Here is a 144,179-nt window from a genome sequence, read left to right as displayed (position 1 = left end):
TTAGCTTATATTCATGTTGTCTAACTCTAATTCCTCTATCTCCTTTACTTCTCGTATTTTATCCAATAATGGTTCTAGAGTTAAAATAAACAATAATGGTGATAAAGGACATCCCTGTCTTGTTCCTTTCGCAATCTTAAAAGGTTCTGTTAAGCTACCATTGATTATAATCTGTGCTGTTTGCTCTCCATAAATTGCCCTAATTATTCTTAAAAAACCATCTCCAAATTGCATCTTTTCTATTAATTTAAATAAAAAATCCCAATGCAATCGATCAAAAGCTTTCTCTGCATCGAGAAAATAAATGCTGCTGGAATAAAATTTTTCTTTTCTAAGTACTCCAGTAAATTAACAATCTGCCTAACATTATTCCTCATCTGTCTCCCTTTTATAAATCCAGATTGATCATTATGAATTCTTCGCTGCAGAATCAACATTAATCTATTAGCTATTATTTTAACAAAAATCTTATAATCATTATTTAAAAGTGAAATTGGTCTATAATTCCCAGGTTTAGAACAATCCTGTTCCTCTTTTGGTATCAATGAAATAAAAGAGGTTCTCCATGAGGGGGGAATTCCCCCTCCTAGTTGTATCTGATTAAATAATTCCTTAAGTGGACCTAACATCTCATCCTGTAAATTCCTATAATAACTAACTGTGAGCCCATCCGTACCAGGAGTTTTCCGCATTTTAATTGTTTAATTACCAAAATAATTTCTTCCGAGGTTATAGGCCGATTCAGTTCATCCGTTTGTTCTAAAGTTAAATTTTTAACCTTATATTCCTTCAAATAATTATCAATATCCCTATTCAATATATTATCTTTAAGATATAAATTTGTATAATATTCTAAAAAAGCTTTTTTAATTTTATCCTGTTGATATCTCTTTACCTTTATATTCTATTTTTCTATAGTACGTTGTTTTGTCTTTTCCTTAAGGTATATGCTAACCATCTACCAGGTCTATTTGCATTACAAAAGTATTATGTTTGGCATATTGTATATTTGTTGCCACCTGATCAGCCATTATCATATTAAATTGATTCTGTAGTAACTTTATTGCATCTTTAAGTTTTTGATCATGTGGTTATGTATTAATAATTGTTGTTTCTTATAAATTTCCTCTTCTAAATACCTCGCTGTCTTTGTTGCTTATTTCTCTGTCTATTATTAAGATATATTAATACACCTCTCATAAAAGCTTTACTGCGTCCCAAACCATTTCTATCGATGTTTCATTATTCAAATTATAATCAAAAATTCTTTCATCTGCTTTTTACATTGATTTACATTATCCTGATATCTAAACAAATTTTCATTTAATCTCCAAGTTCTTCTACCTTCTTTTCCATATTGCAATTCCATCCAAACAGGACTATGATCAGACAAACATCTTGGAAATATCTTGTTTTCTTCACCCTAAAAAGCAAATCATTAGAAATTAAAATAAAATCAATACGTGAGAAGGATTGATGCCTATCAGAGAAAAAGTATAGTCTCTTTCCTCCAAATTCCAATCTCCATACATCTCTCAACTCAAAATCTTCTATCATATCAAAAAGGATTTAGGCAGCTTTGCATGTGCAGGTATCTTCTTGGAAGAAATTCTCTTGTCCTTTCGTGTATCTATTACTCCATTCCAATCTCCCAATATAATGCACGATTTATAATCCCATAGAATCAACTTATCATCTAACATTCTATAAAATTTTTCTTGTTGCTGATTGGGTGCATATATACCAAGCAAGAGAGTCCTTTTGTTTCTATTGTAAGTTCAATAGCAATATATCTTCCGTGAATATCTGCCTCTATTAACTTGGCTGGTATATCTTTTCTCAAATAAACCACTATGCCATGTTTTTCTCCAAAGCTGAAGCAACAAAATGTTTACCTAACTTTGAGTTTATTAGGTACTTTTGATCTGATAATTTAATATGCTTTCTTGTAAGCAAATCACATCATTTTTAAATTGTTTCAAATAATGAAATATTTTTCTTCTCTTCTGAGCTGAATTCAAACCATTGACATTCCAAGTCAAGATTTTATTTGCCATTAGTGGCCTGCTGAAGCTTTTGAGCGATCAGCTGAAGATCGTCCTCCCGTATCTTCGGCCGTGCTCCTCCCACCGCTTCTGTAGCAGAATCCTGAACTTTACTTTGAGTTTGTTGCTCCTTTTCTTTACGCTTAAGGGCTCCCCTCGTCAGTCTTTGTTCTTGTGGTTGTTCCTCTGATGGTAACATCACTGGAATCACCTCAGCTTCCACACCCATTTGAGTCTCTTGAATTCTTTTTTCTATTATTTCTATTTCAAATTTCAGCACTGTAGAAAGAAAATCTTTGGCCTTAAGCACTGTGTCAATACGATATCTTCTTCCTTGATAATACACTGTCAAACCAACTGGAACCTCCCATCTAAATTGAATCTGGTATTTCTTAAGTTCTTGTGTAAAAAATGTAAAGTCCTTTCTATCCCTTAACATCTTGGGAGGAATCTCTTTCAAGACCTTCAGCTCCTGTTCTCCTATTTTCAAGTTTTTCTGAAAAGCAACTTGCAAAATTTGATTCCTCACTGTTCTTTTCAAAAAATAAACCACAATGTCTCTAGGAAGTTTCTTTTGCCTAGCAATCCAGGAATTAACTCTATAAATTTTGTCAATTTGATAAGCAACCTTTTGTGGATCAAGTTCAATAAGTTCAGCCAGACCTTCTGATAAATTTTTTTTAAATCTTCCCCTTTCTCCTCATTCAAGCCCCTAATTCTCAGAGCTCCTTCCATCATTCTATACTGCATCACCACCACTTGATCTTCATTTTTGTCCAATTTGATTTGCATTCTCCCATTCTATTTTCTATTTGTTGATTTGACTGAACAATTTCTTGCACCTCCTCCTCCACCACCTCCAGTCTTTTGCCAAACCTTGAAAAGCCATCAAGATATCTTCTCTCATTTTTATTATTCTCTTTATTTCTTCTCTTATTTTCTCATTATTATCCATAATCTCCTTAAACCTTTCTTCAGACACTTTCCTTGCTCTTTAATCAGATCTTCTAAAGCTGGTTCAGAACCCTTCTACCCCAGTCTTAGGTGGTTTAGTAGCCATTTCAGTTTTTAAGATTCACAAAATATAAGTCTAAAAGCTTCTCTTTTCCCCTTTAAGTATAGGAAAGCTCACTTCACTTCATTAGAATCCACACATAACATTTCTTATCTTCTTAGTTACACAGGCTGTTTAGAATTCCATTCGTCACTTTCACTCCCTTTCAGGCGCCATCTTAAAGAGTCAGTTGAAACAAAGAAAAAAAAAGTTTCTCTTTTTAAAAGGGAGAAGTCAGGAGATCAAAAATACTTGCAATCCAGTAATTGTTCGCTCGCACTCATTCCGTCTGCTTAAAGAGATCCATAAAGATAAGACAAATAGCAGAGATGGACACTTTCTTCTTTTCCTGCTTTTGCAGGTGCGCACTGAAGTCGGAGCTTATGGCAGGAATATTTATGGGACCGTCGACCCTCAGGGCTCTGCTTAATTAAAAATAAAGCCCCTGGGGAGGTCTACCACTACACCCCCGCAGCTCTTATCTTTTTCCTTTCATCCAGGGAAAAAGATTAAAGCCGGCTTTTCCTGGCTTTTACGATGTTCAGTGCGGAGCCCCTTTAATTAGGAGCTCAGCGAAGAGGTGGCGCCACCGGAAGCTTCCGCTAGACCAATTCTTGAATACAGCTTGCCTATCTGGAACCCATACCTCATTTCGGACATTAATATAATTGAACGTGTCCAGAAATATTTTACAAGAAGGGTTCTCCACTCCTCTGAATACAACAAAATACCTTATGCCACCAGACTTGAAATCTTGGGTTTAGAAAATTTAGAACTCCGCCGCCTTCAACAGGACCTGTGTTTAACTCATAGAATCATCTATTGCAATGTCCTTCCTGTTGAAGACTACTTCAGCTTCAATCACAACAATACAAGAGCAAACAATAGATTTAAACTTAATATTAACCGCTTCAGTCTTGATTGCAGAAAATATGACTTCTGAAACAGAGTTATTATTGGAACATACTACGTGACTCTGTGGTCTCTTCTCAAAATCCCCAAAGCTTTAACCAAAAACTGTCTACTATTGACCTCACCCCATTCCTAAGAGGTCTGAAAGGGGCGTGCATAAGAGCACAAATGTGCCTACCGTTGCTGTCCTATTGTTTCCTTTCATTATATCCAATTAATATAGTTATGCTTATATATATATATGCTTATATATTATATAGTTAGTTTCATGCTTATCCTTATATATACTGTTGTGACAAAATAAATAAATAAATAAATAAAATAAAATAAATAAATAAAAAATAAAGGTTGGAAACCCCTGCTTTAGCTTCATCTATTGCTGTGACTGAGATCCCACCAGTTCCTGCTTGGAGGCAAATAGTATTTCTCGCAATCTTCCAGTGAAACATTATTGCTACTTTGTCATGCTGTTGCTTGTAATCAGTCTGTATTATCTTCTTGCAGCTGCTAACTAGATGATCCACTCTTTCTTCAGACTGTTTGCTGAGGCAGCATTTGCTATCTGCAGCTGTCTTCCCAATTCTGGATTTATATGTGTTTGTTTTTAAGGCAAGCTCTTATAGAGCCAGAATGAGTTATTCTGTTTTTTTTTCAGCTTTCCTGCTCTTAGTCATTGCCAGGTCTTCTACTTTGCCTGCTACCTTTTTTATGTACTGTTCATGTAATGCTTTGCCTTGCCATGTCTCTTTTCTATTCTTCATTTAGTCTTTCTTGTAGGCCAGTACTCATTAAGCCTCAGGGTATAATAGCTTCAGTGCATCTTCTTCACTATTCTTCAGATATTCTTCCAATGGCCTTTCTTCTTCAACTGTCTACTATGCTCACAACATTCCATGCCCATTTATGCTCCTTGGTAAGTAGAGTTTGTCAACACTGCTTCATAGATGAAGGCATGATTCATTGTCATTATTTTTCTGATCTTCCTACCCAGGATTGTAGTTGTACTTGAGTACAGTCCACTATTACAGCTCTGTATCTAATGACTGGATATGACCAAGTGTTAATTTGGGTATTCCCTCCACTGAGTTTGGACTTAGATCTTTACTCTCATTATGTATTCAGTTCCAATCTTTCTCTTGACTTCAGTGTGTTTGATGTTGTCAGCTTGATGGGTGCCAAGATATTTATAGTGATTATCTTCATTTAGATTCTTGATGTTGTTTTCATAGGTCATCTTGATTGCTTTGGCATTCACTATTTTTTCCCTTGTGATTGCAAGGGTGGTACATTTGTTAAGTTGAAACTCTATTGCAATAGTTTGGATATATATATATGGACTGTCCTAAGCAGCAATTATATTTCAGATGGTGTTTTCCCATAGAACTTTGGATAAGTTACATGCCATGTAAAAGAAGTGGTATAGCCTGGCATATGTTTTTAATGGTTGATAGCTATTGCCTGACTTCTTCAGTATTGTTGTCAAAGAAATAAGTGCAATGACAAACAGTAGGGTGTTAGTGAAATCCTTGAAAGATTCCTCTCTTGATATTAACCTCTACCAATCTATGAGCAGCAACTGAGTTTTCCATTGTTCTTCACACCAAGCTTCTGATGTTTCCATTGATTACTGTTACTTTTAGGTACTTAATTATCCAAACATGTGGTAGGAAATTAAATACCTTCTTGTAATCAATCCAATCTAATTCAAGGTCTTCCTTCTCTTGCAATTTTCCAAAATCATTTTGTCAATTACAGTTGATCTCTACTGTTTGGGTACTTTCTTATTATCTGATGTAACAAGTCAGAAAATATTAAATGGGATTTATACTGAGAATATTATTCGTGTTCATTTTTTTAAGATTTCCTTCCTTCCTTCATTTACTTTGTTGGAATTATTCCACGTCCTATCTCACCCAAAAATACATTTTAAAAATGGGAGTAGTTTTACAACCACTAGTATTTTTGCCAAAATATCAAAGGGGGTAATTGGAATAAGAGAAGTTCCAAAAAAGTAAAATTATATAGGTCACATATCACAATTTGTTTAATCATGGTATTAATTACATATCAACTATAGCTTAAAGCTGTAGTAGCTTGATTTACACAATACACTAAGTCACACTAAGTTATACTAGAGCAGAAGATTGACAAGATACACTAAGCCAAATATAAAATACACTAATCACATGCAAACTAGGTCATCACTAGGTCAGCGTGCACAGGGGGGGCGGGGTGCATGGGGGGACATTGCATTTTGGGTGTGGGAACACATGCGCGTGCTGTTACGGGTGCACGCACGCTTTCAGCACCCGAGGAAAAAAGAGTTACCCATCATGGCTATATGGTTACAACCTAGAGCAGTGATGACAAACCTTTTAGACACCAAGTGCCCAAACTGCGTAAGTGCGCATGCCCAAACTGAATGGCGTACGTATGTGCCCAAACATGCACACGTGCCGACATGCACAAATGTGCTGACATGCCTGCATGCACGAACATGCGCACATGCGCAGCAGAGACCCAAAGACCAGCTGGCCAGTTGGAAGTGGGGCATCCCAACACTGGCAGCACGGCAAGAGGTAAGATCTTTTTCTTTCATGAGCTTCTGTTTCATTGTTTGCAGGGAAACAAAAGTTGACAAAAGAAATGCCACAGAGATCTAAGCTGGGTCAATGGTGCACATGCCAGCATAGAAGGCTCTGCATGGCACCTCTGTAAAGTCCTTGGGGATACGATAAAGTCCTCGGAGTTACAACGCGTCTCTAGCCTTAACAACAGCCAGTCGTGTTCTGATTGGATAAGACGCGCCACAAGAAAAAGCGGGAGTTTGGAGTCCTGTCATTGGTGCAGCTCTTTCTGGCAGCCAATATATAAGAGCTGTCAAAGGTTTCTGGTTGTTCTGAGTTCTCTCATGTTAGCTACGTTGGCTCCAATAAAGTTGTGCAACAACTTCTGTCTGGACTTTTTCTGTTCACAACTGACACAGATCTAATACTGGTGATGAGGTCAAGTGGGACCTATGGCACAAGGTGTCTCTCGAGTACACCGATCACCTGCGATTTTGAATTTTGGCGTTCTCCTGATGGCTAATCAGCTGTTCTTTGCCCCATTTGAGCCCAACGCTGAGACTTGGGAAGCGTTCCTTGGCAGGTTCGAGTGCTTCCTGCAGGCTAATGACTACATGGATCTGTCTGCCTCGAGGAAACGCGGCTATTTCCTCAGCCTCTGTGGCCGTGACATGTTTGGAATGGCCAGAGCATTGGCCGCTCCCCTTCCTGTGTTCAAGGTGCCTTGGGATGCTCTGCTGAGTAAGCTGCAGAGCCACTACTCCCCCACACCCTCACGTATTGCCTGGCAGCATGCGTTCCAGCGGAGGATCCAGCTTCCTGGTGAATCGGTGAATGTGTATATGGCTTCTTTGCGGATGGCTGCATTAGATTGTGAGTTCCACGATCTGGATGAGGTCCTTTTGGACCATCTTCTGAACGGCGTCATCAACCCATGGCTGCAGCGGCGACTGCTGGCACGCACGGATTTGACTTTGGCCGTGGCTCGAGTGGCAGAGATGGCTGAGAAGTCCGCAGCAGAGATACACAACTTTCAACCACCCCCCTCTCCTGCCGAAAAAGGCCTCGCCGTCCACCATACCAATGTGGAGCTGTCTGACTCCTCTGACGAGGACGACGGTGTACGCCGTCTTAAGGCCACTTCAAAGAAAGGGTGGCCTTTAGCCAGGTCGTCCCCTGCTTGTTGTTTAGGGTGTGGGGGAAGTCATAGCAGGTCCGACTGCCAGTTCAAAACCGCTATCTGCCGCCGATGTGGAAAAAAGGGCCACCTCGCCCGGGTCTGCCATGCCACGTTGCTGGTCTCTGAACTCCCAGTGGAACCAGCTAGCCAAAAGAAGCCAAGTTGGAAACCTGCCTGTTGCCGTGACAATTGTTTTGCCATTGGGCATGCCTCGGCGGCCCCCCAGGGTAATAAGATTTACCTCACAGTGAATCTGGAAGGCTCTCCCTGCAAGATGGAGGTGGACACAGGTCCCTCCAAATCATTAATTTCCTGGTTCACAGACAAACGACTTTTGCCAAGATTCTCAAAGATTCGCCTGCGGCAGTGCCCCATCCTCAAGGACTACCAAGGGCGGGCAATTCCTGTCTTGGGCTGCAGCGAGTTTTATATTCGGCATGGGGGTTCTGTGGGTATCTGCCTCTTATTGTAGTGAGAGGGAGCTTGCCCACTCTCCTGGGGTTGGATTGGTTTGATGCTCTCAGCCTAAACATCCTAGGGGTCCACTCCACTGTTCCTAGCAATTATGACGGCATCACCCATGAATTTGCAGATGTTTTCAGCAGCCAGCAGGGTAGATATATGGATATCCTGGTATCCTTCAATTTGGACCCCCAAGTCATGCCGATCCGTTTGAAATCTAGAAGGGTGCCCCTCGCATTGAGGCAAAAAGTTGACAAGGAGTTGGATAGGCTCATCTCCCAGGGGGTCCTTGAGCTGGTGGACCATGCCCCTTGGGAGACACCTATTGTCATATCCCTTAAGCAGGACAGCTCGATTAGGATTTGTGCCGATTATAAGGGTACAATAAATAAGGCTCTGCAGGCAAACCCATACCCTGTCCCGGTTGTGCAGCATCTGCTCCACTCCCTGGGACAGGGCTCTATCTTTGCGAAGCTTGACTTAGCGCAAGTCTACCAGCAGTAGACGACGCCACGGCGATGGCTCAGACCATCGTAATGCACTGGGGGGTGTTTAAGTGTAGCTGCCTCCAGTTCGGGGTCAGTGTTGCCCCTGGGTTGTTTCAGTGTTGATGGAGCGTTTGGTTGGAGGGTGTCGTCCCTTATTTTGACGACGTCCTCATTTCTGCTGCCAGTCAAGAGGACCTGGCCATGAAATTAAGGGCCGTTTTGTCCTGGTTTCGAAGTGTTGGGCTGAGGCTTAAGAGGCAGAAGTGTCAGATTGGGGTTCCGCAGGTGGAGTTCCTTGGATTCCTTTTAGACTCTCAGGGAATCCACCCTACCCCATTCAAGGTGGAGGCTATCCTTAGAGCTCCTGTCCCCAGGAATAAAACGGAGCTTTAGGCTTTTTTGGGGCTCCTAAATTTCTACACGTTTTTTTGCCGCATAAGGCTTCCCTTGTGGAGCCCCTGCACAGGCTACTGTCGGCTGATTCGCCTTGGCATTGGGGGAAGGAAGCGGCTGCTTCCTTCAAGGCCGTCAAGAGCCTCTTCACTTCCCAGGCAGTCCTCGTCCAGTACGATCTGCATCTTCTGGTTACCCTGACCTGTGATGCCTCCCCTTTTGGCATTGGCGTGGTCCTGAGCCATGTTCTGCCTGGCGGAGCTGAAGCGCCAATTGCCTATTATTCCAGGATGCTCTCGGCGCCCGAGCGGAATTATAGTCAATTGGACAAAGAGGCTCTCACGGCAGTGGCGGGAATCAAGAGATTCCACCACTATATTTATGGCCATTTTTTCTCTTTGATTATGGACCATAAACCACTCCTTGGCCTGTTGGCAGCGGACAGGCAGTCCCCCCAAATTTTATCCCCCAGAATGTCACGCTGGATTGAGTTTCTGGCCACCTATAACTATAAACTGATCAACCAGGCAAGGCGATCGGGCATGCTGATGCCCTGAGTCGTTGCCCTCTACCTACCCCTGCAGTTGACCCTGCTCCTGCGGCATCAGTCCTTCTAATCGAAGAGTGGCCATCTCCAATATCCACTTCAGATATTGCTCGCCATTCTGCCTCGGACTGGACCCTGTCCTGGGTTCTGGACTGGATGCGCAGGGGCTGGCCAAAGGGCCCCGTGCCAGAAGAATTCCTCCCTTTCCTACGCAGACAGCATGAGCTGTCAGCACTAAAAGGCTGTCTCCTGTGGGAAAATTGGGTAGTGGTCCCGCAAGATCTAAGGGGTGGCGTTCTAAATACTCTCCACGAGGCCCACCCAGGCATTGTCAGGATGAAGACTATGGCCCATAGTTATGTGTGGTGGCCGAAACTGGACTGGGACATCAAAATATGTGTCTCCGGGTGTCAGCACTGCCAGCAATCACGGCCAGCGCCCCCAGCTGTGCCTGTCAGAGACTGGGAGGCCTCCCGTTCACCCTGGTCTCAAATCCATTTGGATTATGAGGGACCGTTTTTGGGGCAGTCATTCTTGGTGGTAGTTGACGCCTACTCCAAGTGGGTGGAGTTGGCACACATGTTGTCTACCACCGCGGAGGCGACCATTAGGGTGCTTGAACATTTGTTTGTGACCCACGGGTTGCCGGACCTGGTGGTAACTGATAACGGGCCTCAATTTTTATCAGCACCCTTCCAGATGTTCTTGGCAAAGCATGGCATTCGCCATGCACTGACGGCGCCATTCTACCCGGTGGCGAATGGCCGGGCTGAACGAGCTGTTAGATTGGCCAAGGAAACGTTGGGCCATATGGGGCCCATGAATTGGCATAAACGCATCTGCCAGTATCTACTGGCACAACACTCAACCCCCTGCCCAGTCACCAATCTCAGCCCGACTGAACTATTGATGGGCAGGCAGCTGCAGACAACTCTGGACAGGCTACACCTTCAATATGAAACGGAACGGGCCCCAGACATCTCAATTACCACCAGAGTCTTCAAAAGCAGGGACACTGTCTTTTCCCGGAATTTTGGGTCAGCCCCTAAATGGGTGCCGGGCAGCATTATACAAATAACCGGGCCCTATTCCTACAGGGTCCGGCTGGCAGATGGGCGAGAGTGGCGCTGCCATATAAATCAGCTCAGACGGCGGATACCAAACACAGAGGACCTGCAAAATGCACAGGACTACCTGGGAACTGCAGAGCAAGCTGCTCCAGTTCCACCTGCCAGGCCACCGGTCCTGGAAAAAAATCTTCGATCATGCCGGTCCGCCTCTGTGACCCGGCCTTCCAGACCTACAGGCCAGGGAGGGACTCCAACCCTCAAAACGTGGATCGATCTCGCCGGCAGATGTACCTGGGGTCTCTGAAGTTCCTGTGTTGGCCAGGCCTTCCCTGGGGGTGGAGTTGCCGTTTCCTAAAAGTCCGCCAGCAGCCTCGGCCACTCCTCCTCCTGCGTCGGCCACCCCTGAACTGAGAAGATCTGGGCGGAGCTGACGTCGGCCTGTGTATTTGGCCGATTTCGCATGCGCAGTCCAGGAGGGGAAGGGTGTAAAGTCCTTGGGGATATGATAAAGTCCTCAGAGTTACAACGCAACTCTAGCCTTAACAACAGCCAGGCGTGTTCTGACTGGATAAGATGCGCCACAAGAAAAAGCGGGAGTTTGGAGTCCTGTCATTGGTGCAACTCTCTCTGGCAGCCGATATATAAGAGCTGTCAAAGGTTTCTGGTTGTTCTGAGTTCTCTCACGTTAGCCACGTTGGCTCCAATAAAGTTGTGCAGCAACTTCTGTCTGGACTTTTTCTGTTCACAACTGACACAGATCTAATAACCTCTGGCATGTATGACATAGTTTCACCATCACGAACCTAGGGCTTTGCTCATAAGTATTCACATCTCCCCAGGTGAAAAAAAAAAGACAGGAGTAAACTGGGATATAAAAGAACATCATGTGAAGCAGTGGTGGGTTTCAAAATTTTTTACTACTGGTTCTGTGGGTGTGGCTTGGTGGGTGCGGCATGGTTTGGTGGTCGTGGCTTGGTGGGCCTGGCAGGGGAAGGATACTGTAAAATCTCCATTCCCACCCCACTCCAGGGGAAGGTTACTGCAAAATCTCCATTTCCTCCCGATCAGGTGGGACTTGGGAAGCAGAGAATAGATGGGGGCGGGGCCAGTAGAATTTTTACTACCGGTTCTCCAAACTACTCAAAATTTCTGCTACCGGTTCTCCAGAACTAGTCAGAACCTGCTGAAACCCACTTCTGTCCTGGAGTGAGCGGTGAATTAGCTTGCAGTACTGCATTCTATCCAATGTGCCACCACAGCTCTTCTACTAAATGGGTGTTTTGTAACTGGCTCTGTCTATGCCTATGTAGCAACCTTTTGGAAACAAGGAAACCCTCTAGTTTTCAAAATTCAAATATGGTCACATTTAACAAACCTCTGTTATAGAACAGAACAGAATTCTTTATTGGCCAAGTGTGATTGGACACACAAGGAATTTGTCTCCAGTGCATAAGCTCTCAGTATACATAAAACAAATGATATATCATGATTATAATTAGAATAGAATAGAACAGATTTTTTTTTATTGGCCAAATGTGATTGGACACACAAGGAATTTGTCTTGGTGTATACGGTATGAGTGTACATAAAAGAAAAGATACCTTCATCAAGGTACAACACTGAACAACACTTAATGATAGTCATAGGCTACAAATAAGCAATCAGGAAACAATCAGTATCAGTATAAATCATAAGGATACAAGCAACAAAGTTACAGTCATAAGTGGAAGGAGATGGGTGATGGGAACAATGAGAAGATTAATAGCGCAGATTTAGTAATAGTCTGACAGTATTGAGGGAATTATTTGTTTAGCAGAGTGATGGCATTCGGGAAAAACTTGGAACTCCGTCGCCTTCGACAAGACCTAAGTTTAACTCATAGAATCATCTATTGTAATGTCCTTCCTGTCAAAGACTACTTCAGCTTTAATCGTAATAATACAAGAGCAGCCAATAGATTTAAACTTAATGTCAACTGCTTTAATCTAGATTGCAGAAAATATGACTTCTGTAACAGAATCATCAGTGCTTGGAATACTTTACCTGACTCTGTGGTCTCTTCTCATAATCCTAAAAGCTTTAACCAAAACCTTTCTACTATTGACCTCACCCCATTCCTAAGACGACCATAAGGGGCGTGCATAAGCGCAGAAACGTGCCTACCGTTCCTGTCCTATTGTTTTTCTTTTTCTTCTTCCTATATATATATATAGATGCTTATACCTTTATATACTATATAACCTTTCTGTATGATACTTACATATAATGTTGTGACAAAATAAATAAATAATAAATAAATAAAAAACTGTTCTTGTGTCTAGTTGTTCTGGTATGCAGTGCTCTATAGCATCGTTTTGAGGGTAGGAGTTGAAATAGTTTATGTCCAGGATGTGAGGGATCTGTAATTATTTTCACAGCCCTCTTTTTGATTCACGCAGTATACAGGTCCTCAATGGAAGGCAGGTTGGTAGTAATTTTTTTTTCTGCAGTTCTAATTATCTTCTGAAGTCTGTGTCTGTCTTGTTGGGTTGCAGAACCAAATTAGACAGTTATAGAATTATAGATGACAGACTCAATAATTCCTCTGTAGAACTGGCTCAGTAGCTCCTTGGGCAGTTTGAGCTTTCTGAGTTGGCGCAGAAAGAACATTCTTTGTTGTCCTTTTTTGATGATGTTTTTGATGTTAGCTGTCCATTTTAGATCTTGTGATATGGTAGAACCTAGAAATTTGAAGGTTTTTACTGTTGATACCGTGTTGTCTAGTATTGTGAGAGGTGGAAGTATGGAAGGGTTTCTCCTAAAGTCTACAACCATTTCTACAGTTTTGAGTGTGTTTAGTTATAAAATACATTCATAAATAAGATACAACACTCAGTGATAGTCATAGGATACTAAATAAGCAATCAACATAAATCATATTAGGATACTAAATAAAACAATATAAATTGTAAGATACATGCAACAAAGTTATAATAAGAAGGTAAGGAATATGTAATAGAAAAGTTGTTTTGGTGTGCAACTAGACACAAGGACAGTTTTTCGCCCCATGCCATCATTCTGCTAAACAATTAATTACCACAACATTGTATTGTACACTGTAGACACAACAACTATACATGGGTTAATTCCTTTTTCAATCAGCACACAACACATATACATGTGATCAAGCTATCAGTAGGTTAACCAAAGACTATCTACTATTGACCTCACCCCATTCCTAAGAGGTCTGTAAGGGGTGTGCATGAGAGTACCAACGTGCCTACCATTCCTGTCCTAATGTTCCCTTTGATTGTAGAAATAGAAATAGAAATAGAATTTTTATTGGCCAAGTGTGATTGGACACATTTCATATGGTTATTTCATGCTTATACTTATATATACTGTTGTGTTTGACAAATAAATAAATAAAAAGTAACTAAATAAAGATTCTAAAACCACGGAAAATATTCTCCTCCTCCCTTTCTTTGCTTCAGCTGAAGCAAAAGAAGAGGTAGAAAAATATCTGCAAAAAAGAGAGCAAGACGGATAAACTTCAAGTCCCAAACAACCATATCTCTCCTAGATGTGACTATGCAGCTCAGATAACACAAATATTAGGTGTTGTCAGAAATTGATTCCCCCACCCCCTAAGTATAGAGAGAAATAGATTTAGGCAGTGACAGGCCTCTGTCTCCTCAGGGGAGACATGAGAAGGTCTTTGTTTAATGTTCTGTTAAAAATGTATGGCTTTCTCATATCCCAAGTACAATGTATCAAATCAACTATATTTCAATCTTGTATTTAACAACAGCATCTCCATCTTATTAGAACTGATGTTATTAAATATAGCTTTAATAACTTTAAAAGTAGTGTAAAATCAAAATATATCAAAAGGATAAATGCAACTGTATTGTTCTCAGAGATATGAGACATGCATTTTTGAATCTCTGAAGTTATTATGGAGACTAAATAAAATTATATAATACATTATAAAGTGGTAAAATATCCAATATTAATTTATATGAAAAATAACAGACTCAATTGAAAATTAATTAATATAGCTAGGTAGATAATATAGTATAAATTCTATAATTTCTGTAAAAAATGTAAATTTGATCTGGAACTGAATTTGAATTTTTTTTTTGTTTACATTTATATCCCGCCCTTCTCTGAAGACTCAGCGGCTTACAGTGTATAAGGCAATAGTCTCATTCTATTTGTATATTTTTTACAAAGTCAACTTATTGCCCCCCCCAACAATCTGGGTCCTCATTTTACCTACCTTATAAAGGATGGAAGGCTGTCAACCTTGGGCCAGGCTTGAACCTGCAGTAATTGCAGCTACTGTGTTCTAATAACAGGCTTCTTAACAGCCTGAGCTATCCCGGCCCCTTTTTAGAATTTTATTTGCTATCATATAGTATGAGATGGGGCTTCATTTGTAACTAAGATAAGAATAGAATAGAATAGAATTTTATTGGCCAAGTGTGATTGGACACACAAGGAATTTGTCTTGGTGCATATGCTCTCAGTGTACATAAAAGAAAAGATACGTTCATCAAGGTACAACATTTACAACACAATTGATGATCAATATATCAATATAAATCATAAGAATAAGAATGCAAGAGAAATCATTTAATTTGCATTTTGCTATGAATTTCTGTACTTCACATTGCTTGGATTTATTCCTAAATCAGAATATATGTATGTGCCAAATGTGAAGTTTTCTTAATTTGTCATGCTTGCAGGTCAAGCAAAGAATCAACACTTCCCAGGGGGACATATCAGCTATATAAACAGTCAACAAATATTCATTTTCAAGTTGATGATATCACAACCAAAACTCTATTTAAACAGCAGAAAGATGCAATGAGTTTGAATTGCCTGGAATGTAAGAGAAACTTTGTATTTTCATACTCATGGAGGGCATTGCTTAGATAATTCTAGTTTGCAGTAAAGATTACTTATCCCTGCATGATATATATTTATGAATGTACATATTTTTTATCTCATTGCAATTAAAAGAACTTCAAGTCCACCCAAGCCAACCTGAAGCCTAAGGGAAATTCAACCATGCCAGGTCGAGTATTAGTTGAGTATTGAGTATATATAGAGAGTATATATATTGAGTACGATGACTTAACACATATAGATTTCACAGAAGATAATGTTGGAAAAGCTTTTCATAACTTGAAACCATCGCTATCTATTGGACCTGATGGACTATATGCATACTTCTTAAAAAAACTTTCCACTAATATAGCAGAACCCCTAAGCATAATCTTTGATAAAGCTTTCACTACCAGTTCCCTTCCTAAACTTTGGTCATTAGCCACAGTCATCCCAATCTTCAAAAAAGGAGACCCCAGCTTAGTCGAAAATTACAGACCAATCTCTGTGCTGCGTCACCTGCAAAGTCATGGAATCAATCATCAACCAATCCATCACCTCACACTTAGAAACAAACAACCTACTCTCTAATAAACATTTTGGTTTCAGGAAAAAATTATCATGTAACTTACAACTTTTCTATTGTAAAAACATATGGACTACAAATCTTGATCAAGGCAAAACAATAGATGCAATCTACATAGACTTCTGCAAAGCTTTTGACTCAGTAGTACATGATAAACTTCTCCTAAAACTAAAATCCTATGGCATTTCAGGACCCCTTCACAAATGGATATCTGCTTTTTTGTCTAACAGACAACAAGTGGTCAAAATTGGCAATGCTCTATCAAATCCTGTTCCTGTCAAGAGTGCCGTTCCTCAAGGCAGCGTTCTTGGACAAACACTCTTCATACTATACATAAATGATCTTTGTGACCATATCTCAAGTAATTGTATTCTCTTTGCTGACGATGTCAAACTATTTAACACCACAGACAATACATCTACCATTCAAAAAGACCTTGATCATCTAACCGCTTGGTCCAAAACTTGGCAACTCCAAATCTCATCCAGCAAATGTTCAGTCTTACATATTGGAAAAAAGAACCCAAACACTAAGTACATACTTGATGGACATTACCTTGCAGATGACCACCACCCTGTTAAAGACCTTGGAGTTTTCATATCAAATGATCTAAGTGCCAAAGCCCACTGTAACTACATAACAAAAAAGGCTCTAAGAGTTGTAAACCTAATCTTGCGTAGCTTCTTTTCCAAAAACACTACACTACTAACCAGAGCATATAAAACATTTGCTAGACCAATTCTAGAATACAGCTCGCCTGTCTGGAACCCTCACCACATTTCTGACATCAATACAATTGAGCGTGTCCAGAAATATTTTACAAGAAGAGTTCTTCATTCCTCTGAAAACAATAAAATACCTTATCCCACCACACTTGAAATCCTAGGCTTAGAAAACTTGGAACTCCGTCACCTTCGACAAGACCTAAACACTCATAGAATCATCTATTGTAATGTCCTTCCTGTCAAAGACTACTTCAGCTTTAATTGCAATAATACAAGAGCAACCAATATATTTAAACTTAATGTTAACCGCTTTAATCTAGATTGCAGAAAATATGACTTCTGTAACAGAATCATCAGTGCTTGGAATACTTTACCTGACTCTGTGGTTTCTTCCCATAATCCCAAAAGCTTTAATCAAAAACTTTCTACTATTGACCTCACCCCATTCCTAAGAGGACCATAAGGGGCGTGCATAAGAGCACAAACCGTTTGTGCCTACCGTTCCTGTCCTATTGTTTTTCTTTTTCTCCTTCTTATATATATATATTTATTTATTTATTTATTTATTTGATTTTTATACCGCCCTTCTCCCGAAGGACTCAGGGCGGTGTACAGGCAAGATAAAACAATACAATATACAGATTAAAATACCATTTTAAAAACTTATTTAAATTAGCCTAAAATTAAAAATTTCCATACTAAAAACCCCGTTTAAAAATTGATAAAATTTCACATTAAATCTAATTTAAGCCAGCCCCACACGGATAAAGAGATGTGTCTTCAGTTCGCGACGGAATGTCCGAAGGTCAGGTATTTGACGTAAACCCGGGGGAAGCTCGTTCCAGAGTGTGGGCGCCCCCACAGAGAAGGCCCTTCCCCTGGGGGCCGCCAGCCGGCATTGTTTGGTGGACGGCACTCTGAGAAGTCCCTCTCTATGGGAGCGTACGGGTCGGTGGGAGGCATGTGGTAGCAGCAGGCGGTCCCGTAAGTACCCAGGTCCTAAGCCATGGAGCGCTTTAAAGGTCATAACCAACACCTTAAAGTGCACTTGGAAGGCCACAGGCAGCCAGTGCAGCCTGCGCAGGATCGGTGTTACATGGGAGCTACATGTAGCTCCCTCTATCACCCGCGCAGCTGCATTCTGGACTAACTGAAGCCTCCGAGTGCGCTTCAAGGGGAGCCCCATGTAGAGAGCATTACAGTAATCCAAGCGAGAGGTAATGAGCACATGAGTGACTGTGCATAAGGCATCCCGATCAAGGAAGGGGCGCAACTGCCGAACCAGGCGAACCTGGTGGAAGGCCCTCCTGGAGACTGCCGTCAAATGATCTTCAAATGACAGCCGATCATCCAGGAGGACACCTAAGTTGCGCACCCTATCCTTTGGGGCCAATAACTCGCCTCCAACAGCCAGCCGCGGCTGCAGCTGACTGAATCGGGGTGCCGGCATCCACAGCCACTCCGTCTTGGAGGGATTAAGCTTGAGCCTGTTTCTCCCCATCCAGACCCGTACGGCTTCCAAACACCGGGACAGCACTTCAACAACTTCATTGGGGTGGTCCGGGGTGGAAAAGTACAGCTGGGTGTCATCAGCGTACTGCTGGTATCTCACCCCGAAACCACTGATGATCTCACCCAGCGGCTTCATGTAGATGTTGAACAGCAGGGGCAAGAGAATCGACCCCTGAGGGACCCCACAAGTGAGGCCCCTCGCGGTCGACCTCTGCCCCCCTGTCAACACCGTTTGCGACCGGTCGGAGAGATAGGAGGAGAACCACCGATACACGGTGCCTCCCACTCCCACTCCCCCCAACCGGCACAGCAAGATACCATGGTCGATGGTATCGAACGCCGCTGAGAGGTCTAATAGGACCAGGGCAGAGGAATAACCCCTGTCCCTAGCCCTCCAGAGATCATCCACCAATGCGACCAAAGCTATCTCCGTGCTGTATCCGGGTCGGAAGCCGGACTGGAACGGGTCTAGATAGACGTCTTCATCCAGGTATTGGGGTAGCTGTCGCGCCACGGCACTCTCTACAACCTTCGCAACAAAGCAAAGGTTGGAGACTGGACGATAATTACCCAAAATAGCTGGGTCCAGCTGTATATATATGCTTATTCCTCCTAATATTTACTCTTTATACACCATAGAATCTTTTCTCTATGATACTTATATATATTGTTGTGACAAAATAAAAATAAATAAATAAATAAATAAATAAATAAATAAATAAATAAATAAATAAATAAATAAATAAATAAATAAATAAATAAAATAGATTTCTGTGTATATATTAGATTTCTGCTAAGGTTTGCCATGGAGCCTGAAACCTGGTTCCAATCTGTTGCTCATATTTGAGAACAATAACAACCAATCTCATGAAATTCTTCTGACTTTTTTTTTTATAGATTTTTTTAAAAAAAATTTCAAACAAACACAGACAAACAGACAAACAAACAATGCATTTTCTCTGAACAGTTATAGACCGAGTCAAAAAACTTGTACAGTTTATACCATCCCCAAACACAATTTATATATTTCGATTTCTGCCGCAGCTGTTTCTTCCTTTTAACTGCTAGTGGGGGTTTGAACTGATTGGGTGGGAGTTTGGCTGTGCTCTGATTGGCTGGGGGTTTTTTTGTGCTCTGATTGGCTGGGGGTGTGTCCTGTTTGGGTGGGGGCTTGGTTGTGCTCAGTTTAGTCTGTGTTGCAGAGGGACTTGAGCTGGTGAGCTGCATAGCTGTTGTTTGGCTTTGTGGTCGTGCTACATCTTCATAGTGGGTGTCAGTCTGCTGCATGTATGGATTGGAGGGGTTTGAAATGGCTAATGTTGCAGCTGCGGTCTGGCTTCTGGTCCTTGGTCGTGCTTCATGATCAGTGTGGGTTTGGGTCTGCTTTCTGGGTGGATGTGCAGTGGTGACATCCTGTGTGGACCTCGTGAGTGTGGGTCTGGTGTCATTCCACGTGTTAGGGACTCGTTTGTCAATAAGGGCAGGTTTCCAAATGGCTGGTAGGCGGGAGGTATCATCTCGTTTGTTCATGCTGTGTGGGCGTTTTTCTATCTCAATGACTTCTCTGATTATTCTGTTGTTAAAATGTTCAGTTTTGGCAATAGTTCTGGTCTTTTTAAAGTCAATATCATGTCCTGTGACTTTAAAGTGTTGGACCAGGGAAGAAGTTGGTTCCTCTTTTTTGACTGAGTTCTTGTGTTCTTCAATGCGTGCACTTATTCTTCTGTTGGTTTGTCCAATGTATGTGGAGGAGCAGGTGATGCATGGGATTTCATATACTCCTTGATTTTCTAACTCAATTTTGTCTTTGGGGTTTCTTAGGATGGTGGATATTTTTTGGTTTGTGCAGAATGCTGTCTTGATGTTGTGTTTGTGGAGGATCTTGCTGATTCTGTCTGTGGTGCCTTTTATATATGGGAGGAGGGCTGTGCCGTTTTCTTGTTCTCTGTCTTGGATTTTAGTGGGGGGTTCTTTTTGGATTAGCTTGGTAACCTTATTTCTTTGGAATCCATTGGATGTTAGTACATTAGTGAGAGTGTCTAGTTCGGTTTTTAGGTGTTGTTCGTCAGCTAAGCATTTTGTTCTGGAGATGAGTGTCTTGGCTACGGAGTTGATCTGTGCTGGGTGGTGGTGTGAGAGTGCGTGCAGATAGCGGTTTGTGTGTGTTTTCTTCTGGTAGATGGTGTGTCCTAGGGAGCCATTGGGTTTCCTGTAGACTAAGACATCCAGGAAGGGAAGTTGGTTGTTAACTTCTGTTTCCATGGTGAACTGTATTTTGGGGTGTAGGCTATTGAGGTGTGTGAGGAAGTTGTCAAGTTTTTCTTTCCCGTGTGGCCAGATTATGAAGGTGTCGTCTACGTATCTGAGCCAGAGTTTGTGATCAGATTTTTCTAGAGCTTGGGTTTCAAAGTGTTCCATGTAGAGATTGGCAATGACAGGTGAGAGGGGTGATCCCATGGGTGCTCCTTCTACTTGTTTGTATTTTTGTCCATTATAGATGAAGTATGTGTTGGATAGGCTGTGGTTGGTCAGATCTAGGATGTGCTTGGGGGGGTTATATTTGTTTTGGATAGCTGTCAAGGCTTCTTTGATTGGCACTTGGGTGAAGAGGGATATAACATCAAAGCTCACGAGTAGGTCGCTGGGCTGTAAGTTTTGTTTCTTTATGATCTCTATGAACTGGAATGAGTTTTTTACATGTGAGGTGATGGATTCTGCATAGGGCTGTAGTTGTTTGGCGAGAAATTTGGCTAGGTTTTGTAGAGGTGAGCCTATGGAGCTGACTATGGGTCTAAGTGGGGTTCCTTCTTTGTGTATCTTCAGGAGACCATAGAGCTTAGGGCATCTGGATGATTTCTCTCTGGGAATGATTCTTTGTTGGATTTCTTTGCTGATGGGGGAGGCTTTTATTTTGGATCTAGTGGTTTTTTCTAGGTAGGTGGTGGGGTCTGTGTTTAGGGGCTTGTATGCAGGGTCTTGGAGTAGGTTGGTTAATTTGGTTTGGTAGTCAGATGTGTTCATAACCACCGTGGCGTTGCCCTTGTCTGCTGGTAGGATTATTATGCTGGTGTCTTTTTTCAGGTTAAGTAGTGCTGTCTGTTCCTCTTTGGGTAAGTTGCTTTTGGGTGGCTTGCTGGTGCAGAGGATGTTGGAGATCTTGAGTCTGATTTTGTTAGCGTCATCGGGGTTGATTTTGGTCAGGCTGGTTTCAACTCCGCATATAATGGTTTCGGTGGGGATGTATTTGGGAGTGATTGCAAAGTTGAATCCTTTGGAAAGGACATCGGTTTCAGTTTTAGTGAGGATCCTACCTGAGATTTTATGCACTGTTTGTTTCATGTGTGGCTGTGAAGGGGGAGGGGTTTGTTTCTGGCATTCTTGTAGTCTTCGGAGTTTGTTGGTGTGCGTGTCTGTCTTGAGGGTGGTCTGTGTTTAGGCTCTCCAGACGGCAAGTTGTTTGGATTTGTCCCAAAGTGCAGGGTGCATCTTGTTGCTGAGTTTGAGGTGAAGTGTGAGGAGATCTTTGTTGATTTGATCTAGGAGGAATCTTTTTGTGTGAAGTTCATTGCTGATTAAGGCCAATTCTGTTCTTTTTAGGAGGCGTTTGGTGGCTGCAGAGTTGGAGTGGAATTTCAATTGGAAGCATTTGGGGATTAAATTTTGATCTCGGCAGTTTCGTAGGAATGCAAGGTCACATAAAATGGAAGCTCTTTGGACTTCTAGTTTTTCATAGGTCCTGGTCAGATTTCCTCCCCGTAGAGGGGCAATATTTTTTTTCTGAGGTTTTCACGGGTGTTTGTATGTAGGTCTTTGGTTGTTCGGGTTTTCTCCCGCGTAAAATTGGAAGTGTCTTGGCGACGTTTCGACGAAGTCTCATTCGTCATCTTCAGGCTTCAGCTTCTTGCTTCTGGGAGCAGTGTGTGATTGCAGCTGTTTCTTCCTTTTTAACTGCTAGTGGGGGTTTGAACTGATTGGGTGGGAGCTTGGCTGTGATCTGATTGGATGGGGTTTTTTTGTGCTCTGATTGGCTGGGGTGAGTCCTGTTTGGGTGGGGGCTTGGTTGTGCTCAGATTAGTCTGAGTTGCAGGGGGATTTGAGATGGTGAGCTGCACTGCTGCTGTTTGGCTTCGTGTTCGTGGTCGTGCTACATCTTCATAGTGGGTGTCAGTCTGCTGCACGTATGGATTGGAGGGGTTTGAAATGGCTAATGTTTCAGCTGCAGTCTGGCTTCTGGTCTTTGGTCGTGCTTCCTGATCAGTATGGGTTTGGGTCTGCTTTCTGGGTGGATGTGTGGTGGTGACATCCTGTGTGGACCTCGTGAGTGTGGGTCTGGTGTCATTCCTCGTGTTAAGGACTCGTTTGTCAATAAGGGCGGGTTTCCAAATGGCTGGTAGGCGGGAGGTATCATCTCGTTTGTTCATACTGTTTGGGCATTTTTCTATCTCGATGGCTTCTCTGATTATTCTGTTGTTAAAGTGTTCAGTTTTGGCGATAGTTCTGGTCTTTTTAAAGTCAATATCGTGTCCTGTGGCTTTAAGGTGTTGTACCAGGGAAGAAGTTGGTTCCTCTTTTTTGACTGAGTTCTTGTGTTCTTCAATGCCTGCACTTATTCTTCTGTTGGTTTGTCCGATGTATGTGGTGGGGCAGGCGGTGCATGGGATTTCATATACTCCTTGATTTTCTAACTCAATTCTCTTATCTTGTCTATCAATACAGTTATAGATTCTAATGGGTCTTCAATAATAAAAACCAGGTCATCCACAAATGCTTGTAATTTATATTCTTGCTTTTGAATTTTCATACCTTTTATTTCTTCTTCTTCTCTAATATTTCTATTTAAAACTGCCAATGGTGATAGAAACAATAGAGGTGACAGCAGGCAACTTTGTCTTGTTCCTTTTTTTATTTGGATTGATTCTGTCAATTCTCCATTTATCATTACTTTGGCTGTTTGTTCATGGTATATGGCTTCTATAGCCTTAATAAACTTTCTACCAGTTGTAATAGCATAAAACGCCAATTCACGTTATCAAAAGCTTTCTGTGCATCAAGAAAAATCAAAGCCATCTGTTTTTCAGGATGGGCCTCATAATATTCCAGGGTATTCAGAACTATTCTCATATTATCTTTAATATGTCTTTTAGGCAGAAATTCATTTTGATCAGAATGTATAAAATTGTTTAGATATCTTTTAAGTCTTTCTGCCAATATTAAAGCAAAAATTTTATAATCTGAGTTTAACAAAGATATGGGTCTTTAATTCTTAATTTGATGCAGATCAGTATCCTCTTTTGGGATAAGTGTGATATAGGCCTCTGTCCATGTCTCAGGTAGTTTCTTCTTTAACATCACTTCATTCTGACTTCCAGTAGTGGGAGACCCAGCGACTCCTGAAATGTTTTATAATATTCTGCTGGCAACCCATCTGGGCCCTAAGCCTTCACATTTTTTTGTTTTTTAAGTGCTTCTATTAATTTCATCATTGTTATGTTTCCAACATCATTTCAGTATCTTTAAAAATCTGGGGTAGATTTGCTTTCTGTAAGTACTGCTTGATATTTTCCTCCTCTGTACTCTCTTGCTCATATAATTTCCTATAGTAATCTTGTATAATTTTTTTCTTCTCTTCATTCCCATATCTGGCCTGGCCTTGATTGTCCATTAGCTGTGTTATTTTCTGGGTTTCTTTCTCTTTTTTCCATTTATATGCTAACCATCCACCTGGTTTAATGGCGTTTTCAAAATAGTTCTGTTTTGCACCTCTAATTTTTTGTGCTAATTCTTCTTTTTTGATTAAACCCATTTGGTGTTTAATTAATTCCATTTTCATCTTAATATCTTTTTTATTTAGAGATTTCTGTAAATCTTCCTCAAGTTTCTTGTGGCTAATTTCTAGCATTTTGTAGGCTTGCCTTTATTTTGCATTTCTTTTCCTTATGTAGTCTATCATCAGGCCTCTTGCATAGGCCTTCATTGTATCCCAACGGTTTTGTATTGATGTATCTTCTTTTTTATATTCCTTAAAGAAAAAAGCCAATTCCTTCTCCATTTTCTGTACAAATTCCTTATCTTTTAATACTGTAGTGTTTAAAGTCCATCTAGTTCTTCTCCTTTGTCCTTTCCATTTCGTTGTCATAGGGTTATGATCCGCCCAGGTATTGGTTTCTATGTCACTTTCTTCTATATTAAGAGTCAATTCCATTGTCATCCATATCATATCTATTCTAGACCATGATCAGTGTCTATTTGAGTAAAAAGTGTATTGTCTATTTTCTGGGTTTCTTTCTCTCCATGCATCTTTTAAGTTTATTTCCTCTACCATAAGGATCTCGGAAGGGTCTTTCTACTTTGTTTCGTTTTGTGTTCCGTAGTCCTTTTATGTTCTATAGTCTACTTTCTCATCGACTATGCCATTAAAGTCTCCCATCATACAAATATTTTCATAGTCCAACTCAGTAATTTTCATATGTAGTTTTCTTTGGAAGTCTTTTTGGTTATCATTTGGAGCATATACTGCTATTATAAGTATTTTCATATTGTTATCTATTATTTACACCATCAAAATTCTACCATTTTCATCTGTATATATTAACTTTGCCTCAATTATATCTCTTATGTATAAAAATATTCCTCTTTTCTTGCATTGTGGCAATGAAGTAAATATTTCCCCCAATTTTGATTGTATCAATAATTGTTCATATTGCTTTTTAATATGTACTTCTTGTAAACAAATTATATCTAATTTTAATTTCTCTAATTTGTGAAACATATTTTCTTCTTTTGATAGCTGAGTTGAGTCCATTTATGTTTATCGTTATCCATTTCCTCTCTTCCATATTCATACTTTATAGTTAGGGTTTATGGCTCTAGTTGATCTTGGTTCACGTTGTGGTTTAACTTCTACCTTGCCACCCACAGCGCCTTGTTCTTTTTCAATCATCGCTAACAATTCTGTCTCCTATAGTTCAACCAGTGTAACTTCTCCACTAGTGTCCATTTCTTTCTGTTTAAGATATTCTGCATAGAATTCTGTAACTTTATCTATTGTGTTTATTCTGTATTTTTGTTGTTGTCATGTAAACACCAGGACTTCTGGTGTCAGCCAACTGTAATTCACACCTTTCTGCAATAGAATTTTGGTCAAAAAATGATATTCTCTTCTCATCTCTCTCACTCTTCTTGGAACTTGCTTCAACACCACAATTTCCTTGTCTTTATATTTCAAAATGTTTTGTCTCTTGCAACCTGCAGTATTTGCGCTTTAATCGACTTTTTGGTAAATCTTATATGAATTTCCCTTGGGAGGTTATTCCTTGTTGTGTATCTTGTATGTACTCTAAAAATTTCGTCATCTTTTCTTTGCTAATTTCTAAGGCTTTAGCCAAAATTCCTACCATTTTTCTCTGCCAAGTTTTCTCCTTTCTCCTCTTCTATCCTAGACCACGATTGATGTGGACTAGACCTTTTCCTCTTTTTAATTTCCCAACTGTTAATCCCAGTGTAATCATTTGATTCTCTTGTGCTTAAATTCTTCCCCTTTTCTTTTCTTCCTTGTTTCTTTTTAATCTCTCTATTTTTACCACTGTTAATCTCAGTGTAATCATTAAAGTGCAATTTTTTTCCTATCCTTTTCCCTTTCCCTTTTCTTCCCTTTGTTTGCTTCCTTTTTCTAGTTAATTTTCTCTTAACCCTTCTCATTTTTAGTTTTTTACTCCCAATGTCATCATTTAATTTTTCATAGTCAGTGTTTTTATCTTCAGTGCTAAGTTTTTGCTTCTCTTTCATGATTTCTTTATCCATTTGAGTATGTTGTAACCCAGTTTCTAGTTCATCAAGTTTGGATGGTCCATGCATCATTTTAATCTTATCTTTCAGTTCAAATTTGAATGATGCATGAATCATTTTGATCATTTCAATTATCTCCTGGGACATTTTGTTGTTTCCACAGTCTTTTAACTTCAATTTAGAGTTCTGTTATAATCCACCTTCTTTAGTTGTCAAGCTCAAACAGTTTAAAAGAAAACAAGTCTTCCTTAAAACTTCCCACGGCTTTTTGTAAATCAAGGTTGCTTTAAAAAAAAGAATTTTTTCCGGTTTACCAATTAATTGTTGTAATTCTTCTTTTCCACCAGTAGATGTCTCTCTCCACAATTTATTTTATTTATTTATTTTATTAGATTTATAAACCGCCCTTCTCCCAAAGGACTCAGGGCGGTGTACAGCCAAAGTAAAAAAGAAACAATATACAGTTAAAAATAAATTAAAAAACTTATTATACAGTGTGGCCGAAATTAAAATAGTTAAAAATCTAAAAGACCCCAGTTAAAACTAAAAAGAAATTTAAAATTTAAAACTAGACAATTTAAGAAAGCCCCGCACGAACAAACAGATATGTTTTCAGTTCGCGGCGAAAAGTCCGAAGGTCAGGTATTTGACGTAAACCAGGGGGAAGTTCATTCCAAAGAGTAGGGGCCCCCACAGAGAAGGATCTTCCCCTGGGGGCCGCCAGCCGACATTGTCTGGCGGACGGCACCCTGAAAAGGCCCTCTCTGTGTGAGCGTACGGGTTGGTGGGAGGCATGAGGTAACAGCAGGCGGTCCCGTAAGTACCCAGGTCCCAAGCCATGGAGCGCTTTAAAGGTGGTAACCAAAACCTTGAAATGCACCTGAAAGGCAACAGGAAGCCAGTGCAGTCTGCGCAGGAGAGGTGTCACATGGGAGCTACGTGAGATTCCCTCTATCACCCGCGCAGCTGCATTCTGGACCAACTGAAGCCTCCGAGTGCATCTCAAGGGGAGCCCCATGTAGAGAGCATTGCAATAATCCAGGCGGGAGGTAACAAGAGCATGAGTGACTGTGCATAGGGTATCCCGATCAAGGAAGGGGTGCAACTGGTGAACCAGGCAGACCTGGTGAAAGGCTCTCCTGGAGACGGCCGCCAAATGATCTTCAAACGACAGGAGAACACCCAAGTTGCGCACTCCTTCCTTTGGGGCCAATAACTCGCCCCCAACAGTCAGCTGCGGCTGCAGCTGACTGTATCGGGGTGCCGGCATCCACAGCCACTCCGTCTTGGAGGAATTGAGCTTAAGCCTGTTCCTCCCCATCCAAACCCGTACGGCTTCCAAACACCGGGACAGCACTTCGACAGCTTCGTTGGGGTGGCCCGGGGTGGAAAAGTACAGCTGAGTATCATCAGCGTACAGCTGATATCTCACCCTGAAGCCACTGATGATCTCGCCCAGTGGCTTCATATAGATGTTGAACAGGAGGGGCGAGAGAATCGACCCCTGTGGCACCCCACAGGTGAAGTGTCTCGCGGTCGACCTCTGCCCCCTGTCAACACCGTCTGCGACCGGTCGGAGAGATAGGAGGAGAACCACCGATAAACGGTGCCTCCCACTCCCAACCCCCCCAACCGGTGCAGCAGGATACCATGGTCGATGGTATCGAAAGCCGCTGAGAGATTTAATAGGACCAGGGCAGAGGAATGATCCCTGTCTCTGGCCCTCCAGAGATCATCCACCAACGCGACCAAAGCTATCTCCGTGCTGTATCTGGGTCGGAAGCCGGACTGGAACGGGTCTAGATAGACAGCTTCATCCAGGTACTGGGGTAGCTGCCGTGCCACAGCAATAAAGCGAAGGTTGGAGACCGGACGGTAGTTACCTAAAATAGCTGGGTCCAGGGAAGGCTTCTTGAGGAGAGGTCTCACCACTGCCTCCTTCAAGGCGGCAGGGAAAACTCCCTCCAACAAAGAAGCGTTGGTAATCCCCTGGAGCCAGCCTCGTGTCACTTCCCGGGAGGCCAGCACCAACCAGGAAGGGCACGGGTCCAGTAAACATGTCGTAGTGTGCAGCCTCCCCAGCAACCTGTCCACGTCCTCGAGAGTCACAGGATCAAATTCATCCCAAACAACATCCACAAGACGCGACTCCGCCCTCCCACCTGGATCATCCCAATTTCGGTCCAAGCCGTCCCGGAGCTGAACGATTTTGTTATATAGATAACCACTAAACTCCTCGGCACGACCCTGCAGCGGGTCATCCCGCACTTCCTGATACCAATTGGTACCTCACAATACCAATACCAATTGGTATCAGGTACAGTACCAATTGGTACCTCACAATACCAATCAACCCAATCCACCATACCAATCAGCGAAATAACAAAGTAACCAATTACTTGGTTAAATCCACATTACAAATCTTCCTCAATTTCCTTCTTCTTCTTAATATTATATTTCCCAAATTCACGTTTAAAATCCAGTTCCAAGTCCAATTGTAAATCTTCCTTTTCAGGGCTTTTTTTTTTTGTAAACAAAAAGTTTAACTAACTGGCTGTTTTATTAAATCAGGAAATATTAGATTATAGAAACCATGCCAATATGCATCTGTTTTGTCTGTACCAAGTAATTCCCTAGGGAGAAGTTGATATTCATCTCAGTGCCACTGAAAAGCTACCGAATGGTAGTCTTATGTACTCTTGTGTTTGATAATATGGACAATCATTTCAAATTTTGTTCATCTTCATTTCTACATTTGCTAATTAGTGAAAGCCACCGTGTGTCTGGCCACCTGTCAGCAACTCTTTGAGTCAGCTTCTTTGATAATCTGGAAGGAAGGAAAAGAACCAAAGTGTATGATAACAAAAAAGGATCTAGGGCAATCTATTTCAGTGCTGAAAAATAACTGCTTACAATAAAACTTCTGAATTTATATATATTGTATATGTGTGTGTATAATGTATATATATTGACAGCATATATACATATGTTGTTAAACCCAAACACTCTATCATCACTCTCTCTCTCTCTTTTTCTCTCTCTCTCCCTCCCTCCCTCTCTTTGTCTCTCTCACTCTCTCTAATTTACATGGATTCCCATCTCACTGAACGTGATTGTGGGATGCAATACATTTAATAAGAAGCAAGAATCTCTCTAAATAAACTAACATATTGAAAATGAAATATTATATTAACCAATATTTAATTTAGCGCAACTTACTCTGAAAGGTTAATTCTTATTTTCCTACAATTTTGTTTGTGACCTTTAAATATCTCTAATTTAGCAAAACAATTCACAAATTGTAGCAATATTTTCGTTCTTTTATAAAGAACAGAAAAATCCATGGGAGAAGATGAATGGACTGGAACACTTCATTAAAATAAAGTGATTAGAAACATTAAAAGTGTACATATTTATTTTCCTGGAATTTGTTGTTTTTCAGTCATCTTTCAAGCTTTTTGTTTAGTTTGAACATGAAGGTTCTAGCAATAAATTTATCTGAAGATTATTTGAAGAAGTATCGAACTGAAACATAAAGTTTTGTAAACGTATTTTATTTGATTTCAGAAAAATCATTTTCTCAAGGAGAGGTTTCACATTTGAAGATTAAAAGAAACAGGAATTTTCCAACTGCTGAATTTTTATATTTAGTCTTGTGATTTAATCAGTGATCAATAATAGAAGTTTTGTAATTGCATCTGAAACTACCTAGTACCTAAAATTTAAAGTTTACATTTTCTATTTTACAAAGTTACCCATAAATCTATATTAGTTAGCACTTTTCTCCCTTTTCCTTCACCCACCACCATCGCTACCGGATCTGGAGATCCAGTATGAACCAGGAGCATTTCACTCCTGTCTCAAACTCTTATAAACAGAAGAACACTGACACTTGGATCCCCTAAACTATGCTGAAGGTGTTACCTAGCTTGGTAATTAAACATTCAGAAACCAACCCACAAGCTCAGAGAACGAATCCTCACCCTCATCTTACAGCCAAGCTACAGATATTCAGCGCTATTGCAAATATAGAATAATCCTCTTTGATACGTAGGCAAGTTACTTTTTTAGTGAATGATTAATTATATTCAACCTTTACATCCAACCCTAATTTTTCAAGGGATATAATTGGATGCAAATTGGCCAGTGTTAATTATTAGATATCACTAATTAAAAATAGAAGCATAAGTAATGGTATGATTATTAGAAGGAATAAATGAAGCAAATCTGGTAATGCTTTTCTTTAGGGACCTGTGACTTATACTCGAGCCTCATTAAATTTTAACATGTGAAGGTGCCCTGCTTATAATGCAGGCTACAGGAGAGGTGCATTTGAAGTAACTAAAAGATAATCCATGAGCTCAGGTTCTGAGAAAAGGTGAGGAAAGCCCTATGGCTCAAGGATTTTGCAATTTAATAAATTAGGAACTTTTAAAAAAGAAAAATGTAATTGATCAGAAACTTGTACTGATAATGAAATAAAAGTCAAGAAACCATTTCTCTTTTACATGTTTTTGAACACAAATACAATCTTTTAACATTTAATAGGGTTTTTTAAAGAAAGGGTTTTATGGGATAAAAAAAAATATGTCTATGGTCAGATAATCACATTATAGTCAGATAATCTAACCCCTTCTTCAGGCATTATTTCCATTATATGACAAAAGAGAAAATAGTAAAATATTCAAGATGGGCCTTAACTGTTATATCACTCAGTGTCCATTGCATCATTCTGACAATCAATAATGGCTTTCAACTGTCATAGGAAAAATGTCTACAACTGTGAGACTGCTACACACACCAGAAACTTACATGTTCATATTTTACACTATGTTGCAATCCTACATAATTAGAATAGAATAGAATAGAATAGAATTTTATTGGCCAAGTGTGATTGGACACACAAGGAATTTGTCTTGGTGCATATGCTCTCAGTGTACATAAAAGAAAAGATACGTTCATCAAGGTACAACATTTACAACACAACTGATGATCAATATATCAATATAAATCATAAGGATTGCCAGCAACAAGTTATAGTCATACAGTCATAAGTGGAAAGAGATTGGTGATGGGAACTATGAAACGATTAATAGTAGTGCAGATTCAGTAAATAGTCTGACAGTGTTGAGGGAATTATTTGTTTAGCAGAGTGATGGCCTTCGGGAAAAAACTGTTCTTGTGTCTAGTTGTTCTGGTGTGCAGTGCTCTATAGCGTCGTTTGAGGGTAGGAGTTGAAACAGTTTATGTCCAGGATGCAAGGATCTGCAAATATTTTCACGGCCCTCTTCTTGATTCGTGCAGTATACAGGTCCTCAATGGAAGGCAAGTTGGTAGCAATTATTTTTCTGCAGTTCTAATTATCCTCTGAAGTCTGTGTTTTCTTGTTGGGTTGCAGAACCGAACCAGACAGTTATAGAGGTGCAAATGACAGACTCAATAATTCCTCTGTAGAATTGGATCAGCAGCTCCTTGGGCAGTTTGAGCTTACTGAGTTGGCGCAGAAAGAACATTCTTTGTTGTCCTTTTTAATGATGTTTTGATGTTAGCTGTCCATTTGAGATCTTGCGATATGATAGAACCCAGAAATTTGAAGGTTTCTACTGTTGATACTGTGTTGTCAAGTATTGTGAGAGGTGGAAGTATGGAAGGGTTTTTCCTAAAGTCTACCACCATTTCTACGGTTTTGAGTGTGTTCAGTTCCAGATTGTTTTGGTTGCACCACAAGGCTAGTCGTTCGACCTCTCGTCTATATGCGGATTCGTCATTGTCTCGAATGAGACCAATCACTGTTGTGTCATCTGCGAACTTCAGTAGCTTAACAAATGGATCATTGGAGATGCAGTCATTGGTATACAGAGAGAAGAGAAGTGGGGAGAGCACACAGCCTTGGGGGGCCCCTGTGCTAATTGTACAGGTATTTGATGTGATCTTGCTTAGCTTCACCTGCTGCTTCCTGTTTGTTAGGAAGCTTGTGATCCACTTACAAGTCTGTTCCGGTACCTGTAGCTGGTTTAGCTTAGTTAGGAGAATGTCTGGAATGATGGTATTGAATGCTGAACTAAAGTCTACAAAAAGGACCCTTGCATAGGTCTTTGGAGACTCAAGATGTTGTAGGATGTAGTGCAGAGCCATATTAACAGCATCATCTGTTGATCTATTTGCTCGGTATGCAAATTGCAAGGGGTCTAAGAGCGGATTCGTGATGGTTTTCAGGTAGGAAAGCACTAGCCTTTCAAAGGTTTTCATGACTACAGATGTTAGAGCAACTGGTCTGCAGTTCCTTGATGGTGGGCTTCTTCGGCACTGGGATGATGGTAGAGCGTTTGAAGCAAGAAGGAACATAGCACATCTCTAGTGATTTATTGAAAATATGGGTGAAGATGGGGGCCAATTGGTCAGCACAGACTTTTAAGCAAGAAGGAGTTATCTTGTCTGTGCCTGGAGCTTTTCCTGGCTTTTGTCTATGAAATAGGTCCTGCACTTCATTTTCTGTGATCACTAGGGGTTGTGAATCCAATGAAATGGGGTCAGTTGTAGGAGGCTTGGCTGTTGTTGGTGTGTCTGAGATGGGGGTTGTGGAGATAGGTGGCTGTAGTTTCCTTTCAAACCTGCAGTAAAACTCATTCAGGTCATCTGCCAGTTGTTGATTACCTTCAGCCTGGGAAGGAGGTTTGCCATAGCCGGTGATATTTTTAAGAGTTTTCCACATGTTTGCTGGTTCATTTGCTGAAAATTGATTCTTTAGCTTTTCAGAGTAGCTTCTTTTTGCTGCTCTTATCTCCCTTGTTAGTGCATTTCTGGCCTGATTGTACAGCATTTTATCACCTTTTCTGTAGGCTTCCTCTTTGGAATGTCGTAGCTGCTTAAGTTTAGGTGTAAACCAAGGTTTGTTATTACTGTGTATTCGCAAGTTCCTTGTAGGTACACATAGGTCTTCACAGAAGTTGACATATGATGTTACAGTATCTGTGAGTTCATCCAGGTCTGCAGAGGTATCTTTAAAAATATTCCAATCAGTGCAGTCAAAACATGCCTGTAGCTTTAATTCAGATTCCTCCGTCCAGGTTTTCACTGATTTAATTATTGGTTTTATGGCTTTAAGTCTTTGCCTGTAAGCAGGTACAAGGTGAATCATGCAATGATCAGAGTGTCCTACAGCTGCACGTGGTAAAGACCGATAGGCATCTTTTAGTGTTGTGTAGCAGTGGTCTAGAGTATTCTTGCCTCTGGTGGGACAATTGACATGCTGAAAGGTTTCCTGTTGTAATATATGTATTCCAATACAGGAGGTGCACTTTACAGCAGGAAATTTGGCTAAACTTAGATTGGTAATGTAGGATTGTCTTTGAGAGTCTGTTAGAAGAGGGCTGTGAAAATATTTGCAGATCCCTCGCATCCTGGACATAAACTGTTTCAACTCCTACCCTCAAAACGACGCTATAGAGCACTGCACACCAGAACAACTAGACACAAGAACAGTTTTTTCCCGAAGGCCATCACTCTGCTAAACAAATAATTCCCTCAACACTGTCAGACTATTTACTGAATCTGCACTACTATTAATCGTTTAATAGTTCCCATCACCAATCTCTTTCCACTTATGACTGTATGACTATAACTTGTTGCTGGCAATCCTTATGATTTATATTGATATATTGACCATCAATTGTGTTGTAAATGTTGTACCTTGATGAACGTATCTTTTCTTTTATGTACACTGAGAGCATATGCACCAAGACAAATTCCTTGTGTGTCCAATCACACTTGGCCAAAAAAAAAAAATTCTATTCTATTCTATTAATAGTAAATAGATCTAGTAGTTGAATAGTTGAGAAACTATCTGACAAACAAACTAAGGACAGTATGGTTGAGGGGGACAGTAGTTTTCAAACTCACTGTGGAACCTGTTAGTAAATAATAATAATAATAATGAAGTATACCCTGAAACCTCTGGAACACAATGTAGGATCAAAGGAAAATTAAAGTTAATTAACAGGAACAATAGAAACGCAACACAGATATCAGGACCAATTTTGTATTTCAGAATGAAAAATGCAAAAATATAGTTTTAGTAATGGGAAAGCAGGTTTTGGTTAAATAGTTAATAGGAGAAAATGGTTACATGTAGGAAAAGCTTCCTAGCAGTATGAGCAGTTCAACAAAGGAATCAATCAAGGAAAATGTTCACTTCATGTGTTAAGACAAATCAGCTATTTATTGGTGATAATTTAATTTATATTAATGGATAGAGGAGGGGATTGGACTTGGTGAACTAAATATCCCCTTAATGTCTATAATTTTATGAATCATTGTGCTTTTACTCTTACCATTTCTTAAAAATATTAAATTATAGTTGAAGTTCTTGGGAATATATGTATATATGGAAAAGTGTTTGAAACCGCTAGTGTTTCTTCTTAATGAATAAATATTTTTGTATAATTTGCTTCACTTGCTGATTAATCTGAAAAAAAAAGTCATATTTTAGTCATGCCGGTTCATACAAGAGGTTCAGCAAAATTCAGTGATCTGGCTTATTTCTTCTAAATCAAACTAAACTATTTTTGATCCTATAAATGCTTGTAGCTTTTAACTTTTTTTGTGTATCTACCAGAGCTTCCCATGACTAGATATTTATTTAACTTTATAGTTTAGACCCATAAGATCCACAAAAATACCCCCTCCCCAATATGAGGTCCATGAAATTTCTATTACTGCCCTATATGTTGTAGTCTCACCATCCAAATAATAAAGTATGGCCTAGAGTAGGGAAATCAAACTTGTGGCTCGCGGCTCGGATGCATCACGCTCTGGCCATGTCCACACCTGGTTTGGACAAAAAGTGGAAAAGTGGGAAAAAAGTCACAATATATCACGTGACATTGCCGTAGATGCGAGTTTGATATCCCTGGCCTAGAGTATCAATGGTATCATACTGACAAAGGTGTGGAGGACCTTTGAACTTGAAGCTGACTTAATCGCATTGTAAAAGGTAAAGGTAAAAATTCCCCTCGCACATATGTGCTAGTTGTTCCCGAGTCTAGGGGGTGGTGCTCATCTCCGTTTCAAAGCCGAAGAGCCAGCACAGTCCAAAGACATCTCTGTAGTCATGTGGCCAGCATGACTCAATGCAAAAGGCACAGGGAACGCTGTTACCTTCTCACCAAAGGTAGTCCCTATTTTTCTACCTGCATTATGTGCTTTCGAACTGTTAGGTTGGCAGAAGCTGGCACAAGTAACGAGCTCACCCCGTTATGAGGCACTAGGGATTTGAACCGCTGAACTGCCGACAAGCTCAGCATCTTACTCACTAACCCACCGCATCTCTATAATCACATTGTAATACATTCTAAATATAAAAAGTTTCAAGGATAATATAGACCTATATAAATTGGAACGATGGTATTGATTTGCCATTTTGAAAGTGATTTTACTTTGCCTTCTTTTGACTGGTGAAGCATTTAGGTAGGTAAACTCTTTGAAAAGTTGAACAGGGTTGAGTTTCAGCAAAATATAGGAGGAACATATTCATGAGTTCATTTGGCACTTATTCATGGCTTGTGTTTCAATTTTTTTTCTTTTTTTTCTTTGAATTTATATCCCGCCCTTCTCTGAAGACTCAGGGCGGCTTATACTGTGTTAAGCAATAGTCTTCATCCAATTGTATATTATATTCAAAGTCAACTTTTTATTACCCCCAACAATCTGGGTCCTCATTTTACCTGCCTTATAAAGGATGGAAGGCTGAGTCAACCTTGGGCCTGGTGGGACTTGAACTTGCAGTAATTGCAAGCAGCTGTGTTAATAACAGACAGACTTAGTCTGCTGAGCCACCAGAGGCCCTTATTCAGCTTATCATTTGTTCTTTGCAAATTAATCAGTTACTTGCTGAGTGGACTCCCTCTGATATGGGCTTAACGGGGGAGTTGCGCGCCAAATAGCAACAATTCCTGATTGCCAAGTTCAACAGGGGATGGCCATGAACCACCCTAACTTTTAAACAGGGAAACAAAGTATGCAGAGCAGTTAAAATTTGTGTTTTACATTTTCTTTCATCCAGCAAAGTCGTTATGTTCTGATTAGCATCTCTGCTGCTTACCTGATAATTTTTTCCTCTCATATATTCTCTTCTTCATGCTGTTTGATAGTTTTTTTCTCTATCGATTCAGATGTTTTCAATTCCATCCATCCTAAATGAAATATGCTAAAAAGCTTTAAGATCTTGCGTAACACCCCGCCCTCTCTCTCTCACACACACACACAGCAGACCCACACAGGTAACATAGCAAAGCTATGTATAGTGCATAGGAATCGGGAGTGTGTGATTTCAGATAAATATCTGTGATATATGAAGAATTCAGATAAAACATGTTTGCCCAGCTGACTGTGTTATTTGTGCATTTGTATTCATGATATTTGTGCATATATGTTCATGACATCTTCAAGCATATAATTAATCTACTTGAGAATAATAGTAGAATGGCTCAGTATCGTTTTTACAACCTAGAGCCTATATATTGTGTGCTGACATCTGAAGAGAAACTTATATATACAGCATTATTTGATTGTAGATTTTCATGGTTATAAGTTGCATAACATAGTGACTGGCTTCATACTTTGTACTGAATATGACTTTTAATCAAAAGGTTGATGAGTATACTAACAACTTGTGTAGTTCATACAACATACTGAGCTAAAAGCCATGTTTTATAAGCAAGAAAGTTACGCATATTATTATTTATTTATTATTTATTATATTTGTATACCGCCCATCTCCCGAAGGACTCACAGCCAATAAAACAACAGAAAACATATAATACATATAAAACAGCAAAAAGAATAGACAATTAAATTCAGTTGATGCCTTAAAACTTTTAAATACAAATTTAAAACCCCATTTAAACCCCTGATTTAAAAACCCCAATATCATGGATTGAACCAATCTGCTTAGCTCATAGTCACTCCGGCTCGTCATCGACAGCAGCTCGGGAGTTCACGGCTTCCATGACGGCCTTGGACCTGACTCAAGTAGTTGATGGCCCTACCCACGTTGGGAGTGGTACACTCGATTTGATTTTTGTCTCTGGTCAGTGGTTGAGAGATCTGGACTTAAAGGAAATAGTCATTGAACCTTTGTCATGGTCAGATCACTCTCTCCTTCGCCTGGACTTTCTGACCGCCATCCAACACCGCAGGGAGACGGAGCCGATGCGTTGGTTCCGTCCCAGGCGCCTGATGGACCCGGAGAGGTTCCAGACGGAGCTTGGGCCATTTCCTGAGGGTCTGGCTCACGGCACGTCTGAGGAACTTGTTGCGGCCTGGGAACGGGCCGCGGCGGGGGCCTTAGATCGTGTCGTGCCTCTGCGGCCTCTGACCCAGCGCAGGTCCCAACCCGGTTCCTTGGTTCTCCGAGGAGCTGAGGGGGATGAAGTGCCGGAGAAGACGCCTAGAGAGCTCCTGGAGGTCTAGCCGTTCAGAGGCTGATCGGACACTAGTGAAGTCCTATACTAGGACTTACCTAGTGGCATTGAGGAAGCGAGGCGTTGCTACGCCTCCCTCATTGCGCCGGCAGATAACCGCCCAGCCACCCTGTTTCAGGTGACCTGCCCTCCTTCACCAGGGGAGCGGATGACCCGCTGCAGGGACGTGCTGAGGAGTTTAACGGTTATCTATACGATAAAATCGTTCAGCTTCGGGACGGGTTGGACCAAAATTGCGGTGACTCAGGTGAGACGCCCGAGGGTGGTCTTGGTGACATTGTTTGGGATGAGTTTGACCCTGTGGCTCCCGAGGACATGGACAGGTTGTTGGGTAGGTTGAATGCCACCACGTGTTTACTGGACCCGTGCCTCCTGGCTGGTGCTGGCCACCAGGAGGTGACACGAGGCTGGCTCCAGGCGATTACGACCGCTTCTTTGGTGGAGGGTGTCTTTCCGGCCGCCTTGAAAGAGGCGGTGGTGAGGCCCTTCTTAAGAAGCCTTCCTGACCCGCTGTTTTAGGTAATTATCGTCCGGTCTCCAACCTTGCTTGGCGAAGGTTGTAGAGAGTATGGTGGCATTTCAGTTTCCTTACACCTGGATGAAACTGTCTATCTAGACCTGCTCCAGTCCGGTTTCCGCCCGGTTACAGCACGGAGACGGCTTTGGTCGCTGGTGGATGATCTCTGAGGGCCAGGGATAGGGGTTGTTCCTCTGCCCTGGTCCTATTAGACCTCTCAGCGGCTTTCGATACCATCGACCATGGTATCCTGCTGCGCGGTTGGAGGATTGGGAGGGAGGCACCGCATCGGTGGTTCTCCTCCTATCTCTCCGACCGGTCGCAGTCGGTGTTGACAGGGGGGCAGAGGTCGGCCCCGAGGCGCCTCACTTGTGGGGTGCCGCAGGGGTCGATCCTCTCGCCCCTTCTGTTTAACATCTACATGAAGCCGCTGGGTGAGATCATCAGTGGTTTCGGTGTGAGGTACCAGCTGTATGCGGATGACACCCAGCTGTACTTTTCCACACTGGACCACCCCAACGAAGCTATCGAAGTGTCTGGAGGCCGTACGGGTCTGGATGGGGAGAAACAGGCTCAAGCTCAATCCCTCCAAGACAGAGTGGCTGTGGATGCCGGCATCCCGGTACAGTCAGCTAAATCCGCGGCTGACCATCGGTGGCGAGTCATTGGCCCCGATGGAGAGGGTGCGCAACTTAGGCGTCCTCCTGGATGAACGGCTGTCTCTAGAAGATCATTTGACGGCCGTCTCCAGGAGAGCGTTCTACCAGGTTCGCCTGGTGCGCCAGTTGCGCCCCTTTCTGGACCGGGATGCCCTATGCACGGTCACTCACGCACTCGTGATGTCTCACCTGGATTACTGCAATGCTCTCTACATGGGGCTCCCCTTGAAGGGCATCCGGAGGCTACAGTTAGTCCAGAATGCGGCTGCGCGGGTGATAGATGGAGCCCCTCGTGGCTCCCGCATAACACCCATCCTGCGCAGACTGCACTGGCTACCTGTGGCCTTCCGGGTGCGCTTCAAGGTTTTGGTGACCACCTTTAAAGCGCTCCATGGCATAGGGCCAGGTTATTTACGGGACCGCCTACTGCTACCGAATACCTCTCACCGACCCGTGTGCTCTCATAGAGAAGGACTCCTCAGGGTGCCGTCAGTGAGGCAATGTCGTCTGGCGACGCCCAGGGGAAGGGCCTTCTCTGTGGGGGCTCCCACCCTCTGGAACGAACTACCTCCCGGACTTCGTCAGCTTCCGGACCTTCGGACCTTCCGCCGCGAGCTTAAAACATACTTATTTAATTGCGCAGGACTGAGTTAGATTTTAAATTTATGGGTTTTAAATTGGGTTTTATTCCTATATTTTTAATTACTGGGCTTTTAGAATAAGTTTTTAAATTGTTTTTATATTGTATTTATGTGTTTTTTAAGTGCCTGTAAACCGCCCTGAGTCCTTCGGGAGATAGGGCGGTATATAAATATGATCAAATAAATAAATAAATAAATAAATAAATAAATAAATAAATAAATGAGATCATTTTCTGATAATGAATAAACAGCTTTCTCAAAAATTAGGGTTTTATTTTATTCATAGAGTTTAGCAAACATGATGCACTGAGTTTGAATTTTTAATATTAATTTGGTTAGACCATAATTGGCAGCAGTAGAAACCTACTGATCAAATGGTATATTTTAACAGCGATACCACAAACAGAAGATATTGAAGAACTGTTAAGCAATTATGGTTCAGCTTACTTTTTTGTAATATTACTTTTTATTCAACAGTTTAAGGAGAAAGAAAATGAAACTAAATTCACTTAAACTTAGTTCTGGGTAAATGCACTTTGGGTCTAATAATATCTAAATTAACAAAATTACAAGAAAATATAACTGATGATTAGTCTAAAATTAGTTTATATTCGGATATTTTAATATAGCTTCTCATAGATGTAATATCCATATTATACACTTGGTAGATCTTTCTTAATTTATGAAAAGTGCAGGGTTTTGAAATGCAAATGTTGGTGAACAGCTTTTTCTATTTGCAATAATTAAAAATAGTTTCCCAACTCTTCATGTATAATCTCATTTTTATTATTCAGCAAATCTAGTAAATTGCAATCAATTTTTTAACTGAGTATATGGCTTTATCTGCTATTAACTGTCTTTTCTTTGAAGATCTGAACTACATGAAATAAAAAGCTATAGCATATACTGATGGATGCCATGGTACATTAAGGAACTCACTTTTTAAGGCATTTCAAGATAAGTGATTTGTAAAATAACAAAGACCATTGTTAGACATTTTTATTGATCCAAAGAAAAGGCTATTTTATATTCTGATACTAATCAACTCTTACAGTCTGAATGCATAAAAAGCTCATAAGCAATATTACATGTAGCAAAATTTCATATCCTTTCTGTTTCCTGTTCTTTCAAGCATCAAACAAATTAAGTTAGTGCTTCAATATCTAATTCTAAATATAATCTGATCTAGCAAATTTTATATATAAAGTCAGAGGCAGAGTTTTTCAGTATGAATGAAATGCTTACTGAATAGGAAAAATATTTGAAGTAGTTAATTGAGGAAGTATAATTAAATTCAAAGGTTTAATTATAAATTAATACAGACCGCTTCTACTACTTCTATTCTTGCATACATATTGATTTTATTTCATTACAAATTGAGGTTAAAAAATTATATGGATATTATTTTTTAAAATATTGTGTTATTGTATATTTGATGCTACAAAATTTGGCATGAAAATGCACTGTCTACTAGGCTCAGGTTCAGAAAACAACTGGAAGTAAGTTGTTTCCTTCTTTTTTATCAAAGGTATATCAACAAAGGAAAAGTATAACTATTGGTAAATCCACATAGAATTTAAGATCATCATCAATTATTACATCTTATTTAGACAGTAAGAGACCATGACAATAAGAGAAATTCATCAGTAAATAACCTGGGTTTGCCCCAAGTTGTACATATTACAGGTTTCTATGCAAGCAATTTTCACTTTATTTATTCATTTCCCAGATTTATTATTTTTATAAATAACTGAAGCTGGTGAACATATACAACACACCAACCTCCTCCTAGTTTCCCCACAACAACAGTCCTGTGAGGTGAGTTGGGGAGAGAGAGAGAGAGAGAGAGAGAGAGAGAGAGAGAGAGAGGGAGAGGGAGAGGGAGAGAGGGAGAGAGAAGACAGAGAGGAGAGAGAGGGAGAGAGAAGAGAGGGAGAGAGAGGGATATATATATATATATATATGTGTGTGTGTGTGTGTGTGTGTGTGTGTGTGTGTGTGTTTTCTGAGGTTTTCGCGGGTGTTTGTATGTAGGTCTTTGGTTATTCGGGTCTTCTCCCGCGTAAAATTGGAAGTGTCTTGGCGACGTTTCGACGAAGTCTCATTCGTCATCTTCAGGCTTCAGCTTCGTGCTTCTGGGAGCAATGTGTGATTGCAGCTGTTTCTTCCTTTTTAACTGCTAGAGGGGGTTTGAACTGATTGGGTGGAAGCTTGGCTGTGCTCTGATTGGATGGGTTTTTTTTGTGCTCTGATTGGCTCTGTCCTGTTTGGGTGGGGGCTTGGTTGTGCTCAGATTAGTCTGAGTTGCAGGGGGATTTGAGCTGGTGAGCTGCATTGCTGTTGTTTGGCTTCGTGTTCGTGGTCGTGCTACATCTTCATAGTGGGTGTCAGTCTGCTGCATGTATGGATTGGAGGGGTTTGAAATGGCTAATGTTGCAGCTGTGGTCTGGCTTCTGGTCCTTGGTCATGCTTCCTGATCAGTGTGGGTTTGGGTCTGCTTTCTGGGTGGATGTGTGGTGGTGACATCCTGTGTGGACCTCGTGAGTGTGTGTCTGGTGTCATTCCTCATGTTAGGGACTCGTTTGTCAATAAGGGCAATAATAATATGGGAGGAGGGCTGTGCCGTTTTCTTGTTCTCTGTCTTGGATTTTAGTGGGGGGTTCTTTTTGGATTAGTTTGGTAATCTTATTTCTCTGGAATCCATTGGATGTTAGTACGTTAGTGAGAGTATGTAGTTCGGTTTTTAGGTGTTCGTCAGCTAAGCGTTTTGTTCTGGAGATGAGTGTCTTGGCTACGGAGTTGATCTGTGAGAGTGCGTGCACATAGCAGTTTGTGTGTGTTTTCTTCTGGTAGATGGTGTGTCCTAGGGAGCCATTGGGTTTCCTGTAGACTAAGACATCCAGGAAGGGAAGTTGGTTGTTAACTTCTGTTTCCAAGGTGAAATGTATTTTGGGGTGTAGGCTATTGAGGTGTGTGAGGAAGTTGTCCAGTTTTTCTTTCCCGTGTGGCCAGATTACGAAGGTGTCGTCTACGTACCTGAGCCAGAGTTTGGGTTTGTGATCAGATTTTTCTAGAGCTTGGGTTTCAAAGTGTTCCATGTAGAGGTTGGCAATGACAGGTGAGAGGGGTGATCCCATGGGTGCTCCTTCTATTTGTTTGTATTTTTGTCCGTTATAGATGAAGTATGTGTTGGATAGGCAGTGGTTGGTCAGATCTAGGATGTGCTTGGAGGGGGGGTTATATTTGTTTTGGATAGCTGTCAAGGCTTCTTTGATTGGCACTTGGGTGAAGAGGGATATGACATCAAAGCTCACGAGTAGGTCGCTGGGCTGTAAGTTTTGTTTCTTTATGATCTCTATGAACTGGAATGAGTTTTTGGATTCTGCATAGGGCTGTAGTTGTTTGGCGAGAAATTTGGCTAGGTTTTGTAGAGGTGAGCCTATGGAGCTGACTATGGGTCTGAGTGGGGTTCCTTCTTTGTGTATCTTGGGGAGGCCATAGAGCTTAGGGCATCTGGATGATTTCTCTGTGGGAATGATTCTTTGTTGGATTTCTTCGCTGATGGGGGAGGCTTTTATATTGGATCTAGTGGTTTTTTTCTAGGTAGGTGGTGGGGTCTGTTTTTAGGGGCTTGTATGCAGGGTCTTGGAGTAAGTTGGTTAATTTGGTTTGGTAGTCAGATGTGTTCATAACCACCGTGGCGTTGCCCTTGTCTGCTGATAGGATTATTATGCTGGTGTCTTTTTTCAGGTTAAGTAGTGCTGTCTGTTCCTCTTTGAGTAAGTTGCTTTTGGGTGGCTTGCTGCTGCAGAGGATGTTGGTGATTTCGAGTCTGATTTTGTTAGCGTCATCGGGGTTGATTTTGGTCAGGCTGGCTTCAACTCCGCATATAATGGTTTCAGTGGGGATGTATTTGGGAGTGACTGCAAAGTTGAATCCTTTGGAAAGGACATCGGTTTCAGCTTTGGTGAGGATCCTATCTGAGATGTTATGCACTGTTTGTTTCATGTGGGCTGTGAGGGGGGAGGGGTTTGTTTCTGGCGTTCTTGTAGTCTTCGGAGTTTGTTGGTGTGTGTGTCTGTCTTGAGGGTGGTCTGTGTTTCGGCTCTCCAGACGGCGAGTTGTTTGGATTTGTCCCAAAGTGCAGCGTGGATCTTGTTGCTGAGTTTGAGGTGAAGTGTGAGGAGATCTTTGTTGATTTGATCTAGGAGGAATCTTTTTGTGTGAAGTTCATTTCTGATTAGGGCCAATTTTGTTCTTTTTAGGATGCGTTTGGCGGCTGCAGAGTTGGAGTAGAATTTCAATTGGAAGCATGTGGGGATTAAATTTTGATCTCGGCAGTTTCGTAGGAATGCAAGGTCACATAAAATGGAAGCTCTTTGGACTCCTAGTTTTTCATAGGTCCTGGTCAGATGGTGGATTTCCTCCCCGTAGAGGTGCAATATTTGTTTTCTGAGGTTTTCGCAGGTGTTTGTATGTAGGTCTTTGGTTATTCGGGGTTCTTTTTGGATTAGTTTGGTAATCTTATTTCTCTGGAATGCATTCCAGAGAATCCACCCAGAACGCAGACCCAAACCCAGGTTCAAACTCCCTCTAGCAGTTAAAAAGGAAGAAACAGCTGCAATCACACATTGCTCCCAGAAGCACGAAGCTGAAGCCTACGGGGAGGAAATCCACCATCTGACCAGGACCTATGAAAAATTATTTGTGTGCCACATAAGCTGAGGATAAACATGGCTTAGTTGGATGAGTAGTTCTAAGTTGCTTCTCTCCTTGATTAGTTTCATCCATTGCTTCTTGTCTTACCCTTAGGTGCGTTGGAGAATAGCTTGACTCCTTTCCATTTATGACTGTATGACTATAACTTGTTGCTGGCAATCCTTATGATTTATATTGATATATTGACCATCAATTGTGTTGTAAATGTTGTACCTTGATGAACGTATCTTTTCTTTTATGTACACTGAGAGCATATGCACCAAGACAAATTCCTTGTGTGTCCAATCACACTTGGCCAATAAAAATTCTATTCTATTCTTCTTTGTGGCAACCCCTGAGATATTGGAACACTTCTATCATGTCTCCCCTAGTTCTTCTTTTCATTAAACTAGACATACCCAGTTCCTGCAACCGTTCTTCATATGTTTTAGCCTCCAGTCCCCTAATCACCTTTGTTGCTCTTCTCTGCACTTTTTCTAGAGTCTTAACATCTTTTTTATATTATGGAGACCAAAACTGAATGCAGTATTCTAAGTTTGGCCTTACCAAGGCATTATAAAGTAGTATTACATTTTGAAAGAGGCAAAGCAGTTCAGTCTTGACAGGTTAGTTTCCAACCATTGCTTCTTTTCATGCCTTTGGTGCTTTGGAAAATAGTTTTGACCCCCTCAACTACTGGAACAGTGCTATCATGTTTCCCCTAGTCATTCTTTTCATTAGACTTTCATTAATCATGCCCAATTTATGTAACCATTCTTCATGTATTTTAGCCTCAAACTCCTTAATCATTTCCTTAATCAGGAACCTGTTCTCTGCACTCTATCCAGTTAATAGATAACTATTTGACAGGTAGTCTTGCTGACTATCAAATAGATAATGTCAATTGTCCAACTAGTGAACCCAAACCAAGGAAACGCTTGGGAGATTTGAATTCCCAAAAGTAAAATTTTATTGGATACACCTTATTGGTACCGAAGAAACAAAACCGCCACATTGCTGGGATCACCTTGTATTACAAATGGTTCCTCTAGGTTTGGGTGTTTAAAGGTTGGCTCAACTGCAAAAAGCCATTTGAGCTTTTCAAAAGCCATTGGCATTCTATAATCCAATTGAGCAGCTGGCTTGGTTTGGGTTTCACCTCCCCTCCACCCATTTTTAATAGTTCAGTGATAGGCAGGGCTATCTGTGTGAATGAAGGGATGAATTGGTGGTAAAAGTTGGGGAAGCTCAAGAAATTCTGCAGCTGCTTTCTGGTCTGAAGGGCTTTCCACTCTAGAATGGCCTTCACCTTTCTGGGGTCCATCTCCACCCCCTCACTGGACACGTGGTATGCCAAGTATTATAAACTGGTTTTGTGGAAGTCACACTTGGATAGTTTAGCATAGAGTTTAGCTTTCAATAGTTTTCCTAGCACTTCCCGCACTAACTTCACATAGTATTCCATTGTCTCAGAATAAATGAGTATTGGACAGATACACCAAGATCCCCTTCTACAGATGCTCATGTAGTACTTCATTGATTAAACACCATGGGTACTCCCTGCAGCCCAAAAGGCATCACCTGGAAGAGTGATGGCGTCACCCAAAGAAACAATTGAAAGCAATTTTCTACTCATCACCCTCTTTTATTCTCACTCGGTGATATGCTTCTCTCAGGTTCATCTTGGTGAACCCCCTTCCCTTTGCTAAGTATCCCAGCATGTCCTTCATAAGGGGGAGGGGATAAATGTTTTCCACATAGACAGTATTGATTCCCAAAAATCCATGCATAATCTCAAAGACCCATCTTGCTTTGCTTTGAAGAGTATCAGAGCTGCCATTCTAGATTTTGCTGTTGAATGAAACCTCTAGTTAGGTTTTTATTCATGAAGTTTCTGAGCTCCTCCATCTCTCTTGGGGTCATTGAGTATATCTTTGATTTGGGCAATTTGGTCCCTGGCAGTATTTCAATGGCAGTCAGTAGGGTGATGGGGAGGGAGTACGTCTGATTCTCACTTGCTGAATGCTTCAGATAGGTCCTGGCTCTATCTTTCCCCTTCCCACCAACGGTGTTTTGCTACCTTTGCATGTTGCTCCTATGCATTGCAATTTGCCTGCTCTACTCCCCCAGCACCAATTGTTGTCCATCCAGTCAACAGATGGATTCCACTGGATTCCACTTCTTCAGCCACTCCAACCCCAATATCATAGTTTCTGCCATTTTGGGGGATTTTGGGGCCATTATGAACCAGATAGTTTCCTTATGGCTCCCTGTTTCCAGGCTGTGGGGCTGGGCAATTGGCTGCTTGATGACCTTCTTTCCCACAATGGAAAAAGGCTCCTGGAATGTGCCACGAGTTATCCTTTGCCATGGTCAGAGTGACTGTTGGTCCCTCATGTGTTGGCAGGCATCTCTCTTGGCCTTGTCAGTGGTGACCCTCATGTGCCATGTGCTGTTGGTACTCTAGCAGGTCTAGCTCCATTGTGATTGCCAGCTGGTACCATGCCCCTAGATCACCTGGAATCCCTCGGGGCAGGCAGTTTTGATACAGCTCTTTGTTTAGTCCATCTCTGAAGCGGTAAACCAGCAATCATTCCAGCCATCCTCTCAGCTTCCCAGTTATGCGGTGGAACTTCTGAATGTATTCAGTTATTGGCCTACTCCTCTGTCTTATGGTGCAGATGCAGGATTTTGTTTGGTGAGCTCGTGCGGGGTCACTGAATCTGGCTTGAAGCTCCTCCAGGAAGGCATCCACATTCCTCAGCTCCAGTGCTCTTTCATTGTGGATGTACATCTGCCACTTTGTCTTGTAGATTCAAAGTGATGGCATTCACACAGTCCACTTCACCTGGGTACATTGCCCCATATTGCCTCAAATAGTTCCACACCTGGAGCGAGATCGGAAGCCTTGCGGTGATACTGGTTGGGAAATAGCGAAGCTCTGATGAGCTTTGTGAAAACCCAACCAGACAAACTGCTGTCGGGGGGGAGTGTCTTTGGACCGGAACCATCTTGGAGGGATGGGCGAGAAAGAGAGGTGCCTCAGAAGACCAAGAGGAATAGGCAAGTTCCTCGATAGGTTGGATGCAGCTCTTTGACCGGGTAGCAGGGGCAGCGGCCATTGAAACAGCCACTACAAGCTGGGGCAACCGGGCTAAGATTTGACCAGGAGCGATGATTGAATGGAGTATTGTTACCAGGTGAGTGATTGGCCAACTCACAGGTAAGAAGGAAACATTTTTAAATCTTGAAAGAAGTCCCAACTCGAAATTAGCAGCTAATTGGCACGCAGGAATTCAAAGTGAAGGAAAACAAAAAATAAAGAGGAACTTCAAGATTAAAGCCCTAAAAGGAAAACTTTCCATCTGGATTAAAAATTGGACTTGGAAGAAACTAAAAATAATAAAAGAAAAAGAAAACTGAGGAAAAGCATTCTTTAACAACAAAAGGACTTAATTGAAGAAGAGGAAGTAATTATCTTTATGGATTAATAATTGACATTTTGTTGCTGGGGGATTTGGGAATTGGAGAGAGACATCTGCTAGTTTCCACTCCAGAAAGCATTGCATTACTCAGACCACCATGGGAAACTACTGGAGGAGTATTTGTTTAAACAGCTGGAGCATGATTTAAAAAAGGAGTGGAAATAATAAATATTCAAACTGGAACGGTTTAAATGAACATTTGAATTGGACATTATTTGGAAATAAAGAAAAAAGAGACATGAACTTGAATTTGAATTATACATAAGCTAAAATAATAAATTCAAAAATCCTTTCTCTTTAAATTGATAACATGGAGAGTTGGGAGCATGAGTATGAGGAACTAAGGGAGATGTTTCAAAAAGTGGGTTCAAAAATCGGGGTTGTCTGGACACCGTAGTGAAAAATATTAAATTGAAAATGAATACAGCAATAGAGAAGAGAGAAGAAGGACTAGAGAGATGGAAGAAAGGGAGAAGGAGAGAGAGAAAGAGAAGAAAGGGAAGAGGGGAGGAAGAAAGGGAGGGGAAATAAGAGCAGGAGAGAAGGTTAGATAGGGAGGAAGAAAGGAGGAGGGAAGAAAGGAAGGGGAAGTAGAGAATGGAAGAAAGTAGGGAGGATAACAACAACAACAACAACAACAACAACAATACAGAGTTGGAAGGGACCTTGGAGGCCTTCTAATCCAACCCCCTGCCCAGGCAGGAAACCCTATACCATCTCAGACAGATGGTTATTCAACATTTTCTTAAAAATTTCTAGTGTTGGAGCATTTACAACTTTTGCAGGCAAGTTGTTCCACTTACTAATTGTTCTAACTGTCAGGAAATTTCTCCTTAGTTCTAAGTTGCTTCTTTCCTTGATTATTTTCCACCCATTGCTTCTTGTTCTACCCTCAGGTGCTTTGGAGAACAGCCCGACTCCCTCTTCTTTGTGGCAACCCCTGAGATATTGGAACTGCTATCATATCTCCCCTAGTCCTTCTTTTCATTAAACTAGGCATACCGAGTTCTTGCAACCCTTCTTCATATGTTTTAGCCTCCAGTCCCCTAATCATCTTTGTTGCTCTTCTCTGCATTCTTTCTAGAGTGCAGAGAACATCTTTTTTACATTGTGGCGACCAAAACTGAATGCAATATTCCAAGTGTGGCTTTACCAAGGCATTATAAAGTGGTATTAACACTTCACATGATCTTGATTCTATCCCTCTGTTTATGCAGCCCAGAACTGTGTTGGCTTTTTTAGCAGCTGCTGCACACTGCTGGCTCATATCTAAATGGTTGTCCACTAGGACTCCAAGATCCCTCTCACAGGGATCTCACAGGTACTATTATTGAGCAAGGTACCACATATATGGTACCTGTGCATTTTGTTTTTTGTTTTTTGCCTAAATGTACCTTACTTATATATTATACTTACTTATATATTATAGAACCTTACTTTTATATATTATAAAAGAAGGGAGGGAGAGGAAAGAGAAAGAGAAGAAAAATTGCTGTAAAAAAAAAATGAAATGGAGGAAAGGCAACCCCAAACATGTTTGAACATATCAGGATAAAAACAGAATTATCTAAAAAATAATAAAAGAGAATATATATCAGTAAAAATGGAGAAATTAGAACCCGAGGGTGCAAGAAGATGTGGTTTATACAAACAAGCATAGAAATATTAAGATATGATTAAAAATATGGATAAAGGACATTTTGACAGAAATTGTAACTAAGTAAAATGTATATGATAAGTTGTATAAGATATGATATGGCCAATGCTCTGTTCATAAAATATGTGGGTGTGTCTGCGAAGAACAAAATCAATAAAAATTGATCCCCCCAAAAGTAGTTCCACACCTGATTCAGAAAATAAGCTATTTTCTCCAGCCACCCGCCAAACATGGCTTTCAGAGGCAGGGGCTCTTGGTCATCTCGAACAAGAAAAACGTAGCCCGGTGGCAGCCCCACCATTTGTGGGACTGCTTGAGCTTGGGATCCTGCTACTGCAGAGTTCCCCTGGGGCTTGCCCTGTATCTGCAGGAGGGATGGCAACTCCCCCTGGAGTAATTCCCCCTGGGCCACAGTCTGCAACCCTCTGGGCCCTCCATTTATTCCCTTGAGTCACAGTAACTCTGGGTGGGACCAAGCGGATTCTGGCTGCCTTCTTTACTCCACTCGGCCACCCTGTCTTCAGGTCAAGACAAATGTATATGGCCATGACTCCTTCTTCATGCCCCGGCAGCTGCTCTGTCCTCTCTGCTCTCACCTTGGATTGGGTCATCACCATTTGCACCCTGGGGGTCCACTTGTGCAACTGCTGGTGCCTCTCAAGGAGGGAACTATCCAGGCTTTGCTGCAGCATCAGCTTTTTGGCCCATTCCAGACATTGTTATGTTACAGCTCTCTTGGAGGCATCCGAGTAGGCTGCGTTGAGTTAAAAGGAGCTGATTTAGTGTCAACTAACTGACTAGTGAACCCAAAACAAGGAAACACTCTTGGGAGATTTGAATTCCCAAAAATAAAACTTTATTGGATATTGATATTGGTACTGAAGAAACAAAACCAGCTCTTTCCTGTGCTAGTGCTTGCCTAGTTAAATAATAGCTTCCTCTTCTCTCCACCCCTGGGTGATCACATTGTCTAGTTATGAGATGTTCTTTTGTTATGGGAACAGTCCATTTGTTTCTCAAGCATCTGCACTGGTGGCCTTGATGGCTTCAATGCTCTCTTGATCTCCGTGTACATTCTCAGCATTCCATTTCCCCCTTCTATCCTTCCAATTCATTAGCAAGTTGAACAGCATTAGGGTTTGAAAGAAGCAACGCGATTTAGTTTTGACAGATTAGTTGCCTACAGTAAAAAAAAAATTGGTAACTTTGAATGTTTTATGAAGAAAATCTTTAACCATTTTTGTTTTCTGTGTTTGCTTGAAAGCTACACTAGTGCTGTGTCCCACTGTTAGTAACTTCATCTTGTACTGCACAGCTGGATACATCTTGAAAGTCCTATGCAAGTTAAGGGAATGTTAAATATTTCAAAGTTTTACCGTCACTCTTTTATTTGAATTTATTTTAACTAGAGAAGAAAAAAGATTTATGAACTCATCCTTCCTTTTGCACAGGGTCAGTTGCTATTCTGATTATTTTTTGCCTATGCTCCAAAGTGGAAAAAAACAAGCTGTAATTGCTTTCTGTCCCTCCATCATGTTTCTCCTTCAGCTCCATGACATGACAGCTGCTCCTAAAAGTGGAGCACCAGCAGTTTCTTTCAATTTTTCCTTTTTGTATCAAGGGCTGTCCCTATTTGACTTTTTGCACTGCTGGGTGCTGTCACTCACTGAAATCAAAACTTGACATGTCATTCTTTCCAAGGAGAAATACTGCGTTTTCTCTCTTTAAAGTAGCTGCTAGGCTACCTTCAAAAGCATTACTGCATATCTTTACTTCTTTCTGATATTGTACCATGTTCTTGGCATATCAAAATGCTATATTACTTCAACTTCAGCATGAATGTGATAGCATATTGAAATACTTGGTTGTCTGTTCCTTAAATAAGAAATAATACTGGAGTATAGGGTCTTTTAAAAAGGAAATGAAAGGGATATTTTTAGGGAAAAGCAAATACGAAATAATTTTGATAATGTAACAATGCAAAGATATTAAATGTCCTTCCCACACAAAATTATTAGTATCGCATCCTGTTACACTGCATAAGTGGGGAAAAAAACAAGAATCAAATCTGACTTGTTATAAGGAGAGCTTGTAGATTAATATCAATTAATTGATGAATATCTCTAATGGCCTTTTAGTTAAGGTAATAAACCATTGGCATATGCAACATACTAAATTTATATTCAAGTGAAGACACGTGGCGATGTCATGCTTTAAACTTATTTTTATGTGCTTGCATTACAGCATGTACCCAGACTGTGAGTGATAGTATTTGCAGCATATCATCATTCATTAAATGTCCTCCCCAGACACCTGTGCAATAAACATATTTATCAGAAACTATATCCTTGAAGGCAGTAAGGCTTCTACTTTCAGTAATGGCCAAGTGAAGCCTACAGGGAGAGCAAACAATAAATTTGATCAAGACATTTCCTCTTACTCAACTTTAAGTATTGTATGGGTTAGCAAAGATTTATTAAGTAGAAAATACGTCTATATTGGAGAAGGTACATAATAAAATGGGTTAGTGTTTTGTTTTGTTTATGAGAAAGAGGATTTAATTTAAAAAAAAAACAATTTATCTTAAGAAAATGATTTAATAAAAGGGTGGGATGATTTAAAAAAAAGGAAAGTAAAAAAGGAACCAATGCTATCTCTGTCCATGATCATAACCAAATGCTAACTGAAAAAAGATGATTCATTTTATTTATGGTAATATATAGCTATTCACTGAACATGGGTTATTAGAGATGAGGAAATAGTTGTCAGAAACAGAAAGATCCTGGGAGAGACTTTTTCAAGGCTCCTGAACAATATCCCATCCTGAGCAAGGCATTGGTCATCTTGATCCGTCACTGTTCTCAGAAAAGTGAATCCCCATCCACTTCATTGGAGTCCTCATGCCAGGAGGAGTTCAAGATAATATGGCAAGCCATTGGCCATTAACCCAATCATGACTACAGACTCTGTCCAAGAAGAATCATTATTTGGTGAATCTGAGTGACTTTATCAGCAAAGTGCCACATTAAATAGTCATTGCAGCTGGAGGAAGATATACATGTTATCGTAAAAGATATACATGTTAAGAGAATTGATTATTCTAAACTGGGCTCTAAAGAGGGTATCCAGATGACAATTCACTGACACAATAAGACTAGAGAAATAATAATGCCTCCCTCCCTTATTAAAGTGGTATGGGTTCAAACATGAGTTTGTTCCAGTCCAAACATCTTGTCAGATATCAAGAATAATTTAAAATAAGGTAATGGGGAGAGGCCACAGAGAAACAATCATATTTCGCCGTGAGCTAAAAACATATTTATTCAAGCTGGACTGGCATAATGGTTTTTTAATATTTTAATTGGGTTTTATTGTAGTGGGGTTTTAAATTTTTTAAAATTTAAAATTTAAATTTTTAAACATTGGCCTTTTTGTAATATGTTTTATTTTAAATTTTGATTTTAATTGTATATATATTGTGTTTTATTTAGGCTGTACACCGCCCTGAGTCCTTCGGGAGAAGGGCGGTATAAAAATTTGATAAATAATAATAATAAAAAATAATAAATAATATCAAGTGCCCAAGTCTTCTTTGTTGCCCATGGACTATTAAGAAAATCCAGAAGTGTCCACCAGAATCCATCTAGGTCAGGGATGTCAAACTCATGTCATCCTGGCAGCATCACATGACCTATCAGGAATTTTTCCCCTTCACTAAACCGGGTGTGGCGTGGCCAGCATGTGACGCATAAGGCCCATGGGCTGAGAATTTGACAGCCCTGATCTAGGTGTATAAGATTTGGTTATGTCATCCTGACTGCATTATTTGCCCTACGGATACTTTTGGAAATAGGAAGTGAGCTGTTCAGATTACAAACTAGTGGCTACAAGGGGTAAACACAGCAACAAAATCCCAACATGTAGAGAATGGCACCGTACATGTGTTGGTCTGTGATTACTTGAACAAGCCCATGTAGACTACAAACAACAAACAACTACAAACTACAAACCCAGTTTAGTAATAATAACAACATTTTTTAAAAAATAGTCTTTATTCAACCTTTTTTATTTTTAAAAACACATTTCCATTTTTACCTTTCAATTATTGGTATCAATTCAAATTTCATAATTCCAATTTCTGGCCTATTATTTTATACATTATGTACACCTTTAAATACATAATATCTTTCACTATATTCTACATTTGTTCCTCTTTAACATTAATTTAGTTATATATATACATATAAACCTCAGAAAACATACAATGTACGTCTTTGGTTATTCGGGTTTTCTCCTGCGTAAAATTGGAAGTGTCTTGGCGACGTTTTGACAAAGTCTCATTCGTCATTTTCAGGCTGGTGTTTACAGCTTCGTGCTCCTAGACACTTCCAATTTTACGTGGGAGAAAACCTGAATGACCAAAGACCTACATATATATATATTCCCAGAGAGAAATCATCCAGATGCCCTAAGCTCTATGGCCTCCCCAAGATACACAAAGAAGGAACCCCACTCAGACCCATAGTCAGCTCCATAGGCTCACCTCTACAAAACCTAGCCAAATTTCTCGCCAAACAACTACAGCCCTATGCAGAATCCATCACCTCACACGTAAAAAACTCATTCCAGTTCATAGAGATCATAAAGAAACAAAACTTACAGCCCAGCGACCTACTCGTGAGCTTTGATGTCATATCCCTCTTCACCCAAGTGCCAATCAAAGAAGCCTTGACAGCTATCCAAAACAAATATAACCCCCCCAAGCACATCCTAGATCTGACCAATCACTGCCTATCCAACACATACTTCATCTATAATGGACAAAAATACAAACAAGTAGAAGGAGCACCCATGGGATCACCCCTCTCACCTGTCATTGCCAATCTCTACATGGAACACTTTGAAACCCAAGCTCTAGAAAATCTGATCACAAACCCAAACTCTGGCTCAGATATGTAGACGACACCTTCATAATCTGGCCACACGGGAAAGAAAAACTTGACAACTTCCTCACACACCTCAATAGCCTACACCCCAAAATACAGTTCACCATGTCTTGGCGACGTTTTGACAAAGTCTCATTCGTCATCTTCAGGCTTCAGCCGTGCTTCTGGGAGCAATGTGTGATCGCAGCTGTTTCTTCCTTTTAACTGCTAGTGGGGTTTGAACTGATTGGGTGGGAGCTTGGCTGTGCTCTGATTGGATGGGGTTTTTCTGTGCTCTGATTGGCTGGGGTGTGTCCTGTGTTGGTGGGGGCTTGGTTGTGCTCAGTCTAGTCTGTGCTGCAGGGGATTTGAGCTGGTGAGCTGCATAGCTGTTGTTTGGCTTTGTGGTCGTGCTACATCTTCATAGTGGGTGTCAGTCTGCTGCATGAATGGATTGGAGGGTTTGAAATGGCTAATGTTGCAGCTGCGGTCTGGCTTGTGGTCCTTGGTCGTGCTTCATGATCAGTGTGGGTTTGGGTCTGCTTTCTGGGTGGATGTGCGGTGGTGACATCCTGTGTGGACCTTGTGAGTGTGGGTCTGGTGTCATTCCTCGTGTTAGGGACTCGTTTGTCAATAAGGGCGGTTTCCAAATGGCTGGTAGGCGGAGGTGTCATCTCGTTTGTTCATGCTGTGTGGGCGTTTATCTCAATGGCTTCTCTGATTATTCTGTTGTTAAAGTGTTCAGTTTTGGCGATAGTTCTGGTCTTTTAAAGTCAATATCATGTCCTGTGACTTTAAAGTGTTGGACCAGGGAAGAAGTTGGTTCCTCTTTTGAATGAGTTCTTGTGTTCTTCAATGCGCACTTATTCTTCTGTTGGTTTGTCCAATGTATGTGGTGGGGCAGGCGGTGCATGGGATTTCATATACTCCTTGATTTTCTAACTCAATTTTGTCTTTGGGGTTTCTTAGGATGGTGGATATTTTTCTGTTTGTGCAGAATGCTGTCTTGATGTTGTGTTTGTGGAGGATCTTGCTGGTTCTGTCTGTGGTGCCTTTTATATATGGGAGGAGGGCTGTGCCGCTTTTCTTGTTCTCTGTCTTGGATTTTAGTGGGGGTTCTTTTGGATTAGCTTGGTAATCTTATTTGTTTGGAATCCATTGGATGTTAGTACGTTAGTGAGAGTGTCTAGTTCGGTTTTAGGTGTTGTTCATCAGCTAAGCATTTTGTTCTGGAGATGAGTGTCTTGGCTACGGAGTTGATCTGTGCTGGGTGGTGGTGTGAGAGTGCGTGCAGATAGCGGTTTGTGTGTGTTTTCTTCTGGTAGATGGTGTGTCCTAGGGAGCCATTGGGTTTTCTGTAGACTAAGACATCCAGGAAGGGAAGTTGGTTATTAACTTCTGTTTCCATGGTGAACTGTATTTTGGGGTGTAGGCTATTGAGGTGTGTGAGGAAGTTGTCAAGTTTTTCTTTCCCGTGTGGCCAGATTATGAAGGTGTCGCCTACATATCTGAGCCAGAGTTTGGGTTTGTGATCAGATTTTTCTAGAGCTTGGGTTTCAAAGTGTTCCATGTAGAGATTGGCAATGACAGGTGAGAGGGGTGATCCCATGGGTGCTCCTTCTACTTGTTTGTATTTTTGTCCATTATAGATGAAGTATGTGTTGGATAGGCAGTGGTTGGTCAGATCTAGGATGTGCTTGGGGGGGTTATATTTGTTTTGGATAGCTGTCAAGGCTTCTTTGATTGGCACTTGGGTGAAGAGGTATATGAAATCAAAGCTCACGAGTAGGTCGCTGGGCTGTAAGTTTTGTTTCTTTATGATCTCTATGAACTGGAATGAGTTTTTTACGTGTGAGGTGATGGATTCTGCATAGGGCTGTAGTTGTTTGGCGAGAAATTTGGCTAGGTTTTGTAGAGGTGAGCCTATGGAGCTGACTATGGGTCTGAGTGGGGTTCCTTCTTTGTGTATCTTGGGGAGGCCATAGAGCTTAGGGCATCTGGATGATTTCTCTCTGGGAATGATTCTTTGTTGGATTTCTTCGCTGATGGGGGAGGCTTTTATTTTGGATCTAGTGGTTTTTTCTAGGTAGGTGGTGGGGTCTGTGTTTAGGGGCTTGTATGCAGGGTCTTGGAGTAGGTTGGTTAATTTGGTTTGGTAGTCAGATGTGTTCATAACCACCTTGTCTGCTGGTAGGATTATTATGCTGGTATCTTTTTTCAGGTTAAGTAGTGCTGTCTGTTCCTCTTTGGGTAAGTTGCTTTTGGGTGGCTTGCTGGTGCAGAGGATGTTGGAGATCTCGAGTCTGATTTTGTTAGCGTCATCGGGGTTGATTTTGGTCAGGCTGGTTTCAACTCCGCATATAATGGTTCCGGTGGGGATGTTTTTGGGAGTGACTGCAAAGTTGAATCCTTTGGAAAGGACATCGGTTTCAGCTTTGGTGAGGATCCTATCTGAGTTGTTATGCACTGTTTGTTTCATGTGTTGCTGTGAGGGTGGAGGGGTTTGTTTCTGGCGTTCTTGTAGACTTCGGAGTTTGTTGGTGTGCGTGTCTGTCTTGAGGGTGGTCTGTGTTTGGGTAAGAAATCCAACAAAGAATCATTCCCAGAGAGAAATCATCCAGATGCCCTAAGCTCTATGGCCTCCCCAAGATACACAAAGAAGGAACCCCACTCAGACCCATAGTCAGCTCCATAGGCTCACCTCTACAAAACCTAGCCAAATTTCTCGCCAAACAACTACAGCCCTATGCAGAATCCATCACCTCACACGTAAAAAACTCATTCCAGTTCATAGAGATCATAAAGAAACAAAACTTACAGCCCAGCGACCTACTCGTGAGCTTTGATGTCATATCCCTCTTCACCCAAGTGCCAATCAAAGAAGCCTTGACAGCTATCCAAAACAAATATAACCCCCCCAAGCACATCCTAGATCTGACCAATCACTGCCTATCCAACACATACTTCATCTATAATGGACAAAATACAAACAAGTAGAAGGAGCACCCATGGGATCACCCTCTCACCTGTCATTGCCAATCTCTACATGGAACACTTTGAAACCCAAGCTCTAGAAAATCTGATCACAACCCAAACTCTGGCTCAGATATGTAGACGACACCTTCATAATCTGGCCACACGGGAAAGAAAACTTGACAACTTCCTCACACACCTCAATAGCCTACACCCCAAAATACAGTTCACCATGGAAACAGAAGTTAATAACCAACTTCCTTCCTGGATGTCTTAGTCTACAGAAACCCAATGGCTCCCTAGGACACACCATCTACCAGAAGAAAACACACACAAACCGCTATCTGCACGCACTCTCACACCACCACCCAGCACAGATCAACTCAGAGCCAAGACACTCATCTCCAGAACAAAATGCTTAGCTGATGAACAACACCTAAAACCCGAACTAGACACTCTCACTAACGTACTAACATCCAATGGATTCCAAAACAAATAAGATTACCAAGCTAATCCAAAAGAACCCCCACTAAAATCCAAGACAGAGAACAAGAAAACGGCACAGCCCTCCTCCCATATATAAAAGGCACCACAGACAGAATCAGCAAGATCCTCCACAAACACAACATCAAGACAGCATTCTGCACAAACAGAAAATATCCACCATCCTAAGAAACCCCAAAGACAAAATTGAGTTAGAAAATCAAGGAGTATATGAAATCCCATGCACCGCCTGCCCCACCACATACATTGGACAAACCAACAGAAGAATAAGTGCACGATTGAAGAACACAAGAACTCATTCAAAAAGAGGAACTAACTTCTTCCCTGGTCCAACACTTTAAAGTCACAGGACATGATATTGACTTTAAAAGACCAGAACTATCGCCAAAACTGAACACTTTAACAACAGAATAATCAGAGAAGCCATTGAGATAGAAAACGCCCACACAGCATGAACAAACGAGATGACACCTCCCGCCTACCAGCCATTTGGAAACCCGCCTTATTGACAAACGAGTCCCTAACACGAGGAATGACACCAGACCCACACTCACAAGGTCCACACAGGATGTCACCACCGCACATCCACCCAGAAAGCAGACCCAAACCCACACTGATCATGAAGCACGACCAAGGACCAGAAGCCAGACCGCAGCTGCAACATTAGCCATTTCAAACCCTCCAATCCATTCATGCAGCAGACTGACACCCACTATGAAGATGTAGCACGACCACAAAGCCAAACAACAGCTATGCAGCTCACCAGCTCAAATCCCCTGCAGCACAGACTAGACTGAGCACAACCAAGCCCCCACCAACACAGGACACACCCCATCCAATCAGAGCACAGAAAAACCCCCATCCAATCAGAGCACAGCCAAGCTCCCACCCAATCAGTTCAAACCCCCACTAGCAGTTAAAAGGAAGAAACAGCTGCGATCACACACTGCTCCCAGAAGCACGAAGCTGAAGCCTGAAGATGACGAATGAGACTTTGTCGAAATGTCGCCAAGACACTTCCAATTTTACACGGGAGAAAACCCGAACAACCAAAGACCTACATACAAACACCCGTGAAAACCTCAGAAAACATATATATATATATATATATATATGTTTTCTGAGGTTTTCGTGGGTGTTTGTATGTAGATCTTTGGTTATTTGGGTTTTCTCCCGCGTAAAATTGGAAGTGTCTTGGTGATGTTTCGACGAAGTCTCATTCGTCATCTTCAGGCTTCAGCTTAATCAATCCACAAAAAACCCCATCCAATCAGAGCACAGCCAAGCTCCCACCCAATCAGTTCAAACCCCACTAGCAGTTAAAAGGAAGAAACAGCTGCGATCACACATTGCTCCCAGAAGCACGAAGCTGAAGCCTGAAGATGACGAATGAGACTTCGTTGAACGTTGCCAAGACACTTCCAATTTTACACGGAGAAAACCGAACAACCAAAGACCTACATATATATGTACATACAAACACCGTGAAAACCTCAGAAAACAAATATATATGTATATATATATGTTTTCTGAGGTTTTCGCGTGTTTGTATGAAGGTCTTTGGTTATTCGGTCTTCCCGTAAAATTGGAAGTGTCTTGGCAACGCTTCAACGAAGTCTCATTCGTCATCTTCAGGCTTCAGCTCGTCTGGGAGCAATGTGATTGCAGCTGTTTCTTCCTTTTAACTGCTAGTGACCAGAAGCCAGACCGCAGCTGCAACATTAGCCATTTCAAACCCTCCAATCCATTCATGCAGCAGACTGACACCCACTATGAAGATGTAGCACGACCACAAAGCCAAACAACAGCTATGCAGCTCACCAGCTCAAATCCCCTGCAGCACAGACTAGACTGAGCACAACCAAGCCCCCACCAACACAGGACACACCCCAGCCAATCAGAGCACAGAAAACCCCATCCAATCAGAGCACAGCCAAGCTCCCACCCAATCAGTTCAAACCCCACTAGCAGTTAAAAGGAAGAAACAGCTGCGATCACACATTGCTCCCAGAAGCACGAAGTTGAAGCCTGAAGATGACGAATGAGACTTGCCGAACGTCGCCAAGACACTTCCAATTTTACGGGAGAAAACCGAACAACCAAAGACCTATATACAAACACGTGAAAACCTCAGAAAACATATATATATATATATGTTTTCTGAGGTTTTCGCGTGTTTGTATGAAGGTCTTTGGTTATTCGGGTTTTCTCCCGTAAAATTGGAAGTGTCTTGGCAACGCTTCAACGAAGTCTCATTCGTCATCTTCAGGCTTCAGCTGTAACCAATCCACAAAAAACCCCATCCAATCAGAGCACAGCCAAGCTCCCACCCAATCAGTTCAAACCCCCACTAGCAGTTAAAAAGGAAGAAACAGCTGCAATCACACATTGCTCCCAGAAGCACGAAGCTGAAGCCTGAAGATGACGAATGAGACTTCGTTGAAACGTTGCCAAGACACTTCCAATTTTACGCGAGAGAAAACCCGAATAACCAAAGACCTACATATATATATGTACATACAAACACCCGCGAAAACCTCAGAAAACAAATATATATGTATATATATATATGTTTTCTGAGGTTTTCGCGGGTGTTTGTATGAAGGTCTTTGGTTATTCGGGTCTTCTCCCGTGTAAAATTGGAAGTGTCTTGGCGACGTTTCGACGAAGTCTCATTCGTCATCTTCAGGCTTCAGCTTCGTGCTTCTGGGAGCAATGTGTGATTGCAGCTGTTTCTTCCTTTTTAACTGCTAGTGACCAGAAGCCAGACCGCAGCTGCAACATTAGCCATTTCAAACCCCTCCAATCCATACATGCAGCAGACTGACACCCACTACGAAGATGTAGCACGACCACGAACACGAAGCCAAACAGCAGCAGTGCAGCTCACCAGCTCAAATCCCCCTGCAACTCAGACTAATCTGAGCACAACCAAGCCCCCACCCAAACAGGACACACCCCCATCCAATCAGAGCACAAAAAAACCCCCATCCAATCAGAGCACAGCCAAGCTCCCACCCAATCAGTTCAAACCCCCACTAGCAGTTAAAAAGGAAGAAACAGCTGCAATCACACATTGCTCCCAGAAGCACGAAGCTGAAGCCTGAAGATGACGAATGAGACTTTGTCGAAACGTCGCCAAGATACTTCCAATTTTACGCGGGAGAAGACCCGAATAACCAAAGACACACACACACACACACACACACACACATATATATATATATTTGCATATTCCTTTTACCCTTTAAATGTTTTATCATATTCATAAATATATACAATTTTCAATTTAACATTCTATATAGTCTTTATGCATTAATTTTACATCTAGTTTCTAGCCAGTGATGATAATAATAATCTTGTGGGACTTTTGAATACACTCAGATCGTCATTTGGAATCCAACACGCCAGATATCATGGTTGGCAAGGGTCAAAGCATACAGTTTATTGATATCGCTGTACCAGGAGATGCCAGAGTCGAAGAAAAAGAACTGGAAAAAAAAATCACAAAATATCGCGACCTGGCCATCGAAACTACATGGCTATAGATAAAACATTTAACAGTGATCCCCATTGTCATCAGGGCACTTGGTACCATGTCCAAGAATTTTACAAAACACATCAAGAACTCCAAAAGAACTGCAAAAAACTGCGCTACTCAGAATATCATATATTTTAAGAGGATACTTGGTTGATACCTAGGATTCTGGCAGCATCCCGTATCAACCATTAGCACCAGCCAGTGGTATTTGTGACACATTTTTTAATTATCAGTTGACTGAGTTTCATGTTTAATGAATAAAAGAGGTGATGATGATAATAACAACAACAACTACCTTGGGTACAATCCAGTGGTGAAATGCAAAATTTGTTACTACTGGTTTTGTAGGCGAGGCTTGGTGAGGTGGCAGTAATGTGACTGGGTGGGCATGGCCAACTTTTTTTTTTTACTTTTAAAAGCATTTTTTCTACAACCTCTTCAACTGAAGAAGTTGTGAAAAATGCTTTTAAAAGGTTCTGATGATTCCAACTTTATTGGAAGCAGCTTATATCCTGCAATAATACCTGTAACCATCAAATATATAAATCTGCCTATCCCAGATGCTTGGAAAGGACTTGCTAGGTAGACAAAAATGCCAAATCTAGTCTGAACATCTGGCTGACTGTGCAGTGAACCAGTAATAATAATAATAAACATTGCTCAAACTGGCAATTGAAGTTATTTAGGGAATTAAATTCCAACCTCAAGACTAGATTAAGCAACTTGGGGAAAAGAATCTGACAAATAGCAGAATTTCCAGTTAGTCCCCATGGCACAATTTAATAAATAGGCTGTCACACACCTCTGTCTTTGAGGTAGAGTTCCTAGACTGAAAAAGACATTGGATAACTTCGAAGACCTACATCCTTCCTCCTCCAAAGCTATCAAGGCTGTTGGAGATGCTGAAATCCTCATCTTGTTTACACAGAACTTTACATGCCAATTATAGTTGTGGCTTAAGTGCTTTGTAAAGTTATAAATAATTTTCTTACTCAGATCCCTCTTATGACTTTACATTACATAAATTAATATTCTCTAGGCTTGTACTGTCAGTCTTCTAGGCTTATATTTGAGCATTTTTCTCCTTACGACAGTGGTCCCCAACCCTTCTGGCTTGGCAGACTGATGGGGGGAAAGAGAGAGGGGATGGTTCCAGGTGTGTAGCAGGAATGTGCATGCACGCGCATGTGAGTGCTAAGCACTCGGTAAGTGGAATTGTACATGAGTGGGAGAGAGTACCTGCCGCTTGTGTGGCCCTGTTCTGAACAGGAGCGGCCCAGTTGAGGTCCCCTGCCTTAAGGTGGGGGGGGGGGGAATCACAGAATTCACATCTTGTCTGAACTCAATTTCAGAATTATTAGTTGACTCTGATGGCAGATATTAGGATACTTCTTCTGCAGGAGTTGTTTTAATAACTGTGAAGTGAGAAATTATTTTAGATCAGTTTTCCTTACTTGAAGCAATTTTCACAACTATTGTACAACTGAAATTAAGTTTAATTTACTTCATCTTCTTTCTTTTTATTCAACTAAAGCATTTGCCATTTGAATGTTTGTGCATGATTCTAATGAATCAATCTGTTTTGCCCACAAACTGTGTGTGTGAGAGAAAGTTAAGGATTGACATAAATTCTTTATATGAATTTTAAATTAATGAAGCTGAAATGTTCTAATTTTACAAAAATAATGGCATGTTGTTTTATCAAATCAAAATGTATAAAACGTTTTGAACACCTGAGAGGATCTTCATTATAGTTGGTTATGGTTAGTTTGTTACTTAAATTTCATAACAAGAATTGAAACATTAACTCATACAGTATGGTTTGTGCATGTCCTATTATTGCTGTATATGGTGAGACATGACAGAATTGTCATCATTATTAATGCTGTCAAAAACATATATGTTTTTATTTGGCAACATTCCCAATATTTTCAATTTATCAGAGCAAGTATTTTGCAAAAAGAGTCTGTCTTGCAGACTTTACTGGTGAAAGGAAAGTCTACAAGAAAGTGGGAAATGCATCCTTAAAAACAATGAGGGGGGTGCCTTAGCGATGTTCCTTTGCCAAAAAAATCTTCTCTTAACCGCCTGTAAAGATTGGGGCCTTTTTACTCCATCCTAGGCTCAGGGGATGCTCTGGCCGCAGGTTGCTGTTGGCCTTACCTTCATGGGCAGCCACAGTGAGCAGAGCGGTGTGAGCCCCAAGGGCTGGAAGGTAGTGAGGGAGACCCACTCTGGGCCTGCTATACTTGGCTGAAGGGCGCAGGCTGCCTCAAGAGGGATGGAAGTCAAAATGGATTTCTGCCAAAAAGACTGATTAAAGATAACATGAGGATAATTCTGGATACTTTGGAATATTACGAGGCACATCCTGAAAAGCAAATAGCTTTGATATTTTTAGATGCACAGAAAGCCTTTGATAATGTGAATTGGCGATTTACGCTACTACAGCTGGAACAGATGGGCTTTGGTAGAAAGTTTATTCAAGCCATAGAAGCTATATACCATAAACAAACAGCAAAAGTAATGATAAATGGAGAATTGACAGTCTACTGAAATAAAAAAAGGAACAAGACAAGGTTGTCCACTGTCACCCCTGTTGTTTGTGTTAACATTAGAAGTGTTATATAGAAATATTAGAGAAGAAAAAGATATTAAAGGCATGAAAATTCAAAAGGAAGAATACAAATTGCAAGCATTCACTGATGACCTGGTTTTTATCCTTGAAGATCCACTAGAATCAATAACTAAACTGATAGACAAGATAGGAGAATATGGAAAAGTAGCAGGTTTGAAAATAAATAAAGACAAAATGAAGATTTTGACAAAAAAAATGTTAATAAAACAAAAAGAAGAACTGGCGGAACTACCAAAGATGCAGGTCACAAATAAGGTTAAGTATTTGGGAATATATTTGACAGCAAGATGTAGTACACTCAAAGAGAATAACTACAGTAAACTCAAACAACAGATAGTGGAAGATTTGGCAAAGTGGGAGAATTTACAACTATCACTGATAGGGAGAATATCAACGATTAAGATGAATATATTGCCTAGAATGTTATAATTGTTCCAGACAATTCCAATTAGGTTGGGGAAAGAATATTTTGAAGAATTGAATAAAATAGTGCTGAAATATATTTGGCAGGGCAAAAAAGCGAGGATAAAACTAAAACTGTTGCAAGATGCTAGAATATGAGGAAGTTTTGGATTGCTTAATTGGGATTATATTATCAAGCAACAAATTTGATGTGGATCAAGGAATGGATAATGTTAAGAAATACTAAAATAGTGACTTTAGAACAGTGGTTCTCAACCTTTATAGTGCTGCGACCCCTTTAATACAATTCCCCACGATGTGGTGACCCCAACCGATCTCAGCGTGCCCCAGCAGCCGCAGAAGGGGAAAAAAGGGGCAAACTGTTTTTTTGAATTTATCGCGCTTGAAGCCATATTGGCTAGCGATTTGAACTGCTTGCAATTGAGGACAGAGGCATTAAAGCTCCCTATTAAGTTTATCACGCCTGAAGCCAGATTAGGCTACGATTGGGAGTGATTGCAGCTGGCTTGAGAGGGAGACATCAGAGCAAAGATTTCTCTCTTTTTTAATTCATCACACCTGAAGCCGAATTCGGCTAGCGATTTGAAGAGCCTGCAGCTGGCTTGTGGAGTCAACCATTGGAGCGCGATTCTTCGACTCGCAAGTATATTTCCCATATTTCCGATGGTCTTAGACGACCCCTGGCAAATCGTCATTCGACCCCCAATGGGGTTGCGACCCACGGGTTGAGAACCGCTGCTTTAGAAGGACATTATTTGTTGTTTGGATGGCATGCCTTCTTATGGTATAAGGAAGCAAAAACACGGGGGAACTTTAGAAGACATTTTATACGAGAAGCCTTGTTATTAAACTGGGAGAAAATCAAGAGATAATGCTATTTAAAAATTCCAGTCTGGTTATCAACTATTGAAGCATTCTCATATTCAATAACATTTAGAAAGGAACAAATTGTTAGATATAGTAAACTATTGAATGAAAAGGGTGAACTTAGATCAATGCAAGAATTAGAAGTACAAGGTATAAAGATGAATTGGTTTTCTTACTTGCAAATACCTTCTAGATATGATAAAGATTTTAAGACAGAAGGTTTGTATAATAATCTGACTAATTTAGGCAAAATTTTAACAGGTACTGATGAAAACGTAATTAAAAAATTGTATGGATATTATTAGAGGTTAAATTGGAAGAAGAACAAGTTAAAGAAACAATGATTGCTTGGGGGAAAATTTTGGATATGGAATTGACTTAGAGAAATGGCAAAAACTGTGGTTGCAAAACTATAAAATGACAACGGCATATAAAGAGAACTTGTATAAGATGTTTTACAGGTGGCATCTACCCCCGACGAGAATAGCCAGAATTTTCAAGAATAAATCCGAAAAATGTTGGAAATGTCATCAGATACTGGGCTCATATTACCATATGTGGTGGACGTGCGTAGAAGCACTAAAATCCACATGTGGTTGGAAAAAATAATTAAAAAATAATAAAAACCAGAGGTTTTTTAAATGGGTATTATTCCTGAAACTTGTAATAGAGAATTGAGATATTTGATTGTAAATGTAGTAACTGTGGCTAGAATTGTGTTAATCTATTCATATTTTTTTAAATGTTTTATGTGGTTTCTTTGTAATTTGACAAGGTGCCATATTTAATTAAAAGTTTCAGAGATCTATACTATAAAGCAACAGAATTTGATTTATTGGAAGAAGCATAAATTTATTCCTGGATTGCTGACCTAGTTATATCTTGCTGTTGGGCTGAGAGTATAAAGGCTGGATTTGATAAATGGGAAGATAACATGGATGATAATATAATTCTATTCCAGGCATATCATTTCAATATGTCTAAGTGGTTGTAATTACTGATTTTCCAAAGTTTTATTATAACATGAATATTTTATGGCAAAAGACAATTATGATATTTTGCAAATATAAAGGATCATAACATTGATTTATTAATCCATTGAAAAAAATGGTCAATATGATTGACCATTAGTACAAACAATAAAATAGGTAAAATTTCCAAAACTTACAGATCTAGAGAACTAAATATGCCTTTATTTGATTTTTAATTGCATAAAGCACTATTACGGTATTTTACAAGTCATTGGGTTTGTATTAGAATAGAATAGAATAGAATAGAATAGAATAGAATAGAATAGAATAGAATAGAATAGAATTTATTGTCCAAGTGTGATTGGGCACACAAGGAATTTGTTTTGGTGCATATGCTCTCAGTGTACATAAAAGAAAAAAAATACCTTCATCAAGGTACAACATTTACAACACAAATAATGGTCATAGGGTACAATTTAACCCTTAATGATAGCAACAAAAAGTTACAGTCATACAGTCATAAGTGGAAAGAGATTGGTGATGGAAATGATGAGGATTAATAGTAGTGTAGATTTAGTAAATAGTTTGACAGTGTTGAGGGAATTATTTGTTTAGCAGAGTGATGGCCTTCAGGAAAAAACTGTTCTTATGTCTAGTTGTTCTGGTGTGCAGTGCTCTATAGCGTCGTTTATGTCCAGGATGTGCGGAACCTGTAAATATTTTAATATTTAAATATTAATATTAAACTTTTCTGAATTTAGATAGGCTTTTAAAACAACCATTTAAATGAATAATGAATGCATGATGATATCTTGTATAAAATGATGATAATTGATGGAAATGTGGTCATAACTTGCAGAAGGTTTCACCTTATAATGCAATGTTGTGGCAATTTGAAAATGATTTAGTGATACAATTAATAGCCTAGTCAATCACATCTAAGAGATAAACATGACTAAGCTTAAGTAGTGTTACTAACGGGTAAATGCAGTGAATATATTGAATATATTATTTGGCTATTTGATTGACAACAAATGTGAATAATAAATGTGTAAATAAACAAATAAATAAATGTGAAATTTACACTTCTGATTTTGAATGGCAAGTTGTATTCAAAAATGAAAATATGAAAATATGTATTTCTAGGCAGTTTAGATTTAATAATATGTGAAAAGGTTGAGAAAGTTTTATATTAATACTTTATTGATTTTTCTTATGTTTTAGTTATAATAACAACTGTGTTTTTATTGCACAATATTGCAGAATTATTTTTCTTCCTGTTATAAAGTGTTTATCTAAAAAAAATTAAGAGTTACCATAATACTGCTGCATTAGTTATCTTCCAAGATGAACATAATTAATAATGTAGAGGGCAACTTGTTTCCATTGTTTTCCAGAAAACAAAGTGTGTAGTTCCATATATATTAGCCTATGAACTTATGAACAGGAGAACTCTTTATAACAGTTAACGGGGTACAATAACCATAGCTTTAGATGGAAATATTAATGTCTATAATGTCTTATCCTTTTTTTACTTTTAAATTGAATTTGTATTGTGAGAATAAAAAAATATAGCCTATTGATCTATTAGATTCAATACATCCTATGGATGATAGCAGGCCCAGAAGAAAGAGATATGAACCAAAGTTTTCAGCTAGGATGGTTTCAAAATGTACCAGAACTGTTTGTAATCCTGCTGAGCTGTTGCTCAGTATGCACTTGTATTGATACATTTAAAACAGGAAGAATGAAACTGTTGGAAATGAGGAACTGAAAATAGGTGTTTATGGAAAGTGACAGTGAAGTTGTGAAGCGTCTATGTGGTTAGAAAAAGAGTATAAAAGATAGGGTTAGAGATCAGCTCGGAGCCCTTTGATTTATAGCAATCCTTGTAGGACTTGCTGTATATCATTGGACCCCATTGTAATGGCTTGATTATACAAGTGTATTACTGCTATTATATCTTTTATATCTATTCATGTCTTATGTTCCAAATTATTAGAAGCAATAAATCTCTGATCTTAAGGTAAGAATTATTGCCTGTGTTTTTGTCTTTGTTTCCTATTGGAATTTTCTTATGACAGTATTGAGTTGATGTCACAGAGAAAGAACTGTTTTCTGGAGCAGCACATATTCACTTCACACCTTGAAAAGCTGCGATTATGTGAATGTTTTGTCATGACAATCGTTTTTGAATTAAAAAAATCTATTTTTGTTTTTTGGGAGGAGAATTATTACAACAGGTATAGAAAAATATGCATCAAGTTGTAAGACTATATTTACCCTCTGTAGTCTGAGAATAAAATCTAATGTAACTTCTCTAGCAGTAAGTCCCATTGAGCTCTGCAAGAAGGTAAATATAGTACTGCACTGTAATTTTATTATGACTTATGGGAATTAAATTAAAAGTAAAGATAACTGTGCTGTGACGTTAAAAATATAAACAGTTTCACAATGCAAGTATGCATATAACTATAATAGATAGGCAGTGATTATGATGTATCCTCTAAGAAGCGGAAAAGTTAATATGCAGGGAATGCTTTACTATTTCAACTTACAATATTTTATGTATTTACTAAAGAGTGAGGATGCACTCTTATTTGACTTTTCTGAAAACATGTTTCACTAACCTCAATGCAAATTATTTCAAGGTACATATATTGTTACATGGTAATTTTATTAGCTTTATGGGGATTATTTAAGAGTACATATAGCTATAAAATAAAAATGTAAAGGTATAGGCAGTGCTTATGCTGTATCTACTAAGTCCAATTGTCTTTTAAAAAGCACCTTTAAGACAATCATGACCAGGATAACTGAGAATCTCCATAGTCATACTTACAGCATAAGGTCTGTAGTGGATGGGTAATCCTCAGTCACTCCAGATGTGATACAGATAGGCAAGGTAGACAGGATTTCCCACACTCAACCCAGGCAGCCAATATAGAAAGCTATCGGAAAGAAAATATTCTTGCTTATCAAGGAAAACCTCCCGGAAAACATTTTATTTTTATTTATTTATTTATTTTTGTCACAACATCATACAAAAAGATTATATAGTATATACACATATAAACATATATAGGAAGAAGAAAAGAAAAACAATAGGACAGGAACGGTATGCACGTTTGTGCGCTTATGCACGCCCCTTATGGTCCTCTTAGAAATGGGGTGAGGTCAATAGTAGAAAGTTTTTGGTTAAAGCTATTAGGATTATGGGAAGAGACCACAGAGTCAGGTAAAGTATTCCAAGCACTGATGATTCTGTTGCAGAAGTCATATTTTCTGCAATCTAGATTAAAGCGGTTTACATTAAGTTTAAATCTATTGGTTGCCCTTGTATTATTGCAATTAAAGCTGAAGTAGTCTTTGACAGGAAGGACATTACAATAGATGATTCTGTGAGTTAAACTTAGGTCTTGTCGAAGGCGACGGAGTTCCAAGTTTTCTAAGCCTAGGATTTCAAGTCTGGTGGGATAAGGTATTTTGTTGTTTTCAGAGGAATGGAGAACTCTTCTTGTAAAATATTTCTGGACACGTTCAATTGTATTGATGTCAGAGATGTGGTGAGGGTTCCAAACAGGTGAGCTGTATTCTAGAATTGGTCTAGCAAATGTTTTATATGCTCTGGTTAGTAGTGTGGTGTTTTGGAAAAGAAGCTACATAAAATTAGGTTTACAACTCTTAGAGCTTTTTTTGCTATGTAGTTGCAGTGGGCTTTGGCACTTAGATCATTTGACATGAAAACTCCAAGGTCTTTAACGGGATGGGGGTCGTCTGTAAGGTAATGTTCATCTAGTATGTACTTAGTTTTAGAGTTCTTTTTTCCTATATGTAAGACTGAGCATTTGCTGGTTGAAATTTGGAGCTGCCAATTTTTAGACCAAGCGGTTAGATGGTCAAGGTCGTTTTGAATGATAGAAGTGTTGTCTGTGGTGTTAAATAGTTTGACATCGTCAGCAAAGAGAACACAATTACTTGAGATATGGTCACAAAGATCATTAATGTATAGAATAAAGAGTGTTGGTCCAAGGACGCTGCCTTGAGGAACGCCACTCTTGACAGGAACAGGATTTGATAAAGCATTGCCAATTTTGACCACGTTGTCTGTTAGACAGAAAAGCAGATATCCATTTGTGGAGGGGTCCTGAGATGCCATAGGATGTTAGTTTAAGGAGAAGTTTATCGTGTACTACTGAGTCAAAAGCTTTGCAGAAGTCTATGTAGATTGCATCTATTGGTTTGCCTTGATCTAGATTTGAAGTCCATATGTTTTTACATGGACCCTTGAGAACATGGACCCTTGAGAAATTTTCTATAGACCTCCCCTATCTTTTAGCTATTTATTTATTTTATTTTATTAAATTTTTATACCGCCCTTCTCCCGAAGGACTCAGGGCGGTGTACAGCCAAAATAAAATACAGAATATATACAATTAAAAAGAATTTAAAATAAAACTATTACTAAACGGCTGATAATTAAAAAAGATTTAAAAATTTAAAATATTAATAAAACCCCAATTTAAAATCAACTATTTATGCCAGTCCTGCTTGAATAAATAAATATGTTTTTAGCTCACGACGAAAGGTCCGAAGATCAGGCACTTGACGTAGGCCAGGGGGGAGTTCATTCCAGAGCGTCGATGCTCCCACAGAGAAGGCCCTACTCCTGGGGGCCGCCAGCCGACATTGTTTGGTGGACGGCACTCTGAGAAGGCCCTCCTGTGAGAGCGTACGGGTCGGTGGGAGGCATAAGGTAACAGCAGGCGGTCTCGTAAGTACCGGGTCCTAAGCCATCAAACGATCAAAAGTTGAGTCACTTTAGAAAAGTGTTCCCAGAGCTTCACACTTTCTCTTTTAAAAAGCCTTATTTTGAGATGTGAGAATGAACTTTGGTAAATGTAATTGGAAGAAAGATTGGGAGAAATTAGAGAAAAATGGCTGTGAGGTGGACATAATAGAAGAATTGAAAAAAGCCACATGGTGAATAAGTCTATGTAGGAAACGGAAAGGGAATGTTAAAAAGATAAGATGGCAGGATTGTTATCTCTCCATTGACCTGGCTGAGACATAGTAAAGAACAAATTGAGTTTCTTTGGCAGTGGAGCTGAGTAGGGGAATAAAAAATCAGGCCCTTCCCGAGGAAATCAATAAAGAAAGGCAAAGAAGACAAGAGACACTAAAATTACAAGGATATATGACAAAAAGAGCTACTTTTTTTGGTGAGTAAAAGTGAAGGATGCTTTGTGAGATTGAGACTTAAAATATGCCAGGAAAATGAACAAGTTTCTATGCTCCTAAGGTTCAACTGAAACTTGGACATTTGCAAGAACCAAGGCTTATCCAGGTAATTACTGAATAAGAAAGAACACAATAAGAAAGATAAGTAAGTTAGAATGTGCCATGAGAATTTTACCCTTTATTTTGAAAGACTTGATCTGGTTTATTGCCATTTATAACTTCATTATTTTTGGTAATCCTTTGGTAAAGGATTTTCTGTAGTTTATTTTCTTGTGTAAGGCACAATAAATTAAATGTATTTTTTATTCCAAACTTTGGACCCCAGATTCTAACCACTGTGGACCCACTTAGTCTTTCCATAATATTTTGGGAATTGACTGCTGTTTATAATTTTATCAATACTTATTTCAACCTCTTGCAAATGCTAGAGGCATTAACTACCTAAATTTTGAAACAAGTTTTCCCCTTTTCCTATATTTTATAACACTGTTTTTTAAATTGTACTTATTGTTTTTTATTTGCAACTTCTGGAAAAAAGGATTAGGGGCCATTTTTCTCAGGACCCACATCTCAAGCTTTCAGGATGAAATGCTGACAATACTTTCCTTTTTTCATTGTTATCATTATTTTTACCATCATGATTAATATTACGTTGAAGTGTTTAGGGCTTGAGTTTCCCATGAGTCTCAAAAGTCAATGTTAGTAGAAAGGATGCAAAGGCAAAGAGGATTTCTGAGAGAGAAGAATAAGATGGAAAGCCTTTCCCCGCCTTCCCTCTATTATTTTCTGTGATGGTTAGATTGATGGTTGGCCCAATGATATTAAAAGTAAAACTTTATATGCAATGAAGGATCTGAATTATTCCAGTCATGGAAAGTTATTAAATTTAGCATCATTAAGATTGATTTGATTAAAATTTGGTGGAAGAAATGAATCTAATAGTGTATATTCTATAGCAGGGGTGTCAAACTAGTGGTGTCACATGACATATCATGACTTTTTCCCCCTTTGTTAAACCGGGCATGGGTGTGGCCAGCATGTGATGCATCTGGCCTGAGGGCTGTGAGTTTGACAGCCATGTTCTCTAGCATTGGATCCATACAAAGAAAGGCTTTCTTTCACATATCAGATAGCTGAGCTTCAAGCAACAGATGGAATTTTTTTTAAAATGCCTTTTTAAGCAGGCAGATTCATAGCAAGAAAACAAGTCACCCAGATATTCAGACTCTAAACCAGGGGTGTCTAACCTTGGCAACTTTAAAGCCTGTGGACTTCAATAATGCTGACTAGGGAATTCTGGGAGTTGAAGTCTACAGGTCTTAATGTTGCCAAGGTTGGACACTCCTGCTCTAAACCATTTATCATCTCACAAATTATGTGTTTACAGAATCACTTTTATTAAAGCCTTAAGGAATTCAACAAGATTATCAAACTACATAAAGTAAGTGAAAGCAGGAAGCAGGAAAGCTTAGCATTCATTTTAGAATATTTTTTATTTATTTATTTATTTATTTATTTTTATTTATTTATTTTGTCACACAGTATATATAAGCATAAGCATGAAATTACTATACAATATATAAGCATATATATGACTATGAGTATATAATAACTATATTAATTGGATATAACGAAAGGAAACAATAGGACAGGAACAATAGATTTAAGCTTAATGTTAACCGCTCCAATCTTGATTGCAGAAAATATGACTTCAGTAACAGAGTTGTTAATACTTGGAATAAATTACCTGACTCTGTGGTCTCTTCCCAAAATCTCCAAAGCTTCAACCAAAAACTGTCTACTATTGACCTCACCCCATTTCTAAGAGGTCTGTAAGGGACATGCATAAGAGCACAAGCGTGCCTACCGTTCCTGTCCTATTGTTTCCTTTCGTTATATCCAATTAATATAGTTATTACATACTCATGCTTATATATATGCTTATATATTGTATAGTAATTTCATGCTTATGCTTATATATACTGTGTGACAAAATAAATAAATAAATAAATAAATAAATAAATAAATAAATAAATAAATAAATAAATAAATAAATAAATAAATAAATAAATATAGCTTTGCCGGCAACAACTAGCAGGAGAAGAGTACTAGGCGTGAAATGACTGCTTTTGCTGTTTCCTCAGTACTTCAAAAATAATTGTCGCTGCTCAAAACTTGACAAGATAAAATCAATATTTTGCCATGTAAATGTTAAGGTAGATAATTGTCTGCCAGCAATGATTTTTTTAATACTTTAAAAATTCTAGCTGCATGGATGGACAAAATCTATAAATGGACTTATTTAAAACAGATACAGGTTGGCCTTTTTAGTGATGGCAAAATTCTGTCGTGTATAGCTCTTTAGTATTGTTTAGCTTCATAGTCCTTGCTGAGCCTTACTATATCTCTTACGACTGTAAATAAAGAGGGAGCCTTGAACTTAGGGTGTTTTGTCCTATTTTATAACTTTGATTTGTTTATCCATTTCCTTTTATTGTGAAATGTCTCATTCAATAGTGAATTCCTGATTCAGTGCTGATTGTATTACAACTGGTCTTGACTTTATGGTTGAGAGAAAAATAGATTCTAATCAACAAGCAAATATCTTTTAGCTAGGGGAAGGATTTTTTTCTTTTTAATTCTTCTCTTTTTAGACTTTGAGAAATTGTCTAAATGTCATTTGCAGTATAAAAGTTCAGTTGTAATTTGGTTCAGAAAACAGCATAATTAACAGATTTTTGGATGGAAAATGTTCCACCTTGGAAGAACGTCCTGTGAAGTTTTCAGCCCTGATTGCTATATGTGTGATTAATGTTTTTATATAATATGATTTTTTTTCTAATTAAGATAAGCTTTACCTGGCAATAATACAGGGGAAAAAGATACTATAAAAGAGTCAATGAATTGTTTTGAACAAACTCATAAACAAAAATTTGGGGGACTAAAAACCTGAAACCATTTTTTCCCTACAAAATTAAAAATGCCTCAGGAAGCAAAGAGATGTTTTTTTAGTAGACATAAAACGTGAGAAGCTGATATGGAAAATCAATAATAGCTAAATTCAAAGAAAGCTGCTTTGGAGGGAAATAGTAATAGTTGAAGAAAAGTCCAGCAATTAATTGAGAATCTGCTTTGGGAAACATTTGAGAAGAAACCCAAAGGTAAGAAACAATATAATACATAACATTTGAGAAGCCAGTGGGGAGCAATGTAGCTTACTTAAAGGCAAATCTCACCCAGTGCCCTGAGTCAGATCCTAAGGAATTCCACAAAGAAATCTCTGTCATTAAAAAGAGGAGTCAGTCATTCAGTCTCTGTAAATAAATCACACTACTCGGATCCTATTTTTTCTTTGTCAGTGTGAATGACTGGGGAACAGAAAAGATTAAGTTAATAATTTATCTTGAAAGAAAATTGTTTGTTAAATTATACAGAAACTTATGAGGAATTTGGTCTATGGTTTAAATCAGGGGTGTCAAACTCACGTCATCACGGTGTTGTCACGTGACGTATCACAACTTTTTTCCTTTCGCTATAAACCAGGTGTGGCAGTGGCCAGCATGTGATGCATCCGGCCCATGGGCTGTGAGTTTGACATTCCTGCTTTAAATAGTGGTGTATCCATTTAGAGCCAAACCAAGAAACTATATATAAACCCACAGACAATATATTCTACTCTTAGACACTGGTTGTTTATTGGTGACTTAAGAGAGTGAAAGGATTGATTTCTGTGACTTGTAGATTGGATTTTATTAAAAAAGATATGTGGTCACTACATTCCAGCAGTAGCCAATAGCAAGAAAATAAGAATACAGAATCGTATCAGCTACTTTGAGGGGCAGACTGGAGATATTTAGTAGTTATGGTTAGCATACTACATTTCCTCAGTGGAGCATAAGATAATGTGAAAAAAATTCCTTTGATTTTCACAAGATTGTTTTAAAAGAGAATGATTGATCCAAACTCATTTAATATCCCTGTTTTCTCTATTTTTGTACAGTAATATCATTAAAAGCTATAGTTGCAAAATACAATACAAACTAAAAAATAAAAAAAGAAAAAGAAAAAAGAAAATCAGGTTCAAAAAAGAAAAAAGAAAAAAAGAAAAAAATAAGATAGGAAAGAAAAGAAATATAAAAGAAGTTATTTCTTCCTTCATTATGACAAGTATAAACCATTTTAATAACCTGTCACCTTTACAACAAAAAAATTACCTTTAAAACAAACAATAACTTCTCATAAAGGTAAAGGTTTCCCCTGTTTGACTTTAGGGGTGATGCTCATCTCTGTTTCTTAGCTGAGGGAGCCAGAGTTTTCTGCAGACATTTCTGTGGTCATGTGACCAGCATGACTATACAATGAGGTACATGGAATGCTGCTACCTTCCCAGTAAAGGGTACATATTTGTGTATTTGCATTTGCAGGCTTTCAAACTTCTTGGTTGGCAGGAACTGGAGCAAGTAACTGGAGCTCACCCCATCATGCAGTGTTGGGGTCTTGAACTCAGGCTGTCAGTTTTCCAGCTGACAAGTTCAGTGTCTTTAACCATTGAGCCATCGGGTCCCCCACTTCTCATATTCCATCTCTTATCTATACTTTATAGATAAACAAATACTTTAAAACCACATAATTTCTGTCTTGATCTGCAAAAGTTCATTAAGGATTACCAGAAATAATATATCTATTTTAGCATATTAATCAAATGAATCAACTTGATGTTCTTTCCTTTTCCTTTTAATTATCTTGATTTTTAGTCCCTTCAAATAATGTCCTAGAACTTGAATCATTATTTTTTTTTGGTCCTTCTGACAAAATTCTTCAAAACTTTAACAAGTTCCCTGTAGTATCCAACCCTCAAAGTTTCATATCAATTTTTTGTAGAGAATTCAAAACAAAAACATTTTGCCATGGGAGGAATTTTTATAATTAATTCCAAAATCTTGTTTCAAACTTATCTTAATTCTTAGTCTGTTTGTCACTTTCTACGATCAAAATTTTAATAAACTTTTTGTTGTTTATTAAAAAAAATTAAGTCCTTAAATTTGTAGTTGAAACTACTTTGGTAAGGATTGAAGGAAATTCTTCCAGTGTTTTCAGACTTGTTGATCTAAAGGTTCCTGACAGCTAAAAAGCAGTTAACAAGCAATTTGTAAAAGATTAGACAAGAATGCATGTGAATCAGGGGTTCTTTTAAAGGTACAATTTGAGCAAGATGCTATTCCTTCATCTCCCATAGCTCTAAATTAAGTAGAGATGTACTGCAGTCTCTTTGCAAAGAACAACTGTATAGATCATTTGTGTTCTTAAATCTAGGGTGGAATTACAAAGAGTCGGTTTATTTGTCTTCATTCCACTGTGGTCATCATCAGCTTTGCTTTTCACAGTAGCACATTAGCTAGTTATTTTTTCCCCAGAAGTCCAATAGCCCTATTTTCTCAGAATGATTAAATCAGTAAGCCATTAACCAAGACTAATACATTAGTGGTATTTGGTCAACATATAACTGCATTATTTAGAAATCTACCCAGAGCATATTTCTTATGTTCTTATTCAGTCTGAATTTACATTAAAAGTTTACTTTACATGGATTTTGTGAAATTTTCATAAATGAAATTGCTTATTTGGTTATTGGTTATTTGGTTACTTAGGTAGTTATGAATTCCCTGTCTTCCACTGTATGATCTACAGTGATCTGCAAAGTAAATGGAGCCACAATAAACTAAGTTCAAAAGCCAAGAGAAAGTTGAAATAAGTTTTCAAGCAACTTAAATAAAATAAATAAATAAATGAGAAACAAAGGTCAGTTTTGCAGGCAAGCAAATTTTTTAAAAATTCCAACACATATTTAAGTACATTATTTATTATTTATCATACTGTATATCTACCCCTCAATGAAAGTGACTCTGGGCAATGTACAGCACTTAATTTAAAAAATATATTAAAACAGTCAGAATTTAAAAATAATTATAAGAAAAGGAGAGAATGATATTAAACACTATATGGCAGCCTTTATAAATTCTCCCTGGTCCTCTTGGACCTCCAGGCCTGATAACAAAGTCAAATCTTGAGAATTTGCGGAATGATTGCACAAAGAACTTCTGATAAACTGAAAGACAAAAAAGATAAGTATAAATATGTAAAGAGGGACCCATAACTAAGGGAGAATAGCAGAATATAGCCCTAATATGCAAAGATAAAATCAGGAAGGGTAAGGTTCAGAATAAAGTAAGACTTCAAGAAATGTCAATCATCATCATCATCCCCCCAAGGGGTACCACCTTGATGTGGTGGGGGGCTTAACTGCTCCAGAGAAGCTTAGAGCTGTGCTGGCTGTAGTGCAAATTACCAGCAGGTTCAACCATGCCAGAGAAGTCTAGGCCGAAGAGCAGAACTGAGTATACCCAACAACTCATGTAATGAATCATGGTGAAACACAACCAAATGAAGCCTATACAGGCTCGGTCATCGCCCGGGTTAACAAGGACTGTGTTGGATGTTGGGGAACCTGGACCATTGACAAGTGGGCTACAGGCCACGGGTCCCATAGCTGAGCAACCAGGCCATGGGCCTGCAGAGATACTGGAAGCTGAACAACCTCAGAAGTGGCAGAAATATACTATGTCAGAGAACCACAATGTAATGAAATGCTACTACAAAGCAGAACCAGAAAAATGAGACTACCAAAAAAGGATGTACGAATTATGGAAACAAGAATACCCAGACTCAAGGATAACTGAATTACAATTAGCTGATCAGCGACGATTCATCACTTGGAATAAAGTGCCCAGTGAAGTCGAACTTGAAGAAATACGGAAAAATTGTGAAACGGGAACACAGATTACTGAACAGCAGACTGCTGAAGCGGCAACAGAAATGCTCCAATAACACCTGGAGCAACTGAACAGCCTGAATTCAAAGAAAATGCAGATATTTTGCAAGAACAGGATCAGCAAGGGCTTGAAGTCATCATTGAAACACCAGGAGTACTCAGTGCCAGGCAGCAAGAACTGAAAGTTAAAATCTTGGCACATGCTGCAACAAACACAGAAAGAAGAAGGCTCCCAACATTGAAGAGTGTGCCTAGAAAATATTTGGTGCCATTGGTGATAGATGCAAACTATGCACTTGCAGCAGTACAAATAACATCAACTGAACAAACAAATCAGCTTGCCTACTGTACAGCAGTTATAGTAACAGAAGAACTGGGGATTTGACAGTCACAGCCCCCTAGAAAATCAACTGGAAAACTGCACTGGAAAACCAGGTTGGAGTTGAAAATCAAGAGCCTGTGAGCAGATGCAAGCAATTTGAAGAATTGGCAGGAGAAAAAGCTGAAGAACAGCAAGATCAAGAAACATCTGATAAAAAAATATGGGCTCAGCATAAGAAAAGTTGACGAAGCATTGGAAATTGTGAACAGCAGATAATGGCAACAGCAAGAAAAAATGAAAGATACGAAGCCAGAATTATCCAGTACAAACAAAGTCAATTGTTCCAATCAGATCAAAGTTGGTTCTATCAGAGTTTGAATCAGACGGGTAATACGAAAATTGAAAAAACGGCAACTACTCAGTTTTGGAAAGATCTATGGGAGACTGAGAAAGGTTATAACAAAAACGCCAGGTGGATCAGAGATTTTGAGATGAAATTATCCAAAAACAAAATGCACCAACTGAAAATAATTACTGAAATGATAAGCAACAGAGTGAAGAAAGTCAAGAACTGGACATCACCTAGCAATGATAAACTGCATGGCTTTTGGCTCAAATACCTTACCAGACTGCACGGAAGAATGGCCGAACAATTCAATGAGATGCTGCAGACAGGAAACATCAGTGAATGGTTAACATTTGGGAAAACTTACCTGATATAGAAGGATCCAGAAAAAGGGGCAACACCTACAAATTACAGGCCAATAACATGTCTGCCAACCATGCTCAAGCTGCTGACCGGCATCATAGCTGATAGGATCCAGGACTATCTAGAAGCAAATAACATCTTGCCAGTAGAGCAGAAAGGAAACAAATGAGGAAGCAGAGGAACAAAAGATCAGCTCCTGATTGACAAAATGATTCTAGAGAACTGCAAAAGCCAAAAAACAAATCTGCATACAACTTGGATTGACTACAAGAAAGCCTTTGATTCACTACCGCACAGCTGGATCCTCAAATACCTGGATGCCATCAGAATATGCAAGTGCATTGGTATTCTCATTGCAAATGCGATGAAGCACTGGAAAACGGAACTGTTTATTGGAAGTGAAAGCTACGAACTGGTCAACATCAAAAGAGGGATTTTCCAGGGTGATTCTTTGTCACCTCTGCTGTTCACCATCGCTATGATCCCCCTGTCAACAATTTTACAGAAAACTAACCTGGGGTATCAAACTGCTAAAAATTCATAGAAAATCTCTCATTTGCTGTACATCAGTGCTTCTCAAATAGTGGGGCGGGGGCCCCCCAGGGGGGGTGCGAGGCTCCGTAAAGGGGCGCACGTTTGACCTCAGCAAACACTGTCATAACAAGCTAAGCCCCGTGTTTACAGTCATGCGGGGGGGCGCAGAAAATGTTTTCTTCTTCCTAGGGGGCATGACAGAAAATAATTGAGAAGCACTGCTATACATGGATGACCTGAAGCTATACAGAAAATCAGAAATTGAAATCCAGTCACTGACCAATACAGTTCGAATTTTCAGCATTGACATCAGCATGGAGTTCAGCCTGGACAAATGCGCCACAATGGCACTGAAGAAAGGGAAGATCGTAGAAAGTGATGGAATTGAAATGCCCAATGGACAAACCATCAAGTGCCACCAACCCGAAGCCTATAAATACCTGGGCATACTGCAGCAGGACAACATCAAGCATGGGCAAGTGAAAAATGTGGTCAGCAAAGAATACATACAAAGGGTCAGGAAACTTCTAAAAAGCAAACTGAATGGCGGTAATATCATCAAGGCTATAAATAGCTGGGCCATACCCATCATCAGATATACTGCTGGGATTGTAAACTGGACACAGGCAGAGCTGGACAGCCTGGATAGAAAAGCAACAAAACTGATGACCATACTCTATGCGCTACACCCACATAGTGACATCAACAGGCTATATTTGCCCAGAAAATTAAATGGCAGAGGACTTTTGCAAGTGATGCAGACAGTTGAAGAAGAGAAACATGCTCTGGCAGATTCCTCTAACAGAGGGACGCTGTTAAACCAGCTTTGATGGAGGTCAACAAGAGGAAGCTGCTAAAAATACAGCAAACCAAGTATCAATATAGGAAAACAGCGATGCAAACTCGAGTTGACAGCTGGTGCAACAAAGCACTGCATAGACAGTTCCTTGAAAAGATCCAAGGAAAAGTAGATAAGGAAAAGACCTGGTTATGGCTGACCAATGGAACACTGAAGAAAGAAACAGAGGGCCTGATTCTTGCAGCCCAAGAACAAGCCACCAGAATGAATGTAATCAAAGCCAGAATAGAAAAATCTGCTGATGACCCCAAATGCAGACTCTGCAAAGAAGCGATGAAACCATTGATCACATATTGAGCTGCTGCAAGACAATAGCTCAGACTGACTACAAGCAACGTCACAATACAGTTGCTTAGATGGTCCACTGGAACTTGTGTCACAACTACCATCTGCCTGTGGCAAAGAACTGGTGGGATCATAAGCCTGAAAAAGTGATTGAAAATGAGCATGCAAAACTACTGTGGGATTTCTGAATAAAACTGATAAAGTTTTGGAACACAATACCCCAGATATCACGATTGTGGAAAAGAAAAAAGTGTGTATAGTCGACATTGCTATACCTGGTGACAGCCGAATCAATGAGAAACAACTTGAAAAAGTCACCAGATATCAAGATTTTAGAATCGAATTGCAGAGACCCTGGCATAAACCAGTGCAGGTGGTTCCAATGGTACTCGGCACACTGGGAGCTATGCCTAAAGACCTAGGCAAGCACTTAAAAATGATTGGCTCTGACAAGATCACCATTGGTCAACTGCAGAAGGCCACCTTACTGGGATCTGTTTGTATAATTCGCTGATGCATCACACAGTCCTAAACGCTTGGGAAGTGTTCGACTAGTGAGCTGTGATATTAAATCCAGCATAGTTATCTTGTTTGCTGTGTATACTGTCATTTTGTGTAAACAATAACAATAACAATAACAATAACAATAACAATAACAATAACAATAATAATAATAATAATAATAATAATAATATTTCAACATGTAAAAAATAGAAAAATTCAAAGAAGCAATCTGTCTACTAATGGGAAAAAATGCTAACAAGCTGATAAGCAGCAGGGAGAAAGCAGAGCTGCTTAATTTTTTTTTTTTTTTTGCATCTGTCTTCACACAAAAAGAAAAAAAACAGCCCAACTAATCAAAAACAGAACTGTAAAAGACAGACTAGGAATTCGAATTAAAATAGGCAGGAAAATGGTATAACACCTGTCCACTCTAGAAGAGTTCAAATCACCAGGACCTGATGGATTACATCCCAGAGTTCTGAAGGATCTGGCAGACATGACCTCAGGACCACTGAACCATATCTTCCAAAGATCCTGGTGCACCTGGGACCTACCAGAAGACTGGAAAAAAGCTCATGTGGTTCCCATCTTCAAAAAAGGGAAAAAACCAGATCCAGGAAACTACAGACCTATCAGCCTGACATCAATACCTTTGAAAATCGTAGAAAAGATAATCAAGAAACAGATATGTGAGCACCTAGAAGCAAGCAAAGTTATAACCAGAAATCAACACAAATTTGTCAAAAACAGATCATGCCAAACCAATCTTACTTCATTCTTTGACAAAGTGACTAAATTAGTGGACCAGTGAAATGCTGTGGACGTAGTATACTTGTATTGCAATAAAGCATTTGAAAAAGTAGACCACAACCTATTTCTTGGTAAGCTAAAAGAATGTGGGACAGACAGCATCACCACCAGATGAATTCGTAACTGGCTGCCAATCTACACTCAATGTATATTCCTAAATGGAACTGCTTCCACATGGAGGGAAGTAAGCAGGAATAAGCAGAATCCCAAGGTTCTGTTTTAAGCCCAGTATTCTTCAATATCTTCATAAATGATTTATTATTTATTTATTTATTTATTTATTTGATTCTTATACCGCCCTTCTCCCGAAGGACTCAGGGTTTACAGCCAACATAAGAATAATTTAATAAATTTGCGACAACACCAAGCTGGTAGTAATAGCCAACACTCTAGAAAATAAGGAACTTGACAGACTTGAACACTGGACCCAATACTACAAAATGAAATTCAGTGTTGAGAAAAGTAAATTTAGGCAAGAAAAACCAATTGAACAGGTACAGATTAGGTGAAACTTGGTCAATAGCAATAAGAGGGGAAAAGATCTTGAAGTCCTAGTAGATAATCACTTAAATATGAGCAAGCAATGTATGGCAGCTGCCAAAAAAGCTAATGCAATCCTAGGCTGCATTAAAAGAGGGATAGACTCAAGATCACATGAAGTATTAGTATTGCTTTATAAGGCCTTGTTAAGACCATACTTGGAAAACTGCATCCAGTTTTGGTCACCACAATATAAGAAGATGTTGAGACTCTGGAAAAAGTTTAGAGAAGAAGACTAGGTGGCTGGAAGCTACAAATATAATAATCAAAGTCCATGCTTAGTCATCCTGTAGTAGACTGAAATCAGTGGGGCTTGATCTAAGCAGTATTTACTTCTGTGAGTAAATAGCATTATATGGACAATAAAGTGTATCTCTAATATACATTATTAATCTATTGTCACTGTCATCTGGGTTTTGGAGCAATAAGTAAACTTAGACTTTTGAGAGCATGTTGGAGACAATTGTAATATGGTTGTCATAGAAGGCATGGTAAATTGTCAAGCTGCATCTTGGAATCCTAGTGGACAATCACTTAAATATCATCCAGCAGCCATCAAAAAAGCCAATGCAACAGAGGTGGGTTTCAGCAGGTTTGACCAGTTCTGGGGAACCGGTAGTGGAAATTTTGAGTAGTTCAGAGAACTGGTAAATACCACCTCTGACTGGCCCTGCCCCCATCTATTCTCTGTCTCCCAAGTCCCAGCTGATTGGGATGAAATGGGAATTTTGCAGTAACCTTCTCCTGGAGTGGGGAGGGAATGGAGATTTTACAGTATCCTTCCCCTGCCACGCCCAGCAAGCCATGCTCAGCAAGCCATGCCATGCCACACCCACCAAGCCACACCCACAGAACCGGTAGTAAAAATGTTTGAAACCCACCACTGCAATGCAATCCTAGGCTGCTTTAACAGATAGAGAGAATCAAGATCACGTGAAGTGTTAATACCACTCTATAATGCCTTGATAAGACCACACTTGGAATACTGCATCCAGTTTTGGTCACTACAATATAGAAAGGATATTGAGACTCAGAAAAGAGCAACGAAGATGGTTAGGAGCTGGAAGCTAAAACCAGTGAAGAACGATTTCAGGAATTGAGTATGTGTAGTCCAGTGAAAAGAAGGATTCGGGGCAACATGATAGCAATGCTCCAATATTTGAGGGTTGCCACAGAGAAGAGGGAGTGAACCTATTTTCCAAAGCACTCAAGTAATGTGGCCTTGTGGCATAAAGGGCTTTTCAGCTCAAAACCATCACCTAACATCATTACAAATATTTAATAACTTCTTGAAATGTTTCATAAATTTTGTTTTAAAAGTGACATGAAATCATTTATTTTAAGAGTGGCATCTACAAGTGAAAACTCAGTTTAAGCATCTGTTATGCTACAGATTTCCCCCCTTTTAAATTCTAAGTATTCATCATATCTATGCCATAAATTTATAGAATCACACCTCTGGTAGTGCTGTTATCTGTATTTATTGGAACAATGCTAAAATTACAGCAATAATGCTATATGCTATTATTTCATATTATCCCTGAGAAAGCATTCACCGCATGCTCAGTGGTAGGTTGTGAATTGTTTGAGCAAGTCTTATTGCTGGCACAGCATAAATTTTTATGAGATAAGAGAAAGAAATAGAGTTGGGTGTCTTTAATGCAAGAATAGAAAGAACAATACCTGGAGAATAACAATACTTGCCCGTATGGAAGTGGTGAATGAGATAATAGAGGTGATAGAGTAATAGACTTTGCTCAAGGAAAAGGAACTTTATATCATGAACTCATTATACAAGAAAAAAAGCTAGCAAAAAATGTACAAGGAAGAGTCCATCTGGGTAGACAAGCGAAATTGCTTACGTCATCTCAAGTGACAAAACCATATCCTGCAATTGTACTGTCATCAATCGTTTTAATGTTGGAAGTGACCATAGAATTGTAGGAACTAAAATAAAGATAGACTGAAAGAATGTTTGAAAATGATAAAGACATCATGAAAGACAAAAATAAAGAGTGACAAACTGTTAGAGGAGAACAGCAATTTTGAGATTAATCTGTTAAATTGTTTTGCTCTATTGCAAGATTTAGAAGAGGTGAACATTATGGACCAATGAACAAATGAACAAAGAATGTAATGATGAAACAGTTAAAGCAAACCTCTTTAACATATTATTTGGCTAAGTCTTTGTTAACAGTGATGGCTCATATCCGACATTCCCCAATTGTAGCAACAATGAGTACAACGACTTAACACATATAGACTTCACAGAAGATAATGTTGAAAAAGCTCTTCACAAACTGAAACCATCTTTATCTATTGGACCTGATCGACTATGTGCATACTTCTTAAAAAACTTTCCACTAATTTAGCAGAACCCCTAAGTATAATCTTTGATAAAGCTTTCACGACTAGTTCCCTTCCCAATATTTGGTCACTAGGCACAGTCATTCCAATCTTCAAAAAAGGAGACCCCAGCTTAGTTGAAAATTACAGACCAATCTCTCTATGCTGCATCGCCTGCAAAGTAATGGAATCTATCATCAATCAATCCATTACCTTCCACTTAGAAATACACAACCTACTCTCTAATAAACAATTTGGTTTCAGAAAAAAATTATCATGCAACTTACAACTTCTCCACTGTAAAAACATATGGACTACAAATTTTGATCTAGGCAAAACAATTGATGCAATCTACATAGACTTCTGCAAAGCTTTTGACTCAGTAGTACATGATAAACTTCTCCTAAAACTAAAATCCTACAGCATTTCAGGACCCCTTCACAATTAAATATCTGCTTTTCTGTCTAACAGACAACAAGTGGTTAAAATTGGCAATGGTCTATCAAATCCTGTTCCTGTCAAGAGTGGCGTTCCTCAAGGTAGCGTTCTTGGACCAACACTCTTCATACTATACATTAATGATCTTTGTGACCATATCTCAAGTAACTGTTCTCTTTGCTGATGATGTCAAACTGTTTAACACCACCGACAATACATCTACCATTCAAAAAGACCTTGTTCATCTAACCGCTTGGTCTAAAACTTGGCAACTCCAAATCTCAACCAGCAAATGCTCAGTCTTACATATTGGAAAAAGGATCCAGACACTAAGTACATGCTTGATGGACATTACCTTACAGATGACCCCCACCCTGTCAAAGACCTTGGAGTTTTCATATCTAATGATCTAAGTGCCAAAACCCACTGCAACTACATAGCAAAAAAGGCTCTAAGAGTTGTTAACCTAATCTTATGTAGCTTCTTTTCCAAAAACACCACACTACTGACCAGAGCATATAAAACATTTGCTAGGCCAATTCTTGATTACAGCTCGCCTGTCTGGAACCCATACCACATTTCTGACATCAACACAATTGAACATGTCCAGAAATACTTTACAAGAAGAGTTCTCCGCTCCTCTGAAAACAACAAAATACCTTATCCCACCAGACTTGAAATCCTGGGCTTAGAAAATTTAGAACTACGCTGCCTTCGAAATGATCTGAGTTTAACTCATAAAATCATCTATTGCAATGTCCTTCCTGTCAAAGACTACTTCAGCTTCAATTGCAACAATACACGAGCACACAATAGATTTAAGCTTAATGTTAACCGCTCCAATCTTGATTGCAGAAAATATGACTTCAGTAACAGAGTTGTTAAAACTTGGAATAAATTACACGACTCTGTGGTCTCTTCCCAAAATCTCCAAAGCTTCAACCAAAAACTGTTTACTATTGACCTCACCCCATTCCTAAGAGGACTATAAGGGGTGTGCATAAGAGCACAAAAGTGCCTACCGTTCCTGTCCTATTGTTATATATCATTATATCAAATTAATATAGTTATTACATACTTTTGCTCATATATATGCTTATATGATATGTAGTTATTTTATGTTGATGCTTATGTATATTGTTGTGACAAAATAAAAAAAAATCCTTGAATCTAGTACATCGATAGCACCGCCAGAAAAACACTTGGTACAGTCAAAAATCTCTGATGAAACTATTGATTTAATGAAAAAACAACAGACAATGCAGAATAACGGAAGTTTCACTAATAAATTGAAGTACATTGAACTTTGCAAGACCATAAGAAAACATATCAAGGAAGAAGCATGCCAGTTTAATGTGAAGCCTGTGAAAAAGGCAATTGAAGAAAACAAATAAAGCAAAATGCACATTTATAAATACAAGAAAGAAGGTTTTTGCATTAAAACTTGAAGAAAGTTCTGGTGTAGAACAAGACAAGAAATGTTAGAAATAATTGGAAAATTCTATTCAGAGCTATACGAAGATCAAGATCACTCAAAAGTAATAATGCTCACAAAAGAGGAAATGCCAGATATCCTAGTGGAGGAAGTATCAAATACCATAAAATCAATGAAAAATGGCAAAGCTTCAGTAAATGACTGGATTATGGTTGAAATGCTGAAGCTGGTGGTCACAGTTTACACAAGATACTAGCAAAACTATACTCTAAAAGGAAAAGTACCTGATGCTTGGAAAAATGCTGAAGTGGGAGCTGGGTGGGGGTGGGTAGACGGGATGGTTTCATGCAAATGGTAGGTGCAGATGCGGGCACAGGCACAGCTCCATTTGTGCGAGCGGCATGTCTGGTTCTGAATGAGCTGCAGCCCATTAGTGCACCATGGCCTGGGGGTTGGGGACCACTGCTTTACAGCCCTTTCTAAGTGGTTTACAGAGTCAGCATATTGTACCAACAATCTGAGTCCTCATTTTACTAACCTTGGAATGATGGAAGGCTAATTCAACCTTGATCCCTGTTAGGATCGAAATCCAGGCTGTGAACAGGGAATTATTTGATTAGCAGAGTGATGGCCTTTGGGGGAAAAACCGTTCTTGTGTCTAGTTGTTCTGTTGTGCAGTGCTCTATAGCGTCGTTTTGAGGGTAGGAGTTGAAACAGTTTATGTCCTGGATGTGAGGGATCTATAAATATTTTCACGGCCCTCTTCTTGATTCGTGCAGTATACAGGTCCTCAATGGAAGGCAGGTTGGTAGCAATTCTTTTTTCTGCAGTTCTAATTATCCTCTGAAGTCTGTGTTTTTCTTGTTGGGTTGCAGAACCGAACCAGACAGTTATAGAGGTGCAAATGACAGACTCAATAATTCCTCTGTAGAATTGGATCAGCAGCTCCTTGGGCAGTTTGAGCTTACTGAGTTGGCGCAGAAAGAACATTCTTTGTTGTCCTTTTTTAATGATGTTTTTGATGTTAGCTGTCCATTTTAGATCTTGCGATATGATAGAACCTAGAAATTTGAAGGTTTCTACTGTTGATACTGTGTTGTCAAATATTGTGAGAGGTGGAAGTATGGAAGGGTTTCTCCTAAAGTCTACCACCATTTCTACGGTTTTGAGTGTGTTCAGTTCCAGATTGTTTTGGCTGCACCACAAGGCTAGTCGTTCGATCTCTCGTCTATATGCGGATTCGTCATTGTCTCGAATGAGACCAATCACTGTTGTGTCATCTGCGAACTTCAGTAGCTTAACAGATGGATCATTGGAGATCCAGTCATTGGTATACAGAGAGAAGAGAAGTGGGGAGAGCACACAGCCTTGGGGGGCCCCTGTGCTAATTGTACAGGTATTTGATGTGATCTTGCTTAGCTTCACCTGCTGCTTCCTGTTTGTTAGGAAGCTTGTGATCCACTTACAAGTCTGTTCCGGTACCTGTAGCTGGTTTAGCTTAGTTAGAAGAATGTCTGGAATGATGGTATTGAATGCTGAACTAAAGTCTACAAAAAGGACCCTTGCATAGGTCTTTGGAGACTCAAGATGTTGTAGGATGTAGTGCAGAGCCATATTAACAGCATCATCTGTTGATCTATTTGCTCGGTATGCAAATTGCAAGGGTTCTAACAGTGGATCCGTGATGGTTTTCAAGTAGGAAAGCACTAGTCTTTCAAAGGTTTTCATGACTACAGATGTTAAAGCAACTGGTCGGTAGTCATTCAGTTCCTTGATGGTGGGCTTCTTCGGCACTGGGATGATGGTAGAGCGTTTGAAGCAAGAAGGAACATAACACATCTCTAGTGATTTATTGAAAATATGGGTGAAGATGGGGGCCAATTGGTCAGCACAGACTTTTAAGCAAGAAGGAGTTATCTTGTCTGGGCCTGGAGCTTTTCCTGGCTTTTGTCTGTGAAATAGGTCCTGCACTTCCTTTTCTGTGATCACTAGGGGTTGTGAACCCAATGAAATGGGATCAGTTGTAGGAGGCTTGGCTGTTGTTGGTGTGTCTGAGATGGGGGTTGTGGAGATAGGTGGCTGTAGTTTCCTTTCAAACCTGCAGTAAAACTCATTCAGGTCATCTGCCAGTTGTTGATTACCTTCAGCCTGGGAAGGAGGTTTGCCATAGCTTCATAGATTCAACTGAATGGAGCTGCCATTTATCCTACCGAAGAAAAAATGTTTTTAAAAGTAAAAAAACCCACCTCTGATGATCATGCAGCTCAGCTGGGCGGGGTGGTGGGCAGGGATTTTTCCTACCGGTTTGCCGAACCACCCACCGCCATTGCTACCAGATCAAGCGATCCGGTCTGAACCGGGAACATTTCACCCCTGGGCTGTGGTCTTTAATGTTCTGTGGTTTAGGACATGCTGGGCTAGCTGGACCTCCATGGAAACTGTTTATACAACTTTTAATTTTTAGTGTAACTTTTCTTGGGAAGCAGATTAATTTAAAATAATTATACTTTTAAGTAGATTTTTTTCATTAGTTATAAAATAAATGTAAAAAGGATGCTCCTTAGAAAACATCAGGATTGTACAAAATATGATAATACATTGTCCTGAGACAATTTGCATCTGAAAAATGGTCAAAGGATGTTATAATAAACAAAGAAACAGGAAAATTTGACTATGCAGGTGGTCCTTGACTTACAACTATTCGTTTAGTAACTGTTTGAAGTTGCAATGGCACTGAAAAAAGGGACTTATGACTGTTTTTCACACAAATGTTTGGAGCATCCCCATTGTCATGTGATCAAAATGTGGCAACTTGCTTATATTTTTGATGGTTGCAATGTTGCTGGTTTCAGAAATTCCCTTTTGCAACCTTTAAAAAAAAGTTACAAAATTTCCCCTATGGGTGAATGGAGTTTCAGCTTTTCAGATATGGATCTTGGCAATGAGTTGTATCAAGCTATCTTCACAGTGACTGGTCAGTAATGCTCAGTCATGAAACTGAATCATTTCTACAAATCAGTTCAATTTGTCTCTGTACATTTCAACTGTCTACTCCATTAATTTGGAACTAATCGAAAAAATGTACTTTGGTGTATGTAAAAGTACAAAGCTAGCATTTTTCTAGCAGCCCAACTTTCACAGCCATGCCTTGCATACCTACATTTTCTTACATTTGTGTGATGGGAGGAGGTGGGAACCCTGACAACAAGATTTTATAAATTTCCTTCCTGACAATTTTTTTTATTAAGCCAATTTCTACATTCAGTTATATATTCTTATAAGATCAGAAAGAAGTTTTAGTCCAAAATAACATATAAGTAGTACATTTAGTTGCTTGAATAAAAATACTGCAATTTCCAGGAAAAATAGGTATAATCCAGTCATTGACATTGTTTTTACTTTGAAGGATATTGATGGACACAAAACTACAAAATTTATTATAAAAACATTCAACCACTATCAATAAGTTTCAAGATCTTGGGCTTTACTCTACTCAAATAAATGAAATGTATCATAAATTTTCAGTTTAAGTACTATGTATTGATTTGTTTGATCAATAGAAAATGATTTGTACAAATATATAACTGCAAAAGAATTGCTAATCTTCTATTCTTATTCTGAAAACACTGCTAGACAATCTGTAATTTCTGGTAAATGTAGATATATTATTTACTATATTATTTATTGAAACTGTGTGTGAAAACCTAAAAGCATCCATTAGTGATTGATCTGTAACTGAATACATTTTTATTCATTTATTTTTATTTATTATAAGGGAAAATTAAAAAAAAATCAGGATTAATATTGTTCAAAAATTAGAACAGCACAATCTTTTTAATAACATTAATTCTATTCAATATTATAATATGTAGAAATTATACAGGACAGAAAAGGGGAAAATGTATCTGAAAAAAACTGCAAGAACTTTTGCGTAAATTTCTTAAAATTTCCTCTCTGTCAAAAAGAACAAATAAATCTATAGATGAAGGAAGATATATGAATATATCACCGTATATGTGCTACCTTGCTCAATAGTAGTACCTGTGAGAGGGATCTTGGAGTCCTAGTGGACAACCATTTAGATATGAGGCAGCAGTGTGCAGCAGCTGCTAAAAAAGCCAACACAGTTCTGGGCTGCATAAACAGAGGGATAGAATCAAGATCACGTGAAGTGTTAGTGCCACTTTATAATGCCTTGGTAAGGCTACACTTGGAATACTGCATTCAGTTTTGGTCGCCATGATGTAAAAAAGATGCTGAGACTCTGGAAAGAGTGCAGAGAAGAGCAAAAAAGATGATTAGGGGACTGGAGGCTAGAACATATGAAGAACGGTTGCAAGAACTGGGTATGTCTAGTTTAATAAAAGGAAGGACTAGGGGAGACATGATAGCAGTGTTCCAATATCTCAGGGATTACCACAAAGAAGAGGGAGTCGGGCTGTTCTCCGAAGCACCGACTGATCAGGTGGAAACTGATCAAGGAAAGAAGCAACTTGGAACTAAGGAGAAATTTCCTGACAGTTAGAACAATTAGTAAATGGAACGACTTGCCTGCAGAGGTTGTGAATACTCCAACACTGGAAATTTTTAAGAAAATGTTGGATAACCATCTGTCTGAGATGGTGTAGGGTTTCCTGCCTGGGCAGGGGGTTGGATTAGAAGGCCTCCAAGGTCCCTTCCAACTGTTGTTATCATTATAAGACTCCAGGGCCTGCTTTTAATCAGCTTTATATTTTCCAACTGATTTTTAAAATATAATATATAGCATTCCTTGCACGAAATATATTTTGGCTATATTTAATATTTGATTACACTATTGCTTGGATATTTTATACTATTAATGAATGATTGTGAATTCATGCAAAGAATTTTCTTAATTTTAGACAAAAACAAGCCCAGGTCATGAATTAGCTTCTATGTCCCAAATTTCATTTCAAAGTGATTATAACTATCTTTTGTGTTTTGTTTTGTATTGTTGTTTTGCCTCATTTTAGTTATATCCTTTAAAATATATACCTTAGTTTCTTAGCTAACTACAGGATGATGTTCCTAGCATTTCCTAATAATAGGAAGATTTTTTTAATAGTTGGAATAAATTACCCCAGAGAGTGACAGACTCTTATTCTTTTTTTTTTATTAAAAAATTTTACAAAATTTTTTTACCCATACATTCCCTCCTCCTCCCTCCAACCCTCACCCTCCCCGCTCCCCACTCCCCTCTTTACCCAATCCCCTCCCCCCAGACTTCCCAGAGCAAAATACAGGGTATAATATCTAACAAACATAAGCTAGAATACGCAAACTATCCATAAACTCCCATCCCTCCCCTATAACCTTAACTCCCCTTTTCCATAAAAAAGAAAAAAAAAGAAAATATACAATACATTCTATTCATTCATAGACTATTTGATAGTTCTTAATCCAATATTTGTTTTAAAAAAGTTGATCCATCTTCTCCTTTCCAATATATATCTTTCTTGTGAATAGTCTTTCTGGTACACTAAAATTTCTGCCATCTCCAGTAAGTTCACTACTTTTAAGCGTCCAGTCTTCAATGATAAGCAAATGTTCCATCTTCAAATATTGCGCTGCTGGTAGTCTAGCTACTAATATTTAATTTAAAATCAATTTACGCCCTTAAACGTTATCTTCTTCTTCAAAATATTTTGTATAATCCACCAAATTTATGTATCCACCATATATAATAATAAATAGTATCATCTGGACCAAATCTCCAACATTTAAATTGTAAATTTAAATACGTACATGCTATTATTTTTAGAATCTAAATACCATCCTTAGAACATTTTGTAAAATTTTCCTCTTAAATTCTTAACTTATATAAGTTTAACATTTAACCCAATTTTCCCCTTTTATCATACAATCCTTAACTAATTCCATTTCTTATTCTATTTTTATCAACACCTTATATAACCCCAAATCAATTTTTATCCAGAATAACTTAGTTTTTAACAAATCCACTATATATAATCGAATATCATTGCATTTAAATTCCAGATATCATCTACAAAACATTTAATAAAAAAAATTTTCTTAAATTTTTATATTTATCTGGTTTGCAGAGCTTAACTAGTTCCATTCCTTATTCTATTTTTATCAACACCTTATGTTCCCAAAATCAATTTTTAACTTAGTTTCTAACAGACCCACCACATATAATCAAATAACATTACTACAAACTCTTCTTCAAAATGTAAACATATACACAGTAATTTTTTAAGTATATTCAAAAATTTCAGTTATGATTTACCTTTTCCCATAAAAATAAACTCTTTTCACTTGATATTGCTGCTTTACTCTTTGTTCTTTTTGTTTAGTATCTATTCGAATCATTCTTTGCTCATTTACATTCCCTACTTTTTCCAGTGTTTCTTCTTCAGTAGTTGCCATCTCAGCTTTAAGTTGTGTGTGCTTTACTTCCTTCTCCCGCTTTTTTCCAATCTCGACTTTGCTTCCCATCTTAGCTTCTAGCAGTGGTGGACTTCCAGCCTTTAATACATTAGTATAAAAATCTCTTGCTTTAAAAACTGTATTAAGACGATATTTTCCTCCTTTATAATTTACTGTTAGTCCAGATGGAACATTTCATCTAAACTGCATCTGATGATTTCTAAGTTCATCCACCAGGGAAGCAAACTCCTTTCTAGATCTTAACATTTTAGGAGGAATTTCTTTGAACACTAATATCTCTTGTCCTGATATTTGGATTTTATTTTTATAAGATGCTTGTAAAACTTCATTCCTAATCCTCCTAGTTGTAAAATAGATAACAATATCTCTTGGTAACTGTCTCTGTTTGGCTACCCAGGAATTAACATGATAATTTTTTTCAATTTGAATTACAAAATCTGCTGGTTGTTCTCCAAATATGTGTGCAAAAGCATCTGCAAAGATATCTTTTAGATTCTCGCACTTATTTTCTTTAAGACCTCTCACTCTCAGGGCAAACTCCATCTATCTATATTGCAGCAAAACCAAATCTTCATCTGCCCTCTTCATCTTGGTCTGGACCTCCTCTATTTTATTTTCCAAATTCACATTAGCTTGATTAATTTCTTCCACTCTTCCATCCAACTGAACCATGTAATCTAACAAGCCTTGAAGTGCTGCCACCACATCTTCCCTTATATCCTTATTCCTAGTTTCGATAATATCTTTTATTTGGGATATTTCCTCTTCAAGCTCCATAAATTTTTGATCTATAATAGAGGTTTGAGAGTCTAGAGTTTCTTCTAAAAGATCTTTTAAAAATTCCTTCTAATCTTCTTGTAGCTTTTGCATTTGAACTGACAAAACCCCAACATCCTTAATAACACCAAGCTTTGTTTGCTTAGAAGTCATTTCTCACTTTAATTTTATACTTTACAACAGTAAGCTCAATAAATTCAGTAAGTCTTAAAATCGTTGCATAAACTCTGTATTTGGGTTAGGTAAATCAATCCTATAGTCTTTCCACTTTCAAATCTCTTTATGTAAATGTAAAATCCGGCAAGTTTAAAGAAGACTGAGAGTGCAACAATGTTTACAAAGACTTCCTTAAGTTTCACTTTCTCACCCTTTTAAGTGCAGGCGCCATTTCCTTTGCAATCCAAAAACGGAGTTAAAGTCTGGTACTTGCCATTGCCAACACTCCTATCTCTATAGTCCTTCCACTTTTCACTTTAAAATCTCTTCATGTAAATGTAAAATCCGGCAAGTTTAAAGGAAACTGGGAACGCAACAATGTTAACCAAGTCTTCCTTTAGTTTCACTTTCACAGCTTTTTAAGTACAGGCACCATTTCCTTTGTTCTTCTTAATTGCAGTCCGAGAATGGAGTTAAGGACTGGTACTTGCCATTGCCAGCGCTCCTGTCATTGCTCTGTCTGCTTTAATCAAATTATATCTTTATCTTGATGCAGAGGTGGTCATGGTGTTTTGCTCTGCATTAAATGCAGAGATGTCCCGGATCCAGAGGTCTTCGGGCTTTCCAGGGAGCTCTCACCCTTCAAGCCCCAGAATTGTTCCTGGGGCTTTTTGGGGAGCTCTACCTCTGCCCAATTGCTCACCTCTCCCTCTTCTCCTGAGGGAAAGGTTTCCGAGCCATCAAACAGCTGATTTGCGCTGTCTGAACGGCTCTACGCGATCACGGGGCTGAAAAGACCATCTTCAACACCCAATGGTGCCACCGGAAGTCCGAAAGACTCTTATTCTTTATATTTGCTCAAAGTTAGGCTTGACTGCAATGCTGGGAACATTTCAATCAGCACTACTGTAGTAAACATGGGATTGGATTCAGTATCCTAAATATTCCTTTTAAATTGTGTGATTGTTTAAGTGCACCATTTCTGATGGATGTGTGCTTTTGGGCATGCAAAAGATTTCCAAAAGATTTTTTGGAGTCAAACTATTCTCCAAAGCACCTGAGGGTAGAACAAGAAGCAATAGGTGGAAACTAATCAAGGAAAGAAGCAATTTAGAACTAAGAAGAAATTTCCTGACAGTTAGAACAATTAATCAGTGGAACAACTTGCCTGCAGAAGTTGTGAATGTTCCAACACTGGAAATTTTTAAGAAAATGTTGGATAACCATTTGTCTGAAATGGGGTAGGGTTTCCTGCCTAAGCAGGGGGTTGAACTAGAAGACCTCCAAGGTCCCTTCAAATTCTGTTATTATTATTATTACTTCAGGAACACCCTGAAACAAACATGCTGCACATTTGAGATGCTGTAGCTATTTCATGACTTCAATACATGGAAGTAACTTTGCTCATGAACAAGACACTTTGTCAAATTATTTGTGCATATTTACTATGATATTTAAAGACATGTTATTAAATAAGTGTGGTAAGTCTTATTGAAAAAGTAAGTATTCTTAATGAAAGGCACTTTGTTCACAAGCCACACCTGCCATGAATTATATTTATTGCCTAGCATTATTCCATATTAGATATAGGAGAGTTTCAATGAAATATATGACCTATGGCCATGTAGGTTAAATAATATTGTACTTGTTATGTTCAAAGTAGAAAACAAAAAATATGTAAAATAGTTCTATGTCTTTTCTACAAAATATAGGTAAAATTGGAAACCTGGTTTTAACACAATTTTCTATTTTTTAAAGTGGAATATTCATCAGTAGGTATTTTAATTATTTTAATCAAGAGAGCAAGAAAAGGAATGTCTTATTTCTTACAAAGAATATTTCTTCTATTTTGCCAATCTTACTGTAAAACCTTATGAAACAACAACTAATTAAAGCTCCTACTCTTACTAATTAAAAAGTGGGCAATGTATCATTTTTAAAAACTCATATAATTGAACGTCAAGGAAATTTGAAATGACCATGACTCTATTTTTCTGCAGCTGGCAGCACATGAAAAAGAATGGCAATTCTCAAACAGCAAAAAATGAATATACAGCCTAAAAATCTGACAACCATAGTCAGTATTAATGGAATGGATATAGACAGGCTGTTATTTGTAACTATAACAACTTTTGAAACTGTCATATAGGCTTAATATTTCAAATGTCTGTGTACAAACTCTAATAAAATGCAGTGAGCAAGAAATACATGCACAACACAAACATTAATTTTGTCAGACTTCACATTAACCTGATACCAGGAGTGAAATCTAGTTACCTTCCTTACCGGTCCGGAAGTGCACGCGCTGTGTGTGTATGTCACATGAGTGCGCTGACCTTCTGCGCGTGCGCAGAAGGTAAAAAACACATTACTTCCTGGTTAAAACCAGGAAGTAATGACACCCGGGTGGGTGGGTAGAGCTTTGTTCTGCCATCGCTACCGAATCGCCAAACTACCAAACACGATTGCTACCAGTTAGCACGATCCGGTCCGATCCGGGACCATTTCACTCCTGCCTGATACTCATATAGAAAAGCTTTAGATCATTGATTCAAGAAAATGGCTGGGATATTTTTATTGTATTTATTAGAAAACCCCATAGTAATGCTGAAAATCAGCCACTATAAATGATACAATTCAAACTGTATACATAGCTGACCACTTGTACTTCGTAATAGACTGAAAGCCTTTCGTACATTGTTATTGTAGTAGAGCGGCGTGATCTCAGACCCTTTGCTTTGACCCTACCTCAAAATCTCTTTTATAAAAGCCCTGAAAGCATCTATTGTAATTCAATCAAATATTTGATTGTCTTAATAGTCTGAAATTATGTTCACAGATTATATTGGTAAGGATTTTAAAATAATGGTTTGTTTCACAAGCCATACTGACATAGTTTACTGTACTTCTTAGCCATGATAGGCGAGTTCACACATCATAAGCCCAGTCAATTCACATTCTAATTAGTAGTATGTCTGCCGACCTATTATTTAGATTTTTTAGAAAAAAGAATTTAATTATTTTTTTATTTGTCTGATTTAGGAACTGCCTAATTTCAAACCAGGTAGGCAGCTCACAATATAGCAAATACATATGAAAACACAAAACAGAATCAATAGACAAGATGGAAGATAGATGGATATCTTAAGAATTTTAAGATATTAATGTCTCCTTTTTACTTTGCTGTTTTCTTAAATAGACTGAAGTATCTTCCAAATGTATTTGGATCTCAAATCCAAAATTCTTCAGTCAGCATAGCCATTGCTCAGAGTTGTAATTCAAAAATATAGACTGAATATATAAAGAATTGTGTTAACAATCACTTTCCTAAATTGTGTTTCATAATTTCTGCAATTATCATATTGAACCTTAATACATTTAATTATTAATCTTTCCGGCTTATTATTTCTTCATGCTACCTGAGATCCTTAAACTAAAAATAAATGCATATATAGCCATTTCTTTTCAGATAAACAATATTCAGCAAAGAAGATGGGTATATAATTGTAAGCTGAAAAAATTAAAGTTATGAGATAAGAAAAAGATAAAAAAGGAAAGAAAACATCTAAATTATAGGTTAAACCAGCAATATTCATTATTCTTTTACAACTATCTATCTTTACAAACTACCCTTATTTCTGTCATATCCATGCATAGCTTTATACATTATATTTTGAAGGTTCTCATTAGCTCTGTTTAGCCAGACCTTTCTTTAGTTTCATTTTCTCTTGTCCCATATAACCAAAGCACCTCAAAATATTTCTTTCATGCTGATCACTCATTCTTATTTTCAAGCTCAGGGCTGTCAAACTCCCGGCCCATGGGCCGGATGCGTCACATGCTGGCCACACCTAGTTTAGTGAAGGGGAAAAAAGTCCAGATATGTCATGTGACGCCACCGTGACAACGTGAGTTTGACATCCCTGTTCAAGCCACATCAATTCATTAACAATTCATTTTTTATTCTTTCTTCTTGTTTTACCTCATATATTTTTGATGGAACTCATTGTCACATCATTCAACTTACTTTTATCTTTATTATTCTCCCAACCCAAGTATATACTATACCAAATGTATGTGAAACATTTCAAATATCAAACATTCATTTCTTGTAACAGATTATTGCAAGTGTACTATAAGAATGTTACTATCTTTCTACCAGAATTTTCATGATTTGACACTTCTCCATTCTTTTTTTATCTGTAATGAACATTCAGTTAAGACAAATTCATATATTTGTTTCAGGTGTTTTCCATTTAGAATGGAATGGAATGGAATGGAATGGAATGGAACATATTAAGTCAACATTACAGAATGCAGACATGTCCAAGTAGGAAACATTTATGCTAGATAATATTAAGTAGAAAGAAAAAGTTCAGTTTCTCTGTAGTCCAGAATCTCAAGTGCCTGCTCTTATCTTGAAGTGGGCAGTAGCGAAATACAAAGTTCTGGTTGTAAATCATAATTGTCAAGCTTGGTTGGGAAATGAAACTAAATGCTGAACAAATGCTTATTTTAATAAAGGTGAAACATTCTGAAAAGTGTGTTGAACCAAATATATTAAATCTTGAGAAAATCTGTCTCTGTTTCTGTCCCATCTTTCATTCAGGAGCTCAAGGTAGTGTACATAATTGTTTCCCCACCATCACCTCAGGTTTTTCAGTAGAACAACCTCATTGGGCTGAGAATTACTTGCCAAAGGTACCCAGTGAATATCCATGGCTGAGGGTGCACATGATCTTCTGTCTCCTTGTTGCTAATTTAACACTTAAAACACTACAATGTTTTCAGTTATCTTGTTCTCTAGGTATTAGCAAAGTACAAGAGGAGTTCTGACTTTTTCCTTTATCTTGGAGGCTAATCTGTCTGGATTAGAATCTGTTGCTGCCCCATTCAATTATTTGTGGAATATTATTATGTCTAGGTGCCATCTTCTTATATATTTATTCATTTCACATAGAAACTTGTGATGTGTTCAAATAGGTTGGAAGAGGAAAAAAACAAATCAGTATAAAGAAGTCAAAAACCATTCTCAAAATTACCGAATTGTGTAGATGTCAGATCTCCTCAATTCATACAGCAACATCTTATGTAGTGGATCCTGAAGGGGAGTAGTAGCAATGCCAAAAGGAAAAAAATCTGATTAGCTTAGCTATAAAGATTGTCACAACTTTCAAACAGCACAAAAAGTTTGACGGGGATCACAATAGATAAAAACGAAAGCAGGATTGAGATGTGTAGAGCCAATTTGATGTGTTCATCGTTTTTGTACTGGTCTAAGTAAAGGCGGACACCACTTCAACTACTGGAGAAAATGGCATAAAGTTAATTCCTTCCTCCATTCCACAATGGCATCCATGGGAATGAGGACTAAAAAAGGCCAGATGGTGCAGGTGGCATTACAATGCAAGCCCCTTTTGAACAGGTGCATAGAGAGGAAGAGCTTGCATTGAGTTACTACATCTGTCATCTTGCCTTTTTTAATTCCTTTGCTGCAGATGACATTGTTCAGCTATTATATTAAATAACTGCAAGTTTAGATTCAGTTCTTTCAGATGCTGAAAATATATATTCACCTCCCTATAAAAGAAAATACACTAACTGTTCAATGACTGCATTGCTGAAGGGTGGTACTTTATGCTATTGATGAGGAGACATTAATCACTAAGAAGTAGCAATCTCTGTGCCTAGAAAAAAATATGTGACATTGAAGGAGAATACAATTTGAAATCAGCAAAAGACAGGATTGAAGGCTAAAATCAAATAATAATGTACAGCTCTAGTTCACCAATACTCAGGAGTCCATATTTCAGTCAGCAAATCTTCCAAAATGCTGATATAGCAGAGGACAGTCCAAAGCCTAAATGCTTAATTGCAATTTGGGCCTATCTCATTTATATAGTATGCATTCCCTTTGGAATACACTTTTTATTGAAGGAACACTCTGGAGAATGATATGTTATATATGTTAATGATATGTCAGTGGTTCTTACATTATCAGGGCAGTTATTTTGAAAAAGGAGAGGAGATCCTAATGTGTCATACAGCTGGCAGATGATGGTCTGCTAGTAGAAGAGATTTTTAATATTCCATCACACCCTCAAAACTTTTTTAGAAGATTGGAAGAATATGAAGCTGAATCAGGGGAAAACAGGACAAAGTTGAAGAAACTAGTGCTGGGAAGATCCATTGAAGAAATATGGTTAATTGACAATGGACCTAACTCATTATCTTTATTTATGTCTCTTGAGTATTGCAAATATACCTGCAATTCTTGAAGGACTTTTACTTCAGGCCTCAGGATTTGGCTTATATTAACATCCTATGAAAAATAAAGTAAATACAGTAAAAGATTTGAAAGATATCTCAGTATCCCCTTCCTCATTTTAAAGGTGCTTTCCTAAAATCAGGGGATTATGGTCCAAGATGAAGAACTTACTTTGGAAAAGTGTGAATCAGGTATTACAGATCGGTCACACAATACAGTATCCAAAAAGAGAAGCCACCTTCTGATTGGTGATTCAATTGTAAGGGATGTAAATTTAGGAAAGGATATGGTGGTTTTGAAAGAGGTCAGGTGTCTACCTGGTGCTACTGCCAGCAGAGACGTATTCTTAAGATAGTCAAGAATGCCAGTAAGGATTCTGATGTTGATGCTATTATACATCTTGGCACAAATGATCTGTCCCAAAAGGATGTACTTTCTGTGCAGAATGATTTCCAGAGCTTGGGGTATGAACTTAATAGCATAGGTTGTAGGCTTATCTTTTCAGAGGTTTTACCAGTATATAAGGAACAAAAAGGTAAAGGCCAGCATATAGTGAAGTTTAATGTGTGGCTAAAAGAGTGATGTAAAAGGGAAGGCTTTGGTTTTATTAGTCACAATGTCTGCAACTGGTCCAATGAAAATCTGTATAAAAGAGATGGATTGCATCCATCAAAGAAAGGGACTGAGTTACTTAGCAATAAATTCACAGATTTTCTGGATAAACATTTAAACTGAACAGTGGGGACAGAGAATTATTTGATACAGAACATTTCTATCCCCAGCAATCCAAAATTAATAGGGTTATCAGTGCATGTAACATAGATGTCTGTGTGGGTAAGATTATCAGCCCTGCTATCAAGCAAAACCAAGCATTTAACAGTGAGTGCCATACCATGTGCACTAAACCAACAGGTGGTAAGAAAGTAGGGGCAGTCAGGCACAACACAGGCTATGTAGACAGTAAACACAATGTCAATCCAAATGGACTCAAATGTCTATACACCAATGCAAAGAATATGAGGAATAAACAGGGTGAATTAGAAAATCAAGTAAATGAGGGCAGATATGATATTGTTGCCATTACGGAAACTTGGTGGGATGAAACTGACAAATGGAACATACAGCTAGAGGGATATAAATTATTTAAAAGAAATAGACCAAATAAAAGAGGAGGTGGAGTTGCACTATATATAAGAAATAACTACATCTCTACAGAAATAGTCTCAACAATGATGAAAATCATTTTGAATGCATTTGGGTCAATATTAAAGGGGGGGGGAAATATTGCCATTGGTCTATACTATAGGCCACGCAACCAAACAGAGGAAGTAGATGAACTTTTTGCTAGTCAGCTAACTAAGGTATGTAGGAAGCACATCACAGTAGTAATGGGGGATTTTAACTACCCTGACATCAACTGGGAGACAAACTCTGCACCAAGTGGAAGATCCAACAGGTTCCTAACAAACCTAGCAGACAACTTTGTTTCTCAAAAAATAGAGAAGGCAACAAGGGGATCAGCCATATTGGACTTAATTCTCACTAACAGAGATGAAATGATAGAAGGTGTTGAAGCTACATGAACCTTGGGGGCAAGTGATCACGCAATATTGGAATTTAACATTAAGCAAATACAAGTAGTAGAACAAAATCAAACTAGAGTCTTGGACTTTAAGAGAGCTAATTTCAATAAACTTAGAGAGAGCTTGAGAAGGAGTCCATGGATGAGAATCCTCAGGGGGAAAACAACTCAAGAAGCTTGGGAAATTTTGAAAAGTGAGATTATAAAAGCGCAGTCTAGCACAATACCATTGAAGAAGAAAAATAATAGATCTCAAAAGAAACCAGCATGGATGCATAAAGAACCAACTGACAAATTGAAAGACAAAAAGGACAAGTATAAAAAGTGGAAAGAGGAGCAAATAACTAAGGCAGAATATCAGCAAATAGCCCGAGCCTGTAAAGATGAAGTGAGGAAAGCTAAGGCTCACAATGAACAAAGGCTAGCGACAAAAGTAAAAAATAACAAAAAAAGCTTCTTCCAACATGTTAAAACAAGAAAAAAGTCAAGGAAAAAATTGGCCCATTGCTGGGAGAAAGTGGCAAGAAGATGACAAGCAACAGGGAGAAAGCAGATCTACTTAACTCATATTTTGCATCTGTCTTTACACAAAAGGAAAAAACAATCCAACCTATCAAAAACAGCACCACAAAAAACAGATTAGGAACACAAGTTAAAATAGGGAAGAAAATGGTAAGTAAACACCTGTCTACCCTAGATGAGTTCAAATCACCAGGACCGGATGGATTACACCCCAAGGTTCTGAAGGAATTGGCAGACGAGATCTCAGAACCACTGAACTATATCTTTCAAAGATCCTGGAGCACAGGGGAGCTGCCAGAGGACTGGAAAAGAGCTGATGTAGTTCCCATCTTCAAAAAAGGAAAAAAAAAACAGATTCAGGAAACTACAGACCTATCAGCCTGACCTCAATACCAGGGAAGATTCTGGAAAAGATAATCAAGCAACTAATCATTGAACACCTAGAAGCAAACAAAGTAATAATCAAAAGCCAACATAGGTTTGTCAAAAACAGATCATGCCAGACTAGTCTTATTGCATTCTTTGATAAAATGACAAAATTAGTAGACCAGAGGAATGCTGTCGATATAATTTACTTGGACTTCAGTAAAGCATTTGATAAAGTAGACCATAACCTACCACTAGATAAAGTAGAAAAATGTGGGTTAGACAGCACCACCACCAGATGGATTTGTAACTGGCTGACCAACCGCACTCAACGTGTAGTTCTCAACGGAACTACATCCACATGGAGGGAAGTATGCAGTGGAGTATCCCAAGGCTCTGTTTTAGGTCCAGTACTCTTCAACATCTTCATCAATGACTTGGATGAGGGGATAGATGGGGAACTCATCTAATTTGCAGATGACACCCAGCTGGCAGGAATAGCCAACACTCCAGAAGATAGGCTCAAGTTATAGAAGGATCTTGACAGACTTGAACATTGGGTGCTATCTAACAAAATGAAATTCAACAGTGAAAAAAGTAAGGTTCTACATTTAGGCAAAAAAACAAAAAAACAAATTGCACAGATACAGTATATGTGGTACCTTGCTCAATAGTAGTACCTGTGAGAGGGATCTTGGAGTCCTAGTGGATAACCATTTAGATATGAGCCAGCAGTGTGCAGCAGCTGTTAAAAAAGCCAACACAGTTCTGGGCTGCATAAACAGAGGGATAGAATCAAGATCATGTGAAGTGTTAGTACCACTTTATAATACCTTGATAAGGCCACACTTGGAATATTGCATCCAGTTTTGGTCGCCGCGATGTAAAAAAGATGCTGAGACTCTAGAAAGTGTGCAGAGAAGAGCAACAAAGATGGTTAGGGGACTGGAGGCTAGAACATATGAAGAATGGTCGCACGAACTGGGTATGTCTAGTTTAATAAAAAGAAGGACTAGGGGAGACATGATAGCAGTGTTCCAATATCTCAGGGATTGCCACAAAGAAGAGGGAGTCGGGCTGTTCTCCAAAGCACCTGAGGGTAGAACAAGAAGCAATGGGTGGAAACTGATCAAGAAAAGAAGCAACTTAGAACTAAGGAGAAATTTCCTGACAGTTAGAACAACTAATAAGTGGAAAGACTTGCCTGCAGAGGTTGTGAATGCTCCAACACTGGACATTTTTAAGAAAATGTTGGATAACCATCTGTCTGAGATGGTGTAGGGTTTCCTGCCTAGGCAGGGGGTTGGATTAGAAGGCCTCCAAGGTCTCTTCCAACTCTGTTGTTATTATTATTATAAAAGACAAAATGCACAGCCAAGATTAAAACTTTGAAAATTGCTGACAACATTCTTTAGAGCATTTTTCAGTTTTTTAAAATGCAATATGAACAGATATATTTAGCTGTTGAAGAAAATCAGAAATTAATAAAAGATTTTCAAATGTTGTTCGCAATATGAGATCCAGATCTTTATTAGATTTTCATCCTGAAGATACTGCTATTAAATTAAATTTTTTTTTAAAAAAAAGACAAATAACAGTGTAGATGAGTTAAGAATTATACTACCATGCATGTAATTATTTCTTGCTATTTCTTTCCCATTTTCTTTCTTTTTTGTTTATTTTCCTGTTTCTTTTTACTAAATTAATATAAATTAAAAATATATTTAAAATGTTGACCTCTTAAAACTGTTTAACCTGTTTAAACCCTGTTTAATCTCCAGGGTTTTAGTACATGCGGCCTGCTGTGTATCCAATTCCTTATTAATACTGGCATCTGCCTGATTTCAATACACGCCTGCGTGTGGTTCTGACAACATAAACTAATTTATTTCAAGAGTCCCTCTGGCCTTCATGACCCTTTGGCATAATTTTCTTAGTCTCATGGATAACAACATAAATTCAGATTTAAAATCCTGTGACTTTTCCATTTAATATTTGAATTTTTGGGCTTGAAAGGGTGTGACAGGGTTGAAAGTTTGGATCTTTGACCTAACTGTGGAGAAAAATCTAATTTCTAGCACTAGGTTTCATAATCCACTTTTTTCCCAGATGTCAGAGCAGTGCTCAGGTGCTCAGGCAATTGGTTCGTTTGAATCCAGAGGTAATAAGCACACCAATAAATAAAGCTTTAAAATTCGGTCCAAAAAAAAACAAAAACCAGAAACCATAACATAAAACCATAACATAAAAAACATACATTAATATAGCAGAGACACTGCCAGGATGGCCAATTTCCACAGTAACTAGTGCTGGATCCCATGCAGAAGCTCCCAACAAATAATAACTCTGAGGTTTTACAAACAGGTTTTACAAGGTTTTAACAAACAGGAAGCAGCAGGTGAAGCTAAGCAGAATTTTATTTTATTTATTTTTATTTATTTATTTATTTGTCACAACAGTATATATAAGCATAAGCAAGAAATAACTATACGATATATAAGCATATATATGAGCATAAGCATGAAATAACTATATGAATTGGATACAACCAAGGGAACATTAGGACAGGAACGGTAGGCATACTGGTGCTCTTATGTACACACCTTACAGACCTCTTAGGAATGGGGTGAGGTCAATAGTAGATAGTCTTTGGTTAAAGCTTTGGGGATTTCGGGAAGAGACCATAGAGTCAGGTAGTGCATTCCAGGCATTAACAACTCTGTTACTGAAGTCATATTTTCTGCAATCAAGATTGGAGCGGTTCACATTAAGCTTAAATCTATTGTGCGCCCATGTATTGTTGCGATTGAAGCTGAAGTAGTCTTCAACAGGAAGGACATTGTAACAGATGATTCTAAGAGTTAAACTCAGGTCATGTCAAAGGCGGCAGAGTTCTAAATTTTCTAAACCCAGGATTTCAAGTCTGGTGGCATAAGGTATTTTGTTGTAAACAGAGGAGTGGTGAACTCTTCTTGTAAAATATTTCTGGACACGCTCAATTGTAATAATGTCCGAAATGAGGTGAATCACATCAGATACCTGTACAATTAGCACAGCCCGCCCCCCCCCCAGGCTGTGTGCTCTCCCCACTTCTCTTCTCTCTGAATATCAACGACTGCATTTCTAACAATCCATCTGTTAAACTACTGAAGTTCGCAGATGACACAACAGTGATCGGTCTCATTTGAGACAATGATGAATCAGCATACAGACGGGAGGTTGAACAACTAGTCTCGTGGTGCAACTGGAACAATCTGGAATTGAACACACTCAAAACTGTAGAAATGGTGGTAGACTTTAGGAAAAACCCTTCCATACTTCCACCTCTTACAATACTAGACAACACAGTATCAACAGTAGAACCCTTCACATTTCTAGGTTCTACCATCAAAAAAGCACAACAAAGAATGTTCTTTCTGCGCCAACTCAGAAAGCTCAAATTGGCCAAGGACCAGCTGATACAATTCTACAGAGGAATTATTGAGTCTGTCATCTGCACCTCTATAACAGTCTGATTTGGTTCCGCAATCCAACAAGACAGACACAGACTTCAGAGGATAATTAGAACTGCAGAAAAAACAATTACTACCAACCTGCCTTCCATTGAGGACCTGTATACTGCACGAATCAAGAAGAGGGCCGTGAAAATATTTGCAGATCCCTCGCATCCTGGACATAAACTGTTTCAACTCCTACCTTCAAAATGACGCTACAGAGCCCTGCACACCAAAACAACTAGACACAAGAACAGTTTCTTCCTGAACGCCATCACTCTGCTAAACAAATAATTCCCTCAACACTGTCTAACTATTTACTAAATCTGCACTACTATTAATCTTCTCATCATTCCCATCATCGCTTATGACTATATGACTGTAACTTTGTTGCTTGTATCCTTACGATTTATATTGATATTGATTGTTTCCTGATTGCTTATTTGTACCCTATGACTTTAAGTGTTATCATTAAGTGTTATACTTTAGAATTCTTGATGAACATATCTTTTCTTTTATGTACACTGAGAGCATATGCACCAAGACAAATTCCTTGTGTGTCCACTCACACTTGGCCAATAAAAATTCTATTCTATTCTATTCTATTTATCAAAACCTGGCACCATCACTTCATATTATGCTCAGTAGACTGCAGGACATGATCTTGACTGCTGGCACATGTCTCTGGGATAGGAATTGAAAGTCTAAGATTTTCACAGCTAGAAAAACTTTAAAGCTCATGAAGATTCCTTCTTTCTTCTCCTTTATTCAATAAACACCGTGAAAAACAAGCAGGTTAGCTCAGAATGAGTTACAAACATAGAATTTTCTTAATATGAAAGAGAAATAAAAATATGTCACTAAACTCTTGAAATAACAATGACCTTCCACATTGCCACTGTATCCAAAATGGCATGTAGAAATGGAAGATTTTTTTCAGCAGCCTTTTACTGTGCCAACACAGTCTTTTGCCCAACATAGGAATGCTTTGACTGTGGACAGATTTGATAAACTGCTATCAACAATTAAAATGAGATTTAATTATAACTATCTACAAAGGCACTTCTATACCTATCTGCTGGAGAAAGTTAAAACCAATTAGCCATATTATCCTGCATTCCCTTTATTCAATCTGGTGCAAGTACTTAAATAAACTTTATAAACTAACTGTCTTGGGAATTGAGAAGAACACACCGGTAGTCCTCATTTAGCAACTGTCTCAGAGACCATTCACAAATACAATGTTAATATATCATAATTAAAAAAAAACATTTTCCAACCAATGTCAGCATTTATGACAACAAAAACCTTCAAGGTGAAACTGATTAATGCCTGGTCAGTTTCAAGCAGCAGTTGGAAGCTGGAAAGAGGATTCTAATCAACTAATTAAGGTCATAGATCTGAGCTTATTAAATTGCAGTTAGCACTTTTTATGAAAGTGCTGCCCTGCTGAGACAAACAGCTCAGGAAAATCTAGCTTGTTTAGCAATCTCTGCTCTGGGAGGGGGCAAGAAGCAAAAACAAAACAGGCACAGAATACTATACAGCTTATTTGAATGAAATGGCAACAACCAGTCTCATTGCAGATTCTCTCTTTCTCTCTCTCTGAGTCATGGTTCACTTATTGACTATTTTGTTTAATGACCTATTCATCTGAACCAATTGCAGTCATTAAATAATGGCTACCTTTAGTCTTCTTTAGTCAATAAATCAGTGATGACTTTGAAGAGAACAGCAAAACAATATTTAGTCACCACTGTAATTCAGTGGGATTGTATGAAGCAGTTTTGCTACCCAGAATGCTACAATATCTAGAATTTTAATTGGATTATTTTAAGTTTCAGATTATAGGGTGCTGTATATTTGCAAACAATGCATATAATGAATTTAATAATAACAGACAACCCTTGAATTGTCTCATGGTAAAGAAGTCACCACTATAGGAACAGAAGTAAAGGAAACTGATTTTTTTAGAATTGTGAAACACTTGGAAAAGTGAGATAAGGGATCTGTAGATTCATTGGAATCTCCTGTGTATGGCTGTGAAGGTTGGACCATAAGAAAGGCTGAGCGCCAAAGAATTGAGGCCTTTGAACTCTGGTGCTGGAGAAGACTCCTGCGAGTCCCTTGGACTGCAAGGAGAACAAACAAGTCAGTTCTAGAGGAGATCAACCCTGACTGCTCTTTAGAAGGCCAAATCCTGAAGATGAAACTGAAATACTTTGGCCACCTAATGAGAAAGAAGGACTCACTGGAGAAGAGCCTAATTCTGGGAAAGATTGAGGGCAAAAGAAGAAGGGGACGACAGAGAACAAGGTGGCTGGATGGAGTCACTGAAGCAGTAGGCATGAGTTTAAATGGACTCCAGAGGATGGTAGAGGACAGGGAGGCCTGGAGGAATGTAGTCCATGGGGTCACGATGGGTCGGACACGACTTCGCAACTAATAACAAAAGATTCATTGGAACATAGAGCCAGGCCATATAGGAATTGTAAATTAATATAAGCCATGTGATTCAAACTCTGAAACTATTAGGAACTAATATAGTTTCTGTAAATTATATTGCTGATTGGACAGCGACATTCTTAACAACTGCAATTTATCAGAAGTTTTCAAAAGTAAAGTTTCTTATATATAGGAACCAAACTACCATTTGTCATAGTAAAAATCTTTGCTCTTGGTTTTACCTGCAACAAAGAAAGTCATAAAATACTTAATGCACTCTTAAACTTTGTGTTCTTGAAAAGCTTAGCATGTGTTACTTAAAGTCAGAAAACAGACATGTAAATTTTCATTCCTCTATATCAAACTTCAAGAAAGACAAGGATGAATATGACTGCAAACAACTGAAGCAAAATGAAACTTTTGAAAAAAATATTAAAGGATAATAATAAAAAGGCTTCCACTGACATTGTTTGATATTCCTAGACTGCAAGAATCATTCTAAAAGAAATATTAATTTAAAATAGATTAAGGAAATAGTGCTGAAATGGGAGAATGATTTAATTTTTTACATGAATCTGCTTTAATGAAGAGTTTCATGTTTTCTGAGGAGAGTTAGCTCAGCAGGATTTAGTTTAGGAATAGATTTTCAAGCATATTTCATGATTTCTACTATAAAAGCATTTGGAAATAAACTTTCCTAATTTCTTCTCATTTTCCAGCCTCTTAAACCTAAACAGTCATATCTGATATACAAAGTCTTTATTATAGTACATTGATGTTCATTAGCAGGACTGCAGCAATAAGAATATCTAAAATAGTTATGCTTCAGTATTCACAACCAGTCACTCAATTTAGGGCACCAACTGAGACATTAGTTGTAATATTAAAACAATCATTTTTGAAGTCATTTCATGACAAGCACAAAGTCACATGGCTTGGTTTAAATGTGCAGAGGTTTCTTTGGTTCCACTTCAGAATTTTAATTTGATGTTAAAATTTGGACAGAATTCTCTATGGTTAAGGAAAGTCGAGTGACTGTTTTATTTCCTTTGCTTCCAGCCTCCTATTTTTTTAATGCTGAAATGTTGCTGTAGTAACATTAAATAAAAGTCATGCACTACAATTTGGTAAGAAAGATATACTTATATGTGTAATATCCAGTGGTGGGTTCTTACTGGTTCTACCTGGTTCTACCAAATAGGTAGTAACTTTAGGGACTAGTTGTTCGAACTGGTAAGGGCAGCCTAGCCACGCCCCTGAACCGGTTCCCCAGTCGCTGCTTGCTCGCCCACCCGACGCGTCCATTGAATGGTAAGCTGACCAGAGCTGGGAAGCGGCTTGCTAGCAAAGAAGCCTCTCAGCTGCCTGGCCACATGGTGCCGAAAAGTCCTACAGCCGGTGAGAAGAAAGCTGCGCATGCACAAAGATGTCGGCAGCAACTGGAGTTTTTTTCGGCATCCTGCACCAGCAGCTGGGTTGAAAAGCTTCTTGGCTTCCAAGTTCAGCAGCAGGCTTCGTATCTTCACAGGGTTGCTTTTCTCCATGCCTGAGAAAGATCAAAAGGCGCGAACCAGCCTTTAGGGAGAAAGTTGGCATAGCCTCCTAGACGAGGTAAAAGAAAATGAACCACCGAAGGAAGGATCCCCCCCAAAGCTGCCGATGTTGCAGCTGCCCCCCTCCCCGCAGCTTGGACCTCCAAGCGGAACAGGTCCTCAGCTGTTGCGAAGAAGCGGCAGCTCCAGGTGCACCATGCCCGCTTTGTTCTCTTTGAGAGCAGCTTTGCAAAGCTGCTCTCAAAGAGAATGAAGCAGGTGTGGTGCACCCAGAGCTGCCACTTCTTTGCAACAGCCGACAGAAGAGTTCGCTCAGGAGCAATGCCGGCGAGGAAGGCGGCCGGGTCCTCCATGTAGCCCAAGTGTCGCAGCTGGTCTGCAACACGTATTTGTTACCCAAGGTTCCCTGTTGATGTTGTCCTGGGTTCCCACAGGAACGAGTCTCAGCCCTCGCCAAGACAATTTAGGGGGTCCTCGCAAGGACGAAAGAAGCCGAATAAAAGACACCACACCAGAAGTTTTTCAAGATGAGAGAGCACGAAGAGGAGGAGTGCCCGGGGTGATGTTGTGTCCCCTTTTATTAAGCAGTTTTTACAGGGAGGGGTAACTACAGCAAGCAAGCAAGCAGCATATAGAAAGTTACCAATCAGCGAGCGTCAGAGTATACGTGTTAGCAAAATACCACCTGTTTTACAAGAAATCATACATTTCAGCGGAATAGAAACCTAACTCAGGGAAAGCAAAACTAGAAACCTAACTCAGGGAAAGCAAAACTAGAAACCTAACTCAGGGAAAGCAAAACTTAGCTTAAGGAGCAATGCTATGGGTACTATAATCATGTCTGTCATGTGGCACTGAAAAAGGTTAAGTCAAGTTCTCATGGCTGTGAGGCCTAAGAAAACCTGAACCAATGATATATCCATATGTCCTCTGTTTTTATTTTTTAAGATGGTTAATATTCTTCTAAAGCTATGACATCCCCAGTGGATCCCCCCTCCGGGAGAGCCCGCAGGGAGCCAGTACACTTTTCCAAAGGAATGGTTCCCGATTCAGAGTCGTCATCAGCCTCAGAGGCTAATTCTAAAAGAGGTTGTTTATATTCATTTTCAACAGTGTGCTTTAGCAAGAGGACATCATCTCCAATACTGTTTAGTCGTTGTTTCAAGAATGCTAGAACTCTCCCCATGACACATGGGCCAATTGTACATGCAAGGAGCAACAAAATCAGAGGACCGGCTAGGGCAGAGAGGCGGGTGGTCAACCAGGGAGAGAGATTGAACATTCCCTGATACCACGTGTGGGATTGAGAACGCTCTTTTTCTCTATCTTTCAATCGGGTATTCAATTCTGCCATAGAGTCAAGCACAACACCAGAACTTTCAGTGTAAAAACAACATTCTTCTTTCAAAGCTACACACAGACCGCCCTGTTTTAAGAATAGCAAGTCCAAACCCCTTCTATTTTGTAACACAACTTCGGAGAGAGAGGTCAGGGAATTTTGGAGGGCAACCATAGATTGCTCAATGCATTTGAGATAGTGTATATTATAGTCCACCCTCCAGTGTCAAGTCCTAGCCTTTCTTTGGATAAGTATATTGTGCAGGAAGTATAGGCCTCCGAGGAGGCATTGATACAAAAGTGAGAAAAGTTAGAGGGTACATACCCAAGGCAACAACCTTGACCTTCAATTGAGGATACCGTTATAGAAGAGTTAGACCACCTGCAACCGGTATCTGAGGTGCTATTGGCAAAAGGTAGGGCGGAACCTATGGCCTCATAAAAAGGGGGTTGAGAAGACATACACAGCCAACACCTACTATCATTGTTAGGAAAAGTACGAGCTGCCACAAGGGCATCATGCGCAGAGGAGACCAAGGACACCAATGGATTGTTGCTTTTAGTCAAGGGCTGTAAAAAGGGCGAATTGACTTGTTTGTTAGGGCCCACAGGTGGGGATGTTTCTAAGGACATGGTAAGACGAATTATGAATATATTTCCTGGATGACTGTTTCCGGAATTATCGTTCGACCTTCCCCCCCATCTTTTCCCTTTAATCCATTCAGTAATCGGAAGACTCCTTCCATGAGATGTAAAAGTAACAGTCATAGGATTAAGGCGAACGCCGCAGCAGGCCCAATTGGTGCAGGAATTCCAAGGCAAATTATTATCAGGGCCTAGTATAGCTTTGATATAGTCAGTAGTATAGGGAGCAGTCCACCAAATCTTTCCGGTTGACACACATTGCCAGGACTTGCAGTACCAATCAGAGATGGTCCCACATTCATCTAGGTGGGAGAGATCAGTAAGATGTCCTGGGCAGATATACAGGCCTGGACCAATTTTCCAGACGTCCCGAGGGGAAGGATCACATTTTGTTTTATGTTTAAATCCATGGGCGCCGACCAGCATTTCAGCAAAGTCAAAGTAGAGTGCAGGAAACCAAGGCCACAGAGTTCGATTAGAGATGGAATGAAGGACGCTTCCTTGGAAGTCCAAAATAGTCCAAGTATAATTTGCGGGACGATGCAGGTTCTGCTGTGCTCCGGATAAGGAGCGCCGCGAACGGAGAGCTGCAGGGGTAGAAACGTGGGAAGAGGGCAAGGAGCGAAATATGCCAGAGGAGAAATGGGTAGCAGAGAGAAGGGAAATTTTCATGTCAAAAGATCTTTCTTGCTTTGGAAAAAACAGGGAGCATACATAAGTGCCGTAGTCTTCAGATGAGATGTTAAAAATTAACAGAGAAGTGGAACAGGGAGAGGATATAATGTAAGTATTGTTAGAGGGATGGATTGGATATCCATTCTTTAGCAATGTCCACTGAGCTGGATGCAGCAAGGGATGGCGTTGTCTGCAAACAAGTTCCACACGACCCCCAAGAGGGGTTTGCACTCTACAATGAGGAACTCTTATATAAGCACTTAAACGTTCAAGGAGAGTACATTTAGGAAGAGAGGAAGAGGCATTAGAGACAGAAGAGGCAAGAGAGATCAGGGATAGGATCAGGAGGATCTTCATCTTTCTGTTTTGGTTGATTGAGATGACAGGGGCGAACACAGCGAGCCGGAACCCACAGGACTCGATCAGGCAATTGAACTGCAGCGTAGCCTTTTCCCCAGGTAATCAATTGAGCTGGACCTTTCCAAGCTGGATCCGGAAGATGCCTATAATATACCAGAGGACGAGAAGAGGGGAGGGGAGGAGCGGAAAAATGTCTCGAGGCAGCAGTGGAGGCAGGAGATCCGGTTAGATTAAGAAAATTCAATGAATACAAGCAAACATTTAATACATTTTGCAACGCCGGGAGTGTCGGGGGGCTGATGCCTTTTGACCCCAAGTGTCTGTCCAAGGCCTGTAATGGCCTGGCCCTGGCTATTGAAAGGAATGCCGAATTTATGGATTATTGACCAGCGATGGCAAAATTGTGCATAGGCTGGTCCATTGTCAGTTTTTAGAGTTTTTGGACATCCCAACGTTACGAAAGTCCGAATACAATGATTAATAACTTGTTTTGCGGTTTCACCCCTTTGCAAGGTTGCCATGATGAAACCTGAATATGTATACCTTGGCGGCTGCAAGTAGGGCATTGATGTATGATCAGATGCCTCAGCAGCCGTGAAGCCAAATTGTTTCATGAGCGCCTTTTTGTTTTGATGAAAATAGGAGTGACTGTCCCAAGGAGAGACAGGAGAAAGTGTCAAAAGAGAGGAGGCAGAGGCCGCAGCATCTGCTACATTGTTCCCTTCCTGGAGAAAACCAGGAAAAGGTTGATAGCTACGTATATGTGTAACAAAATAGGGATGTGTACGTTTGTAAATGAGAGACTGTAAAGTTGTGAAAAGAGAAGTGAGATTAGAATCAAGAGAAGGGGACAAGTAAGATTGAAAAATAGTTTTTACTATTTGAGTAGACTGTCTAAGATGAGGTTGAAAGGTACTATGTGGAAGACAGAGAAAAAGACAATCAATCAATAAAAACCCAACTCCCACCCTTTTTATTCATGTGTGGAAGTTGGTCACTAACAAATCCATGCTATCAAAAACTTCCAAAAACAAACCACAACCTTCTAACTTATCACATCCTATAACTTTCTAACTCATCTCTGAAATAGTTCCTAAAACAGGGCACATATTGTGCTGCTAAAAAAGAAAAAGAAACAATACAAACAGCAAATAAGGGGCACACTGAGTCAGATTCAAAAAAGAAAAACATGGCGGAAGCTTTGGGTGAGTCTGTTCATGTGGAAAACCTGAGTGCATTTTCCAAAAAACAGATTTACGCTTAAAAAAAAATGCATCCATACATAAGAAGATAGCCATGTGTCTGAAATGCTGTAGGGTTTCCTGCCTGGGCAGGGGGTTGGACTAGAAGACCTCCAAGGGTCCCTTCCAACTCTTATTATGTATGTTAACAGCTGCAAAAATACAAAGCTAAATGAAACATTTTTAGTCAACTCAGTGCTTTGAAAACATTTATAAAGGTATAGGTTTAATCAGGCAGGTTAAACCTCAAAAAGTTCCAGAAAAGATAAAAAATAAAAAATAAAAGCAAAATCAAAATTATATGCATGATTAAAAATTAATATCAAAATTGTTTTCAGGGTTAAAAAGAAAATATGTCTGCATAGTTTTTACATAGCTTGTTACAAAAGCAATGCTTCCAGAGAGCCTAATTGTCCCTCCCTTCTCAGACAAGAAAGAAGAGAGAAAAAAAAATGGAGTGGGGGTAAATGGTTCTCCCCCGTAGCCCACCCTTTTCCCTGGCACAACAAGGAACGAAGGAGGGGTGGTTAAGATAAGCCAGCGAGGACAAAGAAAAAAAATTTAAAAGTAACTCACTGCTCACAAAGACACTCTCATGCATATGAAGAAAAAAAATCCAAAAATAACTCACTGCTTGCAAAAGGAAAAAAAAATGTTTTATTTTATTTTTTTTCCAAAAGTACCTGGCTGCTTGCATACGGAATTTATGCAGACAGATACACATAAAGACACACACACATGCACACACACACATGCAGAGACAATTTCTCACACATGCATACATTTCTTGCAAATCCAAAAGACAACACAGAAATTTCACACCTTCTCAATGAGTTTTGCACATACACACATTCCATGCAAATCAAGCGTCACAATTATCTCTACAATTCTTATTCAGGTCTGAAAATGATCACATACATACATACACAAGCACACACAGCATCAAACAACATTTACAGACCTAGGGAACTTGTCTGAGAAAACTCAGCAGTTTAAATCATGACTGTGATTGTGGATCCTTTTAAGTCATTTTTGATAAGGCAGAGGTCCTGACAACTCTCTAAGTGACGTCTGCAAGTAAAATGAGGCATTCAAAGATCATGTGCCACTTGGGCAGAATTGTTACAGGGGTTCTTGGACTTTCATGGAAATAAGTTCCCAATTTTTTCCATGTAGTCGCTGTGAGCAAATCCTTGTCCAGATTGTTTCCAGATATAGAGAAGTAATCGAACCAAATCAGTTGCTGATTAGTCTGAGCGATCGCACCCATGGGGAAAAGAGAGGGGTGCTCTGGGGGAAGGGAGGCAGGCAGGGGAAAGGAGGCAGTTTTCAAAGCAGGGATGGAAGAAACAGGTATAGGTTTAACTTCTGGTTCAATATGCTTTGAGAGTTGAAAGCAAGGGGCTGAAGGGATAGCAAGCACAGATTTAATTTCTAGCTCAGTATGCTTTAAAGGTTCAGAGTGGGGGGAAAGGGAGGAGGAGGGAAAGGAATGAGCAGGCATAGGAACTGAAGGAACGGAGAGTGAATGCCGTAGGAAGTAACAGCGTCTTTTAAATTTTTAAGCACCCGTACATTGATGTTCTCGTGTACCGGCTGTCCCCCTCCCGCTGGATTGAGGTTTAAAGGGTAAGCCGATATCGGGGGTTCAGTTCTTAGAAAAAGAGAAGAAAAGGCAACCAAGGCAGAAAGAGTGCCTGCAGCCGTGTCTGTATCCTCCGGCGGAGGGGGAGACGCTGCAGGAGCAGAAAGAGCTGTGTCTGCTGGGGGAGCAGAGGCAGCTACAGAGACAGTAGGAGACTAGAAAAGAGGTAAGAGATTTCTTAGAAAGAGGATAGACAGTGGTGCCATTAACCTTTTGCAAACAATTAGCCTTCTTCACCAGAGAGTAAAGCTCATCCTATGCAATGATGAGACTTTCGAGTTCGAGGAGCCCATTACTTACGTGTGCACGTGTCGCGTCCCGACGGGTAAGCAATGAGGGTGAAGGTGACGCACCGCTAGACAACGATCGCGCCTCTGGACAACTCAACAGGATAGGACGAGCCCCCAGATGTCGCAGCTGGTCTGCAACACGTATTTGTTACCCAAGGTTCCCTGTTGATGTTGTCCTGGGTTCCCACAGGAACGAGTCTCAGCCCTCGCCAAGACAATTTAGGGGGTCCTCGCAAGGACGAAAGAAGCCGAATAAAAGACACCACACCAGAAGTTTTTCAAGATGAGAGAGCACGAAGAGGAGGAGTGCCCGGGGTGATGTTGTGTCCCCTTTTATTAAGCAGTTTTTACAGGGAGGGGTAACTACAGCAAGCAAGCAAGCAGCATATAGAAAGTTACCAATCAGCGAGCGTCAGAGTATACGTGTTAGCAAAATACCACCTGTTTTACAAGAAATCATACATTTCAGCGGAATAGAAACCTAACTCAGGGAAAGCAAAACTAGAAACCTAACTCAGGGAAAGCAAAACTAGAAACCTAACTCAGGGAAAGCAAAACTTAGCTTAAGGAGCAATGCTATGGGTACTATAATCATGTCTGTCATGTGGCACTGAAAAAGGTTAAGTCAAGTTCTCATGGCTGTGAGGCCTAAGAAAACCTGAACCAATGATATATCCATACCCAAGCACTCTGAGATGGGTAAATAAGTGTGAGGAGGTGAAAGGGAGTGGGCTCAGCCCCCATGTGTTGCACCCCCCTCCCAGCCTTCACCTGCGCCTCTGTGCCACCAGCGTCTCCCGAAGGTGCCACCGTTGGAGCTGTGACAGGGACTGGACAGTGCCTGGTAAGCTGGGCACCCAAAAATGGTGTGGAGGTTCCCCGCAGTTCCTCAGCTCGTCTGGGCTGCAGCTGAGTCCTCTGCCCTGAGCCAGCAGACAGAGATATCCCTCCCCAGCCAGATCTTTCCAAATTTGACTTGGAGGAAAGCACAGCTCATGGCTGCTACATTTTGCTGTGCTGGGCGAGCAAAGAGGAAGAAATAGTCAGTGGAGAGCACAGAGTTGCTCCAGTCCAGCAGCTGTTTATCTCCTTCGTTGCCTTTTATGGGAAAATGTTTGGCACAGCACAGCAAAATTTAACAGCCAGGAGCTGAGCTTTCCTCTAAGCACTGTGGGTGGCAGAAGGAAACAGGAGTTTTTCTCTGCTCAGAGCTTTTCAAATGAGACTTGGAGGAAAGCACAGCTCATGGCTGTTAAATTTTGCTATGCTGTGCCAAACGCTTTCCCATAAAAGGCAACGAAGGAGAGAAACAGCCGCTGACCTGGAGAACATGTGGACTGGGGCAGCTCTGTGCTCTCCACTGGCTGTTTCTTCCTCTTTGCTAGTGCAGCACAGTGAAATGTAACAGCCATGAGCTGCGCTTTCCTCCAAGTCAAGATCTGGCTGGGGAGGAGTTCCTCCATCTGCCAGCTCAGGGCTGAGGACTCAGCTGCAGCCCAGATCAGCTGAGGAACTGCGGGGAGCCTCCCGTGTGTTGCACCCCACTCCCAACCTTTGCCCGTGTGTCCATGCTGCCAGTGTCTCCTGAAGCCACCGCCATTGGAGCTGCAACAGGGGCGGGGGCAGCCCAGTAGGCTGAGTGCTCACAAACGGTGCAGAGATGCGGGTGAAGGCTGGGAGGGAGGGGCAACATGCAGGAGGCTCCCAGCAGTTCGTTGGCTTGTCTGGGCTGCAGCTAAATGTAGGAGCATGCTAACCTTGCCCTCCCTGAGTGCCAGACTCTGCCATTGCCATTGCCCCCGGCCTGCCTGCTCCAGCTACAACTATAGGGAAGGCCCCTCAGAGACAGAGAAGGGGCACTTTTTGGCCAGGAAGGACAACAGAGGGAAAGCTGAGACAACCACTGCCACCCCACTGCGTCTCGCCCTGGATATGGGACCGGAGTGTCAAAAAGTCCCAAAAATTTTCGCCACTGTTTTGGTGGGTGTGGCTTGGTGCTGGGGGATCATGTGATTGAATGCATGAGTGATATCAAGTTGGCCACGCCCACTCAGTCATCTTCCCCCTCCCAGCCACACCCACAGAACTTGTAGTAAAAAAAATTAGAACCTACCTCTGGTAATATTGTATAAGTACACATACTCTCAATTCAAGACTTATATAGTGAGAGCCACTGTAATGAAGGGGCCAAAGTGTTAGACTATGCTCATGGAAACACAACTTCAAAGCCATACATTGCCATCAATGTTCACTGATTTTAAGTCATTCACTTTCTCTCAATTCAACCTATCTACATTGTTGTTTCAGGATAAATTGGAGGAGGAAGTGGTATGTATATCTTTTGTATCAGGAAACAAGCTTAGTTGCTATTGTTGTAAACTTCTCTACTTAAGCAAATATAAAAAAGAGGGAAGGAGTATTCAATATGCCCTGGGATTGTGTAATATAAGCTTCATGATTGTTATGAGAGATTTATAGAATTGAGCTTCATATATGTTAAGGTAATAGATACCATTCAGAGTTCTGTAAAGGTAAAGGTTCCCCTCGCACATACATGCTAGTCATTCCTGACTCTAGGGGGCGGTGCTCATCTCCGTTTCAAAGCCGAAGAGCCAGCGCTGTCCGAAGACGTCTCTGTGGTCATGTGGCCGGCATGACTCTAAGCCAAAGGCGCACGGAACACTTCTTACCTTCCCACCAAGGTGGTCCCTATTTTTTCTACTTGCATTTTTATGTGCTTTTGAAACTGCTAGGTTGGCAGAAGCTGGGACAAGTAACGGGAGCTCACCCCGTTACACGGCAGCACCAGGGATTCGAACCGCTGAGCTGCCGACCTTTTGATTGACAAGCTCAATGTCCTAGCCCTTTGAGCCACCACATCCTTCCAGAGTTCTATAGAAAACTAGAAATTAACCCCTTCCTCAAATCCTTAAAAAAAATAGAATACAGATTGAGAATCTGCAATGAAAAACTGTGGATGAAGACCTCTGCTTGTGCAAATGAACATTTCCTACCTGCCTATAACTTTGCAACTTCCCTTAATCCCTAAACCAGTATTAAAGAATCTTTGTGTTAACCTTGAATATATTGCATTAGTCATGGATTATGTTGCCTTATACTGCATTAGTGCAATCTAATAATATATGGTAGAACAATCACTATTTGTGAAAGCAAAGATAAACTGTTCTGTTGTTATAATGAGTAACAACATTAGCATTATTCAAATATTTTATTCCAATTAATAATTCACCCCAAATATGTATGTAGAATGCTGTAAATGTATAGCAAATATCTACAATTATATCTTCGACAATATAGTTTATAATAAACAATCTGGAATTGAACACACTCAAAACCGTAGAAATGGTGGTAGACTTTAGGAGAAACCCTTCCATACTTCCACCTCTCACAATGCTAGACAACACAGTAGAAACCTTCAAATTTCTAGGTTCTATCATATCGCAAGATCTAAAATGGACAGCTAACATCAAAAACATCATCAAAAAAGGACAACAAAGAATGTTCTTTCTGCGCCAACTCAGTAAGCTCAAACTGCCCAAGGAGCTGCTGATTCAGTTCTACAGATGAATTATTGAGTCTGTCATTTGCACCTCTATAACTGTCTGGTTCGGTTCTGCAACCCAACAAGAAAGAAACAGACTTCAGAGGATAATTAGAACTGCAGAAAAAATAATTGCTACCAACCTGCCTTCCACTGAGGACCTTTATACTGCACGAATCAAGAAGAGGGCCGTGAAAATATTTACAGATCCCTCACATCCAGGACATAAACTGTTTCAACTCCTACCCTCAAAACGACGCTATAGAGCACTGCACAACAGAACAATTAGACACAAGAACAGTTTTTTCCCCAAAGGCCATCACTCTGCTAAACAAATAATTCCCTTAACACTGTCAAACTATTTACTAAATCTGCACTACTATTAACCTTCTCATTGTTCCCATCATCCATCTCCTTCCACTTATGACTGTAACTTTGTTGCTTGTATCCTTATGATTTATACTGATATTGATTGTTTCCTGATTGCTTATTTGTACCCTATGACTATCATTAACTGTTGTAAGTGTTGTAACCTTGATGAAGGTATCTTTTCTTTTATGTGCACTAAAAGCATATGCACAAGACAAATTCCTTGTGTGTCCAATCACACTTGGCCAATAAAAAAATTCAATTCAATTCAATTCAATTCTATTCTATTCTATTCTATTCTATTCTATTCTATTCTATTCTATTCTATTCTATTCTATTCTATTCTAGCCATGACAACAGATAAGCTTAAAGGCCATCTAAATGTTCAAGTCTTGTAGTTTTCTAAAAAAAAATTTATAGGCCAGATAATAATCAAACCAAGACATTAAGGGAAGAAAGTGAAAAGAAATGTTATTACTCAGACTTTGGCATTTGCAATTAGCCATATTTTTAAGATTATACACCAGAAGAAGATGCATGCCAGTTAGGCTCCTATAGTTGGTAGGATGATTTTAGCCTGCAACTAGGATTTTACATGAGAGTGCTAAGTTAAACATTTTAAATCCAGTTTTGATTAAAACTATATACAGTAGAATCATATGTTTCTCCCTATTTTTCTGCTTACAGCAATATAAAGGCAAGCTGTTAATAATTTTATAGGGCACCTCTTTACAATGCTCCATTCCTAATACTGTACATTAATAAAATACAGTCATTGACCCTTCTGGATTTTTGCAAAGACATGAAAAATGAGAACTATTTTAAGACAATTTGCCTCCTAGCATGTATTGCTATAATTTACTTCACATGGTAAGCTTTACAATTGGTTCTTTAAAAGTATTATCTATATTTCCTTGATTGTGTGGGTGATGGTAGACTTTAACAACAATATTATCTTGATCTGTGCTTTGATCTGTGTGTTCACTTATTATATGAACTTTATTTTATTTTATTTGGAATGCATATTTTTAACATACAAACCAACTCCTTCTCCATTTAGAATAGAATAGAATAGATTTTTTTTATTGGCCAAGTATGATTGGACACACAAGGAATTTATCTTGGTGCATATGCTCTCATTGTACATAAAAGAAAAGATACGTTTATCAAGAATTCTAAGGTACAACACTTAATTATAGTCATGGGGTACAAATAAGCAATCAGGAAACAATCAATATCAATATAAATTGTAAGGATACAAGCAACAAAGTTACAGTCATAGAGTAGAAGGAGATGGGTGATGGGAACGATGAGAAGATTAATAGTAGTGCAGATTTAATGTGCAGTGCTCTGTAGTGTTGTTTTGAGGGTAGGAGTTGAAACAGTTTATGTCCAGGATTTATATTGCTCTATTCCTTGTGAACAAAAACTGTATTTTTATTGCTGTATTCCACTCATCTCTGTTGTAATTATTACATTTTATTTGTCTTTCTGTACTAAAAATAAAAGCTCATTTTGTTTCCACTTATTCCAAGCATAGGAAGCTTCTGAATTTTAGTAGCTCATGTTATCTATTTTTTTTTAATTCAAAAAGTTTTACAAATTTTTTTCCCCCTTTCCCCCCAACCCCTCTCCCTTCACAAACCCCCTCCCCCCCTGACTTCCCGGAACAAGCACAAGGTATAGGTAAATATAAAACAAACATATGCTAAAAAAAATTTTTCCCCCCAAAACTATTATACCAATTTTCCCTCTCTAGCTCTGACTTCCTCCTTACATAACCAAAATCCTTCAAAAAATTAACAATAAACAGTAATAAAATATATAGATCAATAGAACAAATTAATCCTAAAGTATTTAAAACCAGCTAAAGCATAAAAATCCAATCCAATTCAGAGAATATCTCCCTTATAGCTTCTATAACCATATAATTTTCCCCCGAAGTCTTTCTTACATAAGATCTTTCGAGAATATTCTATTTAAAATTCAATACAACAGATTATAAAATTTCAATACAGGGAAATTACAATATCTATTCAACTTTAGTCCTTCCTCGTCAAAATCCAGTATAAATCCAAATATCTAGTCTTTTATGATAGTTATAAAACATATAATCAACCCATTTCTTCCAGATCTTCCTCACGTATTGTCTTTCAGGAACGCTAATATCTTTTTCTGTTAATATTTCAAAAAAAAAAAATTCTTTCAAGGATGATACTTTTATCTCTTGCCATTTTTTTTGATGCATTAGTCTCTGTCTTTCCTTCATTACTCCTTTTGAAAAGTCAATCACAATATTTCCTAATAGTTCCTTATGTCCAAGAATCCACGAGTTACTGCCGTATATTCCCTCAATCCGAAAAGAGAACTCTTGGAAAGCATTAACCCTGTGAATTTTTCCATTTCGGGAGACAGCCTCCTGTAGCACAAATTCAGGCATTTCATCCAAACTTTTTAAAAAAGGCTTCTTTACATCAACTTGTTTATTCAGGATCCTATCTTCATATTTATCCACTTTTGTTATCTCCTCCATTCCATATATCAAGTCCTGATTACATTGGTTAATTTCCTCCAAACTCTCATCCAAAACGCCTCCATTTTTTCCAATTCGTATTTTTGAGTAATTAAATACATTCTTTCTGTATAATCACGAATCCATTCTTCTGAAAAAACCTTCATGGCAAAGTTCTTGCTGAAAATCCCCTTATAAAATACTTAAACAAACTAAAATAATCCAACAATCCACAGTCCAGTACAATAAGATAAAATCTCCATTCAGTTTCACTTTCTCAACAAGTAAACGCCATTTTATTTCATTGTGTTGATTGTAGATGAGAGAATTATTTAAAAAAAAAAAAATAGAAATCAGATTTAATACTTGCAATTTAAATGACTGATCTGTGTTTATTCCGTCTGCTTATAAATATCAATAACAATCACTTGAAGCAGAAGTGGTCGCTCTCTTCTCTGTCTGCATAAAGCAGAAACACGCTGGGGCTGGAGCTTTTTTTAGAAGGATTTCCAGGGAACTTTCCCTTTCTAGTACCCCAAACGGGGCCTCTAGAGAGAGCTCTACCTTTCCTTCTTCTTGCTCTTTCCCTTCCCCTTACCGGGGAAGGTACTTTCAGCCGCTGTTTTTGCCGGCTTTTACAGAATCCCAGCGCGGGCGCCCTTTGGGCATCCTTCGGAGAGAGCGGAGCCACCAGAAGTCAAGGACAAATCGTTATCTATTATTTTTGAATGATTTAGGACCCCATTACAACAATGCTCCTAATTTCTGCAGAACACAAATGCTTATCTGAGGCTCTTCATTTCAAGATTTTTTTCCCTCCAAGTTAACTTTAAAGCTTTCCTTCTCAAGCTTGCCATTCCTTCACCAAATATATATTTTACCTGTCCTTATAAGATTCACTCCCAGCTAACAGGCTATAGCTATTCTTTGTAGCATAATTTAGCAGCATATGTCATCAGGAAAGGATGATTATGAATGGGTTTGATTAATTTTGCAAGTTATGCTGTCCTATCCCTGATTGTTTCTTCTGGCAGACAGCATACTTTATGTGTTTATTTGATTTCCACCTTAAAATATATCCAATTTATTATGAGTCATTCTTGTAGAACATAGTTGCTTATTTGTTCCCTTCAGAGGTCAAAGTCCTGTATCTTGTTTTCTGTTGTCTCTTGGATGGTCTGACCATGTTTCATTTGCAAACAGCTTGTCTCTAAACTCCAGTAATGCAGAATACTTTATATGTCTCTTGATTCTGACTGTTATCTTTGTTCAGTGGACTTACATCTATATATTATCTTCTTTAGAAAGACATCTCCACTATCCATTTCTACTGCAAAACTTCTCTCTTTGAATTAATAAATCCCTGTCATTTGAAATCAGCTGAAATATATGCATTTGCTGTTTGAGTTTTTAACTTTTTCTTTAAGGATTATTATTGGCTTGCAGTTCCTGCAAATAGTTCAGTTGGTTTTCTGGTAAGAGGGCACTTCTATAAGATCACTTACAGAATCCAATTGGTTCTCTTTTGTGTCATAGGATAGCACCACTGGGAAGACTTTTAGAGTGTTTTTGGAGGTTTTTTAAATCTTGTCAGTTCCCCATCTAACTAAAAATTAAGTATTTAGGAACAGTTATTAAGGACATTATTATGATACATACCTTAGATCACTAGAAAACATATTTGCTTTCTGAAATTTGGCTGCCATATCATGCTTAGATGAAACACATTACTTTTTGGTAGATGGGAAGTGAAGGTAAAGTGAAAGTTTTATATTAACAAAGGTGGTATTAGCATCCGTTCATTGGCTGTGATCTGCTAAAACTGTGAACTTACATTTAACTTCATTTTTATTTTTTGTAATATATGAACAATAGTCAGCATTAATATTTTCAGTATTCTTGAATGGCTTACATAAACTGAAAGTTTTTTAAATCTCATAGTTTGAGAAACAGATAGCATATAGTGGCTATTGAAAATTTCTTGCTATATTCTAAAGTAAAGATAAATTTGTGGAAAATATAAAATGGCGGAGGAAGATGGAAAACTGCCATTAATGTACTCATTTGATGTAAATTATTCATTAATCACTACTGTTTTATATATAGGATATACATATATACCTAAATCCATATCCTTATCCATATCTGATTTTTTAAAAGGTAATGATGTAGCTGCCACAGTTAACAAAAAGTAAAATTGCTAGCTCTTTCATTTTGAGATTTCTTAATGAAGGTAGATCATTTTGCTTTTGGAGATGGACCAAATCTGACAGAGGCAATCTTTTGGACTACTTTCAGCAATTTACTTTTGGTATTTTGCAGTTCAATTTCTACTGCAATTGAAAGTGCTATTGTCTCCAAATACAGGTCTATGACCATAATAAAGATTTGATTTGGATTTGGATTGTCTCCAAATGTAATTACAATAGACTTAATTATAGAATCTTATACCATTAATAACATTAGTAAAGGTAGATAAACCCTACCTAAAATTAAAGGCATTTTAAATACGATTACACAATGAAAACCTATAGTTAGAGAACTACATTTACAAGAAGGCTTGAGGAGAGTATCTGGGCCATATAAAATGAGGAAATGTATTTCAGGAAATGAACTATACTTCCTTCCTCGTGTGTAGGATAGATTTCAAACAATTTCTTTTGCCTGTCCATTTTAAATTCCTAATATATTTATTTTAGGAACATCATTCCCGTATGAGTTTTATTCCTCTAATGAGCTCCTGCCTCACATGCTAACTCAGTGGGAAGTAGAATTGTTGCAGTTAAAAGTAGGACTCTATCAATTGATCCAGTGTAGTGTACTTCTTTTTACTGAAGTACATACTTCTCTTTATGATGGAATTATCATTGAACAGATAACACCTATTTCTTCTAAATTCTTTTTTTAAAATTTTATTTTGTCACAACAATATACACAAGCATCAACATAAAATAACTATATATCATATAAGCATATATATATGAGCAAAAGTATGCAATAACTATATTAATTTGATATAATGAAAGGAAACAATAGGACAGGAATGGTAGGCACTTTTGTGCTCTAATGCACGCCCCTTATAGTCCTCTTAGGAATGGGCTGAGGTCAATAGTAGTTTTTGGTTAAAGCTTTTGGGATTCTGAGAAGAGACCACAGAGTCATGTAGTGTGTTCCAAGTGTTAATAACTCTGTTGCAGAAGTCGTATTTTCTACAATCAAGATTGAAGTGGTTAACATTAAGTTTAAATCTATTGGTTGTTCTTGTATTATTGCGATTGAAGCTGAAGTAGTCTTCAGCAGGAAGGACATTGCAATAGATGATTCTATGTGTTAAGCACAGGTCTTGTTGGTCGGCGGAGTTCTAAGTTTTCTAAACCCAGGATTTCAAGTCTGATGGTATAAGGTATTTTGTTGTTTTCAGAGGAGCGGAGAACTCTCCTTGTAAAATATTTCTGGACACATTCAATTGTGTTGATATCAGAAATGTGGTATGGGTTCCAGACAGGTGAGCTGTATTCAAGAATAGGTCTAGCAAATGTTTTGTATGCTCTGGGTAGTAGTGTAGAGTTTTTGGAAAAGAAGCTACGCAAAATTAGGTTTACAACTCTTAGAGCCTTTTTTGCTATGTAGTTGCAGTGGGCATTGGCACTTACATCATTTGATATGAAAACTTTATAGATAGAATTTATTTGATATAATTTATTTGATAGAAAAACTTTATAGTGATCATCGGCAGTGATACAGGTTGAGAACAGATTTTGCCAGTCAAGAGATGAGAGGTCGTTGTTTATAAGGTCACAGTTGGCTTTTTTGAAATTGTAGTTAGGGAGTACTATTATTATGACGATTTATATGAGGGTGTATATTGAGACAAAAGTCTATCATGCAGTGGTCGCTGTTGGAAAATGGTTCTTTTATTTGTAATCCATAAATTGAGTTTGTGTTATTGCAATAGATGAGGTCAAGACAGTAGTTGAGTCTTGTATTGTTAGTTACTAGTTGTTCAAGACCTAGGTTTTTAACGGCGTTGTAAGTGTAGTATGGATTGGTTCAGTTGTACATTCATTTGTTATCCAGTTAATAAAAGGTAGATTTAGGTCATCCAGGAAGATGAGAGGCTATGGACAAGAGGTAGCCCATGTTAGCAGTTTAGTTAATATATTTGATGAGGATGTCATAGTCAGGGGCTCTGTAGCATAGTAAGACTTGAAGAGTGGTGTTAAGGGACAGGTCGCATACAATAGTTTCAGGAAGAGAAAGTTTATGTGCAACTTGAATATTTTTTAGGTTCAGTGATTTTTTGTAAAAGCTAGCCACTCCACCACCTCTGTGGTTTTCACGATCTGATTGAAAAACTTGATACTCTTTGTTTGAAATAATGGAGTCAGGGAGGGATGAGTTCAGTCATGTTTCGCAAACAAATATAATATCAAATGTACCATTGTTTAACAAGAGGATAAATTCAGGCAATTTGTTTACAATACTTCTTGCATTTACATTTACATTTAATTTACATTTAAGACTTGCAGGGTTTGGTGTTGAAGAGGTAAGGGGCGTGCATACCTAGTTTTGATTGATAGTTGATTGAGGGTTATGTACAACAGGTGGTTGGAGGAAGGTTGGTTGAGCAATGAGTGGTTGATCATTGGATGGTTGGAGGTTTTGTATGGGTAGTTGGAGGTTGGTTGGTTGATTGATAGTTGATTGAATGGATGGATGGATGTTTTGATTTTAAGATGGATGGATGCCTTGATTGATGGATGGTTGGATGTTTTGATTGAAGTGTGGTTGAGTGATGGCTATTTGATTATAGGATTTTCTTTTTATGCAGTCAGCAATGTAATCAATGTAAAGGTTGGTTTCACCTTCTTCTTGCCGTCGTTTGAGTTCTGAACGAAGTTCACAGGATCTAATATGTTGTAGGAATGATAGGTCTAGCTATAAGTTTGTTGAGGCTGTTTCTGGCAATAGTGTTTATAGTATAGATGAAATTTCATTTGCTGGTTTCATTTTTGCATATGACTCTACAGAATTTAGGCGCCATTGAACCATCACTGTTTTTGAATTCGGGTCCATCTCTGGAGATTTCGGTTATTTCACTAGGGTTGAAGGTCGATAATTTGTAATTTATTTATTTTATTTAATCGTATTTATATACCGCCCTATCTCCCGAAGGACTCGGGGCGGTTGAAATGATGTTACATATTTTATCAATATCTGGTTCATTTGTAATATCTAGTCCAAATAATATAGCATTTTGACGCTTTTGTTCTCTCTCAATGGTATCTTTTTCTAGTATTACTACATTGCTTGGTTGATTGGTAGATGTTTGTGGTTTAGTTTGTGTAAAAGGCAATGTTTGTTGGATTGGGAAATGTTTTTGATCAGTTGCGTTTCCGTTTTTATTTGTGCTGTAATTTTTTTCCCAAGATTTGTGAAGTGTGTATCAAAATATGCTAGTAATCTTTTTTCTAAGTTTGTTTGAATGGAGTTAATGATAGTTTTTTCTAAGTTAGCTTGAATGGATTCAATGATATTTTGTTGAAATTTTATAGTTGTATCCATGGTTTGTGTACTATCAGATATGCAATTTAGGTTTTCTAATATAAGATTATTACATTTATGGCATATTTTTGAATCATTTGATTCATTTTGGTCATTATTTACAGTGGCATCATTTTGGTCATTATTTGCAGTGGCATCTATCGATTGAGAGCATTTGGTATTTTTGTTGGAATTTCTGCTTGAAATGATTGATGTTCTGTTTGTATTATACAGTTAATTTGACTGCAATTAGACTAATATTAATAGATGATAAGGTAAGATTTTAGATTCTCTTTCTCTTTCCCACAAGATGGCAGTGTTGGGAGGATGGAAGATTTCCCACAAGATGGTAGTGTTGGGAGGATGGAGGATAGAGGATGTAAGATGGAGGATAGAGGATGGATCAGAGTCTCTTTCTCTCTCTCAGTAGTAGAGAAGACAAGTAGAGTGATTGAAGGGTGGATGGAGGTGGTTGAGAGGATAGGGCTGAAGGTGGGGCTGTGACTCACCGGTTTAGCAATTGGTGTGAAGGTTTGGAGTCCATCATGTTAGCGGCTCTTGTCGGCGTGGCCTCAGTGGCGGGAAATTCAAAAAGCGGATCTAAGTTGGGAGACTGGAGCCTCCTCGGCACTCTCCAGCTTCGGCAGATCAGAGCAGGGCTTCAGCTTCAGCGGAGGGAAATCCTGCAGTAGAGGTCTCTGAGGTCTCAGCGGGGTGCTCAGCGGCGGCGGTGCTTGGTGGCAGCTTCAGAGGCTTCGGCGATTCATGGAATCCAGCTGTACTGTTATAGTTTCTTGAGTCAGAAGCAGTAAAACATTTTGTGGACATACATTTTTTAAAATCAGCTTCCAAAATTTATAGAAAATAGTGATGCAGTAATAAAATTGAAGATATGGCTACTATTTTACACACACACACACACACACACACACACACACTGTGTGTTGTGTCTTGCCCGCCCTCAGAGCAGCCGGGGCCTTCTTATCTGCTCCCGAACATGGAGGAATGTATGCCTCCCGGCCCCAGTCCTGGCTCCATGCCCAGACAAACTGCAGAAGAAGGAGCACCTCCCTGCCCCAGCCCTGACTCCATGCCCAGGCAAACGGAGCAGCTAGACCCCTCCCCCTCCTCCACAGCATGTGAGCCTGAGGAGGGTTTATTACCAACAGCTGATTGGAGTGATCCTCGCATCAGAAGATTGGAAGGGAGGGGCAGGCCTTAATGAGTGCTGAGTCATGGAGCCACACCCCATGGCCTATATAAAGATCTGCTTTCTGGCAGTCTCTGAGTCAGGCAAAAGTCGAACTTATCTTGCTGAAGTCACTTACTGGTCTCCTGCCTGCTCTGAGGACTTTGCTAGGACTTTGGGCAGAGCTGCAGAGGCAAGCCTGATTCGGATTTCCCTGACCCGGCCGTCAGCGGAGGAGTGGGACACGACACTGTGTGTGTATAAGGGCATATTTAAAAAGATAATAGCAGATGGTTAATCTAAGAAAATTATCAAAAAACATGAAAAGCAGAACTATAAAAACAGCAATTGACTGTTGAATTTAATCAACTTTGCTTTATTTGATTTGCTTACGGAGACCTATAGAAATTTAGTGAGTATAGCTAGGCTAGTAAGGCTTAGTGAGCTTTAGACACTTTGATACAAACAGGGAATGTGGAATATTTTTGAGCTGGCAGACTTTGTGGTACTATCTGGCAATATTATAATTAATATAATTAATTCATGAATACTGCCATTTCATATTTTGTCTTATAGAGATGCAAGAAACAATTCTTTAAAAGTTATTTCCCAGTAAGGAGCTAGAAGTTGTTCGTTCGTTGATTCATTCATTCATTCATTCATTCAATTTCTATAGTCAATGACTTTGGGTGGCCTACAATTTAAAAAAGAATTATTAGCCATACAAATCTAAATAATATCTTTATATTTCTCCCTCCAAGAAAAGTCATTTAAAGAATCTTCCTCTTTCAGCTTGTCCCACTTTGGGCTTATCATGAAATGTAACTTGAGGCATGTTACATTTTAGTGGCTAACTAACAGGAAAGTGGAAGTGGGAGATGCAAGAAAGAAAAAACAAAATGCGTATTCAACCACAGAGTCCATTTTAATTTCACCATCTTTTGAATCTGAAGTACTTCTCAAAACAGTTGGAGTTTGGGTTGTAGAGATAGGCTACAATATCGAGAGGATCCTGGATGTCTTTTTTCTTCCTCAGCATATATATGGTAAGAACCAGGAATTTGTCTGATTAATGAAAATTCAAATATTTTGCCTATGCAATATATTTATTACTTGAGAACAACTATAGAAGGGAGGAGGATAAATAACTTGCTTTAAAATGTGATGTATCTGGAAGTAGAATGAAAGCAAACATCTATATTAGAAATTGAGAATGAATCAATGCAAAACATACTAGTTACTTATGCCATGGGGTATATATGCAATGGCCCAGTGGTTAAAGACAGCTTATCAACTGAAAAGCTGACAGTATGGGTTCAAGATGTAAGCACCACACAATGGGATGAGCTCCCATTACTTGACTCAGTTCCTGGCAATCTAGCAGTTTGAAAGCGTTCAAATGTGAGTAGATAAATATTGTAAGTACCACTCTGGTGGGAAGTTAACTGTGTTCCATGTGCCTTGGCATATAGTCATGCTAGCCACAGGACCATGGAAATGTCTTCAGATAATGCTGGTTCTTTGGCTGTGAATCGGAGATGAGCACTGCCTCCAAGGGTCAGACACGATTGGACAGGGGAAACCTTTACTTGTCCCATAATTACATGGCTATTAGGTGGCCCTCCACTGACTCTGGATGGGGTAGTAAATTGTCCAATGGAACAGGTCCAAAACCTTGATTGTTACTATATAAGATGTTTCACATTAGATCATAAACTGAATGAAATGTCAGATACATAGACTATTATAATGTCAATGAAACCTTACAATGCTACCATAAATTAAATTAACCTAGGCAGTTAGAAGTACATTTGATTGATGAAAAATAGACAAAACCACTTTGTCCATATTTTGCTTAATTTGAGTCCATGTATACTAACTGGAGCTTATTAACTGTATAACTGCTTCTAAAAATAATTACTTCCCTTTGCTTACTACCATACTACAGCCTAAGGTGCTTGTCTGCCAGGCTTCTTCCATCTGCTTCAGTTGCTGATTTAAAAATTTCAAAACAATGCCTGTATAGATGGACATCACCAGATGGAGTATATAAAAATCAAATTAGCTATATTATTGGTATGATAGAAGAGCTCAATTACAACAGCAAAGATGTAGCCAGTCTAACTGTTATAATGATTCTGAACTGTTCATATGCTAGTTCCAAGTCAAGCTAAAACAAAAAGACAAAGCCAATCAATCTCGATGATATCAATTTTAGCATGCTGTGTACCCATCACTTTCAAGGAGTACATCAGACATTGCTTTGAAGTGCTAAATCACATGTATAGGAAACCAGAGGAATTGTGGAATGAAATCAAAGTTGTTAGGGATCAATGCAAAAAGAGACTGCCAAAGACCAAAAAATAGAAAAAAACAAATTGGATGTCAGAACACATGGTAAAAATTGCCAAGAAAAATATAATAAACTAAAGCCAAGAACAACAGTGATCTTACAATTTTGTATCAATTAGATCAATTTTTAAAATGTAGTATTAAAACGACATCAGTAAAGATATAAAAGATCATAACAAACACAGAAAAACAGAGAAAGTCTTCTGAAAGATCTCTGAACTTAGAAGAGGTTTCATTTCAAATTAATATGGACATCAATGGACAAATAGCAATTGAATCTAAGAAATTCCTCTGTGGCTCAGACTGGTAAGACAGTCTGTTATTAACACAGCTGCCTGCAATTACTGCAGGTTCTAGTCCCACTAGGCCCAAGGTTGACAGCCTTCCATCCTTTAGGTAAAATGAGGACCCCGATTGTTGGGGGCAATAAGTTGACTTTGTATATAAATATACAAATAGGATGAAGACTATTGCTAACATAGTGTAAGCCGCCCTGAGTCTTCGGAGAAAGGCGGGATATAAATGCAAATTTTTAAAAAAAATTCAAACAATGATTGTTGTTGTTCAGTCACTAAGTTGTGTCCAACATTCACGACTCCAAGGACCATAGCACATAACAAATCTGTATAATAAAAGTCAATAAATTGAAAGAGGCCAGGCTACATACCAATAACAAAGAAAGAAGGCTTTACAGAGTATGCAAATGATTGTATAATAGGATTAATTTCACTCACTAGCAAAATAATACTTAGAGTTATTCAGTTTAGAGACTTATATGGAAAGAGAGGTGCTACATTTTCAGTCTGGGTTTAGGAAGACCAGGGAATAAGAGATGTTACTACTTATGCCCACTTGATAATTGATAAAGCCAAAGAATACCAAAGGGAAGTCAATATCTGCTTTATAAATTATAGAAAGGTGTTTGATTTTTCAATCATGTTAAGCTATATTATTCCTTCAAAAATAGGAATATCCAAACATCTCATGTTTCCTATGAAAAACATATACAGTAATTGTAACAGGAAGTCACAATATGCAAAGAACACAGAGAAGCAGATTGGCTCAGCAATTAGCAAAAAAATGAAACAAAGCTGTATTAAAATATAATTTTTATATTTTCTTATTTATTCAATATTTATACTGGATATATATTGAAAAAGGCTGGATTGGCGGAAAATGAACATGGCTTTAAAACTGGATGAAATAACATCAATAATTTGAGTTGTTAACACTTTGATAGCTGAAAATGCAATCTGGAAGCTCTAATAATAAAATAAAGAACACATCTAAAAATGGGATGATGATTTGAATATAACCAAGATATTTTTTTTTACTTTATTTATTTTATTTATTTCATCAAGCATATATTTTATGAGAGATACAAGGGTAAATAATTAAAAATACATGTAAAGGATACGAATAAAAGAAAACATTAGGACAGGGATGCTGGTGCACTTATGTACGTCCCTTACAGACCTCTTAGGAATGGGGTGAGGTCTACAGTAGACAGTCTAAGGTTAAAGTTTTGGGGGTTTGGGGAAGAAACTACAGAGTCAGGTAGTGAATTCCAGGCATTGACAACTCTGTTACTGAATTCGTATTTTCTGCAGTCTAGTTTGGCTCAGTTTACAATGGGTTTGTATCTATTGTGTGCTCTTGTATTGTTTTGGTTGAAGCTGAAGTATTCATTTCTGGTAGGACATTGTAGCAGATGATTTTATGTACTATGCTTAGGTCAGATCGAAGATGGTGAAGTTCTAAGTTGTCTAAGCCCAAAATTTCAAGTCTGGTGGCATAAGGTATTTTGTTCCGAACAGAGGAATGGAGGACTATTCTTGTGAAATATCTCTGGACTTGTTCAATTGTATTAATGTCCAATATGCAGTGTGGGTTCCAGACAGATGAGCTGTATTCAAGAATTGATCAGGCAAAAGTTTTGTATGCCCTAGTTTGCAGTTCAATATCACAGCTACACAAGATTAGGTTAAAACTGTTAATGCCTTTTTAGCAATGCTGTTACAGTGAGCTCTGGCACTTAGATCATTCGAAATGAGTACTCCAAGGTCTTGGACAGAGTGAGGGTCATCTGTTAGGTCGTATCTGTCCAGCTTGTATTTTGTGTTCCAATTTATTCTGCCGATGTGTAAGACAGAGCATTTGTTGGTTGACATTTGGAGTTGCCAATTGTGCCATTCTGACGCATAGTCAAGGTCTTTTTGTAGAGTAGCAGCATTGTCAGTGGTGTTGAATAGTTTTACAGCATCTGCAAAGAGAACACCATTGCTTATAATATGATCACAAAGGTCATTTATATAAAGTATAAAGAGTGTGGGTCCTAAAATGCTGCCCTGGGGGACACTGCTGTTAACAGGTGCAGGTTTAGATGCGTTCCCTATTTTGACTACTTGTTACCTGTTTGATAGGGACACAGCTATCCACTTATGCAGGAATCTGGAAATGCTGTAAGATTTTAGTTTTAGAAGTAGCTTGTTGTGTACCACTGAATCGAAGGCTTTACAGAAATCTATATAAATTGCATCTATTGATTTATCCTGGTCGAGTTTTGAAGTCCATATGTTTTTGCAGTGTAATATTTGCAGATTGCAAGACAATTTTTTTCTAAAGCCAAATTGTTTGTTAGAGAGTAGGTTGTTGGTCTCTAAGTAGAGGGTAATGGGTTGGTTTATGATTGATTCCATGACTTTGCAGGTGACACAACATAAGGAGATTGGTCTGTAATTATCAACTAGGCTCGGGTCACCCTTTCTGAAGATAGGGATGACTGTGGCTAGTGACCATAAGTTAGGTAAGGAATTGATTCTGAAAGATATTTCGTAGATTATGCTAAGTGGTACTGCTATGACGTTTGAGAGTTCTTTAGGAAGTAGGCACATAATCCATCAGGGCCAATCAATAGGTTGCATAGTGCCTTTTCAACGGCATCTGTGAAATTGACATGTTGTAGATTGTTGTGAGTAGTTGTGGTATGATTGGGAAATGAGGGGCATGAGCCATTGCTGTTTACAAAGACTGAACTGAAGAATGTATTTAATAATGATGATGATAATGATGATGATGATGATGATGATGATGATAATGTGTTAATAACCAAGAAAATAAAATAAGCAGCCTTAGAAGTAATGCTGATAGTAAAGTGGTGAATAGTTGTTGCTTTTTAGGATCAATTATGAACAGTAAAGTCCATATTCTGGACAGAGTGAACCAGTTGTTTGAAAAAGGGGTAAAAGAGGCCATGTATGTTAAAACTGAGCAGCCTTCTCTTAACAGAGAAGTAATAAGACACCTCCTAGCTCCTGTTTACAACATAGTCCTTTGAGCAGTTTCAAGAAAGTTCCACACCCATTTGCATTCTGATTCAAGTGACCCTGAGGGCAGAGATAAGCCCCCAACAGTGCTCAACAACTTTCAAAGAGCTAATGATACACCTTCAAAGTGCTAACAACCCAGATGACTGCACAGACTGTTAATCCTTCCATTCTCTAGCATTCAGTCATAACTGAGGATACTTTCTGGATGAGAAGCAAAATGTCTTCAAGAAAAAAACAAAGAAATTCCAGTTGCTTTATGAAAAAGCATGTTTGGGATAACCATTCCTGGACATAGCAACAGTAAAGCATCCAGTAGTCAAAGCAGACACCATAGACCTGTACTTTGTAAAGTGCAATGAAAGCTCCAGGAAAGATGTTTAGATGATTGGATATGCCAAATCTACAAAGATTAGAATAATGAAGGCAATGATTACCCCCATGACTCTTGGTGTTGGAGAAGACTCCTAGTAATACAATGAAATGTACAACTGCATCATATATCCAGTCAATTCACAATTCTTTCTTATGATTCAAATGACCTGGCTCAGGTTAATCATATTTGGGCACATTATACAAACACTTATCTCTCTTGAAAAGTCTATAATATTGGAAAAGATAGAGGAGAAGAAAAGAAGAGGATAACCAGCAGGAAGATGGATGAATTCAATTACAGTGACAATGGTTGCATCTTTAAAAGTTCACACCAAATGTGTGCTGCGAGCACATCCGCAGTATGCGCCGAAAGGAAGGGAAGAGAAGGGGAGTAGAACAACGGAGGGGGAATCAGCTGTGTGGTACGAGATCTTGGGAACCTTTTAAAAAACTTTTTTAAAGCATTTTTTACTACTGGTTCAGGCAAATAGGTAGTAAAAATGCTTTTAAAAAGTAAAAAAAAAGGTTCTGATGATCACAGCTGTGTCATATGATTGTCGGAACCTTTTTTTTTACTTTTTAAAGCATTTTTTTACTACCTATTTGCCCAAATCAGTAGTAAAAAATGCTTTTAAAAAGTAAAAAAAAAGGTTCTGATGATCACAGCTGTGTCATATGATTGTCGGAACCTTTTTTTTTACTTTTTAAAGCATTTTTTTACTACCTATTTGCCCAAATCAGTAGTAAAAAATGCTTTAAAGAGGTTAAAAAAAGTTCTGAAGATCACAGTGTGCTGTGCGATTGTCAAAACCTTTTTTTTCCTTTTTAAATCATTTTTACACTACCAGTTTGGGCAAATAGGTGGTGAACTAGTATGTTTTTATATAAGCACTTCTTAATCTTGATATGCAAGTTTGTTTGTTTATTTAGCATATGACATACAATATCAGGGAACTCCATAAATGCTAGACACAACGTAGTCCCGACAGCCTAGATTGCTAGTTCATTCTATCCTTGGTGGACCATGAGGGATAAACTAGTTTTATACCAACTAACTAGGTTGCTCATGTTGCTGGCTCTTCTGGGCTTCTGTACTGGTATCACCTAACCTTGCCTTGTGTTGTGTTGCCTCACTTCTGACCAGGTCTAGCACTGGCTTTGATTCTCTTGTGTATAAGAATGAAGTCAGATACGTGGGTTTCCAAATAGTGATGGGTGAACTTTCATCAACTTCTATATTTACAAAGGAAGTAACTTATTTCCTAACAGTTCTTTCCTAGATCATAGTCTTGATCCAGGAATGTTATTTAGCACTGGATGGATTTCCCTATACATGGATGGAAATAAGAAAATTTGAGGTTTCAGATTATCCTGAAATAATTAAGCTGTTTTGCAATCAGTCTTTGTTGTCACTGTAGTAGATGTTGAACATATATTTTATTATATACCATATAGGGAGTGTGCTACAGTTTTCATTCAGGTCCTCCAAAAAGGTTGGAAAATACTTGAATCTCATTGGCTAAGCTGTCTGGCAGCTATAAAGAGGACACTGCCAGACTAGCACTCAGTTGTGTTGTACTAGTCTACTGATAAAAAGCAGTTGTTACTGAAAGAGCTGTGTCTGTCTGTTCCATTATCGGATCCAATACTGGAGACAAAAGTGTGATCGGAAGATTAAGGATAAGTAGAGCAGTCCCAATGGAGTAGGAAGCAACCGGCATCACTCACTGTCTGCACAATCATTGTCTGCTCCATTCAACCCAGCCATCGACAATTGGGACTCCTATATGAATCGCCTTGAATTCTTCATGGCAAAGGATCTCCTGGGACTGTCCAACAACCGCAAGTGAGCACTGTTCCTCAGTTATTGCGGTATGGACATGTTTGATATGGCCAAGGCACTCATCGAACCAGTCGTGGTTCAAGCAGTACCGTGGGCCACGCTACAAAACACACTTCGGGCACACTATGCCCCAGTGCAGCCGAAGTTCATCTGGAGATGCGAGTTCCACCACAGAGTGCAGGAGGAAGGCGAATCCGTGAACCACTATATGGCAGCACTCAGAAAAGCCGCCACATATTGCGAGTTCAGAGAGCTGGAAGATGTGCTGTTGGAACAGCTCATAAGCGGAGTGAGGGATGTTAGCCTACAATGGCGGTTGTTAGAAAAGCCGGCCCTCACTCTACAATGATGAGGCCAGAGCTGCAGAAAACTCACAGAAATCAGTCACGGCCCTGCAAAGAGCGGGAAACATGCTGACTTCGCACCAAACCACTGCAGTGCATCAGGAGAGTGCCGAGCTAATTGAGTCGTTGGAAGACAAAAATGACATCTACTGGCTCCAAGACAACAAGAAAAAAGCCTACCCCAACACAGAATGGAGGCAATCCTTGTGTGCAGGTTGTGGAGGGCCACACTCCAGAGCAACATGCAGACACAAAGACACTGTGTGCCAGAGGTGCAACTGGAAAGGGCACCTGGCTCGAGTCTGCCATGCCAGCATGCCGTCCGCATTCAGAGCCAATCAGCAACCTGTTGCCACTGCTGTGCCAGACAAGAGGAAATCCAGGCCATGAAAACCCAAGCGCAGAGAAAAATCTCCTGCCACTGACAGAGAGGTGTACCAGACGAACATTAGACAGACTTGCTTGTCAGCCAAAAAGATCCACGTAACTGTACTGATCGAGGGGACAGAGTGCAAGATGGAAATTGACACGGGATCGTCCCTGACTCTTGTTGCATGGAACACCATGAAGAACACTGTTCCAGGCATCTGGAAAAGAGATTTGAAACTGCAGCAGTTGCAACTCAAAGACTACCAAGGAAACCACATTCCCGTTATGGGCTGTGGGACATTCCAAATACAATTTTGGGGGTTTTCCGGCCCTTTGAGGATCACCGTGGTTGAGGGGGCATTGCCAAGCTTGCTCGGCTTGGACTGGTTTGAGACCCTAGGCATGGGTGTGACCGGCATCAACACCATTGCAGACGACAGTGCTGAGGACCTTGTGAAGGAGTTTGAGGACATATTCAGCAGCGGCCTAGGCAAGTACAAAGGAACGCCTACTTCCTTCAGCCTAGACCCCCAAATAGCACCCATTAGAATCAAGCCTTGTAGGGTTCCCCTTGCAATCAGGCCAAAAATTGGCAAAGAGTTAGACAAATTAATTGGCCAGGGGATCCTTGAGCTGGTTGACCATGCCCGTTGTGAGACCCCTATAGTCACGCCTGTCAAAGCAGATGGCTCAGTCCGCATCTGTGTGGACTATAAGTGTACAATCAACAAGGCCTTGCAGCAGACTGCCTATCCTATTCCATTGTTCAGCACTTACTGCATTCATTGGGAACTGGAAAAACTTTCACCAAATTAGACCTCGCACAAGCGTACCAACAACTCCCGGTCGATGACAACACAGCCGAGGTGCAGGGGCAGGGTCACCCACAGGGGTGCTTTTAAATGCCACCGCTCGCAATTTGGGGTCAGCATGGCACCAGGACTATTCCAAAGCTTAATGGAATGGTTGTTACAGGGCATCACTGGGGTGGTGCCCTACTTTGATGATGTCCTGGTGTCCGCTACAGATAAACCTGCCCTATTTGTCCAGCTCAGAACTGTCCTGACCAGGTTCAGGGAGGCGGGCCTTAAAGTGAAGCATGAAAAATGCCAACTCTCTCCTACAAAGTTGAGCTGGAGGACAGCAGACTGTGGTGTCAGTACTCGGACCAACTCCGGGACCGAATTGCAAACTCTCTGCTTCACACACCAGACCAAGCTCAATCCAACAAGTGGCCAGACCCTGACTATCCAAAACTGTCACAGCAAATGTCTAATACTAACTCAAACCCAATTGTGTAACTTGATTGCCCATCTGTGGAACCAAGACTCCAGTGCTGACTTCCAGAAGGGTTGGGCCTTCAACCTCCTACCACGCCCAGCGACGTGTTCCAGGAGGTTCCATTGGTGGGTTCAGAGACTGCAACTAATCTCCCTGCTCAAGTCAATGCCCAGGAGCAAACTGAATTGCGCAGGTCAACTAGGGCTCGCACCAGCCCCACCTACCTGCGTGATTACGTCTGTAAATATGTACATAATTATTCAAAGTAAATTTATTCTAGGAGGGGAAGGGTGTTATATACCATATAAGGAGTGTGCTATAGTTTTCACTCAGGTCCTCCAAAAAGGCAGGAAAATACTTGAATTCATTGACTAAGCTGTCTGGCAGCCCTCTATATAAAGAGGACACTGCCAGACTAGCACTCAGTTGGGTTGTACTGGTCTACTAATAAAGAGCTGTTGTTATTGAAAGAACTGTGTCCGTCTCTTCCATCATCAGATCCAACATATTTCACGTATTTGTTTGTCTCCTGAAGGTTAGAAAGACCTCTTCCAATTTGATAAATAGACAAGTGGACAAGTGTGAAGGTGTTTGGCTTGTTATATATTACTTTACTAATCAAGTTAAAAATTGATATGAAGTGTTCAAGAGTAACATCTAATGTGAGCTTCATGAGACCCATATTACTAGACTCATATTTCTAAGCAAAGAAGTATGATTCTTGGAAACTTGTCAAAAACCTGTTGATGGGACCATGGGCGTATAGCCCATCATGAGTCACAGCAGAAATTCACTAATAAAATCAAATTCCATGTCCAACAAATTGTACCACTGTTAATGAAAGACTTTCAGATCTGTATGGATAAATTGTATCTATATAAACATATAGAATATCTATAGAACATATAGAATGATAACCAAGTAATCCTACTTCATGTGTATGGATGTTTTTATTCAATAAAGTTGATATACAGGAAAATGTGTTGTATTGTGTCAGAACATATGCATGGCTTGTCTATTGTTATTTATTCTGATAATACCTGTTTAGTGTAGTCCTGAGTATCAAAACTTCAGCAATCAGAATATGGCAGATAACATGGATATTGTTGAGAATATTAGGATTTGGTTCACATATCTGAAAAATGTCCAGACTGCTACATAGTTTCACCTTACCTTATCAGTAAACTTTATGTGATTAAAAAAAAAGAAATAGTTTCAAGGGTGAATAGGTACTGAATGAATATGGATTTAATACTTACAAAACTGAGTGAGCAGTATACATTGAAGTGGTTTGATTGTATCAAGAGAAAAAATGATAACCACATTTCTAAAAGAAAAGAATACGTTTTTCTTTTATGGGAAGAAAGTTGTGATTGGTTGGAACTGAAGAGATCTGCTAAAAGACAGATAAGGAGTTTAAAAAAATAAAAATGAAACATAAAATGCAGTAGAGTATGGACTGAAATGGGCTCTCCTGGCTTTTATGGACATAAAAGTATAGATAAACACCATAAATGATTTTCATATATGTTTCATTTTTTTTTTTGTTTACATTTATACCCCGCCCTTCTCCGAAGACTCAGGGCGGCTTACAATGTATAGGGCAATAGTCTCATTCTATTTGTATATATATTTTGTCTTCCTTACTTCATGCCTTTAATTCTTTGCCCAAATAATCCTTTTCTGGGCTCTGTATAACATTTCTAACTCTAAAAAGAAATAGTATGAATATGTATGCATGAAAAAAATTCATTGTGTAGATATAACCAGCTGTTCTGTATCTATATTGTGTAAATAAAACCTGTAGAATTGATTTGCACATAGCTTCTTTGTGTTTCCAATTGGAGATGTAAATTCTTTTGGGCCAGAAATTCCTGTGTTAAGAGAATGTAAAGGTTACTAATGGCACAGTAAGCTAATATGAATAAAAAAAATATAATTGTTATTGTTATACAATACATTCCTATTAAGAATGAAATTATTGATATTTGTTTCTTCTACATCATTGCACTGAATATATCCTGGTTAAAGATATGAACTTGGTATTCTTTTCTCAGTTTGCATGTTTCACTGCAAACAAATTACAATTTCAGACATTACAAAACACATTCACTAATTCTGATAAGCTACCTTGATAAATAACTACCAGATAATATAATACATTACATTTTCTTCCTGATTTGCTTCAGAAAAGCACGTGAGTAGAGCTGCTGCTTTAAGGAGAAGTGGGGGTGGAAAACTCCTGCATTTCTTCCTGATTTGCTTCAGAAAAGCACGTGAGTAGAGCTGCTGCTTTAAGGAGAAGTGGGGGTGGAAAACTCCTGCATTTCTTCCTGATTTGCTTCAGAAAAGCACGTGAGTAGAGCTGCTGCTTTAAGGAGAAGTGGGGGTGGAAAACTCCTGCATTTCTTCCTGATTTGCTTCAGAAAAGCACGTGAGTAGAGCTGCTGCTTTAAGGAGAAGTGGGGGTGGAAAACTGCCTGCATTTCTTTCTCATTTTCACAATCTAATCTAATCACTATAAATCAAAAATAGCAATAATATATTCAGGGTTGGTCCACTTGAGATTGTGATTTTATTCTATTCAAAATGACTGGCTTAGTTCAGTGCAATACTTGTTTTGCAGCTGTCTTTCGCAGTACCCTTTTCAAATTTGGGTACTGTCCTCTTTGTAAACAAATTAGCAGTCTACGTGGACAGATTACATATCTAGAATCTCTAATCTATGCTCTCCAAGCAGAAATTAGGTACCCAATTCAGCCATTCCAGCTGCTGAGCCATCAGCCCCCTCTACCACAAAGATCCTGCAGGAAAAGGGCAGTATGGACAACCGTGGGATCTGGCAGGGTGAGAGCTGTGAACCATAAACACAAAGCTTTTACAGTGTCCCAGTATAACAGATATAGTGCCCTTGCTGACCTAAATAGGAACACTAAAGTGACAGATCAAGGTAGTTGTGATACTGATAACTCAAACAATCAAGGGATTATGGTTCAAGATGAAGAACTTACTTTGGAAAAGTGTGAACCTACTTTGGAAAAGTGTGTATCAAGTATTACAGATCGGTCACACAAGAAGAGCATGGTATCCAAAAAGAGAAGCCACCTTCTGATTGGTGATTCAATTGTAAGGGATGTAAATTTAGGAAAGGATATGGAGGTTTTGAAAGACGTCAGGTGTCTACCTGGTGCTACTGCCAGCAGAGACAAGAGGCGTATTCTTAAGATAGTCAAGAATGCCAGTAAGGATTCTGATGTTGATGCTATTATACATCTTGGCACAAATGATCTGTCCCAAAAGGATGTGCTTTCTGTGCAGAATGATTTCCAGAGCTTGGGGTATGAACTTAATAGCATAGGTTGTAGGCTTAACTTTTCAGAGGTTTTACCAGTACATAAGGAACAAAAAGGTAAAGGCCAGCGTGTAGTGGAGTTTAATGTGTGGCTAAAGGAGTGGTGTAAAAGGGAAGGCTTTGGTTTTATTAGTCACAATGTCTGCAACTGGTCCAATGAAAATCTGTATAAAAGAGATGGATTGCATCCATCAAAGAAAGGGACTGAGTTACTTAGTCACAGATTTTCTGGATAAACATTTAAACTGAACAGTGGGGACAGAGAATTATTTGATACAGAACATTTCTATCCCCAGCAATCCAAAATTAATAGGGTTATCAGTGCATGTAACATAGATGTCTGTGTGGGTAAGATTATCAGCCCTGCTATCAAGCAAAACCAAGCATTTAACAGTGAGTGCCATACCATGTGCACTAAACCAACAGGTGGTAAGAAAGTAGGGCAGTCAACACAGGTTATGTAGACAGTAAACACAAGATCAATCCAAATGGACTCAAATGTCTATACACCAATGCACAGAGTATGAGGAATAAACAGGGTGAATTAGAAATCCAAGTAAATGAGGGTAGATATGATATTGTTGCCATTACGGAAACTTGGTGGGATGAAACTGACAAATGGAACATACAGCTAGAGGGATATAAATTATTTAAAAGAAATAGACCAAATAAAAGAGGAGGTGGAGTTGCACTATATATAAGAAATAACTACATCTCTACAGAAATAGAGCACAACAATGATGAAAATCATCTTGAATGTATTTGGGTCAATATAAAAGGGGTGAAAAACGATATTGCCATAGGTCTATACTATAGGCCACCCAACCAAACAGAGGAAGTAGATGAACTTTTTGCTAGTCAGCTAATTAAGGTATGTAGGAAGCACATCACAGTAGTAATGGGGGATTTTAACTACCCTGACATCAACTGGGAAACAAACTCT

The sequence above is a fragment of the Ahaetulla prasina genome, chromosome 8, assembly GCF_028640845.1.
Source record: "Ahaetulla prasina isolate Xishuangbanna chromosome 8, ASM2864084v1, whole genome shotgun sequence".
Classification (NCBI taxonomy): Eukaryota; Metazoa; Chordata; class Lepidosauria; order Squamata; family Colubridae; genus Ahaetulla; species Ahaetulla prasina.
Note: the sequence above shows the minus strand (reverse complement) of the source record.